General features: G+C 48.6%; 4 protein-coding genes across 4 annotated transcripts in view; 2 read left to right on the forward strand and 2 right to left on the reverse strand.

Annotated features, from left to right (window-relative positions):
- Window positions 1-16,985, forward strand: part of fgl1b (fibrinogen like 1B) — an 18,155-nt gene extending 1,170 nt beyond the window's left edge. The window contains exons 2-8 of the mRNA XM_078403179.1: window positions 1,148-1,220; window positions 2,401-2,596; window positions 7,869-8,028; window positions 10,711-10,808; window positions 11,571-11,659; window positions 11,747-11,937; window positions 16,748-16,985. Coding sequence (XP_078259305.1) covers window positions 1,167-1,220; window positions 2,401-2,596; window positions 7,869-8,028; window positions 10,711-10,808; window positions 11,571-11,659; window positions 11,747-11,937; window positions 16,748-16,937 — 978 coding nt within the window. The 5' untranslated portion in view covers window positions 1,148-1,166 and the 3' untranslated portion in view covers window positions 16,938-16,985. The remainder of the gene's footprint in view (window positions 1-1,147; window positions 1,221-2,400; window positions 2,597-7,868; window positions 8,029-10,710; window positions 10,809-11,570; window positions 11,660-11,746; window positions 11,938-16,747) is intronic.
- Window positions 16,986-27,881: 10,896 nt separating this feature from the next.
- On the reverse strand, window positions 27,882-47,775 carry thsd1 (thrombospondin, type I, domain containing 1). Its single transcript, XM_078403226.1, has 5 exons — window positions 47,654-47,775; window positions 38,533-39,660; window positions 37,639-37,887; window positions 33,789-33,944; window positions 27,882-30,986 (listed from the first exon to the last, which is right to left on the reverse strand). The coding sequence occupies exons 1-5, from the start codon at window positions 47,730-47,732 to the stop codon at window positions 29,278-29,280; spliced, it is 3,321 nt and encodes a 1,106-aa protein (XP_078259352.1). The 5' UTR covers window positions 47,733-47,775; the 3' UTR covers window positions 27,882-29,277.
- Window positions 47,776-51,895: 4,120 nt separating this feature from the next.
- Window positions 51,896-96,863, reverse strand: vps36 (vacuolar protein sorting 36 homolog). The gene is made up of 15 exons (XM_078402875.1): window positions 96,683-96,863; window positions 89,432-89,500; window positions 87,034-87,104; window positions 80,993-81,107; window positions 73,528-73,614; window positions 72,381-72,467; window positions 67,082-67,114; window positions 64,566-64,643; window positions 63,768-63,902; window positions 62,896-62,961; window positions 61,718-61,782; window positions 59,486-59,570; window positions 58,307-58,383; window positions 57,885-58,230; window positions 51,896-51,993 (listed from the first exon to the last, which is right to left on the reverse strand). Exons 1-14 carry the CDS (start codon window positions 96,776-96,778, stop codon window positions 58,137-58,139), a joined length of 1,158 nt encoding a protein of 385 aa, XP_078259001.1. The 5' UTR covers window positions 96,779-96,863; the 3' UTR covers window positions 51,896-51,993; window positions 57,885-58,136.
- Window positions 96,864-100,858: 3,995 nt separating this feature from the next.
- Window positions 100,859-120,946, forward strand: LOC144595605 (cytoskeleton-associated protein 2-like). Its single transcript, XM_078403180.1, has 9 exons — window positions 100,859-101,388; window positions 105,007-105,097; window positions 106,573-106,639; window positions 109,780-110,687; window positions 113,748-113,934; window positions 115,584-115,754; window positions 115,903-115,975; window positions 117,045-117,528; window positions 119,442-120,946. The coding sequence occupies exons 1-9, from the start codon at window positions 101,337-101,339 to the stop codon at window positions 119,683-119,685; spliced, it is 2,277 nt and encodes a 758-aa protein (XP_078259306.1). The 5' UTR covers window positions 100,859-101,336; the 3' UTR covers window positions 119,686-120,946.
- The last annotated feature ends 950 nt before the right edge of the window (window positions 120,947-121,896 follow it).

The raw sequence follows: 121,896 nt of genomic DNA on the forward strand, positions 1-121,896 counted from the left end.
TACCAAGCCAATTCACCTACAAACCTGCACGTCTTTGGAGTGTGGGAGGAAACCGAAGATCTCGGAGAAAACCCACGCAGGTCACGGGGAGAACGTACAAACTCCGTACAGATGGCGCCCGTAGTCAGGATCGAACCTGAGTCTCCGGCGCTGTATTTGCTGTAAGGCAGCAACTCTACCGCTGCGACACCGTGCCGCACTAGATACTGACTACCCTCATCAATCTAACTTATTGATAATTTCATAACTGTTAGTTCTGCTACTTTTCAATCTCGAACTCTAGTTGCAGGCTGGTGTCTCTTCCCCAGGACATACGTATTTATTTAGCCCTCTTGAACTGGAATATTTATAACTATCCAAATGTCTTTTATATGACATAGTTGTATCCACCTCGACAGCTTCCTCTGGCAGCTCATTTCAGATATGGACGAGCCTCTGAATGCCAACGTTGCCAGAAGGTCCCTCTTAAATCTCTCCCCTCTCACCTTAAGCCTGTGTCCCTCTAGTTTTAGAATCCTTTACCCTGGGGAAAAGACTGTGAGCGTTCACTTTATCCGTGCCCCTCATGATCTTGTACACCTCAATAAGGTCACCCCTCAACCTCCCACGCTCCAAAGACAAAAAGTCCCAGCCGATCCAACCCCTCCCTGTAACTCAAGCTCGCAAGCCCAGGTAGCATCCCGGTGAATCTCTTTTCAACTTAATGACATCCTTCCAGTAGCTGGGTGGCCGGAGCTGCACAAGGTGAGCCATCTCTCCAGAGCAAGTTTGGAGAGCAGCGTTAGTCATGGATGACATTACCACAGGGGTGGTACAGTGGGCAGTGGGAGAGTTGATGCCTTGCAGCGCCAGAACCCAGGTTCAATCCTGACTGTGGGTGCTGTCTGTACAGAGTGTGACCGTATGGGTTTTCTCCGGGTGCTCCGGTTTCCTCCCACACTCCAAAGACGTGCAGGTTTGCAGGTTAATTGACTTCTGTAAAATTGTAAATGATCCCTCGTGTGTAGGATAGTGCTAGCGTGGGGGGATCGCTGGTCGGCGCGGACTCGGTGGGCAGAAGGGCCTGTTTCAGCGCTGTATCCCTAAAGTCTAAAGTCAGTCAGTAATCCTTTCTTGACTCAAATGCTTAAAATATATTTATTTTCAGGGGTTTAGTACTGGATGCCATGCTGCTGCTGGTCTTTCTACTTTTCTTCAATCAAAGTTTTGCAAATCACAGAGTAAGTGTGTAACAGCAGAATGCATTTCTTTTTAAGAATGCGCGTGCTTTCTCTGAAATGAATTTTAAATTGTACATGAATTAACGTCATGAAAGGGGACATAACTTCAGAATTAAGGGACAAAAGTTTAGGGGTAACATGAGGGGTAACTTCTTTACTCAGAGGGTGGTGGCTGTATGGAATGAGCTTCCGGTGGAAGTGGTGGAGGCAGGCTCGATTTTATTATTTAAGAGTAAATTGGATAGGTATATGGATGGGAGGGGATTGGAGGGTTATGGTCTGAGAGCAGGTAGATGAGACTAGGTTAGAGAAAGTGGTCGGCATGGACTGGTAGGGCCGAATGGGCCTGTTTCCGTGCTGTAATTGTTATATGGTTATATGGAAAGCTTATGAATAAAAGTTCTCTGGGCGTGTACATTGCCACAAGGTCACAATATATCGCCAATCTTTGGTTATCCTTGAGATTGACTCGTGAGTAGAAGTATAGACTATGAGAAAGGGGGGATTCTGTTTAAACTGCACAACATGGAATATTATGTCTAATTCTTTGATAAGAAGGGAGGATCCTAGTGAAAGTGTAAAAAGACTTACTAAAAATGGTTCCATGGATGATGTCTTAGCTTGCAGTGAGGAAGGGGAGACAAGATGTAACAGAAGTGGCACGGTGGCGCAGCGGTAGAGTTGCTGCCTTACAGCGAATGCAGTGCCAGATACTCAGGTTCGATCCTGACTACGGGTGCTGTCTGTACGGAGTTTGTACGTTCTCCCCGTGACCTGCGTGGGTTTTCTCCGAGATCTTCGGTTTCCTCCCACACTCTAAAGACGTACAGGTATGTAGGTTAATTGGCTGGGTAAATGTAAAAAAATGTCCCTAGTGGGTGTTGGATAGTGTTAATGTGCAGGGATCGCTGGGCAGCGCGGACCCGGTGGGCCGAAGGGCCTGTTTCCGCGCTGTATATCTAAATCTAAAAAATTAAAAAAAAGTGGACAGCCTACTTAGATACTGATATGCAGCTCCCTAATGCCTGCACCCCTCTTTGTGCCAGTGTGAGGTTCACAGTTGCCTCTCCAGATCATGTCACAGTATACCAGCTGCGTTTGTCGCTCCTCAGATGTGCTTGACAAGTGCCACAGCTCGCCACTCAAACTCGCACCAACGTTTCATTGGTCTTTTTCACAGGACAGTGACACGTGCAAGACTGAAATCGTCAGGCTCCGCCAGCAACTGCAACACCTGCAGAACCAGTTCCTGCTTGGAGCTTGGCGGCAGGAGTATCTAAAGGCGAGCAACAGGTACTGGATAAATGAAAACACGAAAACACGCAGGAAGGAGCAAGCAACCAACATTGATCCAAATCTGTTGATTTATCACCATGGTAAATGTCCTAATCTAAACGTACCATTACAGGGGACCTGGAGACACTGGGAACTGCAGATGCTGGAATCCAAATTTGCAGTTGATACAAACATTAGCAAATTTGCAGATGATACAAAACTGGGTGGTAGTGTGAACTGTGAGGAAGATGCTATGAGGTTGCAGGGTGACTTGGACAGGTTGTGTGAGTGGGCGGATGCATGGCAGATGCAGTTTAATGTGGATAAGTGTGAGGTTATCCACTTTGGTGGTAAGAATAGGAAGGCAGAGTGTTATCTGAATGGTGTCAAGTTAGGAACAGGGGACGTACAACACGATCTGGGTGTCCTAGTGCATCAGTCACTGAAAGGAAGCATGCAGCTACAGCAGACAGTGAAGAAAGCCAATGGAATGTTGGCCTTCATAACAAGAGTTGAGTATAGGAGCAAAGAGGTCCTTCTGCAGTTGTACAGGGCCCTAGTGAGACCGCACCTGGAGTACTGTGTGCAGTTTTGGTCTCCAAATTTGAGGAAGGATATTCTTGCTATTGAGGGCGTGCAGCGTAGGTTTACTAGGTTAATTCCCGGAATGGCGGGACTATCATATGTTGAAAGACTGGAGCGACTAGGCTTGTATACACTGGAATTTAGAAGGATGAGAGGAGATCTTATCAAAACGTATAAGATTATTAAGGGGTTGGACACGTTAGAGGCAGGAAACATGTTCCCAATGTTGGGGGAGTCCAGAACCAGGGGCCACAGTTTAAGAATAAGGGGTAGGCCATTTAGAACTGAGATGAGGAAAAACTTTTTCAGTCAGAGAGTTGTGAATTTGTGGAATTCTCTGCCTCAGAAGGCAGTGAAGGCCAATTCTCTGAATGCATTCAAGAGAGAGCTGGATAGAGCTCTTAAGGATAGCGGAGTCAGGGGGTATGGGGAGAAGGCAGGAACGGGGTACTGATTGAGAATGATCAGCCATGATCACATTGAATGGCGGTGCTGGCTCGAAGGGCCGAATGGCCACCTCCTGCACCTATTGTCTGTTGCCATCTGTCCATTCGCTCCACAGATGCTGCCTGGCCCTCTGAGTTCCCCCAGCACTTTGTGTCCGGATGAAAGGGCTTGTTTTCTCAGTGCCAACCATTACAGGGGACCTGGAGACGCTGGAAACTGCAGATGCTGGAATCCAAAGCCAAAACACAAAGTGCCGGAGGAACTCAGCGGGTCAGGCAGCATCTGTGGAGGGAATGGGCAGACGATGTTTAGGGTTGGGACCCTTCTTCAGACTAATGGACTATGGGAGAGAAAGATGGAAAAGAGAGGTGGGGGCAGAGCAGAATAATGTATGGCAAGTGATATATAGGAAAAAGAACTGCAGATGCTGGTTTAAATTGAAAGACGCAAAATGCTGGAGTAACTCGGAGGGACAGGCAGCATCCCTGGAGAGAGAAGGAACGGGTGACTTTTCGGGTTGAGACACTTCTTCAGACTGGAGAAGGGTCTCGACCCGAAACGTCACCCATTCCTTCTCTCTCCAGGGATGCTGCCTGTCCCGCTGAGTTACTCCAGCATTTTGTGTCTACCTTCTGGCGAGTGATAGGTGGAGACAGGTGAGGGGGTGATTGGCAGGTGGGTGGAGTGAGTGACAAAGGCTGCAGGTGCAAAGGAGACAAAAGGGTGTCAGGTAAGGAGAGAAGAGGAGGGGTGAAATGTAGAGCCGGAGGGAGGGATGTGGGTGGGAGAGGGAGGGGAAAAGTGGGGGATAAAAGGGAAATAGGGGACTCGTGACTGGGTACGGCTGGGGGGGTGGGAGATGGTGAGAGAGGTGTGTGGCCCTCACAGAGGTGGGGACAGGGGAAAGAGAGGGGGGTATTACTTGAAATGGGAAATTTCAAGAATGATAGTGAGTGAACTGTTCATTTAAGATTACTAATCGTTGAACGTTAGATAAACTTGAAGCTTCACTTAAGTGGTATTGTCCAGAACAGCTCATTTCGTGCCCATGGTCCTGGTTCTCAGTCCAAAACCACTCAAGAGTTTTGGACACAAACCTCAAGGCCGACACAGCCCTGCAGTACTGAGGGAGGATTGCATTACTGGAAGTATCATCTTGTGGGTGGATCGTTAGACCGAAGATCCCCCTGCTTTCTCAGGCAGATATTTAACCTCCCACTAGACCAAGAGGACCCGTTGGGCCCAAACCTCTCCTGCATTGGTGCAGCACCCTCTCCTCCCCACTCCCCACTTCCCCCTCCCCCCTCTCCCCCTCCCGCTCCCCACTCCCCCCTCTCCCCTCCCCACTCCCCCCTCCCCCATTCCCCCTCCCCCCTCTCCCCTCTCCCCTCTCCCCTCTCCCCTCTCCCCTCTCCCCTCTCCCCTCTCCCCTCCCCCCTCCCCCCTCTCCCCTCTCCCCCCTCCCCCCTCTCCCCTCTCCCCTCTCCCCTCTCCCCTCCCCCCTCTCCCCTCTCCCCTCTCCCCTCTCCCCTCTCCCCTCCCCCCTCCCCCCTCCCCCTCTCCCCTCTCCCCTCTCCCCTCTCCCCTCTCCCCTCTCCCCTCTCCCCTCTCCCCTCTCCCCTCTCCCCTCTCCCCTCTCCCCTCTCCCCTCTCCCCTCTCCCCTCTCCCCTCCCCCCTCCCCCCTCTCCCCTCTCCCCCCTCCCCCTCTCCCCTCTCCCCTCTCCCCTCTCCCCTCTCCCCTCTCCCCTCTCCCCTCTCCCCTCCCCCCTCCCCCCTCTCCCCTCTCCCCCCTCCCCCCTCCCCCTCTCCCCTCTCCCCTCTCCCCTCTCCCCTCTCCCCTCTCCCCTCTCCCCTCTCCCCTCTCCCCTCTCCCCTCTCCCCTCTCCCCTCTCCCCCCTCTCTGTTCCCTCTCCCCCCTCTCTGTTCCCTCTCCCCCCACCTCCCCCACCTCCCACCTCTTTCCCCTTCCTTTTCCCCTTCCCCTTCTTCCCAACCCCCCTTATCCTCCCTCCCCCTCCCTCCCCCTTCCCTCCCTAGGAGATAGATTTAAACTTTAAAATGCGAATAACTTAAAAAATATAACACCGATTTCAATGAAACTTCTTCCATTCGCACCAAAGGGACGACGGTGAGTAAGGTGGGCCTAAAGTTGTCCCGCTATCGTGTACCGCTTTGGCTGTAGTTCAGGAACAAACAAACAAGAGTTTAGTATGTAGATGTTGTTACCTATGTGCTGAATTGTTGCTGTTGTTCTGGTTCATGCCTTATGACTATTGCATAGGTGGTACATTGAACTGAAGATTTATTCACAAAATGCTGGAGTAACTCAGCAGGTCAGGCAGCATCTCGGGAGAGAAGGAATGGGTGACGTTTCGGGTCGAGACCCTTCTTCAGACTTCAGACATCAGTCAGAGAGTTGTGAATCTGTGGAATTCTCTGCCTCAGAAGGCAGTGGAGGCCAATTCTCTAAATGCATTCAAGAGAGAGCTAGATAGAGCTCTTAAGGATAGCAGAGTCAGGGGGTATGGGGAGAAGGCAGGAACGGGGTACTGATTGAGAATGATCAGCCATGATCACATTGAATGGCGGTGCTGGCTCGAAGGGCCGAATGGCCTACTCTTCCTATTGTTAAAGAGACTTGTGGATAGACACATGGATATGCAGGGAATGGATGTATAGAGAGTCATAGAGTCATACAGCGTGGAATCAGGCACTGGCTGAACACCTAACAACATGTCCCAGCTACACCAGTACCACTGCCTGCATTTGGCCCATATGCATCGAAACCTTTGCTATCCCTGTACCTGTTTAAATGTCTTTTAAATGTTGTGATAGTACCTACCTCAACTACCTCCTCTGGCAGCTCGTTCCATACACCCACCACCCTCTGTAAGAAAAAGTTGCCCCTCAGGTTCCTATTAAATCTTTCCCCTCTCACCTTAATCCTATGTCCTCTGGTTTTTGATTCCCTTACTGTGGATAAATGTATTTATTCTGAAGTTTGAAACATCACCCATCCTTATTCTCCAGGGATGCTGCCTGACCAGTTGAGTTACTCCAGCATTCTGTGTCTATCTTTGGTGTAAACCAGCATCTGCAGTTCTTTGCTTCTCCATTGTACATTTATTCTATTCCCCTCATGATTTTATGTGCCTCTATAAAGGCACTCCACAACATCCTGCACTCCAAGGATTACTCCAAACCTGCCCAACCTCTCCCTATTAGATTTAGTTTTTTTAAAAAAGAAGATTTTTAGAGATACAGCGCAGAAACAGGCCCTTCGGCCCACCGGGTCTGTGACGCCCAGCGATCCCCACACACTAACACTATCCTACACCCACTAGGGACAATTTTTACATTTGCCCAGCCAATTAACCTACATACCTGTACGTCTTTGGAGTGTAGGAGGAAACCGAAGATCTCGGAGAAAACCCACGCAGGTCACGGGGAGAACGTACAAACTCCGTACAGACGGCGCCCGTAGTCAGGATTGAACCTGAGTCTCCGGCGCTGTATTCGCTGTAAGGCAGCAACTCTACCGCTGTGCCACCGTGCCGCCACCGTGCCGCCCCCGAACGTATTAGCTCGGGGCCCTGGCAACATCCTCATATAAGGGTTATGTGCAGGCAGATAAGAGTTGGTCTTGGCACCATGTTCAGCATTGTGGTGAATCTCCTCTCCACCCTTTCCAACTTATGGATGAACATGCAGGAAATGTGATGTCATCTTGCATCTTTAGACTTTAGATTCAGCGTGGAAACAGGCCCTTCGGCCCACCGAGTCCACACTGACCAGCGATCACCCCGTACACCAGCACTAACCTGCACACTAGGGACTATTTACAATTTTTACCAAAGCCTATTAGCCTACAAACATGTATGCCATTTGAAGTGTGGGCGAAACCGGAGCACCCGGAGAAACCCCACGCGGCCACAGGGAAAATGTACAAACTCCGTACAGACAGCACCCGTAGTCAGGATGGAACCCGGGTCATTGGTGATGTGAGGCAGCAACTCTACCGCTGCGCCACCACTTGTTGCGCCATTGGGATGATATGTAGCAGGTGCCATTTCTTATCTGTCAGAAAAGGTCATGTTGGGAAATGTCTGGAAATGACTGGCTTCGGCCAGGTTGTGTCTTTGTTTCTACATTGTACATTTATTCTATTCCCCTCGTGATTTTATACGCCTCTATAAAGGCACTCTGAAGAAGGGTCTCGACCCGAAACGTCACCCATTCCTTCTCTCCTGAGATGCTGCCTGACCTGCTGAGTTACTCCAGCATTTTGTGAAATAAATACCTTCGCCAGTTACACTGACGGTGACATCTGCTGTGCACAGATTGCTCGGAGGTGTACAACGGTGGGAACACCACGAGTGGGTATTACACACTGAAGCCGTGGTCTGCTGCCCACCCATTCCTAGCCTACTGTGACATGTCAGATGGAGGAGGTTGGACCGTTATCCAACGTCGCAGCAACGGCAAAGTCAACTTTAACAGGTAAACAAACGGGGTTATTGGCAAACTAAGATAGACACAAAGTGCTGGAGTAACTCAGCGGGACAGGCAGCATCTCTGGATAGAGGGAGGGGTGACATTTCGGGTCGAGACCCTTCTTTAGACTGAAGAAGGGTCTCGACCCGAAGTATTACCCATTCCTTCTCTCCAGAATGCTGCCTGTCCCATTGAGTTACTCCAGCATTTTGTGTCTATCTTCGGTGTAAACTTGAGCAAAAGGGGAGCTGCTACTTTTATCTCCTTATCTCACACTTTTTGTCTTTTCATCACTGCCTTTGTCCACCCTATCTCCAAACTCTTCCGCACCTATATCCGCCCATCACCTGCCATGCTTGGCCCCGCCCCTCCTCTTTTCCAGCTTTCTGCCCCCCCCCCACAATCAGTTTGAAGAAGGGTCCCAACCTGAAACACCACCTATCCATGTTCTCCAGAGATGCTGCCTGACCCGCTGAGTTACTCCAGCACTCTGTGAAACGTCACCTATCCATGTTCTACAGAGATGCTGCCTGACCCGCTGAGTTACTCCAGCACTCTGTATCCCTTGTTGTAAAGCAGCATCTGCAGTTCCTTGTGTCTGCTTCTTTTATTTTATTTTTTAAATGGGCAACACAACTGGACACAAAATGCTGGAGTAACTCAGCAGGACAGACGGCGTCTCTGGAGAGAAGGGATGAGTGACGTTTCGGGTCGAAACCCTTCTTCAGTCACCCATTCCTTCTCTCCAGAGATGCTGCCTGTCCCGCTGAGTTACTCCAGCATTTTATGTCGGGCTTCGATTTAAACCAGCATCTGCAGTTCTTTCCTACACAACTAGGAACAAATACGCAGAGGTGAGACTGTCACACAGGCTTTGAATGCTTGCGAACAAAAGGTCATTCTTCCCTGCTTTTTTAGTTCTGCTGCCGATTTAAAAAATAAAATTAGCGACTCCCCTGTAACCCTGGATTAACATTAGATTTCTAACCCTTGAGCTAAGTTATGCATTCTTGATACCATTCTTATATTTTCTTGATCGCACCTTGTCTCCACTCGAATGGAACCACGTTTAATTCTAGAGCTGCAAAGCACCAAAACTGGTCCTTGGTCCCACCTTGTCCATGGTAACCAAGATAGAGTCACAGAGCTGTACAGCACAGAAACAGGCCCTTCGGCCCACTTTGTTCCGTGCTGACCAAGGTCGAATATTAGGCTACTCCCATTTGCCTGCATTTGGCCCATATCCCTCCAAACCCTTCCTATCCACATATCAGTTCAAATGTCTTTTAAAAGTAAAAGTAATTGTATCTGCTCCTATAGGTTAAAAAGAGATAAAAGGTTGTCAGATAAGGAGCGAAGAAGGTGGAGGGAGGGATGTGGGTGGAAAGGGACGGGGGGGAGGGGAAAGAGGGGGGTTGATAGTGAAATGGGGATCTCAGAGATGGGAGGTGAGTGTATGGAGGAGGGGAAAGGAGCGGAGGGGCTGGTGGAGGGGAGGGTATGATACAAAAAACTGTAAATGTTGGACTCATGAGCACACAAATGTGAGGTTATCCACTTTGGCGGCAAGAACAGGAAAGCAGAGTATTACCTGAATGGTGACCGATTGGGAGAAGGGGAGATGCAACGTGACCTGGGTGTCATGGTGCACCAGTCATTGAAAGCAAGCATGCAGGTGCAGCAGGCAGTGAAGAAAGCGAATGGTATGTTGGCATTCATAGCAAGAGGATTTGAGTTTAGGAGCAGGGAGGTTCTGCTGCAGTTGTACAGGGCCTTGGTGAGACCGCACCTGGAGTATTGTGTGCAGTTTTGGTCGCCTAACCTGAGGAAAGACGTTCTTGCCTTAGAGGGAGTACAGAGAAGGTTCACCAGATTAATCCCTGGGATGGTGGGACTTGCATATGAGGAAAGGCTGGATAGACTGGGCTTGTACTCGCTGGAATTTAGAAGACTGAGGGGGGATCTTATAGAAACATATAAAATTCTTAAGGGGTTGGAGAGGCTAGATGCGGGAAGATTGTTCCCGATGTTGGGGGAGTCCAGAACCAGGGGTCACAGCTTAAGGATAAGGGGGAAGTCTTTTAGGACCGAGATGAGAAAACATTTCTTCACACAGAGAGTGGTGAGTCTGTGGAATTCTCTGCCACAGAAGGTAGTTGAGGCCAGTTCATTGGCTATATTTAAGAGGGAGTTAGATGTGGCCCTTTTTGCTAAAGGGATCAGGGGGTATGGAGAGAAGGGAGGTACAGGCTACTGAGCTGGATGATCAGCCATGATCATATTGAATGGCGGTGCAGGCTCGAAGGGCCGAATGGCCTACTCCTGCACCTATTTTCTATGTTTCTATGTTTCTACAAGGAAATGCAGGCTTTGCCGACTGCTCGATTAATTTATAATGAATAAGAGATCACACAAAATTAAAATCTGGAAAACATTCAAGCAAAAAACAAGAAGTTAAACACCAAGTGCTGGAGTAACTCAGTGGGTCAGGCTTCATCTCTGGAGAACATGGATAGGTGATGTTTCAGGTCGGGACCCTTCAGAATCCTATCCATGTTCTCCAGAGATGCTGCTTGACCCACTGAGTTACTCCAGTTTTTTAATGTCCTTTTCAAACTTTAAGCAGGTTTCATGCACACCAGTTTTTAACTTCACCGCATCAGATTTCCACCCTGTTACTTTCTGCAGAGGCTGGGATGACTACAAATCTGGCTTTGGGTTGTTTCAAAGGAGGAATGATGAGTATTGGCTTGGAAATGAAAACATACACCGGATCCTGGCTCCAGGTAAGAGTGTCTCCAACCTTCGTAGGACATAGAGTACAGTACAGGAACGGGCATAGACTCTGTGCTGAGCATGAAGCCATGGCCAACTCTCATCTGCCTGCACTGAATCCATATGCCCCCCGTTCCCTGCATATCCATGTGCGTATCCAGAAATCTTTTAGACACCACTGCCTCCACTGCCACCTCAAGCAGCACGCTCCACCACCCTCTGTGCAAAAAACTTACCTCACACATCTCCTTTCAACTTTATTCCTCTCGCCTTAAAATTATAACTTCTAGCCTTTAACTTTTCATTCCTGGGAAAAGGCTCTGACTGTCTACCCTATCTATACCTCATAATTTTATGACTTTCCCCTCCTCTGTACACTCATCTCCCATCCCTGACTCCCCCATTTCCCCTTTATCCCCCATCTTTCCCCTCCCCCCATCTTTCCCCTCCCCCCATCTCCGTCCACCCACATCCCTCCCTCCAGCTTCACATTCCACTCCTCCTCTTCACCTCCATGATTGTCACGTGTACCGAGGTGCAGCTTAAAGCTTTTGTTCGGGTGCTCTCCAGTCAGAGACAAGTCTTTCCTCTCACTCACTCCACCCATTCTCCCCTCAGCCCCCGGCGTTCAAGAGAAAATAAACCAAGTCTGTCCAACCTTATTGCTCTGAGCTGGTGCTCTTGAGCTTGGTGCCACAACCAATGTAAAGGACAGGACACCAATTAAGAAGTATCTTAGAGATATCAATGGTTGTTGAATAATTTCCACGCAGGAAAGTACATGATGAAGGTCGACCTGACAGACTGGAACGGAGAAGAGAGATATGCCACGTATGAAAAGTTTAACATCTCAGATGAAAAGGTGAGGGGGGGGGGTGTTGGGTTAATAACTGTGCTGGTCGGGTGTCATGGATTGCTTCCCTGACTTGCTTCTGTTACTTTGACCCAGGATAAGTACAGGCTGAGCTTTGGAAGCTACGTTGGCACAGCAGGAGATGCGTTGTCGGGAGGATTGGTCCCAAGGGAACAGTGGTCATCTTCCCACAACGGCATGATGTTCAGTACATCCGACCAGGACAATGACCACTACACTCAGGGCAGCTGTGCCCGCGAAGGCAGAAGCGGCTGGTGGTTTAACAGGTACCTGTAGCGGGTCATTCACACAGCCATCCGCTCCGCCACGTCAACGCTTGTTACTTGCTCGAAAGAATAAACCCAGGTGGGAACTATACACAGAAACTTAGAATAGCACAGCTCAAGAACAGGCCCTGAAGCCCAGAGTATCCTGCAATTTGGGAGGCACGGTGGCGCAGCGGTAGAGTTGCCGCCTACAGCACCAGGGTCTATCCTGACTACGGGAGCTGTCTGTACGGAGTTTGCACGTTCTCCCTGTGACTGTGTGGGTTTCCTCCAGGTGCTCCAGTTTCTTCCCAAAATCCAAAGACGTGCAGGTTTGTAGGTTAATTGGCCTTCTGTAAATTGCCCCTAGTGTGCAGGGAGTGTGTGAGAAAGTGGGATAGACAATAGACAATAGGTGCAGGAGGAGGCCATTCTGCCCTTCAAGCCAGCACCGCCATTCAATGTGATCATGGCTGATCATTCTCAATCAGTACCCCGTTCCTGCCTTCTCCCCATACCCCCTGACTCTGCTATCCTTAAGAGCTCTATCTAGCTCTCTCTTGAATGCATTCAGAGAATTGGCCTCCACTGCCTTCCGAGGCAGTGAATTCCACAGATTCACAACTCTCTGACTGAAAAAAAGTTTTTCCTCATCTCAGTTCTAAATGGCCTACCCCTTATTCTTAAACTGTGGCCCCTTGTTCTGGACTCACCCAACATTGGGAACATGTTTCCTGCCTCTAAAGTGTCCAACCCCTTAGTAATCTTATACGTTTCGATAAGATCTCCTCTCATCCTTCTAAATTCCAGGGATAACATAGAACTAGTGCATAGATCGGATGGATGGTCTTTAAACTAGATTAAACTGGAGATAAATGAAACTAAACTAATGTCCGTGCGGACCATCATGCCAAAATAAACTATTCTCCTCTGCCTGCACATGGTCCATATCCTTCCATCCCCTGTGTGTCCATGTGCCGATCCAAATGCCCCTTAAACGCCGCTATCGTATCTGCCTCCACCACCACCCCCGACAGCACGTTCCAGTCACCCATCACCCTCTGTTTGAAGAACACTTGCCCCTCTCACCCGAAAGTGTGCCCTCTAATCTTGGACATTTCCGCCCTGGGAACACTGGAGGAATGGGAGCAAGAAATGTTGATTACAAATGGCGAAACTTTACTAACTGGATTAATGATTCAGACGCACACTTTTATTGAAAATCCAGTGAACTTCCTTGAGAGTCATACAGTCTTATAGCATTAATCAGGCCCTTCGGCCCAACTTGTCCCATCTACACTAATCCCATTTGCCCATGTTTGGCCCACATCAGCCTCTAAATCTGTCCTGTGCAAATGTCTTTTAAATGTCTTTTTTTTTCAGCACAGTTCTTTAATAAGAGTCATGAAGTTACATTTGGGAAAATGTTAAAATAGGATTACACTACACTGATAGGTAGGAAGGAACTGCAGATGCTGGTTTAAACCATAGACACAAAAAGCTGGAGAACTGGCAGCATCTCCGGAGAGAAAGAATGGGTGATGTTTCGGGTCGAGACCCTTCTTCAGACAGAAGAGGGTCTCGACCCGAAACGTCAAGACCCTTCAGACAGAAGAGGGGTCTCGACCCCAAAAAGTCACCCATTCCTTCTCTCCAAAGATGCTGCCTGTCCCGCTGAGTTACTCCAGCTTTTTTGTGTCTATCGACACTATACTGATCCCAGATATGACTGGGTTAATGTGTGGTGAATGTTTGATGGCTCTGGGCCTGTGCTCGCAGGAGTTGAGGGGGACCAAATAGTGAAGGCCTGGACAGAGTGGATGCAGAGAGGGTGTTTCCACTAGTGGGAGAGTCTAGGACCAGAAGGTACAGCCTCAGAATAAAAGGATCTACCTTTAGAAAGGAGATGAGGAGGAATTTCTTTAGCCAGAGGGTGGTGAATCTGTGGAATTCATTGCCACAGCCAGTGGTGGATAGCCAAGTCATTGGGTATTTTTAAGGCGGAGATTGACATGTTCTTGATTAGTAAGAGTTTTAAAGGTCACGGGGAGAAGGCAGGCGAATGGGGTTGAGAGAGGAAGATAGATCAGCCATGATCGAATGGCAGAGTAGACTCGATGGGCCGAATGGCCCAATTCTGCACCAATGACTTACAGTTTTAAATTTCTTTCTCCAGGACAGTTCTTTAATAAAAGTTAAGAAATTTCATTTCAAAAAATGGTCAAAATATAGTCCCCTCCTTAATGTTTGGGACAAAGACCCGTCATTTATTTATTTGCCTCTGTACTCCACAATTTGAGATTTGTAATAGAAAAAAAATCACATGTGGTTAAAGTGCACATTGCCAGATTTTAATAAAGGCCATTTTTATACATTTTGGTTTCACCATGTAGAAATTACAGCAGTGTTTATACATAGTCCCCTCCATTTCAGGGCAGCATAATGTTTGGGACACAGCAATGTCATGTACATGAAAGTAGTCATGTTTAGTAATTTTGTTGCGTATCCTTTGCATGCAATGACTGCTTGAAGTCTGCAATTCATGGACATCACCAGTTGCTGGGTGTCTTCTCTGGTGATGCTCTGCCAGGTCTGTATTGCAGCTAAATGCTTGTTTTGGGGGCTAGTCCCCTTCAGTTTTTTCTTCAGCATATCAAAGGCATGCTCAATTTGGTTCAGATCAAGTGATTGACTTGGACACTCAAGAATTGACCATTTTTTTGCTTTAAAAAACTCCTTTGTTGCTTTAGCAGTATGTTTGGGATCATTGTCTTGCTGTAGAATGAACTGCCGGCCAATGAGTTTTGAAGCACTTGTTTGAACTTGAGCAGATAGGGTGTGTATACACTTCAGAATTCATTATGCTACTACCATCAGCAGTTGTCTCATCAATGAAGATAAGTGAGCCAGTACCTTCAGCAGCCATACATGCCCAGGCCATAACACCCCCACCACCGTGTTTCACAGATGAGGTGGTATGCTTTGGATCTTGGTCAGTTCCTTCTCTCCTCCATACTTTGCTCTTGCCATCACTCTGATATAAGTTAATCTTCATCTCATCTGTCCACAAGACAATTTTCCAGAACTGTGGTTGCTCTTTTAAGTACTTCTTGGCAAACTGTAACCTGACCATCCTATTTTTGTGGCTAACCAGTGGTTTGCATCTTGCAGTGTAGCCTCTGTATTTCTGTTCATGAAGTCTTCTGCGGACAGTGGTCATTGACAAATCCACACATGACTCCTGAAGAGTGTCCCTGATCTGTCGGACAGGTGTTTGGGGATTTTTCTTTATTATAGAGAGAATTCTTCTGTCATCAGCTGTGGAAATCTTCCTTGGCCTGCCAGTCCCTTTGCGATTAGTAAGCTCACCAGTGCTCTCTTTCTTCTTAATGATGTTCCACACAGTTGATTTTGGTAAGCCTAAGGTTTGGCTGATGTCTCCAACAGTTTTATTCTTGTTTCTCAGTCTCATAATGGCCTCTTTGACGTTCATTGGCACAACTTTGGTCCTCATGTTGATAAACAGCAATAAAAGTTTCCAAAGGTGATGGAAAGACTGGAGGAAAGACTAGGTGCTGAGAGCTCTCTTATACCTGCATTAAGGAGGCAATTAAACACACCTGAGCAATTACAAACGCCTGTGAAGCCATGTGTCCCAAACATTATGGTGCCCTGAAATGGGGGGACTATGTATAAACACAGCTCTAATTTCTACATGGTGAAACCAAAATGTATAAAAGTGGCCTTTATTAAAATCTGACAATGTGCACTTTAACCACATGTAATTTTTTTCTATAACAAATCTCAAATTGTGGAGTACAGAGGCAAATAAATAAATAATGGGTCTTTGTTCCAAACATTATGGAGGGCACTGTGGGTTTATGCAAATTTTCACTAACTTTTTCTCATTGTATATTTTACTGTGGGAAACTACTTGTTAAATTTTGAGACAAAGAATTCCATTAATCCAAAATGCAAGTGGTAAGAACACTTTCTCACTGGAAGCAACGAGTGCTAAAGAAGATGTCCAGTGCCACTCTGCTGACTAATGTGGTGCATCGGCAGGGAAGGCTTTTGAAGACGGTGCCAATGAGCACAGTTGGGGGGCAGAGAGAGAGGTGGACCTGTTGTTTAATTAGTATCCTAACTGCCCGCTGAATATCTAATTCATATTCAACAATGTCCATCTGCTTCTCACTCCCGATGTCTTTCAGTAGAAATAAACAAGTTCTGCACAAGAATTAAACCAAAGGTATTTCCAGAGTAATACATATTAGCTTTGAATACTTTTAATGAGCAGAAAATAAAGTGTCCTTTCAAGGAGACAGACACAAAATGGTGGAGTAACTCAGCGGGTCAGGCAGCATCTCTGGGGAATTATGGGCTCCACTCTTCCTGAGGTCATCTGTTGCCGGCCCTGATTTGTTCTGGCCTTTTCCTACCTCCAGTCTCCACCACCCCTCCTTCATTCCCAGTCTGAAGAAGGGTTCCGACCTGAATCGGGAAACCTGTTATTTTTCTCCTGAGATGCTGCCTGACCCACTGAGTTACTCCAGCACTTTGTGTCTATCTCTGGTGTAAACCGCCTCTGAGTTTCTTCCTGTGCATTTACTGTATGTTCGTGTTGTTACTTGTGAGCGGAGCACCAAGGCACATTCCTTGTATGTGTACATACTTGGCCAATCAACTTATTCGTTCATTCAAGGAATTGTTTTCACAGGTGACGTTCAGTGTACGGTGAAGAATTATTGATGAGAATTGAACGTGGTTTATTTGTTTGTGTGAGAACGAACTTATTTTGAACAAAATCTCTCCATTGTTAAACACACAGGTGCCATGCTGCCAACCTTAATGGTAAGTATTATCGCCGTGGCAACTACAGCGCCAAGTACGACAATGGCGTGGTGTGGAACACGTGGAGAGGCTGGTGGTACTCTCTCAAGCTCACCAGCATGAAGGTCCGCCCACTCTACTACCTTGCTGCACTGGGAAGTGGGGACTACGACAATATTATTGGCTAGTGCTTACTCAGAAGCAACTGCATTTCCATCTCATTCACAAAATTACTTTGTCTAAATAAAGGAAGATATATTTTGCAGCCAAATTGTATACAATGTGCCCCGATGTCAGGGCTAATATTCTCTACATTTTCTGACAATAAATTGGTTTTCTAATTTTGATTGCAAAATGACAAACCATTTAAAATAGATCGTCCGTGATCGAGTGGTGCACCAGACTCGGTGGGCCCAATGGCCTCATTCGGCTCCTATCTCTTAGTGAGTGGACAATGTTCTACAAAATGACTGTTTGGTGGGATCATCTTAAAGGCTCAAGTTGGTCCTCAATTGATAAAAGGAATTGACACGTGCCACTTGAAATAACCGACAACCCGCCCTCCCATCCCCGACCTCCCATCCCCCCCCCCCCAACCTCCCCTCCCCCACCCCCGTGGGCACCATGTTATAGGAAAGATGTTGTCAAGCTAGATAGGGTACAGAGAAGATTTACGAGGATGTCTCCATGACTAGAGGGTCTGAGCTATAGGGAGAGGTTGAGTAGGCTAGCACTCTATTCCTTGGAGCGCTGGAGGATGAAGAGTGATCTTATAGAAGTGTATAAAATCATGAGAGGAATAGATCGGGTAGATTCACAGCATAGGTGAATCGAGGACCAGTGGACATAGGTTTAAGGTGAAGGGGAAAAGATTTAATAGGAATCTGAGAGGTAACTTTTTCACTCAAAGGGTGGTGGAACAAGCTGCCAGAGGAGGTAGTTGAGGCTGGGACTATCCCATCGTTTAAGAAACAGTTAGACAGGTAAATGGATAGGACAGGTTTGGAGGGATATGGGCCAAACACGGGCAGGTGGGACTAGTGTAGATGGAACGTGTTAGCTGGCGTGGGTAAGTTAGGCCGAAGGGCCTGTTTCCACGCTGTATCACTCTATGACACTATGAACCAGAAATGCAAACATTTTATATTTCTATACATTTGGAAAAGGCAGGAGTGAAAATCACTGAGTCAGTCATTGGGGTTCCAATCCCGACCTCCCCCACCAGCTCCATGATAATTCCTCACCTGTCCACCCTGTGACAGGTCAGGTCCCTGTCGACTGCCCATGGTGAGGCCACAGGTTGGGATGGTTCAGGGCTTCTGACGGGTCGAGCCCAGTCATCAAGAGTGCTTCGTTGTCAGAGTAGAACGCAAAGTGCTGGAGTAACTTAGCGGCTCAGGCGACATCTGTGGAGAACATGGAAGGGTGGGGAACACGGTGGCAGAGTTACTGCCTTACAGCGCCAGAGACCAGAGTTTGATCCTGACTATGGGTGCTGTCTCTGCACAGAGGTTGTACGTTCACCTTGTGACCGTGTGGGTTTTCTGGTTTCATCCCACACTCCAATGACTTACAGGTTTGTAGGTTAATTGGCTTCTGTTAATAGTAGATGTTCCCTAGTGTGTAGGGTAGTGCGAGTGTACGGGGTGATTGCTAGTCGGCGCGGACTCAGTGGGCCGAAGGGACTGTTCCCGCATTGTATCTCTAAAGTGTAAAGGTGACGTTTCGGGTCGGCCCCCTCCTTCAGACACATTTTAGGGATGGAGGGGGGGGGGGAGGAAAGACGACTCAGCCTGGCAAGTGCTGGGTGGATACAGGGAGGGTCGATTGGCAGATGGGGGGGGACAAAGTCCAGAGATGAAAAGAGAGAAAAGGGTGACACAAAGAGACAAAAGGGTGTTGAAAGGGAGAGAAGAGGTTTGAAAAAGAAATTAAATGCAAAGCCAGAGGGAGGGTTGTGGGTGGAAGGGGACATGGGAGGGGAATTGTCATATGTCAACGGAACAATTAAATTTTTGCTGCATGTTTAGCAGGCATGTAAACACAATAACACACAGACACATGTATAATAATACTACAATAAATTAATAACCGTAATATTTGGTAACCATAATAGTGCAAAACGGAAGTCCGTAGAGCAACCAAAGGCACAGTCCACAGAAGATCATAGTTGCTGAGGTTAGTGTTGTGCAGTGTTCAAGAGCCTGATGGTTGCTGGGAAGAAGCTGTTCTTCAACCTGGAGGTCACGGTTTTCAGGCTCCTGTACCTTCTTCCCGATGGTAGCAGCGTGATGAGAGCGTGGCCAGGGTGGTGTGGGTCTTTGATGAAGCTGGCTGCCTTTTTGAGGCAGCGCCTCCTGTAGATCCCTTCGATGGTGGGGAGGTCAGTACCTGTGATGGGCCTTCGATGGTGGGGAGGTCAGTACCTGTGATGGGCCTTCGATGGTGGGGAGGTCAGTACCTGTGATGGGCCTTCGATGGTGGGGAGGTCAGTACCTGTGATGGGCCTTCGATGGTGGGGAGGTCAGTACCTGTGATGGGCCTTCGATGGTGGGGAGGCCACAGGTCCAGTTTCATAATCAGGAGTATTTAAGTATTGTCTGAAACTGATATCAGAATGTAACCATGCTTGTATTAATTTTCTGTGACAAATATAACATTGAAATCAATATTGAGCACTTATCTATTGTTATATTTTATCTTTTCTCTCCCCACTTGGCATTTATGAAAATCTTTAGGTTTAAATCTTCATTTTGATACTGCCTTTAACTAAGTTCTTGAATTGAAAATATAATTCATTTATCATAACAACACATAAATAAGCTTCAATGCACTAAAAAACAGGAACAGCTTCTTCCACTCTGTTATCAGGCATCTGAACAATAAGCTAGGGCACTGCCCGATTCACCTCTACCCCATTGCGGACATTGGACTTTGTCTGTGGAACTGATGCGCTACAATGCTGAGAACTATATTCTGCACTCTGTATCTCCCCCTTTGCTCCAGCTATTGTACTGGAGTTTGCCTTGATTGTATTTATGTAGAGTATTATCCGATCTGATTGGATAGCATGCAAAACAAAGTTGTGTATGAAAATAACTGCAGATGCCGGTACAAATCGAAGGTATTTATTCACAAAATGCTGGAGTAACTCAGCAGGTCAGGCAGCATCTCAGGAGAGAAGGAATGGGTGATGTTTCGGGTCGAGACCCTTCTTCAGACTGATGTCAGGGGGGCGGGACAAAGGAAGGATATAGGTGGAGACAGGAAGATAGAGGGAGAACTGGGAAGGGGGAGGGGAAGAGAGGGACAGAGGAACTAAACAACGTTGTCCACTGTTCCTCGGTACACGTGACAATAATAAACCTAAACTTAGAAGTCACAGCATCCACAAAGTGTGTGCTTCTCCAGCATTGTGGAGTGTACACAAATCCACAGCCTCATTATTTACAGTTATTGGAAGTGGCAGAGCCTCTGCCTTCTCATTGTCCCCTCTGCCCATTGCTTCACTGGTGCTTTATGCATGTGCAACTGCACGGTGAAATTCTTTTTGCATATATTACACATGCAGGTGCCACCCTTCCTTGGCGCCATTATTCAGAGTCCAAAGTCCGGTCGGCCCACCCGCTCGATGTACTGGAGTAGTTCCCGTGAACCGACGTCCCTCTCCTCTCCTCGCACGGCCATCTTTGTGTCGCCACCTCGAGGGCACTGCGGGCATTACACCGGTTCACACCGGCCCACTCCTCGCGTCCAACGTCCCCAGCTTCCCCCAGTCCGACGAGGCTTCGGATGGGTTCCCGATCCTATTAACTGACGAGCGTTCGGGCGGGTCCCGACGGGACTGCATTTGACGAGACAAGAATGTACATGACTCCATTTTGAGATCTCGTGTCATAGAGCCATTCAGCACAGAAACAGGCCATTCAGCCCAACAGATCCATGCTGACCCATCGAAGCTAGTCCTACCAGCCTACATTTGCCTCATATCCCACTAAACCTTTCCTATCCATGTACCTGTGCAAGTGTCTTTTAAATGTTGTTATAGCACCTGCCTCAACCACCTCCTCTGGCAGCTCGTCCCATTTGCAGGACATGGCTAGGAAAGATTCAGAGGGATATGGACCAAACATAGACAAATAGGACAAGCATCTTGGTGGTCACGGACAAGATGGGCCGAAGGGCCTGTTTCTGTGCTCTATGACTCTTTGAGGTATGCAAGAATAACTGTAGTGATGTGCTTGCTGATACTGTCTTTTCATCTTCATAGGTTCTAGGAGCAGAATTAGGCCATTCTGCCCATCAAGTCAACTTCGCCATTCAATCATGGCTGACCTATCTTTTCCTCACAACCCCGTTCTCCTGCCTTCACCCCATAACTCCTGACACCTTTTCATGATTAAGAATCTGTCAATCTCTGCCTTGAAAATATCCATTGACTGTCTGTGGCAAAGAATTCCACAGATTCACCACACTCTGAAAAAGGAAATTCCTCCTCATCTCCTTTCGAAAGGAATGTCCTTTTATTCTGAGGCTGTGCCCTCTGGTCCTAGACTCTCCCACTAGTGGAAACATCCTCTCCACATCCACTCTATCCGGGCCTTACAGACAAGTGCTCAGATCGTGACCACAATTTGATTTTAACAACAATTTGTTGTCACCTGTTTAGTTCAGATTTCGGCAACTCGTTTAAAATTGAAATTCAGAGACTGTAAATTGATCGAAGGAACAAATGTATTTAGAATTCAACAACTCATTAAAGGCAAAACACAAAGTGCTGGAGGAACAGCAGGTCAGGCAGCATCTGTGGAGGAAAGGGATAGATCCTGTTCCGGGTCTGGACCCTTCTTCAGACTGATGGAATAAGGGAGAGAAAGCTGGGAAAGAGAGGTGGGAGGAACAAGGAACTGCAGATGCTGGTTTACAAAAAAGGACACAAAGTGCTGGAGTAACTCAGCAGGGTCAGGCAGCTTCTCTGGAGAACGTTGGTAGGCGACATTTCAGATTGGGACCCTTCTTCAGACTCTGAAGAGTGGTGTTGGCAGGACAAAGCCTGGCGAGTGATAGGTGGATACAGGTGAGTGGGGGGGTTGTCAGATGGGTGGAGTGAGTGGCAAAGGCTGGAGGTGAAAAGGGGACAAAAGGGTGTGAGATAAGGAGAGAAGGGGAGGAGTGAAATGTAAAGCCTGAGGGAGGGATGTGGGTGGGAGGGGATGGGGTGGAGGGTAAAGAGGGGAGATGAAAGGGGATTCGGGGATTAAAGGTTTTTTAGTCTGACCAGTCACTCCAATGTGAGTTTTTCTTTACACTTGGTATTTTGATTTTTTTAAATTTTGATTTTGAGATACAGCGCGGAAACAGGCCCTTCAGCCCACCGGGTCCGCGCAGCCCAGCGATCCCCGCACACTAACACTATCCTACACACACTAGGGACAATTTTTACATTTACATGATACTAGACGGGTGTGCACCCATTAGGTGCAAATCTCTGCTGCGGGCGGTCCTGCTAGTGCGGCTGAGGGAGGAGGGGGCGGGGAGGGGGGAGGGGGAGGGGGAGGGGGGGGGATGGTGTGGGTGAGGGAGGGGGAGGGGGAGGGGAGGAGGGGGGTTCAGAGGGGATCGGGTGGGTAAGTGGGTGAGAGAGGGGGAGGGGAGGAGGGGGGTTGAGGGGGGTGGGGGAGGGGAGGGATAAGGGGGGTTCAGGGGGGATCGGGTGGGTGAGTGGGGGGGGATAAGGGGGGTTGAAATAGGTGAGTGGGGGGGTGGAGGGGGGGAGGGGGGAGTGAAGGGGGAGTGGGAGGGGGAGGGGGGGAGTGGGAGAGGAGAGGGTGCTGGACCAATGCAGGAGAGGTTTGGGCCCAACGGGTCCGGGGTGTGCCACTCGGGGCCGTGAACGGGCAAGGGGGGCAGGGAAGGGGAGAGGGAGCCACTCACCTCTGCCCCGTGTGGCCAGTGCTGCGGGCAGAGTGAGCCGTGGAGCTAAAACGTCTCCTGCAGTGGTCGGCAGTGAACGGAGGCGACGGCCATCTTGTTGGACCCTCTGCCCCTGCCTCTGCCGCTACACTGCACCATGGGAGGAAAGTCAGGCGCGGGGCACACCGGGACGGGCGCCAGTCCTCCCGCTGGTCCTCCTGGGGGGGGGGGGGGGGGGGGGGGAGGGGAGCGCATTTATTAATGTTTATTAGGTAAATTGCTTTTAAAAAGTAACAAAAGTCAATTTATTCAGACCGTGGGGGAATGGTGAGTAGGGTGGGCCTAAAATTGTCGCACTATCATGTACCGTTTTTTTGCGGATGAAAACCGCACGAAGAAACGAAGAAACATACAAGACAAACAAGATGAGAGTTTTAGTAATATATAGATTACATTTTATAATATTAAAATGTATGGCAATAAAAATAATTCTTATAAATGATTTTCAAAAGTTTATCTTTTTGAAAATTTGTCGTGGCCTTTCATTTGAAAGATGCAACATTGTCAGTCACACCTTATATTGGCATGGGAACATTTATTTTAATTACTTTTCATTGAGCGGCTAAAAGCAGCTGGATGCTGGACTGCGGAGGTAAGCAAAGTACCGTACGCGTTCTCCACGTTACTACGCCAAGGTCAAATAAAGGATGACTGGTAAATAGTGTCTGTCTTGCTTGTCGTCAAACAAGCAGAAAGTCTATTAGTTCCACAACAAAGTTGGTGTATTAAACAGTGCATTTGGGAAATGAGAAAGATTGCTTGTGTTATAAAGGGGGGGACACTAGGAGGAGAGGGGTTTGAGTGCAAGCAGCACGTTTCAAAAAACTCACCGTAAATCCCAGTTTAAAAAGTGCAATCAGCCTGGACGTGTCTTTCCATTATGCAGGCTCTTCCCTCTATCTAAGTCTCGTGTGTGGTTTACTCACAGCGAGGAGAGTTTTGGTTTGTAGCGCTGACTGGCCCCACAGAAACAACAAAAAGCATCGATTGTGCACGGATCTGTGAATCCGAGACTGGTCCTAATCTACAGTTGTGTACATTCCCGCCCAATATGTTTCCAGTCATTTCACAACGACTGGTTTCTCCGGAGTTTGAGGGGAGAGCTGGCAGAAGTGTACAAAATTATGAGAGGCACGGATAGGGTCGGCAGTCAGAACCTTTTGTTTCCCCAGGGTAGAAATGTCAAAGACTAGAGAGGTGAGAGGGGCAAAGTTTAAAGGAGATGCGCAGAGCACATTTTTTATACTGAGGGTGGTGGGGGCCTGGAACTACGTGCTGCCAGGGGTGGTGGTGGAGGCAGTTACGACAGTGGTGTTTATGGGGCTTTTAGATACTGTTGGGACACGGATATTAGGCAGAGGAGATTAGTTTACCTTGGCATTATGTTGGGTACAGACACAGTGAGCTGAAGGGTCTGTTCCTGTGCTGTGCTGTTCCATGTTCATTGACTTGAATATTTTAACAATTACTTTAATCTCATCCAGCCCCACAAATTGGTACAGGTACCAGGGGTTATGGGGAGAAGGCAGGAGAATGGGGTTGAGAGGGAAAGACAGATCAGCCATGATTGAATGGCGGAGTAGACTTGCCTAATTCTGCTCCTATCACTGATAAACTTGCTGAGATTTTAGATTTTTGTTTTAGATTTAGAGATACAGCGCGGAAACTGGCCCTTCGGCCCACCGGGTCCGCGCCGCCCAACGATCCCCGCACATTAACACTATCCTACACACCCTAGGGACAATTTTTTTAAAACATTTGCCCAGCCAATTAACCTACATACCTGTACGTCTTTGGAGTGTGGGAGGAAACCGAAGATCTCGGAGAAAACCCACGCAGGTCACGGGGAGAACATACAAACTCCCGTAGTCAGGATCGAGCCTGAGTCTCCGGCGCTGCATTCGCTGTAAGGCAGCAACTCTGCCGCTGCGCCACCGTGCCGCCCTTTTGACACTCATGTAATTCTGGTCTCCTGATCATTTCCACGTGAGGTTGCCCCAGCAATGAGCAATGGGGGCTGTCTGTGCCCTCGATTGTCCACCCATCTGCCAGTCTAACCCCCCATCACCTGCATCTACCTGTCACCACCAATACAATCAGAGACTTGTCCACCCCAGTCATTCCTCCCTCTCCCCGCTCCCCCGTCCGGCAGAAGGTACAGAAACTTGAAAAGCGCGCATCCCACCAGACTCAGGAACAGCCTCTTCCCCTCTGTTATCAGGCTTCTGAACGGTCCTTCCATAAGCTGGGGTACTGCCCGATTCACCCTCCACCCCATTGTGGACATTGGACTTTGCCTCTGGAGCTGATGCGCTACAATGCTGAGAACTATATTCTGCACTCTGTATCTTCCCCCCTGCCACTGTATGTTTTTTGTTTTTCCTAATCAGATGTGCAGCATATAGTCAACGTGGGTTGTTTTTAAATGTGCTATACAAAATAAAATTGACTTGACTTGACTTTGCTCTACCTATTGTACTGGAGTTTGGCTTGATTGTGTTTATATATAGTATTATCTGATCTGAAAAGAGTCTGAGGAAGGGTCTCGACCCGAAACGTCACCCATTCCTTCTCTCCAGAGATGCTGCCTGTCCCGCTGAGTTACTCCAGCATTTTTGTGTCTTCATTCGATTTAAACCAGCATCTGCAGTTCTTTTCTACACGTGTTATCTGATCTGTTTGGATAGCATGGAAAAACAAAGCTTTTTACTGTACCTCAGTACACATGACAATAATAAACCCTAAACCAACCAACAATGTGCATGTACGTGTCGCCTTTCATGGAAAGGTTATGTGGGGGAGATGCATAACGTGAAAGAGATGTGGAGCAGAAGAAGGGAAATGCATTTTGAAAAGAGAGGGCTTCATGGAGTGGAGAGTGGCTGTAAGGCCATTCAAGAACTCAGCAGTAGGGGGCGGCACAGTAGCGCAGTGGTAGAGTCTCCAGGGACCCAGGTCGACCGGTGTTTTCTGTAAAGAGTTTGGACCTTCTCCCTGTGACTGCAAGTCAAGTCAAGTCTACTTTATTTGTCACATACATATACACGATGTGCAGTGAAATGAAAGTGGCAACGCCTGCGGGTTGTGCTAAAACTACAAAACAGAATAGAAAAAAAAAATTAACACAAAAAATAAATTAATACAGTAAATTAATACAGTAAATTAAATGAGTCCCTGGTGATATGAGAGTTAACAGTCCTGATGGCCTGTGGGAAGAAACTCCGTCTCATCCTCTCCGTTTTCACAGCGTGACAGCGGAGGCGTTTGCCTGACCGTAGCAGCTGGAACAGTCCGTTACTGGGGTGGCAGGGGTCCCTCATAATCTTGCTTGCTCTGGATCTGCACCTCCTGATGTATAGGTCCTGCAGGGGGGCGAGTGTAGTTCCCATGGTACGTTCAGCCGAACGCACTACTCTCTGCAGGGCCATCCTGTCCTGGGCAGAGCTGTTCCCAAACCAGATTGTGATGTTTCTGGACAGGATGCTCTCTACAGCCCCAGATTAGAAGCAATGAAGGATCCTCAGAGACACTCTGAATTTCCTCAACCGTCTGAGGTGGTAAAGGCGCTGCCTTGCCTTACCCACCAGTGCGGCAATGTGTGTTGTCCATGTCAGATCCTCTGTGATGTGGACTCCCAGGTATTTAAAACTGCTCACCCTATCCACAGTAATCCCATTTATCTCCAGTGGCGTGTACGTCCTTGGATGTCGAGCCCTTCTAAAGTCCACAATCAGCTCCTTAGTTTTTGTGACATTCAAGAGGAGGCTGCTGTCCTGACACCAGAGTGCCAGATCAGCCACCTCCTCCCGGTAGGCCTTCTCATCGTTGTTGGAGATCAGGCCCACCACCACAGTGTCATCAGCAAACTTGATGATGGAGTTTGAGCTGAACCTGGCCCCACAGTCATGTGTGTACAGGGAGTACAGTAGGGGGCTAAGGACACAACCCTGGGGGGATCCTGTGTTCAGGGTGAGGGGGTTAGATGTATGTCTCCCCATCTTGACCACTTGGGGCCTGGCGGTGAGAAAGTCCAGGACCCAGGCACACAGGGTCTTCTCTGGGTGTCCGGTTTCCTTCAGGGACGTACAGGTCTGTAGGTTGATAGACTAGGGTAAAATTGTAAATTGTCCCCCATGTGTAGGATAGTGCAAGTGTACAGGGTGATCGCTGGTCCACGCTGTATCTCTAAAGTCTAAAGCAAAGTCTAAAGTAAACCAAGGGGAAGAGGCGATTGCAGATAAAATTGCAGAGAGCCGAAAGCCAGAATAGACGACCATGTTATACAGCGTGGAAACAGGCCCTTCGGACCAACTTGCCCACACCAACCAAAAATGCTCCATCTACACTAGTCCCACCTACCTGTGTTTGGCCCATATCCCTCTAAATCTATTATATCCATGTACCTGTCTAAATGTTTCTTAAACATTTCGATGATTCTTGCCTCGACTACCCCCTCCAGAAGCTCGTTCCATATAGCAACCATACTTTGTGGATCTTTGTCACCCAAGATCCCTGGCGAATGTCATACCCTCACAGTCTCTGACTAGAGACTTCAGAGACACGGCCGGCCATTCGCATACACTAGCGCTATACTACACACGAGGGGCAATTTACAGAGGTCAATTAACCTACAAACATGTACGTCTTTGGAGTGTGGAAGAGAAAACCGGAGCACCCAGTGAAAACCAACACGGTCACGGGGAGAGCGTACAAACTCCGTACAGACAGCACCCGTAGTCAGGATCGAACCCGGGTCTCTGGCGCTGTAAGGCAGGAACTCTACAGCTGCACCTTCCCCAATGTACCTTCAACGTAAAGGTAAATACCATGTTTCTTTCACTCCATTTCATTTTATATCCATGTTTTATTAATTTACAGCATTCAAGTTACAAAACTTACATTTTCAAGTATTTTAAAAATAAAATAAAATGTATTTCTTTACATGAACATATTTCAACTATGTCTAATTATGCCTGATCATCAGAGGCCCAGTCACACAGCAAAGAAACAGGCCCTTCGGCCCAACCCAAGCATACTGTCCTTGTCTCCACTAATGAGGCTTGTGGACCCAATAACCATGTTCCCAGCTTCCTTCCCCGTACACCACTTGGACTTGAACCCATTTGTCCCCCTCCCCTTCCACACATATTCCTTCCTCTGGCTTCACAATTCTCATCTCTTCTATCCTTGTCCAGCCATCTGACTATCAAACCCTCCCCCTTCACCTGTAAACACCTATCACTCACCGGGCATTGTCCTTCCTCCGCCGATCTTCCAGCTCCCCCCCCCCCCCCCCCCCCCCCCCTCCCCACACACACACAATCAGTCTGAAAAATGGCCTTGGCCCAAAACATCACCTATCCGTGTTCTCCAGAAATGCTGCCTGGCCCACTGAGTTACTCCAGCACTTTGTGTACTTGTTAAAAAATAAACCAGCATCTGCATCTGCGCCAAAGGCTCGGGTTCAATCCTGACCTCGGGTGCTGCCTGTGTGGAGTTTGCATGTTCTCCCTGTGACCGTGTGGGTTTCCTCCGGGTCTGACTGGGACTGACTTTGAGCCCCCTTTTGGGGCTGTGGACTAACATCTGGGCATGCAATGCCTTGCCTGGGATCGACGTTCCAAACCGGCCTGCGGACATTAACATCAGGAGCTCACAGTCTCGGGTTGAGACCGGTCGGGAGCTCCAAGCCGCACGATGTTCGACTGGTCCCGACCCGGGGAAGATCGCCCGGGGGGAGGGGGGGGGGGGGAGCTGAGATCCCCCTAAGATGCAGGAGCTTGATCGCCCCCGCTGAGGAAGTCCCACCGCCAGCCACGGGAGTCAGGATCGTCCCGTCAACGGAAGGTTAGAGGCCCCCGACCGCTGGAGGACAAAGAAGGGAGAGATTGGACTTTTCTTCGCCTTCCATCATAGTGAGGAATGTGGAGGAGTCACTGTGGGGGATGTTCATGTTAAAATGTATTTTGTGTGTCCTGTTGCTTTTTATTGTTATGACTGTACGGCAAATGAAATTCCTCCAATGTTGCAAAACACACTTGGCCAATAAAGTATAATTGGGAATTGATTGTGAAAAGTGTGGGAGGAAACCGGATAACCTGGAGAAAACCCACGCGGTCACGGGGAGAATGTACATCCAGTAGTCACAATGGATGAAGTCCCTCTTAAATCTGTCCCCTCTCACCATAATCCTGTGCCCTCGGGTCAAGAGTGGTTCATCGTCAGAGTAGAAGACACTGAGTGTTGGAGTAACTCAGCGGGTCAGGCAGCATCTGTGGAGAACATGGATAGGTGACGTTTCACAGAGTGCTGGAGTAACTCAGCGGGTCAGGCAGCATCTGTGGAGAACATGGATAGGTGACGTTTCACAAAGTGCTGGAGTAACTCAGCGGGTCAGGCAGCATCTGTGGAGAACATGGATAGGTGACGTTTCACAGAGTGCTGGAGTCCTTGGTGTTCTCCGGTGAAGCTGCCTGACCTGCTGAGTTGCTCCAGCCTGTCTGTGGTCTTCTACAGGTCCTTGTTTCTGCATCTCCTCTCTCTGGCTGTCCGTCCTCAGATGACCAGCCTGTCGCTGCTTAAAGTGCTGCTGTCCTCATCCCCGGGTGTGTGCGGCCCGAACAGTGCGGGCAGGTCGATGATGCGCTGCTCCGAGACGCTCAGCTCAAAGGCCGTGTTGTCAAAGTGCATGGCCGCCGGCTCACTGGGGAAGCTCCGGCAGCGGCCCCGCCGGCACAGCTGGCGAGACAGAGCCCCGTGCCCCCCGGGATCAGCCCCATCCCCCGGCTCACCCCGCTGCCTCCTGCCGGGGAATGTGTCCACCTCGCCGAATACCCAGCCGCTCACCCCCGCCTCACCCGCAGCCTCCGCCTCTGCACACATGTGCATCCCTGCACATCTGGCGCCAGCTGTGATGGGCAGCCTGCTGCCACATCTGTCGCCAGCAGTGGTGGGCAGCCTGTCGGTGCCACATCTGTCGCCAGCTGTGGTGGGCAGCTTGCTGCCACATCTGTCGCCAGCTGTGGTGGGCAGCCTGTCGGTGCCACATCTGTCGCCAGCTGTGGTGGGCAGCTTGCTGCCACATCTGTCGCCAGCTGTGTTGGGCTGCTTGTGGTTGGCAGCTGTGGTGGGCAGCCTGTCAGTGCCACATCTGTCGCCAGCTGGCAATCTGTTGGCACATCTGTGTCCAGATGTGATAGGAAGCCTGTTGGTGCCACATCTGTCGCCAGATGTGACGGGCAGCCGTTTACTACATCTGTCGCCAGCTGTGATGGGCAGCCTGCTGCCACATCTGTCGCCAGCTGTGATGGGCAGCCTGTTGGTACCACATCTGTCGCCAGCTGTGATGGGCAGCCTGTTGGTGCCACATCTGTCGCCAGCTGTGATGGGTAGCCTGTTGGTGCCACATCTGTCGCCAGCTGTGATGGGCACCCAGCTGCCACATCTGTCGCCAGCTGTGATGGGCAGCCTGCTGCCACATCTGTCGCCAGCTGTGCCCGGCTCCCCTGCCCGGGGCATGTGCGACAGTGAGGAGAGGCTGCGCTCTCTGTAATACCGGACGGCCCCGCTCTCGCCGAAGCTCGCTGCCCTCCTGAAGCCGGCGGCGAGGGGTCGCCCGCCGTCCCGACCACCTGCCCCCACGGCCCCCGTGCTGGGAGAGGCGGGCAGGGCCAGGTGTAGCTGCGGGAAGGGAGGCGCCAGGTGGTCGCGGCTGGGCTTGGCCACAGGTGGCTGTGGCAGCTCGCAGTGGGTGTGGGTGTGAGCTGGGAACGGGCACCTGAGGTGGAACGTGTCGGCGCCGTCGTCCTTGCCCGGAGAGGGCAGAGCGGGGCCGGGCAGCGGTGTAACGAGGTACATCTGTGTCCCCTCCGTCACCCCCTGCCTCTGCATCTCCTTCAGTTGCTGCTGCGCCAGGCGGTAGCCGAATATGGGGGGCACCCCCTTCTGAGTGTCCTGTCCCCACCCGCCATCCCCCGGCGCATCCCCCTCGCTCGGCACAAACAGCTGGCTCCTCCGAAAGCCCAGGGGGATGTTCACAGCAACGTCCAGGCGGGCCGAAGGGTCGTGGTTGGGCGACATGTCCGCTGGGCACAGGTCCCTGGCCTCCTCCACGGCGCCCCGGTCGCTGGGGCCGGGACCTTTACACGACAGCTTGGTCCGCAGGGTGACTGCGATGGTGGCCAGGATCACCAACAGGCAGAAGGAGATGCCGGTGATGGTCACTATGTTGCTGGTGTTATGGACCTTCGCAGGAGCACCCTGCCCTGTAACACAGGAAACATCCAACAGTTAGCACACGGCACGGGAAAAGTAGATACAAGACACTGGAGTAACTCAACATCTCTGGAGAGAAGGAATGGGTGACGTTTCAGGTCGAGACCCTTCTCCAGAAATGCTGCCTGGCCCGTTGAGTTACTCCATCATCTTCGATCTGCAGTTCCTTCATACACTGTGACTCAAACATAACGCGTGAAAAGCAGACCATCGTGGAGAAGACAGGTCTGGAGGGACATGGGCCAATCGCGGCAGGGGGGACTATTGTGGGTGAGGCATCTTGGTCGGCACGGACAAGTTGGGCCGAAGGGCTGATTCTGTGCTGTATGACTATAACACGACCTTCCGTCCATGATATCCGTGCCTAACATGATGCCAGCTCAATTAATCTAATCTGCCTGCAAATAATCCATATCCCTCCATTCCTCGCATATCCACGTGCCTCTCCAAAACTCTTCAACACCCCTATCGTATCTGCCTCCACTACTACCCCTGGCAGTGCGTTCCAGCCCCCCACCGCCCTCTGTGTAAAAACATCTGCCCCGCACATCTATACACTAAAACTCCCGTTTGTTTGTTTGTTTGTTTGTTGCTGAGCTACAGCCTATCCTGCCTAGTCAAACCTTATGTCAAAAACCTCGGCATGATATTTGACTTTGCATTAAAATTTGATAAGCAAGTCAACGCTGTGGTAAAAGCCAGCTTCTTCCAACTTCGAACCATAGCTAAAATCAAACCTTTCCTCCAATTCGACGACACAGAAAAAATCATTCACACTTTCATTTCCTCCCGCCTAGACTACTGCAACTCCCTATACACTGGGATCAGCCAATCTTCCCTGTCCCGCCTGCAACTGGTCCAAAACGCCGCAGCAAGACTCCTGACGGGTACCCGTAAAAGGGACCACATCACCCCGATTCTGGCCTCTCTCCACTGGCTCCCTGTACGGTACAGAATCAACTTCAAGCTCCTCCTATTCACGTATAAAGCCCTAAATGGACACTCCCCCCCCCTACATCAAAAATCTTCTAACCCCCCTCTCTAACTCCAGGTCCCTCAGGTCGGCCGACTTGGGGCTACTCACTATCCCGCGGTCTAGGCTTAAGCTCAGGGGTGACCGCGCTTTTGCGTTTGCAGCTCCTAGACTGTGGAACAGCATCCCTCTCCCCATCAGAACTGCCCCCTCCATCGACTCCTTTAAGTCCAGGCTCAAAACCTATTTCTACTCCCTAGCGTTTGAGGCTCATTGAGGAGGCGCTGTGAACTGTTTGCGTGCTACTGTATGTTTCATTTTTTTTCCATTGGAACCTAATCAGATGTACAGCACTTTGGTCAACGTGGGTTGTTTTTAAATGTGCTATACAAATAAAATTGACTTGACTTGACTTGACAGCTAAAACGGTACATGATAGCGCGACAATTTTAGGCCCACCTTACTCTCTGTCCATTTGGTGCTAATGGAAGAGGTTTCATTGAAATCTGTGTTATATTTTTTAAGTTATTCACATTTTTAAGTTTAAATCTATCTCCTAGGGAGGGGGGAGGGTGCTGCACCAATGCAGGAGAGGTTTGGGCCCAACGGGTCCACTTGGTCTAGTCTCCTTTAAGATTTTGCCCTTCTCACCTTAGGCTACGCCCTCTAATCTTTGACATTCCCACCCTAGGTAAAAGGTTCCGACTGTCTACCCTATCTATGCCTGTCATCATTTCATGAACTTCTATCCGGTCCCCCGCACCCTCTGGCGCTCCAGTGAAAACAATCCAAGTCTGTCCAACCTTTCCTCGTAGCTAATACCCCCTAATCCAGGCATCATTCTGGCAAACCTCCTTTGCACCCTTCCCAAAGCCACCACATCCTTCCCGTAACGTGGCGACCAGAACTGAATGCGATGCTCCAAATGGGGCCCGACCAGCCGCAATGTTTCCCATTGCTTCATGAGTCACCAAAGTTCTGGCCCCAGTATCATTATTACCGCAGGGAAGTTGTGTGATGTGTCATACTCCCGGTTGCTCACCAGGTTAACTCCCCTTCCCCTTCCCCTTCCCATTCCAACCTTTCTATCCTGGGCCTCCTCCACCGTCAGAGTGAGGCCACGCGTGAACTGGAGGAACAGCACCTCTTATTCCCCTTGGGTCGGCTGACAACTCATTGAATTCTCCAATTGAGGGAACTAAGCTACAAACAGCCCACTCTCTCCACTGCCCTGCCTGGACCCGCACCCATTTCTCTCCCCCTCCCTTTCCACCTACATCCTTTCCTCTGGCTTCACAATTCTTGCATCTTCTATCCTGATCTCACACCTTTCGTTTTTTCATCTGTGGCTTTGTCCAACCATCTGCCGATCAACACCCCTCCCCCCCCCCCAGGTGTGTCCACCTATCACTCTCCAGGCTTTGTGCTGCCCCAAAGACAGACACAAAATGCTGGAGTAACTCAGCGGGTCAGGCAGCATCTCTGGTGAAAAAGGACGGGTGATGTTTGTGGTCTGAAGACCTTTTGGGTCTTCAGAGTGGTGTCCCACCCCCATCTCTCTTCCAGCTTTCTCCCCGCTACCACAAGCGGTCTGAAGAGGGATCCCAGCGTAAAACGTCGCCCATCCCTGTTCTCCATTGATGCCGCCTGGCCCTCTGAGTTACTGCAGCACCGTGTTTTGACATTAATGGTCTGGGCGAACCCTTATTGCTCATGTTTATCATCCACAAGTCCCCAGTGCCCAGCTCAGTGAGAGACCTCCTGTGGTGTGAACAAGCCAGGTGCAGGTAGCTGTGAGTGTTGTTACACATTGACTTACCGGAGCACTCCAGCAGTGAGCAGATGGACACCTCACTCTCCGCACCGCACCCATCGCTCCCCGGGGAGGATGTCAGACATCGCCGGGACCGTTCCCGCACCCCGTCGCCGCAGGTGACACTGCACGGACTCCAGGAGAGCCAAGTGCCCCGGATCTCTGCAGACGGAAAGGTGGTTATTGTCCTGCCCCAGCGTGCAGCCCTGGCCATTAATACTCCATGTCTCTGTAGAATATTAGTTTAGTTTAAGATAGACACAAAAAGCTGGAGTAACTCAACTGGTCAGGCAGCATCTCTGGAGAAAAGGAATAGCTGACATTTCAGGTCCAGGCTGAAGAAGGGTCTCGTTCTGAAACGCCAGCTAATCCTCTTCTCCAAATATGCCGTGCTACTCTGCAGTATAACTGCTGTACAATGCTGTGTGGCAGGGATGGCTTACTCCAGCTCTCTGTGTCTATCTTTGGTCCATCCAACATCTGCAGTTCCTTCTTACACATGACTTTAATTTAGTTTCGTTTATTGTCACATGTTCCGAGGTACAGTGAAAAGCTTTGGTTTGTGTGCTATCCAGTGCCCACAATCCAGTGCTATCCAGTGCTATCCAGTGTCCACAATCCAGTGCTATCCAGTGTCCACAATCCAGCCGTCCACAGTGTACAAACATAGGATAAAGAGAATAAAGTTTAGAGCAAGATAAAATCTACTAAAGTCTGATTAAAAATAGTCCAAGGGTCTCCATTGGGGTAGATGGGAGGTCAGGACCGCTCTCTAGTTGGTGAGAGGATGATTCAGTTGCCTGATAACAGCTGGGAAGAAACTGCCCCTGAATCTGGAGGTGTGCGTTTTCACACTTCTGTGCCTCTTGCCTGATGGGAGAGGGGAGAAGAGGGAGTGGGCGGGCTGAGACCGGTCCTTGATTCTGCTGCTGGCCTTGCCGAGGCAGCGTGAGGTGTGGATGGAGTCAATGGAAGGGAGGTTGGCTGGTGTGATAGGAAAATAACTGCAGATGCTGGCACAAATCAAAATGCTGGAGTAACTCAGCGGGTCAGGCAGCATCTCAGGAGAGAAGGAATGGGTGACGTTTCGGTCGAGACCCTTCTTCAGACTGATGTCAGGGGGGTCTGGTCATTGCATTGTCCCAGAGTGCCGCAACGCACCACTTTCATTCATTCTGCTGCCCAATGCTTACACGCAGGTGACCTCATTGGGGAGTACAAGATCATGAGGGGCATGGATCAAATGAACGCCCACAGCCTTTTGCCCAGGGTACAGGATTCTAAACCTAGAGGGCACAGGTTTAAGGTGGGAGATTTAAGAGGGACCTCAGCGGCAACCTTTTCACTCAGCGGGTAGTCCGTATCTGGAACGAGCTGCCAGAGGAAGCTACTGAAGTAAACATTTAAAAGACGTTCATCAGTCTGAAGGGTCTCGACCCGAAACGTCATCCATTCCTTCTCTCCAGAGATGCTGCCTGACCCGCTGAGTTACTCCAGCATCTTGTGAATAAATACCTTCGATTTGTACCAGCATCTGCAGTTATTTTCTTATACTTTAAAAGACGTTTGGTCAGATGTAGGAATAGGAAGGGTTTAGAGGAATGTGGGCTAAATTTATTTAAGAAAGGAAGGAGAGAGAATCCAGTCAATTAGAGGCTCGCGTCAGTGGTAGGGAAATAATTGGAGACGATTCTTTGGAATAGGATTTACTCCCATTTGGATGAGAATAGATTAATTAGGGGCAGTCAGCATGGCTTTGTACTGACTTGATCAAGATTTTTGATGAGGTGACAAGGTGGTCGATGAAGGTAGGGCAGCAATTGTAGTCTACATGGATTTTAGTATGCAGATGACACAAAGCTGGGTGGCAGTGTGAACTGTGAGGAAGATGCTATGAGGTTGCAGGGTGACTTGGACAGGTTGTGTGAGTGGGCAGATGCATGGCAGATGCAGTTTAATGTGGATAAGTGTGAGGTTATCCACTTTGGTGGTAAGAATAGGAAGGCAGAGTATTATCTGAATGGTGTCAAGTTAGGAAAAGGGGACGTACAACGAGATCTGGGTGTCCTAGTGCATCAGTCACTGAAAGGAAGCATGCAGGTACAGCAGGCAGTGAAGAAAGCCAATGGAATGTTGGCCTTCAAAACAAGGGGAGTTGAGTATAGGAGCAAAGAGGTCCTTCTGCAGTTGTACAGGGACCTAGTGAGACCGCACCTGGAGTACTGTGTGCAGTTTTGGTCTCCAAACTTGAGGAAGGATATTCTTGCTATTGAGGGTGTGCAGCGTAGGTTTACTAGGTTAATTCCCAGAATGGCGGGACTGTCATATGTTGAAAGACTGGAGTGACTAGGCTTGTATACACTGAAATTTAGAAGGATGAGAGGGGATCTTATCGAAACATATAAGATTATTAAGGGGTTGGACACGTTAGAGGCAGGAAACATGTTCCCAATGTTGGGGGAGTCCAGAACAAAGGGCCACAGTTTAAGAATAAGGGATAGACCATTTAGAACGGAGATGAGGAAAAACTTTTTCAGTCAGAGTTGTGAATCTGTGGAATTCTCTGCCTCAGAAGGCAGTGGAGGCCAATTCTCTGAATGCATTCAAGAGAGAGCTAGATAGAGCTCTTAAGGATAGAGGAGCCAGGGGGTATGGGGAGAAGGCAGGAACGGGGTACTGATTGAGAATGATCAGCCATGATCACATTGAATGGTAGTGCTGGCTCGAAGGGCCGAATGGCCTACTCCTGCACCTATTGTCTATTGTCTATTATCTGATAATGTCTCCCAAATTAGGTTGATCCAGAAGATTAAGATGCACAGGTAGAACAGTGATTTAGTCGCATGGATTCAGAAATTCCTCACTGATAGTGGTGGAAGGACAATATTCAGGCTGGACGTCCGTGACCAAAGATGGTCAGTATGGGGAAGTTGGGACGAAGCGTCAGTCCCCACGGTACATGACTATTATTCGAAAGTCTACAGTGGGATAAGAAAATAACTGAAGATGCTGGTACAAATCGATTTATTCACAAAATGCTGGAGTAACTCAGCAGGTCAGGCAGCATCTCGGGAGAGAAGGAATGGGTGACGTTTCGGGTCGAGACCCTTCTTCAGACAGTGGGATACAGATCAGCTGCAGAAATGGGTGGAGTTGAATCCGAAGGACTGCGATGAATATGTGATTGTGCTTGTATTGATTCAATTGATTGAACAAGGGAAACAGGACTCTCGGCAGACTGAGTCCATGCCGTTCACACTAGTCCTCTGTTAACCCACTTTCTCATCCACTCCCTGCACACTAGGGGGCAATTTACAGAGGGCCAATTAACCCACACGTCTGTGGAATGTGGGAGGAAACCAGTGCACCAGGAGTAAACCCACGCGGTCACAGAGAGAACTTGCAAACTCCATACAGACAGAATGGACCCGGGTCTCTGGCGCTGTGATGCAGCAGCTCTACCCGCTGCGCCGCTGATTTCACTGGAATTACTGCAAAAACAAAGCACGTCGTCGTATCTCGGTACAAGTGACATTGTTGGATATAATTGAATTATTATTGATCAAACAATTGCATTTATTAATTGATCGAGTTAGTTCATTGATTAATTATTCATCAAAAATCGATCAATTATCGATCAGTAATTGATGTTATTGTTAAACAAAAGTAGCCAATATTCCTTATTGATCGAATATTGATCATGTTGGTTATTGATCGGATAATGATTGATCTATTATTAATTTTCGATTGATTAGTTGTTAATTAATTGAATGATTGTAATGTTGATAGAATAGTTTAGTGTATTGTTACAATGAAAAGCTGTGGTGATGATACTGGAGCGGCGGGCTGTACGGACCTGGGTCCCGGTGCAGGCTCACACACCGCAAGGGGCTGCGGGCGCCCGGGGTGTCGGCGCTGACAAACTGGAAGCAGTACTCGTGTGTCCCGCTCTCGAACAGCGAGCAGTTGAACCGGGCGATGCTCTCCCCGAGCGGCAGCCAGCTCTGGGCGAGGACAGGCGGCGACGGCGGAGGAAGGGAGCCGGGACTGGGGGCGGTGGTGGCGAGGGAGGGCAGGGGGGAGCCGGGAGGGGTGGCGGACCTGGCTGGGGTGTGGGTGGTGGCGGTGAGGGAGGACAGGGGGGAGCCAGGGGGAGGGGGGGTGGTGGCGGTGAGAGAGGACAGGAGGGAGCCAGGGGGAGGGGAGGTGGTGGTGAGGGAGGACAGGGGGGAGCCAGGGGGAAGGGGGGTGGTGGCGGTGAGGGAGGACAGGGGGGAGCCAGGGGGAGGGGGGGTGGTGGTGGTGAGGGAGGACAGGGGGGAGCCAGGGGGAGGGGGGGTGGTGGTGGTGAGGGAGGGCAGGGGGGAGCCAGGGGGAGGGGGGGTGGTGGCGGTGAGGGAGGGCAGGGGGGAGCCAGGGGGAGGGGAGGTTGTGGTGAGGGAGGACAGGGGGGAGCCGGGAGGGGCGGCGGAGCTGGCTGGGGTGGGGGTGGTGGCGGTGAGGGAGGACAAGGGGGAGCCAGGGGGAGGGGGGGTGGTGGCGGTGAGGGAGGGCAGGGGGGAGCCAGGGGGAGGGGAGGTGGTGGTGAGGGAGGACAGGGGGGACCCAGAGGGAGGGGGGGTGGTGGTGGTGGTGAGGGAGGGCAGGGGGGAGCCAGGGGGAGGGGAGGTGGTGGTGAGGGAGGACAGGGGGGACCCAGAGGGAGGGGGGGTGGTGGTGGTGGTGAGGGAGGGCAGGGGGGAGCCGGGACTGGCGGCGGTGGTGATGTTGGTGGTAGTAGGCGAGAAGGAGTCGGGCTGGGTGGTGGGGGCAGCGAGGGAGAGCGGGAGGGGAGCGGGCGTGAGGGAGCCTGGAGGGGGGGTGGGAGAGGGCGGTGGGGCGGCCAGGAGGAGGGAGAGCGGCGGCGGCGGGCTGGCCCGGTACACAGTGACCCTGCCCCGGGGCCGGACGCAGGGCGATGCCAGGACCCTCACGGCGGCCGAGTGGCGGCACGGCGCGGTGGGCAGCGCCAGGGAGTAGCGGGGCTGGACTGTGCGGCTCAGGAGCGGCGTGGGCGAGCAAGGGGAGCGCAGCGACACGGTCCAGGCCGAGCCTCGGCTCCTCGGTGGGCACGGCAGCTCCAGCCGCACCTCCCACCCCGGGACCTCACCCGGCGGTTCCAGCCCCTCCAGCTCCATCCCCGGCCCTGGCTCCCACCCAGGGTCTGGGCCCCTCCCCGGCTCCGGACCGCCCGCTGTCCGCTCCAGCCATATCTCCGGCCCCCCCTCCAGCTCTCCCGGCCCTGACTCCCTCTCTGGCCCCGGCTCCCCCTCTGGCACCCCCGGCCCTCGCCCCCTCCCCGGCCCCTGACTCTTCCCCGGCCCCGAGGCCCTCTCTGTCATCTGCCCCATCCCCAGCCCTGCGCCCCTCCCGGGCTCTGGACCTGTCCCCGGTTCCAGCCCCATCCCCGGGCCTAGCGGTACTTTCAGCCCCGGGCCCGGGCCGGTGTGCAGGACGAGGGCAGGCAGGCCCCGCGGGCACAGGCGCTGCGCGCTGGAGACGAGCAGCTGGAAGCGGCCGGGGGAGCGGGCGGACCGGGCCAGGCGCAGCTGGAAGCGGGGCCAGCGGACGGGCAGCGGTCGGCTGATCCACTCGCCCAGCCGGAGGACCAGCTGCCCGGCACAGCGGAACAGCGAGCAGTCGAGGTCGAGGGAGCCGGGGCCGGGGCCGGGGATGGGGACGGTGGCCAGTGTGCGGTTGGTGTCTGCATCCACCAGGGCCAGGCTGAGGTTGTGTCCGCTCCCGTTCACCCCTCGCAGGTCCACGTGTACCCTCTGGTCACTCAGCGCTACGTGCCAGGGCGGGCCGGACAGCCGGTAACCCAGCTGCCCACAGACTGCTGCAGGGGAGAGGAGAGGAGAGGAGAGAGGCTTAGTGTCGGTTATTGTAGTGGGGAGAGACAGACAGAGAGAGGTACAGTGAAACGCTTTGTGTTGCGTGGTGTCCAGCCGGCCGACACACTACACATGATTACAATCCATACAGTCACGAGCAGTTTCTTCCCAGCTGTTATCAGACAACTGAACCAACCTATCACCAACCAGTCCTGAGCGACCATCTACCTCGTTGGAGACCCTCGGACTATCTTTAATCATGTTACATTTAGCTCAGTGGGTCAGGCAGCATCTCTGGAGAACACATTTGGAAATCACTCTGATGGTCTGACATGCCTAACACCTGGTAGTGTAAGAAAATAACTGCAGATGCTGGTACAAATCGAAGGTATTTATTCACAAAATGCTGGAGTAACTCAGCAGGTCAGGCAGCATCTCAGGAGAGAAGGAATGGGCGACGTTTTGGGTCGAGACCCTTCTTCAGACTGACCTGACCTGCTGAGTTACTCCAGCATTTTGTGAATAAATACCTTCGATGCCTAACACCTGGTGGTGTTTAGTTTAGAGATACAGCGCGGAAACTGAGGTGAGAAGAAACTTTTTCACCCAGAGAGTTGTGAATTTGGAATTCTCTGCCACAGAGGGCAGTGGAGGCCGATTCACTGGATGAATTTAAAAGAGAGTTAGATAGAGCTCTAAGGGCTAGCGGAATCAAGGGGCATGGGGAGAAGGCAGGCACGGGTTACTGATTGTGGACAATCAGCCATGATTACAATGAATGGCGGTGCTGGCTCGAAGGGCCAAATGGCCTCCTCCTGCGCCTATTTTCTATGTTTCTATGAAACAGGCCCTTCGGCCCACCAAGTCCGCATGCTTATACACAGGGAGCAATTTACGGAGTGTGGGAGGAAACCGGAGCACCCGGAGAAAACCGACAGAATCACAGGGAGAAGGTGCAGACTCCGTCCAGACAGCACCCATAGTGAGGATGTGATGCAGCAACTCTACCGCTGCGCCACTGTCTGCAGCATCAAATATAGCAGGCATTGAGGTTGACCGATGCCATCTGATTCCCCAGTACACTTAATTGGCCATTTAAAACAGTTACATATAATTGCAATGTGAAAACCAGGAACTGCAGATGCTGGTTTACCAGATATGACACAAAGTGCTGGAGTAAATCAGTGGGTCAGGCAGCATCTGTGGAGGGAATGGGCAGATGATGTTTCAGGTCTGGATCTTTCATCAGACTGATGGAGTAGGGGGGCGGGGGGGGAGAAGCTGGAAGAGGGGTGCGGGCGGGACAGCCTGGCAAGTGACAGGTGGATACAGGCGAGGAGGCAATTGGCAGGTGGGTGGATAAAAGCCAGAGATGGATGAAGAGACACTATGGTAAGATAAGGAGATTAGTAGTTTAGGTTCAATGATGTATTCAAGGGAGAGTTAGATATAGCTCTTAGGGCGAGCAGAATCAAGAGATGTGGGGAGAAAGCAGGAATGGAGTACTGGTTTTGGACGATCAGCCGTGATCATATTGAATGGCAGTGCTGGCTCGAAGGGCTGAATGGTCTACTAGGTTTACTAGGTTAATTCCCGGAATGGCGGGACTGTCATATGTTGAAAGACTGGAGTGACTAGGCTTGTATACACTGGAATTTAGAAGGATGAGAGGAGATCTTATCGAAACGTATAAGATTATTAAGGGGTTGGACACGTTAGAGGCAGGAAACATGTTCCCAATGTTGGGGGAGTCCAGAACCAGGGGCCACAGTTTCAGAATAAGGGGTAGGCCATTTAGAACTGAGATGACAATAGACAATAGACAATAGACAATAGGTGCAGGAGTAGGCCATTCAGCCCTTCGAGCCAGCACCGCCATTCAATGCGATCATGGCTGATCACTCTCAATCAGTACCCCGTTCCTGCCTTCTCCCCATACCCCCTCACTCCGCTATCCTTAAGAGCTCTATCCAGCTCTCTCTTGAAAGCATCCAACGAACTGGCCTCCACTGCCTTCTGAGGCAGAGAATTCCACACCTTCACCACCCTCTGACTGAAAAAGTTCTTCCTCATCTCCGTTCTAAATGGCCTACCCCTTATTCTTAAACTGTGGCCCCTTGTTCTGGACTCCCCCAACATTGGGAACAAGTTATCTGCCTCTAATGTGTCCAATCCCCTAATTATCTTATATGTTTCAATAAGATCCCCCCTCATCCTTCTAAATTCCAGTGTATACAAGCCCAATCGCTCCAGCCTTTCAACATACGACAGCCCCGCCATTCCGGGAATTAACCTAGTGAACCTACGCTGCACGCCCTCCATAGCAAGAATATCCTTCCTCAAATTTGGAGACCAAAACTGCACACAGTACTCCAGGTGCGGTCTCACCAGGGCCCGGTACAACTGTAGAAGGACCTCTTTGCTCCTATACTCAACTCCTCTTGTTACGAAGGCCAACATTCCATTGGCTTTCTTCACTGCCTGCTGTACCTGCATGCTTCCTTTCATTGACTGATGCACTAGGACACCCAGATCTCGTTGAACTCCCCCTCCTCCTAACTTGACACCATTCAGATAATAATCTGCCTTTCTATTCTTACTTCCAAAGTGAATAACCTCACACTTATCTACATTAAACTGCATCTGCCATGTATCCGCCCACTCACACAACCTGTCCAAGTCACCCTGCAGCCTTATTGCATCTTCCTCACAATTCACACTACGCCCCAACTTAGTATCATCTGCAAATTTGCTAATGGTACTTTTAATCCCTTCGTCTAAGTCATTAATGTATATCGTAAATAGCTGGGGTCCCAGCACCGAACCTTGCGGTACCCCACTGGTCACTGCCTGCCATTCCGAAAGGGACCCATTTATCCCCACTCTTTGCTTTCTGTCTGTCAACCAATTTTCTATCCATGTCAGTACCCTACCCCCAATACCATGTGCCCTAATTTTGCCCACTAATCTCCTATGTGGGACCTTGTCGAAGGCTTTCTGAAAGTCGAGGTACACCACATCCACTGACTCTCCCTTGTCAATTTTCCTAGTTACATCCTCAAAAAATTCCAGTAGATTTGTCAAGCATGATTTCCCCTTCGTAAATCCATGCTGACTCGGAATGATCCCGTTACTGCTATCCAAATGCTCAGCAATTTCGTCTTTTATAATTGACTCCAGCATCTTCCCCACCACTGATGTCAGACTAACTGGTCTATAATTACCCGTTTTCTCTCTCCCTCCTTTCTTAAAAAGTGGGATAACATTTGCTATCCTCCAATCCACAGGAACTGATCCTGAATCTATAGAACATTGAAAAATGATCTCCAATGCTTCCACTATTTCTAGAGCCACCTCCTTAAGTACTCTGGTATGCAGACCATCAGGCCCTGGGGATTTATCAGCCTTCAGTCCCATCAGTCTACCCAAAACCATTTCCTGCCTAATGTGGATTTCCTTCAGTTCCTCCATCACCCTAGGTTCTCCGGCCCCTAGAACATTTGGGAGATTGTGTGTATCTTCCTCAGTGAAGACAGATCCAAAGTAACGGTTTAACTCGTCTGCCATTTCTTTGTTCCCCATAATAAATTCCCCTGCTTCTGTCTTCAAGGGACCCACATTTGCCTTGACTATTTTTTTCCTCTTCACGTACCTAAAAAAACTTTTGCTATCCTCCTTTATATTATTGGCTAGTTTACCCTCGTACCTCATCTTTTCTCCCCATATTGCCTTTTTAGTTAACTTTTGTTGCTCTTTAAAAGAGTCCCAATCCTCTGTCTTCCCACTCTTCTTTGCTATGTTATACTTCCTCTCCTTAATTTTTATGCTGTCCCTGACTTCCCTTGTCAGCCACAGGTGTCTCTTACTCCCCTTAGAGTCTTTCCACCTCTTTGGAATAAATTGATCCTGCAACCTCTGCATTATTCCCAGGAATACCTGCCATTGCTGTTCTACCGTCTTCCCCGCTAGGGCCTCCTTCCAATCAATTTTGGCCAGCTCCCGCCTCATGCCTCTGTAATCCCCTTTGCTATACTGTAATACCGACACTTCCGATTTTCCCTTCTGCCTTTCCATTTGCAGAGTAAAACTTATCATGTTGTGATCACTGCCTCCTAATGAGGAAAAACTTTTTCAGTCAGAGAGTTGTGAATCTATGGAATTCTCTGCCTCAGAAGGCAGTGGAGGCCAATTCTCTGAATGCATTCAAGAGAGAGCTAGATAGAGCTCTTAAGGATAGTTTGTCTGTTTGTTTCTATGTTAATTGTATTTGTAAAGCGCTTTGTGCATGTGTTAAGGCGCTATATAAAATAAATATATTATTATTATTATTATTATTAAGGATAGCGGAGTCAGGGGGTATGGGGAGAAGGCAGGAACGGGGTACTGATTGAGAATGATCAGCCATGATCACATTGAATGGCGGTGCTGGCTCGAAGGGCCGAATGGCCTCCGTCTGCACCTATTGTCTATTGTCTACTCCTGCACTTGTTTCTATTATTGGTACATGTATTGATGTAGAGTGAAGACCTTTGTTTTGCATGCTATCCAAACAGATCAGATAATCCTGAAACGTCACCTATCCGTGTTCTCTGGAAATGTTGTGACGTCAGTCCTTCCCTCTGAACCCTTCCTATCCATCTATCTGTCCAAATGTATCAGCTTCTATAGCTTCCTCTGGCAGCTCGTTCCAGATACGGACTACCCTCTGAGTGAACAAGCTGATCATGAGATTTCTTAAATCTTTCCCCTCTCGCCTAAATCCTGTGCCCTCTAGTTTTAGAATCCTCTGCCCTGAGGATTGGGCCGTGTGCGTCCCCTTTATTGTACACTAGCTCAGGACAAAGGCAGACACTGAGTCATAAGTTACAACGCCCTGAATAAGGAAGGTCAGATAAGGCCAGTACTAAACAAAGGAGCTACGTTGCCGGAGCAGAGAGGGAGACACTTGTGGTAACAATGCATGGAGAATAAATGCAAGGAAGTCCAGCTGAACCGTTGAAAACAACCGCCCAGGAATATTGTGCTCAATTCTGCTCTTTGCGTTCATGGGCGGATGTGAAGTCGTTGGAGAGGTTAGAAACACAGAACATAGGTGCAGGAGGAGGCCATTTGGCCCTTCAAGCCAGCACCACCATTCAACCCTATCATGGCTGATCATCTAAAATCAGTCACCTGTTCCTGCTTTCTCCCCTGATCCCTTAATTCCATTAGCCCGAAGAGCTAAATCTAACTCTCTCTTGAAAACACAGAGGGATCCCAAGGACAAGGTCATGAGAATGGTTCCTGGATGATGGGGTTCCAGTTGTAGTGATAGAGGGGAGTTGTGGCTCAAAATCTCTGTAAAGCGTCTTTGAGTATATGAAAAGCGCTATATAAATAAAATGTATTATTATTATTATTATTACTCAGAGCAGTGCAGCACACAACAGGCTAATCAGCCCACAATGTCTGTGCCCAATACGATGCCATGACCAACCATTATCTGCCTGCACATAATCCATATCCCTCCATTCCCTGCATATCCATGTGCCTATCCAAAAGTCTCTTAAAAGCCACTATCGTATCCACCTCCACCACCCCTGGCACTCACCACACAGTGTAAAAAAAACCTTGCCCAGCACATCTCCTTTAAACGTTCTCCCTCTCACCTTAAAGCCGTGTCCTCTAGTCTTTGACAATTCCACTCTGGGAAAAGGCTTCTGACTATCTACCATATCCGTGCCTCTCAACATGAAGTGGGCCCGAACAGAGGGGTAAGGGAAATCTATTTCATTGCTGCAGGGATCAAGATTAGACATCACAAGGAAAAAGTAAAGTGGGGTAGTTTGGGGTGTATGAAGCCAAACGATTCTTATACATCTGAAACACACTGCCTGCAGTGATAACGGAAGATCAATCATGACCTTCAAGAGAGAATTGGATAAAAACAGTCATGTTTCACGATTAGCATGCCATTACGGCCCACCATCAATATATACTGAGGGTCTTGATCCAAAACATTATCTGTCCTTTGCCTCCACAGATGCTGCCTGACCCATTGAATTCCTCCAGCACTGTGTGTTTTGCTGAGGATTCTGCCTTCTGCAGTCTCTTGTGCTTCCAATCTACACTGATCCCATTTCCCAGCACTTGGCCCTCAGTCTTCCCTGCTTTGCTGATTTGAGAGTCCATCCGAATACGTCTCAAAAGTTGTGAGATTCTCTGCCTCCTTCGGCCACTCAGAAAGTGCGTTGCAGATTCCAGCCACCTCTAGCTGACAAACTTCCATCCTCGAGTCCTGGCAACATCCTCGTAAATCTCTGCACTCTCTCCGTCTTAACAACAACTTTCCCACGGCAGGGTGACCAAATCTGAACACTACTCCAAATCGGCCTCACCAACAGTCTTGTGCAAATGTAATGTAACGTCCCAACTCCTATACTCAATACGCTGCCCGATGAAGGCCAATATTCTTGACCACCCTATCTGCCCATGACACCACTTTCCTGGAACGATGTACCTGCACTCCTAGATCCCTCTGTTCTACAACACTCCCTGTCTAGCGATGAAACCACTTTCAGGAAACTATGTACCTGCACTCCTAGATTCCTCTGCTCTGCAACACTCTCTATCTACCCATGACAGCACTTTCAGAGAACTGCGTGCCTGCACTCCTAGATCCCTCTGTTCTACAGCACTCCCTGTCTACCTGTGACAGCACTTTCAGGGAACTGTGTACCTACACTCCTAGATTCCTCTGCTCTAACACACTCCCTGTCTACCCGTGACAGCATGTTCAGGGAAATGTGTACCTGCACTCCTAGATCCCTCTGCTCTACAACACTCTCTATCTACCCGTGACAGCACGTTCAGGGAACTGTGTACCTGCACTCCCCTGCTCTACCACACTCCCCAGGGCCCTGCCATTCACCGTGAAGGTCTCGCCCTGGTTTGAGTTCCCAAAATGGAACACCTTGAGCTTATCTGATGGCATGGGTGAGTTGGGCCGAAGGGCCTGTTTCCGTGCTGTGTGACTCACTGTTTCCAACTGCGGAGATATTTCCCCTTGCCCTGTGGTCATCCCTCGCTCAACACTGTGGTCATCTCACAGTGAAACAAGGAACTGCAGATGCTTGATCAGGAATAAGAACTCAAAGTGCTGGAGTAACCCGGTGGGTCAGGCAGCATCTCTGGAGAATATGGACAGGTGATGTTTTGGGTCGGGACCTTTCTGACACAAGAGTTGGGAGGGGGGGGGGGGGGGGGGAGACACAATAATTCACCAAAACACTGTTAAAATAGATAATGCCAAATCTTAAATGCCCAAAACGGGCACTCTGAATAGTTTGTCAGAGATTTCAGGGTTTCGAACTACAAAAAGACACTACTATTAAAGATAGACACAAAGCCCTGGAGTAACGCAGCGAGCGGGTCAGGAGTAAGACACAACGTGCTGGATGGAGTAAGGCAGCATCTCTGGAGAACATGGAGATCAGGTTGGAGAAGGGTCTCAACCCGAAACATCACCTATCCATGTTCTCCAGAGATGCTGCCTGACCCACCGAGTTACTCCAGCACTTTGAGTTCTTATTCCTGATCAAGCATCTGCAGTTCCTTGTTTCACTGTGAGATAGATGACCACAGTGTTGAGCGAGGGACACTGTTACTCCAGCACCTTGTGTGTCCCCACAGTGGAAGGAAGCATACACGCGTTATTCTCCTCGAGCAGAGCAGTAGTTCAGGGAGTTTCACTGAGTTCCACAGGCGCTCTCTGACCATGACAAGCTCCAGCCTGGGGATGGGTCCGGACCCGACACATCGCCGGTCCAATCCCTCCACAGAGCCGCTGCGTTACTCCAGCACTCTGTCATTTTCTCCTCGGGATTGTTCATCCATTGCCAGTGACCGAGAGGCTGGTTCCCGCCCCCCCCCCCCCCAGCCCCAATCCCCCCCCCAGCCCCCAATCCCCCCCCCAGCCCCTCCAACCCCCCCCCCCCCCCCAGCCCCGGCCACACTCACCGCATCCACACAGCAGCAACAGCAGCGGGGCGGCCGCTCGGCCACCACCTCCTCCTCCCGGGACAGCCCGCAGACTCATCCCGCCGCCGGCATATCCGAGCCCGGGGCGGCCGTGCAGCGGACCCAGCCCAGGGGGGTGGGGGGGGGGGGGAGAGAGACAGGGGCGACCGGGGGGTGGGGAGGGGGCGGCCCGTGGAGGGTGGGAGGGGGGCGGGAGAGGGGCAGGGGGTGGGACAGCCCGGCGGGAGGTGTGAGGGGTGACCGGGCAGTCCCAGGCCAGGATAGGGTCGGGTAGCCGCGACTGTCCAGCCTGTCCCAGGGCGGGGGGGGGGGGCCGGACCACTCTCCACAGCGGAGTTGCCCCCCTCCCGCTGCAGCTGCGGTCCCGGCCGCGCCCCCCCGTCTGGCGCCGGCTCTGACTGTGTCTCTCTGTCTGTCTGTCTGCCCGGGTCCGGTGGTCTGAGCCCCAGTCTCCGTGACGGCCTGCTCCCTCCCTCCCTCCCTCCCTCTCTATGTAACCGGCTGTGGGGCTGGTTCCCTGACTCAGTCCGACTCCCTGTCCCACAGTCCGTCTGACTGTCTGGTCTCCCGGGGCTCTGGGGCTCGCCCTGTCCACCCCCCCCCCCCTGTCCACCCCCCCCCCCCCTGTCCACCACCCCCCCCCCTGTCCACCACCACCCCCCTGTCCACCCCCGCCCTGTCCACCCCCCCGCCCTGTCCACCCCCCCGCCCTGTCCACCCCCCCCCCGTCCACCCTCCCTGTCCACCCCCCCCCTGTCCACCCCCCCCCCTGTCCACCCCCCCCTGTCCACCCCCCCCTGTCCACCCACCCCCCCCCCCTGTCCACCCCCCCTGTCCACCCCCCCTTGTCCACCCCCCCCCCCCCCCCCCCGTCCACCCTCCCTGTCCACCCCCCCCCCCCTGTCCACCCCCCCCCCTGTCCACCCCCCCCTGTCCACCCACCCCCCCCCCCCCTGTCCACCCGCCCTGTCCACCCGCCCTGTCCACCCCCCACCATCTCCGGTTCCCCCCCCCCCCCCCCCCTCTCCCTCTCCCACCGCTCGTGGTCATGGTCATGGTCACGGTCTCAAGATCATGGTCTCAACACGACCCCAAACGTCTGGGGTCTTCCCATTCCCTGCACAGATGCCGCCTGTCTGGGGCAGATAGGGTAGACAGTCAGATCCTTTCCCCCAGGGTGGGACTGTCATTGCTTTAAGGCGAGGGGGGCAAAGTTTAAAGGATATGTGCGAGGCAAGTCTTTTCACACAGTGGGTGTCTGTAAAGCGTTGCCGGGGGCTTTGTTGGGTCAGATACGACAGTGGTGTTTAAGGGGCTTTTGGATGAGCACATGGATATGGAGGGATTTGGATCATGTACAGGCAGACTAGAGTTGGCCTTGACATCAAGTTAGGTACAATCTATATGGGCCGAAGGGCCTGTTTCTGTCCTGCACTCTGCTGCCTGACCCAATGAGTACTTCTAGCAAAAGCTTGTACTTCAGGTTCCCATTAAATCTTTCCCCATCCACATTAAGCCTATGTCCTGTGTCCTATATCAGTCTGAAGAAGGGTCTCGACCCGAAACGCCAGCTATTCCTTCTCTCCTGAGATGCTGCCTGACCCGCTGAGTTACTCCAGCATTTCGTATCTACCTTCGATTTGAACTAGCATCTGCAGTTCCCCCCCCCCCCCCTATTAATCCTATCCCTTGATTCCCCAAGTCTGGGCAAAAGACTGTCCATCCATTCAACCTGTCTATTCCCCTCATGATGTTATGGGAGGCGGGAATGGTGAAGGAGGGAGGGTTTGTTCAGGAAGGTAGGTCCCACAGGAAGAGGCTCCATTCACAGCTGAACGTTCAGGTTAAATGCCAGGAAGGAGTGTGTGTTGGAATCAACAACGTCTGAGAGACATTGCCAGGATGTTTCGTGAAACTTCGCGCGGGTCTGAGAGAGGAAGCTGGACAAGAGTGTTGAATAGGAAGCAAGGGCGGTAATTGTGACAAGCAGTCCAGGATTTCCCACCACCCCTGTGCCTGCATAGTGCCACTGAAGGGGCTTTTGGATAGTGCAGGAAACAGAGGGATATGGGTCACATGCAGGCAGGGGAGATCAGTTTAGCTTGGCATCATGTTCAGAACAGAAATTGGGGGCTGAAGGGCCTGTACTGTACTGCTCTATGCTACGTGATGTTCCCACAACACAATCACCTGGCCATATCAGATTAACACTACTCTGAATTATTTTACTCGTGAGTCTGGCACATGGACTCATTTTAGGCCCAATTAATATGTGGTCAGAGTCCTTCAGCCCAACTTGCCTATGCTGACCAAGATGCCCCATCTACGCTAGTCCCACCTGCCTGTGTTTGCCCATATCCCTCTAAATCTAACCTATCCATGTACCTGTCCAGTATCTTTTAAATGTTGTTATAGTACCTGCCTCAACTACCTCCTCTGGCAACCCATTCCATATGGGAAAAAGTTGCCCCTCAGATTCCTATTCCTTTCCTCTCTCACCTTAAACCTACAGTGCTCTCCATAATGTTTGGGACAAAGACCCATCATTTATTTATTTGCCTATGTGCTCCACAATTTGAGATTTGTAATAGAAAAAAACACATGGTTAAAGTGCACATTGTCAGATTTTATTAAAGGCCATTTTTATTCATTTTGGTTTCACCATGTAGAAATTACAAGTGTTTATACATAGACCCCCCCATTTCAGGGCACCAAAATGTTTGGGACACAGCAATGTCATGTAAATGAAAGTAGTCATGTTTAGTATTTTGTTGCATATCTTTTGCATGCAATGACTGCTTGAAGTTTGTGATTCATGGACATCACCAGTTGCTGGGTGTCTTCTCTGGTGATGCTCTGCCAGGCCTGTATTGCAGCCATCTTTAGCTTCTGCTTGTTTTGGTGGCTAGACCCCTTCAGTTTTCTCTTCAGCATATAAAAGGCATGCTCAATTGGGTTCAGATCGGGGATTGACTTGGCCACTCAAGAATTGACCAATTTTTGGCTTTGAAAAACTCCTTTGTTGCTTTAGCAGTATGTTTGGGATCATCTTCTTCTTGCATTTGAGGCAGAAGTTATGAAGCTGCTTCTGCTTCTGCTGTCTCTGTTTGTTGTCGTTTGCCTGACTGAGGTCAGTTGACAGGGCTCACCACGGGGAGGTCGACAACGTGAGCTCCTTTGGGTTCATTGTCTTGCTGAAGAATGAACTGCCGGCCAATGAGGCATTTGTTTGAACTTCACGGTAACTGCACGGTAGCGCAGCGGTAGAGTTGCTGCTTTACAGCGAATGCAGCGCCGGAGACTCAGGTTCGATCCTGACTACGGGTGCTGCACTGTAAGGAGTTTGTACGCTCTCCCCGTGACCTGCGTGGGTTTTCTCCGAGATCTTCGGTTTCCTCCCACACTCCAAAGACGTACAGGTATGTAGGTTAATTGGCTGGGTAAATGTAAAAAAAAAAAAAATTGTCCCTAGTGGGTGTAGGATAGTGTTAATGTACGGGGATCGCTGGGCGGCACGGACTTGGTGGGCCGAAAAGGCCTGTTTCCAGCTGTATATATATGATATGATATATGATATAGGATATGTCTATACACTTCAGAATTCATTATGCTACTACCATCAGCAGTTGTAACATCAATGAAGATAAGTGAGCCAGTACCTTCAGCAGCCATACATGCCCAGGCCATAACATCCCCACCACCGTGTTTCACAGATGAGGTGGTATGCTTTGGATCTTGGGCAGTTCCTTCTCACCTCCATACTTTGCTCTTGCCATCACTCTGATATAAGTTAATCTTCGTCTCATCTGTTCACAAGACAATTTTGCCAGAACTGTGGTTGCTCTTTTAAGTACTTCTTAGCAAACTGTAACCCGGCCATCCTATTTTTGCGGCTAACCAGTGGTTTGCATCTTGCAGTGTAGCCTCTGTATTTCTGTTCATGAAGTCTTCTGCAGACAGTGGTCATTGATAAATCCACACCTGACTCCTGAAGAGTGTTTCTGATCTGTCGGACAGGCGTTTGGGGATTTTTCTTTATTATAGAGAGAATTCTTCTGTCATCAGCTGTGGAAATCTTCCTTGGCCTGCCAGTCCCTTTGCGATTAGTAAGCTCACCAGTGCTCTCTTTCTTCTTAATGATGTTCCACACAGTTGATTTTGGTAAGCCTAAGGTTTGGCTGATGTCTCCAACAGTTTTATTCTTGGTTCTCAGTCTCATAATGGCCTCTTTGACGTTCATTGGCACAACTTTGGTCCTCATGTTGATAAACAGCAATAAAAGTTTCCAAAGTTGATGGGTGCTGAGAGCTCTCTTATACCTGCATTAAGGAGGCAATTAAACACACCTGAGCAATTACAAACGCCTGTGAAGCCATGTGTCCCAAACATTATGGCGCCCTGAAATGGGGGGGACTATGTATAAACACAGTTGTAATTTCTATATGGTGAAACCAAAATGTATAAAAATACCTTTTACTAAAATCTGACAATGTGCACTTTAATCACATGTGATTTTTTTTCTATTACAAATCTCAAATTGTGGAGTACAGAAGCAAATAAATAAATGATGGGTCTTTGTCCCAAACATTATGGAGGGCATTGTATGTCCTCTGGTCTTGATTCCCCTACTCTGGGTAATAGACTTTATGCTTTCAGCCTATTTATCCCCCTTAGAATTTAAACTCCAATCATTGGTGATTATTCATGGTCGTGCTCATCAGAAATTGATTGCTCTGAAATCTTTTCTTCATTTTTCTTGTTCTCTGATACATCCCTCACAAGCAATCTATGTAAACTGTTTAAAATGTGAACTTTGAGTGGATCAAGTTGACTGGAGACTGGCTTTCGTGGTGCAGGGAACTCAACAGAAAGCCGAGGTGGACCATGGAGTTGTACAGGTTAGTTTAGTTCAGTTTATTGTCACGTGTACTGAGATACAGGGGAAAGCTTTTGTTGTGTGCTAAGCAGTCAGCAGAAAGACAAACACATGATTAGGCAAACCCAACTACTCAATGACCCAATTCACCATGCAGGTCCCCTTTAAACCTGACCCGCTGAGTTACTTCAGCACTTTGGGTCTTTATTCGTAAACCAGCAGTATCTACTGGTTTAATATATCTTATTGTATCCTCTGAAGTCCATAGTTTTTGGCTGATTTGAAGTCTTAGTCACGCAATGCAAATGCAACAAACCTGACCTTTCATCTACTTAAGACACAAAAAGCTGGAGTAACTCAGCAGGCCAGGCAACATCTCCGGAGAAAAGGAATAGGTGACGTTTCTGGTCGGACTGAAGAGGGGCCTGAAGAAGGGTCTCGTTTCTATGTTTCTATGACCCGAAAACATCACCTATTCCTTTTCTCCAGAGATGCCTATCTTTGGTTTAAACCAGCATTTGCAGTTCCTTCCGACAACTTCCATTTATTTCTTTGGAGAACTTCAAACTATCTTTAATCAGACTTTACTGGACTATATCTTGCATTAAAAGTTATTCCCTTTATCCTGTAACTGTTCACAGTGAACGGCTTGATTGTAATCATGTATAGTCTTTCCACTGACTGGATAGCACGCAACAAAAAGCTTTTCACTGTACCTCGGTACATGTGACAGTAAACTAAACGAAACTGAAGCAAACCAGTTTTCTTTGCATTACTGACGGGATTATGCAGGGCTTTGGGAAGATGTGATATTTTGTAGTCTTGGGCTGTCCTGGTTTATCCTGCTCCTCCATCTGCTTGCCCTGCTCCTCCCCGCCCTTCCCCCTCCCCATCCCCCTCCCCATCCCCATCCCCGGCAATCTGGGCTTCGCTTCCATTTCCTTTTGTCAAGGTCCAGCCCTTCCGTTAGTTTCAATCTCTCCCTCACTTACTACCAGAAGCCAGTTGATTCAGGTGCCACTATGCATTCCTTTTTAACCAAGTGTTGACTTTCCGCACCACAGGCAAAGAAAAATAAAAGCAGCAAAGACAAAATAGACAATAGACAATAGGTGCAGGAGTAGGCCATTCAGCCCTTTGAGCCAGCACCGCCATTCAATGCGATCATGGCTGATCACTCTCAATCAGTACCCCGTTCCTGCCTTCTCCCCATACCCCCTCACTCCGCTATCCTTAAGAGCTCTATCCAGCTCTCTCTTGAAAGCATCCAACGAATTGGCCTCCACTGCCTTCTGAGGTAGAGAATTCCACACCTTCACCACTCTCTGACTGAAAAAGTTCTTCCTCATCTCCGTTCTAAATGGCCTACCCCTTATTCTTAAACTGTGGCCCCTTGTTCTGGACTCCCCCAACATTGGGAACATGTTTCCTGCCTCTAATGTGTCCAATCCCCTAATTATCTTATATGTTTCAATAAGATCCCCCCTCATCCTTCTAAATTCCAGTGTATACAAGCCTAATTGCTCCACCCTTTCAACATACGACAGTCCCACCATTCCAGGAATTAACCTAGTGAACCTACGCTGCACGCCCTCAATAGCAAGAATATCCTTCCTCAAATTTGGAGACCAAAACTGCACACAGTACTCCAGGTGCGGTCTCACCAGGGCCCGGTACAACTGTAGAAGGACCTCTTTGCTCCTATACTCAACTCCTCTTGTTATGAAGGCCAACATTCCATTGGCTTTCTTCACTGCCTGCTGTACCTGCATGCTTCCTTTCAGTGACTGATGCACTAGGACACCCAGATCTCGTTGAACATCCCCTCTTCCTAACTTGACACCATTCAGATAATAATCTGCCTTTCTATTCTTACTTCCAAAGTGAATAACCTCACACTTATCTACATTAAACTGCATCTGCCATGTATCCGCCCACTCACACAACCTGTCCAAGTCACCCTGCAGCCTTATTGCATCTTCCTCACAATTCACACTACCCCCCCCAGCTTAGTATCATTTGCAAATTTGCTAATGGTACTTTTAATCACTTCATCTAAGTCATTAATGTATATCGTAAATAGCTGGGGTCCCAGCACCGAACCTTGCGGTACCCCACTGGTCACTGCCTGCCATTCCGAAAGGGACCCATTTATCCCCACTCTTTGCTTTCTGTCTGTCAACCAATTTTCTATCCATGTCAGTACCCTACCCCCAATACCATGTGCTCTAATTTTGCCCACTAATCTCCTATGTGGGACCTTGTCGAAGGCTTTCTGAAAGTCGAGGTACACCACATCCACTGACTCTCCCCTGTCAATTTTCCTAGTTACATCCTCAAAAAATTCCAGTAGATTTGTCAAGCATGATTTCCCCTTCGTAAATCCATGCTGACTCGGAATGATCCTGTTAGTTATCCAAATGCTCAGCAATTTCGTCTTTTATAATTGACTCCAGCATCTTCCCCACCACTGATGTCAGACTAACTGGTCTATAATTACCCGTTTTCTCTCTCCCTCCTTTCTTAAAAAGTGGGATAACATTTGCTATCCTCCAATCCACAGGAACTGATCCTGAATCTATAGAACATTGAAAAATGATCTCCAATGCTTCCACTATTTCTAGAGCCACCTCCTTAAGTATCCTGGGATGCAGACCATCAGGCCCTGGGGATTTGTTAGCCTTCAGTCCCATCAGTCTACCCAAAACCATTTCCTGCCTAATGTGGATTTCCTTCAGTTCCTCCATCACCCTAGGTTCTCCGGCCCCTAGAACATTTGGGAGATTGTGTGTATCTTCCTCAGTGAAGACAGATCCAAAGTAACGGTTTAACTCGTCTGCCATTTCTTTGTTCCCCATAATAAATTCCCCTGCTTCTGTCTTCAAGGGACCCACATTTGCCTTGACTATTTTTTTCCTCTTCACGTACCTAAAAAAACTTTTGCTATCCTCCTTTATATTATTGGCTAGTTTACCCTCGTACCTCATCTTTTCTCCCCGTATTGCCTTTTTAGTTAACTTTTGTTGCTCTTTAAAAGAGTCCCAATCCTCTGTCTTCCCACTCTTCTTTGCTATGTTATACTTCCTCTCCTTAATTTTTATGCTGTCCTTGACTTCCCTTGTCAGCCACAGGTGTCTCTTACTCCCCTTAGAGTCTTTCCGCCTCTTTGGGATAAATTGATCCTGCAACCTCTGCATTATTCCCAGGAATACCTGCCATTGCTGTTCTACCGTCTTCCCTGCTAGGGCCTCCTTCCAGTCAATTTTGGCCAGCTCCTGTCTCATGCCTCTGTAATCCCCTTTCCTATACTGTAATACTGACACTTCCGATTTTCCCTTCTGCCTTTCCATTTGCAGAATAAAACTTATGTTGTGATCACTGCCTCCTAATGGCTCTTTTACCTCTAGTCCCCTTATCAGATCAGGATCATTACACAACACTAAATCCAGAATTGCCTTCTCCCTGGTAGGCTCCAGTACAAGCTGTTCTAAGAATCCATCTCGAAGGCACTCTACAAACTCTCTTTCCTGGGGTCCATTTCCAACCTGATTTTCCCAGTCTACCTGCATGTTGAAATCTCCCATAACCACCGTAGCATTACATTTGTGACACGCCAATTTTATCTCCTGATTCAACTTGCTACTGTTTGGGGGCCTATAGATAACTCCCATTAGGGTCTTTTTACCCTTACAATTCCTCATTTCTATCCATACTGATTCAACATCTCCTGATTCTATGTCACCCCTTGCAAGGGAATGAATATCATTCCTTACCAGCAGAGCAACCCCACCCCCTCTGCCCACCTGTCTGTCTTTTCTATACGTTGTGTACCCATGAATATTCAGTTCCCAGCCCTGGTCCTCTTGTAGCCATGTCTCAGTGATCCCTACAACATCATACTTGCCCATGACTAACTGAGCCTCAAGCTCATCCACTTTATTTTTTATACTACACGCATTTAAGTACAACACTTTAACTTCTGTATTTACCTCCCCTCTCACACCGATCACAAATGGCCCTGCCCTTAATCTCTTTTCCCCTCTAGAACTTCTGTTCCCATTCTTCCGAGAGTCTTCTGCAATATCTCCTGTATTCCCTTTAACCTCATCTTCAAATTCACAATTTGTTAACCCCTCCCCCCCACTACTTAGTTTAAAGCCACAGGTGTCGCACTAGCAAACCTGCCTGCCAGAATGTTTGTCCCCCTGCTGTTAAGATGTAACCCGTCCCTTTTGTACAAGTCACCCCTAGCCCAGAAGAGATCCCAGTGGTCCAGAAATCTAAATCCCTGCTCTCTGCACCAGCCCCTCAGCCATAAATGCATACCCTCTATCTCTCTATAGAGGGGCAACACAAGAACCTGAGAGAAAAATGAAACAGCTTTACTGGGTTTTGTAGATAGTGAAAACATATAGAGATGAACATAGAACAGTACAACACAAGAACAGGCCCTTCAGCCCATAATGTCTGTGCTGAACATGATGCGTCGACTGTCTAATAAACTAAATCTCTTATCTCCTACACACAATGCACATCCCTCTGTATCCATGTGCCTATCTAAAGTCCTCTTAAATACCACTATCATATCAGCACATTCCAGGCACCCACCACCCTCTTTGGTATGTGGTAAACTCATCTCTAATTTTTAAACTTTGCCCCTCTCACCTTAAAGCTGTGCCCTGTATTCTTTGATATTTCCATGCTGGGAAAAAGATTCTCACTGTCTACCCTATTTATGCCCCTCATAATTTGATATACTTCTGTCAGGACTCCCCTTAACTTCCGGTGTTCCAGCGAAAACAATCTAATTCTGCCCAACCTCCTCTCCCTGTAACGAACACCTTCCAATCCAGGAGAGATGAGTTTACCACATACCAAAGATGGGACATTGGTTACAGGGCAACACAGCGGTACAGTGGATAGAGCTGCCTCACAGCTCCAGAAACCCCGGTTCGATCCTGACCTCGGGTACTGTCTGTGTGGAGTTTGCATGTTCTCTCTGTGACTGTGTGGGTTTCCTCCGATTGCTCCGATTTCCTCCCACATCCCAAAGACTTGCTGGTTTGTACGTTAATTGGTCCTCTGTAAATCTTCCCTGGTGTGTAGGGAATGTATGAGAAAGTGGGATAACATAGAACTAGCGTGGATGGGTGATCGATGGTCGGCGTGGACTCAGTGGACTCAAGGACCTAGTGCCATGCTGCATCTTTAAACTAAACTATTGCTGCAATTGCAAATAAAAGGGATATGATTATAAATATATAATAGAAAAACATTCCATATGCAGGATGTTGACAATTCAAACTTGTGGAAGACTTCTGCCATAAGATTCACCTTGAATTTATTGTTTGTTCCAACAGATGTACATCATTTGGAACACAGTAATGAGTTGCTGATAATACTCGTAAGCACTTGCTTATGCTGTGTCCATCCAGACAGCATCCTGTTGACGTTCAGCTTCCACCGTTCCACCACGTGACCTTGGTAAGTGTCTGAATTTCACTTTGCGGTGGTCCCAGTCTCTCGTACTCGGCACAATCCCTGGGCCGCAAGCAGAATACGGTGCAGACCGTCACTGGTGAGTTCTCAGTCTTGTGTCAGGAACAGGTTTGGGTAAAAGCGCAGGCTTTCCACAGAATCGTCACGGCAGAGGTGGCCGAACTTCTCAGCGAGCAGCAGCCTAGGGTTCAAACAGGCAGATGTGGAAGCGTGTTCAGCACCATTCACCAATGGCAAGCCCAGTGACCATTACTCACCTCTCCTTGGCCAGCAGAACCGAGATGCCCACCAGCTTGGCGTACTCTTCAGAACTGAGGAAGCCTCGCTCTGACACCTGCACCCAGGGGGAAGAGAAATCATATCACTTGTTGACCAGTAGTTAGCCAGCAGAGAAAAAGGAACATTAATGTACATATAGAAGGTATTTATTCACAAAATGCTGGAGTAACTCAGCAGGTCAGGCGGCATCTCGGGAGAGAAGGAATGGGTGACGTTTCGGGCGACCCGAAACGTCACCCATTCCTTCTCTCCCGAGATGCTGCCTGACCTGCTGAGTTACTCCAGCATTTTGTGAATACCTTCGATTTGTACCAGCATCTGCAGTTATTTTCTTATACTACATTAATGTACATATAAATACCTCTGATAATTTAGTCAAAGTCACACAGCACAGAAACAGGCCCTTCTGCCCAACTCGTCCATGCCAACCAACATGCCCCATCTACATTCGTCCCACCTGCCTACACTTGGCCCATATCCCTCCAAGATAGACACAAAAAGCTGGAGTAACTCAGCGGGACAGGCATCATCTCTGTAGAGAAGGAATAGGCGACGTTTCGGGTCGAGACACTTCGTCTGAGGAAGGGTCTTGACCCGAAACGTCACCCATTCCTTCTCTCCAGAGATGCTGCCTGTTCCGCTGAGTTACTCCAGCTTTTTGTGTCTATCTTTGGTTTAAACCAGCATCTGCAGTTCCTTCCTACACACATTCCTCCAAACCTATTCTGTCCATGTATCTGTCCAACTGTCTTTTAAATGTTGTTATAGTACCTGCCTCAACTACCTCCTCTGGCAGCTCGTTCCATATACCCACCGCCGCCCGTGTGAAAAAGTTGCCCCTCAGGTTCCTATGGAATATTTTCTCTCTCACCTTCAACCTGTGTCCTCTGGTTTTCGATTCCCCTACTGGCATGGAGGTGACACTCGTGCAGATGAGGCATTTGGTCGACACGGGCAAGTCGGGCCGAAGGGCCTGTTTCCACGGTGTAAGACTCTATGACTACACATTACGGTGTTTATATATTCAGTATCTTTCATCTGATCACGTTGTCATTTAGATGATGATGATTTATGGTCTGTGCTGAACATTCAACTGTGGCTACAGTGAACCTCTGGGTATTCACTAACGCGCTGATCGTAGACGAGAGATCCCTTACCGTCTCCAGAGCCGATGCAATCATTTCATCTTCATTATGCGACTGGAGTTGAACCACCATCACTCCACTGTCAAAAACACGCAATCTGCACAACAAATAAATCTTCTGTGAATTGAAACAAGACCTGTTTTCTAACTTGCTCTCCTCTCTCCAACCCTGACATTAACTCTCTCCAACCCTTCCCATCCCTTCCCTGACTACATCTCCTTCTTCCACCTGCCCCTCCACTTCTCCTCTCAGTGCCACCTTCCCACCTTCCGCACGTGATGTCTACAGATTTCTGTTTCCCGCAATAAAGCTTAGTTTAATTTAGATTCAGCATGGAAACAGGCCCTTCGGCCCATCGAGTCCACACCGACCATTCACGTAAGTTCAATGTTATTCCACTTTCTCATTCACTCCCTAAATACAGAGGCCAATTTAACCTACGAACCAGCGCGTCTTTGGAATGTGGGAGGAAACCGGGGACCTGGAGGAAACCCACACCATCACAGGAAGAACTTGCAAACTCCGCTCAGACTGCACTCGTGGTCAGGATGCAACCTGGGTCTCTGGCGCTGTAAGGCAGCAGCTCTACAGTTGCGCCACTGTGCAGCCTAAAGTCTGAAGGGTCCCGACCAGAAACGTTGTGTGTCCATTCCCTCCACAGAGACAGCCTGACCTGCCGAGTTCCTCCAGCACTCTGTGTTTTTCTCCATGTTCCAATGCCTACAACTACATGTGTCTTCCATCGCCCTTCACTGTGACGGACAAGGTCATCACCAGATTATCTGCACAACTGCCTTCCCACTCTCTCCCTTTCCCAGATTGAAGAGAAATGTCTGATACCATCATTATCGCTTGCCTTTAAGGAACTATTCAAATGTTTCATAGTACAATAAACTCTATGACACAATCTTGCTAATGTTGTTTCCCATGTTCAATTTTTTCCAGTAAAGAAATACTCCGATGTGTCAGCTGAACGTACGATTCCAATGCTTTCATGTCTCCAACATTCCCGTCAAACTCGGGAAGCTGAGTCTCTGCGCATCCCTCTGCAACTGGATACAATAGACAATAGGTGCAGGAGGAGGCCATTCGGCTCTTCGAGCCAGCACCACCATCCAATGTGATCATGGCTGATCATTCTCAATCAGTACCCCGTTCCTGCCTTCTCCCCATACCCCCTGACTCCGCTATCCTTAAGAGCTCTATCTAGCTCTCTCTTGAATGCATTCAGAGAATTGGCCTCCACTGCCTTCTGAGGCACAGAATTCCACAGATTCACAACTCTCACAACGTGTCCAACCCCTTAATAATCTTATACGTTTCGATAAGATCTCCTCTCATCCTTCTAAATTCCAGTGTATACAAGCCTAGTCGCTCCAGTCTTTCAACATATGATAGTCCCGCCATTCCGGGAATTAACCTAGTAAACCTACGCTGCACGCCCTCAATAGCAAGAATATCCTTCCTCAAATTTGGAGACCAAAACTGCACACAATATTCCAGGTGCGGTCTCACTAGGGCCCTGTACAACTGCAGAAGGACCTCTTTGCTCCTATACTCAACTCCTCTTGTTATGGCCAACATTCCATTGGCTTTCTTCACTGCCTGCTGTACCTGCATGCTTCCTTTCAGTGACTGATGCAATAGGACACCCAGATCTCGTTTTCCTAACTTGACACCATTCAGATAATACTCTGCCTTCCTATTACCACCAAAGTGGATAACCACACACTTATCCACATTAAACTGCATCTGCCATGCATCCGCCCACTCACACAACCTGTCCAATTCACCCTACAACCTCATAGCATCTTCCTCACAGTTCACACTACCACCCAGCTTTGTATCATCTGCAAATTTGCTAATGGCACTTTTAATCCCTTCATCCAAGTCATTAATGTATATTCTCGCCTTCCTCTTCAACAGACCACAATCAGTGGGGATTGGCCACAACACTTTACACTTTTAGATGATCTAGAATGATTAATTTATTGTATCCTTGATTATGTACATTTATCTGTGTGTTGTTGTGTTTAAGCTGCAGCAAGTAACAATGTCTTTGTTAGGTTGCCGGTACATATATGACAATTAAATACTCTTGAGTCTTGCTGCGATACATTAATAAATGCAAGAAATCAAATTGATTGAGTGTGTTGAATGGGCGACCAGCTCGTTAGTGAATGGGGAATACAAGCATCAATTGACATTGCCATCTACTGACCACATGCACACGTGTCCACTTGCCTCATTGGTAGCTTCAGAGCCTCGAACATTTTACAAGCATTCACTAAATCTTCTGGTGAGAGAAGCTGATGGAAACAAGATACAATCGTTACCCAAGGAATTGTTATTAATAGGAACAAGTCATGGTGCTATACTGCACAGAAATAGACCCTTTGGCCCATCTTGTCCATGCGGACCAAGTTGGCATTCTGGGTGAGTCCCATTTGCCTGCATTTGGCCCATATCCCTCTAAACCCTTCCTGTCCATATATATATCTGACTAAATGTCTTTTAAACGTCGTAATTATATCCACTTCAATAGCTTCCTCTGGCAACTCGTTCCAGATACGGACTACCGTCTGAGTGAAAAAGTTGCCCCTGAGGTCCCTCTTAAATCTCTCCCCTCTCACCATAAGCCAATGCCCTCTAGTTTCAGAATCCTCTACTCTGGGAAAAAGACTGTGAGCATTCACTTTATCCGTGCCCCTCATGATCTTGTACACCTCAATAAGGTCACCCCCTCAGCCTCCCACGCTCCAAAGATAAAAGTCCCAGCCTATCCAACCTCTCCATGTAACTTAAGCCCACAAGCCCAGGTAACATTCTAGTGAATCTATTCTGCACCCTTTCCAACTTAACATAGAAACCTAGAAACATAGAAAATAGGTGCAGGAGTAGGCCATTCGACCCTTCGAGCCATTCAATATGATCATGGCTGATCATCCAACTCAGTATCCTGTACCTGCCTTCTCTCCATACCCCCTGACCCCTTTAGCCACAAGGGCCACATCTAACTCCCTCTTAAATATAGCCAATGAACTGGCCTCAACTACCCTCTGTGGCAGAGAATTCCACAGATTCACCACTCTCTGTGTGAAAAAAAACACAGAGACATCCTTTAACGACATCCTTCCTAGAGTTGTAAAACAGATAGAAATATATTGCTTTACAATTTTTAAACAAAATGAATAGTGATACTTGAACAACTGAATTTGGCACACTTTGGGTGCTAGTTTTAATGAATGACTGAGCTGCAACGTTGGCTGGTCAAAAACAATAAAGTACAATGAGAAAAGTCTGTTAACAGTCTGCCGTTAGGCTTGGGTGTAAAGTCTCTGAACGCCAGCTTTAATGGGTCCAGTTTACATGTGATGTTATTCTATGAAGAGTGGGAAACAATTTGCACAGTGTGGCATTACCTCCATTCCTCGTGCGCGGTTTGTTAAACAATAGACCTCGGTCAGAGCCATCATTCCACCTTGTTCCTGTCAAGTTCAAAAGTGGCATCAAAATAATTGAAGAACTGTGTGAACATTTCTTCACCACGTACAAAAATGACACCATCTCCCAGTTGCTAACTATTTTAACTCCCATTCCCATGCTGACCTTTCTGTCCTGGGCCTCCTCTACTGTCAGAGAGAGGCCACATGGAAACTGGAGGGCCAGCACCTCATATCCGCTTGGATAGCGTACAGCCCAATGGCATGAATATAACCACCCTCCTCTCCCCTCTTCCCCTATCTCCCCCCTCTTCTTCCCCCTTCCACTTCTCCCCTGTACCCCATCTGGCCGCATCTATTTCTTGCTCCCCCCCCCCCCCCCCCCATCTTCCACTTTCCTTCCTTCCTCTAGCTTCACAATTCGCAACTATTCAATCCTTTTGTTTCGCACCTTCTGTCTTCATCTCCGGCCTCTGCCCAATAAACTACTCTCACCTATATCTATCTATTACCTGCCAGGCTTCGTCCCACCCCTCCTCTCTTCCAGCTTTCTTCCGCTTGACCCACCCCCGCAATCAGTCTGATAAAGGGATCCGACTTGAAACATCACCACGTTCTCCAAAGATGCTGCCGGACCCGCTGAGTTACTCCAACCATGAGTGTTTGTTTTACAAAGACAACGGGTTTGGAACAAATCGATTTTCAGTCCAAATACACACTGGTTTCATTTGGGATTCAGAAATTTGGTGGGCCCAAGGGCCTGCTTCCGTGTTGTATCTCTAAACTAGACTATTCAGTTGAGTTCCAGCCCTGGCAAGTGGGGTGGGGGGGAGCCACGCAGATTTGCTCACCTCCAAGGGTGCGTGCAGCATCTCCACCAGTTGCTTGGCCAGTTGCATGTGGTAGTGCGTTCCCGATCCATGCGTTTCCCTGGTGACTGGATCTGCTATGCCCATGCTCAGGAGGTAGGATTTGAAACGGATCGTCTGGGCCACAGAAAACACACCTTTTAGTTTCACAAATTTTTATACCTTGGTGTTTTGTGCAATGTAAGTGCCGGGATTTAACGCAGTTCCTGGTTTTTAACAAATAGCGGAGTTTGGAGGGGAAAAAACCTTTCTGTTGGGTTCAGCTGATCTGTTGCGAGGAGCATGTTTCATCACCGAGCTGCCAGAGGAGGTAGTGGAGGCGGGTACTATAACAACATATAAAAGCCGCCTGGACAGGCGCATGGATAGGAGATGTTCAGAGAGAAATGGGCCAAATGCGGGCAGGTGGGACTAGTGTAGATGGGGCATCTTGGACGAGTTGAGCCAAACGGCCTGCTTGTATGCAGTGTGACTCTGCAACGTGGGCCTAGAGGCAGCAGTGTGTCGCAGGGAGAGGAATGATCACATCAGCCATGATCACATTGAATGGCGGTGCTGGCCTACTCCTGTGTCTATTGTCTATGAAGCCTGGTCGGAGATGAGCTGGTTGGAGTGAGATGGGGAGGGTGGAGCAAGGGCAGGCAGACATTCTGCTGGGACAGGGACAGCATTATGGATCAACTGAGTCACGTTCCAGCTTTGGTAACAGGAACGATGCTCGTGGCTGTGCTCAGCGTCTATGTAACTCTCAACGTGAACGTCTGTTGATTTGTGTCTTACCTCATCCTCAGAAATAGCTCCCTGCTTATCCTTGATTTTGTTCGCTATTGACTTCGACAAGTCAACCATCTCTTTGGCCTAAAACAAACGCGCTTCGGTCACCATAGCACCCACAGAACACAGGACAATGCAAGTTGGAGGAACAGCACCTCATATTTCACTGGGCAGTTTATAACCCAGCTGTATGAATATTGATTTCTCTAACTTCAAGTAACCCTTGCTTCCCCTCTCTCTCTGTCCCTCCCCCACCCTAGGCCTCCGACTAATTTCACTGTCGTCCTGATTAATATTACTGTTTGCATGCCTCGTTCTCACCTTCTGAAGAACAGTCTTCACCAGAAACATCATCTGTCCAGTCCCTCCACAGATGCTGCTCGACCTTCTGTGCAGTAAAATAACTGCAGATGCTGGTACAAATCGAAGGTATCACAAAATACTGGAGTAACTCAGCGGGTCAGGCAGCATCTCTGGAGAGAAGGAATGGGTGACGTTTCCGGTCGAGACCGTTCTTCAGACTGAGTTACTCCAGCATTTTGTGATACCTTCTGCTTAACCTGCTGATTTCTTCCAGCATTTTTGTGTTTTGCTCAAGATTCCAGCACCCGCATTTCCTTGCGTCTTCAAAGCTAAATTTAAATTCTGAATTTCTATGTTGCAAGGCAAAAGCGATATTGCGAATTTATGGATTTTTTTTCGAAATGAGAATAATCAGCTGATCGTGTGAGGAACTAACGTTGGCCGTTTGTCTCGGACTATAACTTGACTGCAGCGTTCTTGGAAAGAGTAAAGTAGGTTTGAGAAGTCAAGCAACTCAAACATTGAAGGCCAATATGATATAGGTAACATGCTGGAATAGGAGACACAAGGAACTGCAGATGCTGGGATCCTGAACAAAATACTAAGTGCTGGAGGAACTCAGCAGGTCATGCGGCATCTGTGGAGGGAATGGACAGACGATGTCTCTGGTTGGGACCCTTCTTCAGGCTAATGGAGTAGGGGGAAGAGCTGGGAAAGAGAGGTGGGGGCAGGACAAAGCTTGGCAAGTGATAGGTGGATACAGGTAAGAGGGGTGATGGGCAGGTGGGTGGAGTAAGTGACAAAGGCTGGAGGTGAGAAGGAGACCAAAGGGTGTCGGATAAAGAGAGAAGAGGAGGTGAGGAATGTAGAGACGGAGGGAGGGACGTGGGTGGAAGGGGAAAGAGGGGGGATAAGATGGAAATGGGGGCCTGGGGAAGGGAGATATTCAAACAGGTTAGGTCCTGGTGGCTGCTCTCTTCACAAGGTAAAATTAAGATAATCTCAAGGCTTGTGGCAAGATAACATTTCTGTCTGTTGTTCAGCTAAGAGAATCCCAGAACAGATTTAGAGATCAGGACACATCTCACGGCATTTTGTTTGAGCTGTCACCCTGTCAGAAGGATGAGAGGAGATCTTATCGAAACGTATAAGATTATTAAGGGGTTGGACACGTTAGAGGCAGGAAACATGTTCCCAATGTTGGGGGAGTCCAGAACAAGGGGCCACAGTTAAGAATAAGGGGAAAGGCAATTTAGAACTGAGATGAGGAAAAACCTTTTCAGTCAGAGAGTTGTGAATCTGTGGAATTCTATGCCTCAAAAGGCAGTGGAGGCCAATTCTCTGAATGCATTCAAGAGAGAGCTGGATAGAGCTCTTAAGGATAGCAGAGTCAGGGGGTATGGGGAGAAGGCAGGAACGGGGTACTGATTGAGAATGATCAGCCATGATCACATTGAATGGCGGTGCTGGCTCGAAGGGCCGAATGGCCTCCTCCTGCACCTATTGTCTATTGAGAGAATGATTACTTGAAGTTTACTATCATTACAAATGAAGGGAACCACTTATTACCTTATTCTATACAAAGTGAAATGAAAATTGCAGGCAGCGCTCAGGTCAGGTAGTGCTTGTGGGGAGAGAAGCTCAGCCAATGCAGGCCCAAGGAACCACAGATGCTGGTTTACAAAAAAAGCCACAAAGTGCTGGAGTAATTCAGAGGCTGCATATCTGGAGAACATGGATAGGTGACGTTTTGGGTCGGGACACTTCTTCAGACTGATCTCCATGTTGTCCAGAGATGCTGCCTGACCCGCTGAGTTACCAGAGCACTATGTATCTTTTAGCACAGCTAATGCATCAGGTCTGCTTCTCTCTCCACATATGCTGTCTGACCTGCTGTCATTTTCCAATGTTTGCAGTGTGAAGACCAGGTGCCTTTTCTGTGATCGTATGCATCTGGACTTTCACATTTTTGGAATTTGTAATATTACAAAATTACAACATGACTACATTTTTTTTTTAAAGTGATTAATTAAGTTATGTGGTCAGGCCCTTAAACAGGTTATCGAGCGGCGATCCACAGTGGACTCTGACGGTGAGGAACAATGTGGGCACCTTGTGGTCTTCTCCACAAGAAGACCACTACTCTGGAGTGGTTGGTTTGGGACACCAGTTCTTTAAAGCTCACATGACATGAGCAGACGAGGAGGGTGGGAACTTACCTTTTTCATTAACTTACTGAGGTCTTCAAAGGCCTAGAAAAACAGATCAGTTTACAATCACACGTTTGCAGACAGTAATAGTCAGAATTACAAAACACACAATTACTGCTGCAATTAATTGACATTAAAATGCAAACAGAATGTTGGATGAGAGCCCAGGTCAAAATGCATTTTTAAAAAAAAGACTTTTGGACATATAGCGATATTTTTATTTTAATTTTAATTTTTTTAATTTAAATTTATTATTATTTTTAAATTATATATATTTTTAGAGATACAGCGCAGAAACAGGCCCTTCGGCCCACCGGATCTGCGCCGTCCAGTGATACCCGCACATTAACACTATCCTACACACACTAGGGACAATTTTTACATATTACCCAGTCAATTAACCTACAAACCTGTACGTCTTTGGAATGTGGGACGAAACCGAAGATCTTGGAGAAAACCCACGCAGGTCACGGGGAGAACGTACAAACTCCGTACAGACGGCGCCCGTAGTCAGGATCGAACCTGTCTCCGGCGCTGCATTCACTGTAAGGCAGCAACTCTACCGCTGCGCCACCATGCCGATAGGAAGGGTTTAGAGGATATGGGCCAAATACAGGCAAATGGGACTAGCCCAGTAGTCCTATCCAAAAGCCTTTTAAACACCACTATCGTATCGGCCTCCACCACCACCCCCGGCAGAGCATTCCAGCACCCACCACCCTCTGTGTAAAAAGATCTTACCCTCACTTTCTTTTAAATCTCTTTTCCACTTGAAAATCTATTTAGTTTATAGATATACTAACAATACTCCTAAACTATTTTCTGTACTCATGCATCTTTCTCGTTCTGCATTTCAGACTGAGTTTGGCTTGATTGTATTCATGTACAGTGACTGATCTGATTGAATAGCATGCAAACAGAAGATTTTCGTTGCACCTCAGTACACGTGACAATAATAAAAATAGATCTATTGCTCTTAGCTATAAATTAACCTATTGCTTATCGATAAAATTTATTGGTATTGGTTTAGATTTTAGATTTAGAGATACAGCGCGGAAACAGGCCCATCGGCCCACCGAGTCCACGCCGCCCAGCGATCCCCGCACATTAACACTATCCTACACACACTAAAAACAATTTTTACATATTACCCAGTCAATTAACCTACAAACCTGTACGTCTTTGGAGTGTGGGAGGAAACCGAAGATCTCGGAGAAAACCCACGCAGGTCACGGGGAGAACGTACAAACTCCGTACAGATGGCGCCCGTAGTCAGGATCGAACCTGAGTCTCCGGCGCAGCATTCGCTGTAAGGCAGCAATACCGCTGAGCCACCGTGCCACCACGGTATAATTATTATAAACAATAATTTATTATTGTTGCGTCTACCTAGATCGCTGCTCCCACCCTATGGAACTCATTACCCCAAACCGTCAGAGACTCCTCCTCATTTACCACATTCAAAACATCACTGAAGTCTCACCTGTTCAGTACTGCCTTCAACCACTGAAGCTCACCTCACCTTCTGTCTCCTTTCTCTGTTCGTTTACTTATTTATCTATTTATTCACTTCCCTATGTTTTTTAAATCCCTGTAAAGTGTCTTTGAGTGTATGAAAAGCGCTATATAAATGTAATAATAATAATAATAATAATAAGCATTTATTTTATATAGCGCCTTTCCAGAAGCTCAAAGCGCTTACATAAACAATCAAACATAAAAACAAACAAACTATCCTAACGGAGAAGCGGCGAATAAACAACGCCAGCGTCCTCTCACGTCAGGGTCCGGCAGTAGACAACAAAAAGCACAGGACACACAGATACAATTTTTACACAATTTTTTACACAAACAGCCATCACAGTGATTGCTCTAGGCACACCCTCACTGTGATGGAAGGCAAAGTCTTATCTCCTCCTGATTTCTTCTCCCGTGGTGCATTATTATCATTATTAGATACCCTCGGTACCCTTGGACTATCTTTAATCGGACTTTATCTTGCTCTAAACGTAATTCCCTTTGTCCTTTACCTGTACACTGTAGATGGTTCAATTGTAATCATGTGTAGTCCTTCCGCTGACTGGATAGGACACGACAAAAAGCTTTTCACTTTTTGTGACAATAAACTAAACTAAAGATACAGTGGGAAAACATTGTTTTGGGTGCTACCCAGGTAGCTCAGATTATGCAGGAGGACAAAAGGGAGAACAAAAGAGAAAATAAAGAGAGTGCACAGTACAGTGTTACAGCTACAGGGAAAATGCAGGCCAAAAAAAAACTGCAGAGGCTGCAATGTGGTAGGTTGCATGATTAGAAATAGATCCTAAGCATAGGAGCGGTCTGTTCAAGAGTCTAATGCTAGCAGCGAAGAGGCTGCTATGACAATTATTTTCAGTCATTTGAATGAAAAGAGAAAGAGTATAAGAAGATAACTGCAGATGCTGGTACAAATCGAAGGTATTTATTCACAAAATGCTGGAGTAACTCAGCAGGTCAGGCAGCATCTCGGGAGAGAAGGAATGGGTGACGTTTCGGGTCGAGACCCTTCTTCAGTCTGATGCTGCCTGACCTGCTGAGTTACTCCAGCATTTTGTGAATGAAAAGAGAAGCCGGCCTACCTGTGTCTATTCCAAGGTAATATATTTAAAACACATAGCGATGGTGGCTAGCTACAAGCTATTTTGTTTTCTTAACATCATGGCTGAAAAGGCTTAACTCTGCCTCCAAACTGAATTACAGCGTGTTGCCAAATGCTGGGGTAAAGTAAATACAAAGAATGTGCTAGGGCGGTAAACCGTAGGGTCAGTGGCTAGTTTGTGGACTCGTTTTCCTTTCATCGTCCACTGGAACAGCGCGCTGAGAAGGTTGTGAATGACGGCAGGGTTCAGAGGGATTCCATGAACAAAGAGAGGGCAGGGCGCACAGACCGAACAGGAACTTCCTCTGATAAAGAGCGGGGAACTGCGGCATTCTTATCTGGGACCAACAGAGCCAGCAGGAAACCTTCGTTGAAACCTGAGGGTCACTAACTGCAGCAAAACACCTCCAGATAGCAAAATAGCCGGTCACATCGAAAAGAGTTTAAAAAATAATTCAGCAAACAGATTATTGTTACAGTAAAGCTTTGCTTATTTTTTCTTTTTTGGAAAAGGGCAGATTACATGACGCATGAGAAATGTGATGGCTTATTTTGCAGAATTCATTGTGTGAGTTATGTCCATTCAGGAACGACTGAGGTATTTTTAGAACTCTACAACAAAAAAGGTTTCCAGTGCGACCGGTGAAGGAGTTCAACCAGACTCCCCTTTATTCAGATTCCCAGCAAGGGACATCTGTCATTTTGTGTAAAACACAGAGTTCTGGAGGAACTCAGCGGGTCAGGCAGCATCTGTGGAGGGAATGGATAGATGGCGTTTCGGATCGGGATTTTTCTTCAGACTGATGGAGTGGATGGGGGGGGGGGGGGGGGGGGGGAGAAAGCTGGGAAAGAGAGGTGGGGGTGGGACAAAGCCTGGCGAGTGATAGGTGGGTACAATTGGGCAGTTGGGTGGCGTTGGTGACATTCCCTCCACAGATGCTGCCCGACCCACGGAGTTCCTCCAGCACTTGGTGTTTTGCTGAAGGTTCCAGCATCTGCAGTTCCCGGTGCCTCCACCTATCTTTCTGTCACATGAATCGGACAGACGCAGAGCGACTCTGGCAGCTCTGAGGACCCTGTGGAACTTAATCCACCGCGGCAGAAGTATGGACCTCCGCGGCCTGTAGATACCGAGTCCACCAGGGTGCGCACCGTGCAGGAGGTCAATAGACAATAGGTGCAGGAGTAGGCCATTCGGCCCTTCAAGTCAGCACCACTATTCAATGTGATCATGGCTGATCATTCTCAATCACAGGTCCTCAGGGCAGAGTCCCCCGATCAAACACTTCCATCACTGCAGCCAGTGGTTTCATTCCACCAGAATGTGGTAACACAGTGCAGTTCTGCTCACCCCACTACAGGAAGGATGTGGAGGCTTTGGAGAGGGTGCAGAGGAGGTTTACCAGAATGATGCCAGGATTAGGGAATATTACCGATAAGGAGAGGCAGGAAAGTGTGGGTTGTTTCCTCTGAAACATCGGAGGATGTGGGAGATTAATAGAAGTATATTAATTCACCTGAAACCTATGCCCTGTGGTTCTTGATTCCCCTACCCTGGGTTAAACACTCTGTACATTCACCCTAACGTTTACCCTCATGATTTTATACACCTCTATGAGATCACCCCTCACCTTCCTGCACTCCAAGGAATAGAGTCCTAGCCTGCCCAACCTCTCCCATAGCTCAGGCCCTCGAGTGCTGGCCTTTGGATGACTATCCTGGTAGCTTAACATCTGCACCTCCACTGTGCCAGAGGAAACATCAGGACAGGCAGATACACCTATTACAGCACCTTCTAGGTTGAAGCAACTAAACCTTTCACTTGGCATCAGGTTTCCGCTGTAGTGTAATACATTCAGAAAGCACAAAGTATGCAATATATTTTATCAATAGACAATAGGTGCAGGAGTTGGCCATTCGGCCCTTCGAGCCAGCACCACCATTCAATGTGATCATGGCTGATCATTCTCATTCAGTACCCCGTTCCTGCCTTCTCCCCATACCCCCTGACTCCGCTATCTTTAAGAGCTCTATCCAGCTCTCTCTTGAATGCATTCAGAGAATTGGCCTCCACTGCCTTCTGAGGCAGTGAATTTCACAGATTTACAACTCTGACTGAAAAAGTTTTTCCTCATCTCCGTTCTAAATGGCCTACCCCTTATTCTTAAACTGTGGCCCCTGGTTCTGGACTCCCCCAACATTGGGAACATGTTTCCTGCCTCTAACGTGTCCAACCCCTTAATAATCTTATATGTTTCGATAAGATCCCCTCTCATCCGTCTAAATTCCAGTGTATACAAGCCTACTAAATTCCAGTGTATACAAGCCTCATATTATCGTAGTTATATGTAAGGTAAATAAATATAACTATATATAATAACATACAGTTATATAATTTCTAGATCAGTCAGGGTGTCAATGGGTTATGGGGAGAAGGTAGGAGAATGGGGTTGAGAGGAAAAGATGGATCAGCCATGATCGAATAAACTTGATTGGCTGAATGGCCCAATTTTGCTCTAATAACTTATGAATGCATGAACATAAAACAAGAATACAAACAGTGGCATATATCCCCTCATCAAACACCACCCGCCCACCGTGACTGTCTGGGCAGAGGGCGTGTGTGTGGAAGGAGGCCCTGCAGTTGTGGTTCACCGGTAATGGACTTACCTCCGATATGTTTTTGTCCGTCTCCTTACGTTTCTCTTCCAGCTTCCGCTCAATGCCCACAATTCCGACAGCCTTCACTCTGCCTGGCTGCAAAAATAGGAAACAGTGCAAATTACGCATCTTCTGTTCATTGTTTTTGTTCTTCAACAAATACAAATATTTCCTACTATTTGTGATTGTCAAACGCTCTCAAAGGAAACAAACTTTAAAGGGAAATCAGTTATTTTTACTAACAATGGCTGAGACTCAGTGAAGTTGCAATCCCCTTTAAAGTATAGTCATGGAGTTGTACAGCCCGGAAACAGGCCCTTCGGCACAACTCGTCCATGCTGACCAAGATGCCCCATCTACACCAGTCCCACCTGCCCATGTATGGCCCATATTTCTATGTTTTTCCTATCCATGTACCTGTCCTAATGTGTTTTTATTGTTGAAGTACCTGCCTCAACTACCTCCTCTGGCACCTCGTTTCATACGCCCACCACCCTCTGTGTGAAAAAGTTACCCCTCTGGTTCCAATTAAATCTTTCCCCTATCCCCATAAACCTATGTCCTCTGGTTCCTGATTCTCTTACCCTTGGTAAAAGTCTGTGCATTCACCCTATCTATTCCCCTCATGATTTTATACTTTAGTCTGACGGTCTGAAGAGGCGTCCCAGCCTGAAACATCGTCTGTCCATTCCCTCCACAGATGCTGCCTGACCCGCTGAGTTCCTCTGGCAGTTTGGGTTTTTTTTGCTCAAGATTGCAGTTTCTTGCTTCTCTAAAGATTTTTTAAATCTCCATCATCTCTCAAACAGCTGGGTGCATGAAAAGTGCCAAGAAGCAGGCAGCATAAATGTGAGAAACAAAGGAACTGCAGATGCTGGCTTGCACAAAAGGACACAAAGTGCTGGAGTAACTCAGTGGATCAAGCAACATCTCTGGAGAACCTTGGACAGGTGACGATTTGGGTCAGGACCCTTCTTCAGACTCAGTCTGAGTTACTCCAGAACTTTCCAGTATAAATGGGAAATGGGTACAAGGCAGGAGAGGGTTTAAAGCTTGGGATAAATCATGGAGATACTGAATTGCTTCTTATATGCTTGCACAAGTTTTGTTTGGCTTATCACAATAAACCAAGATGGAATTTGACAACAGTACATACTTGTGATCTACCAGCTGGCACTGGCTGAGGTACAGAGATCCTCTCCCATCGCTTCTGGGATAGTTCCTCTGCCAGTCGTCTGTAAAACTGTAAAGATAATGTTAAACATTGATGAAAGCTAATCATAATTAACTTGACAGATGCTATTCACAAATATCCAACAGCAACCTGCAATTCCAACAAGCACGTCTAGATCCTGAGTGGAATTCATTGCCACAGACCCTGTGGTGGGCGTCATTGCGTATTTTAAAGGGAAATTGACAGATTCTTGATTAGTCCGGGTGTCAGGGGTGATGGGGAGAAGGCAGGAGAATGGGGTTGAGGGAAAAAATAGATCAGCCATGATTAAATGGCGGAGTCGACTCAATGGGCCGAATGGCCTAATTCTGCTCTCATGACTTGTGAACCTTGCATTTATGTACAGCGGCTTTGAATTGAGTGAACTGCATCACTGGCCGGCCATGGTTAATGCAAGCTTTCCAACGTGACTGAGCAATATGCATCTTCCCCCGTCTGCCCCCAGCTGTGGGAAACCTCTCCCTTCACCACACACGGGTTACTGAGGGTGGGAAGTCCAGGTGTAACCATGGCAACTTCTGGCAGCATTCAACATGGTCACAATCTGACTTCCATCACTTACCCTTCAGGTTCAACTTAAACAAAGCAGCATGGCGGCTGGAGTGAAGCGATCAGTGGGCTAATAGAGTCGTAGAGTCACACCGCACAGAAACAAGTCTTCTGGCCAAACTCATCCAATGCTAACCAAGATGCCCCATCTACACTAGTCCCACTTGACCCGGTGTAAACCACATCTCTCTAAACCTTTCCTATCCCTATACCTGGCCAAATATCTTTTAAAAGCTTTTATAGTCCTGCCTCAACTATCTACTCCTTCCATAAGCCCACCACCCTTTCTGTGATAAAGTTTCCCCTCTCGCCTTGTCACTGAAAGTAAGCATGCAGGTACAGCAGGCAGTGAAGGAAGCCATTGGAATGTTGGCCTTCATAACAAGAGGAGTTGAATATAGGAGCAAAGAGGTCCTTCTGCAGTTGTACAGGGCCCTAGTGAGACCGCACCTGGAGTACTGTGTGCAGTTTTGGTCTCCAAATTTGAGGAAGGATATTCTTGCTATTGAGGGTGTGCAGCGTAGGTTTACTAGGTTAATTCCCGGAATGGCGGGACTGTCATATGTTGAAAGACTGGAGCGACTAGGCTTGTATACACTGGAGTTTAGAAGGATGAGAGGGGATCTTATCGAAACGTATAAGATTATTAAGGGGTTGGACACGTTAGAGGCAGGAAACATGTTCCCAATGTTGGGGGAGTCCAGAACAAGGGGCCACAGTTTAAGAATAAAGGGTAGGCCATTTAGAACGGAGATGAGGGAAACAAAATTTCAGTCAGAGTTGTGAATCTGTGGAATTCTCTGCCTCAGAAGGCAGTGGGGGCCAATTCTCTGAAAGCATTCAAGAGAGAGCTAGATAGAGCTCTTAAGGATAGCGGAGTCAGGGGGTATGGGGAGAAGGCAGGAACGGGGTACTGATTGAGAATGATCAGCCATGATCACATTGAATGGCGGTGCTGGCTCGAAGGGCCAAATGGTCTACTCCTGCACCTATTGTCTATTGCCTTAAACCTATGTCCCCTGGTTCTTGATTGCCCTACTCAGTATAAATGACAGAGCGTGCATTCACCCTATCTATTCCCCTCATGATTTTATACACCTCCATAAGATCACCCCTCATCCTGCTACATTCCAAGGAATAAAGTCCTAGCCTGCCCAACCTCTGCCCATAGCTAGCCCCTCAGGTCCTTGCAACATCCTCAGAAATCCTCTCTGCACTCTTTCCAATTTAATAACATCCTACCTACAGCAGGGTGACCAAAACAGCACACATTACCCCAAATACAGCCTCAACCATGTCTTGTACAACTATAACATAATACCTGAACTTGTGTACTCAATACCCTGATTTATGAAGGCCAATGTACCAAATGCCTTCATGAATCCTAGTGTCCACTTTGAGGATGAGAGGTCAGATTATGATCAGGAATATATTAAACAGATGTACACAATGTAAGCATGAGCAAGATTTCACTAATTCCTCAGCCTGATATAAAACTAACCAAAGTAAGGAGAAACAAGGAACTGCAGATGCTGGTTTTACAAAAGACTCAAACAAACTGTCAAAAACTTGAAAACAAACATAAAGATTTTCAAGGGATATAAGGAAAAAATGAACTGCTAGAGGAGGTAGTTGAGGCAGGTACTGTAACAATATTTAAAAGAGATCTGAACAGGAACATGGATAGAAAAGGTTTAGAAAGATATAGTTCAAACGCAGGAAAATGGGCCTAGTTTAGGTGTGGCATCTTGGTTGACATGAACGGGTTGAGCCAAAGGGCCTGTTTCCGTGCTGTATAACTCTATGACTGCTCTTCAAAGTCCCTCCAGGTAATGAAATCATCAGGTATTTCAAGTCAAGTCCAGTGTGTTTAATTGTCACATGTACCGAAAATGGAACAATGAAATTCTTCATTGCAGCAGCTTTACAGGCCCATAAACACAGTGCTCGTAGATAACATATTAAACAAAAGATTAAATAAATCAAACAAATAATATTATTGCAACAAGCCCAAAGTCCTTTGTGCAACCAAGAGAGTTGGTAGTTCATAGATTAGTTTGTGTTGTGCCGTGTTCGAGATGCCTGATGGTTGTTGGGAAGAAGCTGTTCTTGAACCTGGAGGTCACGGTTTTCAGGCTCCTGTACCTTCTTCCCGATGGTAGCAGCGAGATGAGAGCGTGGCCAGGGTGGTGTGGGTCTTTGATGATGTTGGCTGCCTTTTTGAGGCAGCGCCTCCTGTAGATCCCTTCGATGGTGGGGAGGTCAGTACCTGTGATGGGCATTCGATGGTGGGGAGGTCAGTACCTGTGATGGGCCTTCGATGGTGGGGAGGCAGGGTCCACCACTCTCTGTAGTCTCCTTCGTTCCTGAGCCTCCTTGGCTCAGCAGCCTCCATTACTTGGGTCTCCAGCATATTTAACTCAGACCCACTGGCCCGGATAGTTCCTTCAGGCAAGGCAGTAATACTTAAATGTCAGATGTTAAAATCCACCCAAATTCATCCCTGGCTTAACACTTTAGAAATCTTAACCTAATACAACTTGTGGGGGTAAGATCAGAGATGAGAACTTGTGCACTGCCATGTCTACTTTCTGAAACTTAAAACAAATTTAATCTCTTCTTTTAAATTGTCTGTGTCAGATTTGGGACATGAGAAGATCATCAAAATAATTAGAAATAAACATGTTGCGAGACTTCAATAAAGTTTCATTTAAACAGGAAATATTAAGTTAGCTACAATCAAACAGTATTGGTTCTATAATGAAGAGCTTGCTCAAACCACAGGAATGAACATGGTTGGTACTTATTAAAATGCTAAACCTACTGTTCAATGGAGCTAGATACTGTGCAGACTCAAATACAAAGACAGTGGTGAGGAAAGCAGAAAGTGCTGGTGGAGCAGTGGTAGAGTTGCAGCCAACAGTGCCAGCAGACCCGGGTTCGATCCTGACAATGGCTGCTGACTGTATGGAGTTTGTACGTTCTTCCTGTGACCGAGTGGATTTTCTCCGAGATCTTCGGTTTCCTCCCACATTCAAAGTCGTACAGGTTTGTAGGTTAACTGGCTTGGTATAAGTGTAAATTATACTTTACACTTATATTTTTACAAGTGTAAAAACCTCACCCGCCTCCGAGCCAAGACAAAAGTACGAGAAGCTCTCATCAGAGACATGTTGTTCGCCGATGACGCAGCAGTTGTGTCCAACACCCAGCAGGAACTACAGTCACTGATGGAACGCTTCTATCGGGCTTGCAAGGACTTTGGGCTGCCCATCAGCCTGAAGAAGACGAACGTCCTGGGACAGGATACAGAGGCACCGCCTGTCATCACCATCAACGACTACGAACTCGATGCTGTCCATCAGTTCATGTACCTCGGCTCCACCATCACCGACAACCTCTCCTTGGACACAGAGATTGACAAGAGGATCGGGAAGGCAGCTACAACTCTCGCTCGCCTCACAGCTCGAGTGTGGACCAACCCAAAGCTGACAGTGAAGACAAAGATAGCAGTCTACAACACCTGTGTCAACAGCACGCTGCTGTATGGCAGTGAGACATGGACTACATATGCCAGACTGGAGAGAAGACTCAACACCTTCCACCTTAGAAGCATCCGCCGTACCCTGGGTATATCCTGGCAAGACAGAGTGTCCAACGCCGAGATTCTGTCCCGCGCTGGCCTTCCGAGTATGTACACTCTACTCAGGCAGCGCTGGGCCATGTCCACCACATGGAGGATGGCCGTATTCCAAAAGACATCCTCTATGGAGAGCTGACATCTGGGAGGAGAACCATCGGCCGCCCCCAGCTACGTTACATGGATGTCTGCAAGAGAGATTTGAAGGCGCTCGACATCGATGTGGAGTCCTGGGAGAGCCTTGCAGCTGACCGCACGAGGTGGAGAGGGACCCTGAACCAACATCTCAAAACAGGGGAAGAGACACTGATGAACGCAGCGGCAGACAAGCGGGCACGCAGAAAGGAGCGCAGCAACTTCAACAGACCAGAGACCACACACAAATGTGACCTTTGCCACAGAGACTGTCACTCCCGCATTGGTCTCTTCAGCCACAAGCGACGCTGCTCTAGCCGAGGTGTGGAGCAAGCAGCCAACTAGGATGCATCGCCTATGGTCAGTCATGACCGAGGGGGGCCTAAGAAAAAGTGTAAATTGTCCCTGGTGTGTGTAGGATAGCGTGAATGTGTCGGGAACTCTGGTCAGCACGGACTTGATGGGCCGAAGGGCCTGTTTCTGCTCTGTATCTCTAAACTAAACTAAATTAAACTAAACTCAGCAGGTCGGACAGCACCTGTGGAGGGAATGAACAGACGACGTTTTGGGTCGGGACCCTTCTTCTGACTGCAAATGTTAGATAGAGGTTCCTTGCACATACATTGTCAAATTATGTTTTGTTTCACTGAGCTATTTTGGGGAAGGTGAAGCTAACGTGTCACTCTCCCCACCCAGCCAGTCACACAGTAGGGCAACAGTTAGCAAATTACTTAAACATGGTGCCAGTTTACACTGGAGTACAGTGTTCAGTGGAATTCATTGTCGAAGGAACGGAATACAGAAACAGGAAGGCGTGATTAAATGTAAATGGAGCTTCTGAGAAACTGCACCCACAGTTTGGGAAAATCAGCCGTCTCCAAAAGGAAACTGATGCATTAAATGGCCAAAGATTTACTGCACTGTTACTCAAATTAATGCAACTATTTGCAATCTTTTCCCAGGAACTAGCGGCCAGAGGAAGTAGTTGAGGGAAGTAATTTAACAGCATTCAACAGACATTTGATACAGGGATAGGAAAGGTTGAGAGGGATATGAACCAAACGCGGACTGGTGGGACTTGTGTAGCTGAGGCATCTTGGTCGGCATGGATGAGTGGGACCGAGGGGCCTGTTTCCGTGCTGTGTGACTCCATGACTGTATAAAGAGGAAAGACTTTAATATTTAAGATTAGGAAGGTGTTTGTTAGTGTGGAGAGAAATTGTTCCCGTATGGGTGACGAAGGTGGTATAAGTGCAAGATAATAATGAGCCGGTCAAATGAAACCTTTAGGAGAAATTTCTTTACATACACTGTTGTGAATTTATGGATCACTGCCAAATGGAGTAGCCCAAAAATCTTAACTCATTTCAAAAGATATATATATATCTTTCTAATATCTTTCCATCGCCCGGTGGGGGCTCAGGACTTTCATCGGCCTGCTCGGCTCGGCTCGGCCCTGGGACTTTCCACCGCCCGGTGGGGGCTCAGGACTTTCATCGGCCTGCTCGGCTCGGCCCTGGGACTTTCCATCGCCCGGTGGGGGCTCAGGACTTTCATCGGCCTGCTCGGCTCGGCTCGGCCCTGGGACTTTCCATCGCCCGGTGGGGGCTTCAAAAAGTTGGGAGCCTCGATCACCTCGTGGCACCATGGGAGAAGAATGAGGAGGAGATAAGACTTTGCCTTCCATCACAGTGAGGGTATGCCTAGAGCAATCACTGTGATGGCTGTTTTGTGTAAAAAATTATATCTGTGTGTCTTGTGCTTTTTAATGTCTACTGCCGGACCCTGACGTGAGAGGATGCTGGCGTTGTGTATTCGCCGCTTTTCCGTCAGGATAGTTTGTCTGTTTGTTTCTATGTTAATTGTTTTTGTAAAGCGCTTTGAGCATGTGATAAGGCGCTATATAAAATAAATGGATTATTATTATTATTATTATTATATATTGGGCAGCAGAGTAATATAGAAAAAGGAAGCTGAGCTTTGGGTAGACTACACTAACGGTCCAGATAGATCAGTGGTCTTCAACTACAAAAGGAAAGAGATGCATTAAAACGGCCAAAGGTTATATTCTGTGGCTTTCCATAAAGTATCGCCAAGCATAGACTCGCACTCAATGCTTTTTTCGTAAGCAAAAACATGCTGGTACACATATCAATAAAAATTAAACTGCATTCATCAACATTTTTTTCCTATCAATATACCCCCTCTTCTGTTTTGATTTTGTAACCAATCAACTTCTAAATTAATAACCTCACAAGTAAAGCGTATAAAATCAACTCATTAAAAAAATTCTGTCACGAAGAAAATTATTGCTGGCTATAATTCTCATTGAATAATCACTAACATGCCCATGATTAAACTAACAGAATATTTACTATACCCAGTAATTAATAAATACTATTTAATGTTATTATTGTTGGTTTGATTAAAATGTCTTAAAAATGTGAGAATTTGCTTACAGTTGCATGTCCATAATTCATAACCAGCGTCCTTGGGTACGAAATAACCCGATTTATTTTATTTTTCAGAGATATAGCATGAAAACAGGTCCTTGGTCACCCGTTCATGCTCGTTCTGTGTTATCTCACTTACCCATCCACTCACTACCCATTAGGAGCAATTTACAGAGGGTCAATTAGATAGAGCTCTTAATGATCGAGGAGTCAGAGGGTATGGGGAGAGGGCAGGAACGGGGTACTGATTGTGGATGATCAGCCATGATCACATTGAATGGCAGTGCTGGCTCGAAGGGCCGAAGGGCCGAATGGCCTACTCCTGCACCAATTGTCTATTGTCTATTATATGTCTTTGGGATGTGGGAGGAAACCGGAGCCTCGGGAAGAAACCCAAGCAATCACAGGGAGGATGTGCAAACTCCACACAGACAGCACCCGAGGTGAGGATCAAACCTGGGCTTCTGGCGCTGAGAGACAGCAGCTCAACCCGCTGCACCACTACGCAATCCTTCAATTTTAAATCAAACATTTTACATTAATTTTTAAGCAGAAGGAACAGTTGGCGATTTCTTTTCCACTACCTTTCCGCTCTAGATGTTATAGTTACCTCAATCTGGCCATGTTCGCGGAAGGAGAGTTTGATGAAAGAGTATTTGCTGGTCTGATGTGGGCCTGCATCCTTGTTGGGGGCAGCCGCTTGAAGATGAATGATTATCTTAGCACTGAAAACAAAATAGAAAGGGTCAACCCACAGCAGCTTGCAGGGTGGTGTTTAAATTGTCTGACTATAAACACACATACTCTACTGATGGATATTCTCAATAACATCCCACCTGTCATCAGGCAACTGAACCGTCCTCTCCCCAGCAAGAGGGTGGTCCTGACCTCCCATCCACCTCATTGGAGACCTTTGAACTATCTTTAATCAGACTTTAGGAAAGAAAACTGCAGATGCGGGTCTAAATTGAAGGTATTCACAAAATGCTGGAGTAACTCAGTGGGCCAGGCAGCATTTCTGGAGGGAAGGAATGGGTGACGTTTCGGGTCGAGACCCTTCTTCAAAATCCTGAGTCTGTCTTCAGTCTGCAGAAGGGTCTCGGCCCGAAACGTCACCCATTACTTCTCTCCAGAGATGCTGCCTGGCCCGCTGAGTTACTCCAGCATTTTGTGTCTACCTTTAATCAGACTTTGTCTTGCACTAAATGTACCCTTTATCTGTACACAGTGGACAGCTGATTGTAATCATGTATAATCTTTTCTTTGACTGGATAGCACGCAACAAAAAGCTTTTCACCGTACCTCGGTACACGCTACAATAATAAACTAAACTATCCCTTTGTCTACTTTTAGCCAAATATTTGCACCATTTAATCAGGGACCAAAAGATAGTTATCCCAATTTTAATATTGATGTTGAGTTTAAAATTAAACGTTCAACAAAGTAGGGGATTTCTCCAAAAGGAAAAAAAAATTCAGCTTTGTAAAATGCATTCATAGGGTGATAATGAATGAGTGTTCAGAGACTAATTCTCCTCTGCACGGAATGGCTATGACATCAAAGTATGGGGAAAACTGATGGTAACTTAATAACAGGAAGTAAAATGAAGCTGATGATTATTTTATTGGCAAGGTTAGGTCAACATGATGCAGCCGTACAAGTCGTTGGTCAGACCACACTTGGAGCACCATGCGCAGTCTGGTAGCCCAGCTACACGGAGGATGTCCTAATGCTGGAGTTAGTGCAGAATGGATTCACCAGCATGTTATAGACAATAGACAATAGGTGCAGGAGGAGGCCATTCGGCCCTTCGAGGCAGCACCGCCATTCAATGTGATCATGGCTGATCATTCTCAATCAGTACCCCGTTCCTGCCTTCTCCCCATACCCCCTGACTCCGCTATCCTTAAGAGCTCTATCTAGCTCTCTCTTGAATGCATTCAGAGAATTGGTCTCCACTGCCTTCTGAGGCAGAGAATTCCACAGATTCACAACTCTCTGACTGAAAAAGTTTTTCCTCATCTCAGTTCTAAATGGCGTACCCCTTATTCTTAAACTGTGGCCCCTTGTTCTGGACTCCCCCAACATTGGGAACATGTTTCCTGCCTCTAACGTGTCCAACCCCTTAATAATCTTATATGTTTCGATAAGATCTCCTCTCATCCTTCCAAATTCCAGTGTATACAAGCCTAGTCGCTCCAGTCTTTCAACATATGACAGTCCCGCCATACCTGGACTTGCAAAAATAGACACAAAGTGCTGGAGCAATTCAACAGGCCAGGCAGCCTCTCTGGAGAACATGGATAGGCGACCCTTCTTCAGACTGATTATGGTGGGGATGTGACAAAGCTTGGCAGGTGACAGGTGCATACAGGTGAAAGAGCTTGCGGGCTTGAGGTAAAGGGAGAGGTTGGATAGGCTGGGACCTTTTTCTTTGGAGCGTAGGAGGCTGAGGGGTGACCTTATTGAGGTGTACAAGATCACGAGGGTGATAAATCTCCAGGTTAGGGGATTCTAAAACTAGAGGTCGCAGGCCGATGGTGAGAGGGGAGAGATTTAAGGGGGACTTCAATAGCAAAGTTTTTCACTCAAAGACATTGGACAGATATATGGATGAGGTTTAGAGGGATATGGGCCAAATGCAGGTACATGGGACTAGCCCAGTATACCAATACAATACAATACAATATCTTTATTGTCATTGTACAAGTACAATGAGATTTAGAATGCCACTTCCATATCAATGCTATAAAATATATAAATAAGGAGAAAACAAGGTAAAATGCAAAAATGGTTCATGCAGGGTCAGTTGTACCAGGTGACCCTGGGGGTTCATGCAGGGTCAGTTGTACCAGGTGACCCTGGGGGTTCATGCAGGGTCAGTTGTACCAGGTGACCCTGGGGGTTCATGCAGGGTCAGTTGTACCAGGTGACCCTGGGGGTTCATGCAGGGTCAGTTGTACCAGGTGACCCTGGGGGTTCATGCAGGGTCAGTTGTACCAGGTGACCCTGGGGGTTCATGCAGGGTCAGTTGTACCAGGTGACCCTGGGGGTTCATGCAGGGTCAGTTGTACCAGGTGACCCTGGGGGTTCATGCAGGGTCAGTTGTACCAGGTGACCCTGGGGGCCGAGACAGGTCATGGCAGGCACTCAGCAGGTCTGATTCAGAGCAGCTATAGCTCTAGGGATAAAGCTGTTCCTTAGTCTGGAGGTGCGGGCGTAGAAGGCCTTGTACCATCTGCCAGGTGGACGTAGTTCAAACAGACGGTGGCACGGGTGTGTGGGGTCCTTGTAGATGCTGGTGGCTTTCCTGAGGCAGCGTGCGTTGTAGATGTCCTCCAAGGCTGGTAGCTGTATCCCAATGATCCTCTGCGCTCTGCAGACGACCCGCTGAAGAGCTCTCCTGTCCGCTGCCGTGTAGCTGAGATACCACACATATGTCAGTATGCACTCTGTGGTGCAGCGGTAGGAGGCCATCAGTAACTGTTTGGGCAGACCGAGCTTTTTCAGCGTTCTCAGGAAAAACAGCCGCTGCTGTGCTTTCTTGACTAGAGCAGCAGTGTTAGTGGACCATGTGAGGGCCTCTGAAGTGTGTGTGCCCAGAAACCTGAAGCTGGACACTCTCACCACTTCGTCCCCGTTAATGAAGACTGGAGCGTATTCCGCATTCTGTGACCTTCTCAAGTTGACCAACTTGGTTGACAAGGACTGAAGGATCTGTTTCCGTGCTGGACAGCTCCATGACTCTATGAGATTTTAGGAAGATTTGGAGATAAAGTCGTTCTTCTGATCAGGCTCGACAAATCCACTAGAATATTTCAAGATGCATTCTTGCACAATAGGTGGAGGAGAGCCAGTGGAGGTGGCAGATTTAGACCTCCAGGGAGCTTGCAATGAAGATCCACATGAAAGATTAGTACACTGAATTCTTCCAGCATTTAGTGTTTTGCATCCAGGGATAATTTCATGGGAGTTGTCAGAGATAACATTGTGAAAAAACAAAGTGGGTTCGATTCTAAAAGCAACAAACAAAATCTTTCTACTATGCCTTTTAGAAACCAAAATACCGACAACCTGTGTTGATTTTTCCCTTGTGTTGTATGTGGTCCTTATTTAGATCGGCATGGTGGCGTAGCGGTAGAGTTGCTGCCTTACAGCGAATGCAGTGCCGGAGACTCAGGTTCGATCCTGACTACGGGCGCCGTCTGTACGGAGTTTGTACGTTCTCCCCGTGACCTGCGTGGGTTTTCTCCGAGATCTTCGGTTTCCTCCCACACTCCAAAGGCGTACAGGTTTGTAGGTTAATTGACTGGGTAAAATGTTAAAAAAATTGTCCCTAGTGTGTGTAGGATAGTGTTAGTGTGCGGGGATCGCTGGGACTCAGTGGGCCGAAGGGCCTGTTTCCGCGCTGTATCTCTAAATCTAAAAAAAAAACTAAGAGCATTGTTTAGGTTTAGTTTAGAGATGCAGCGCGGAAACAGGCACTTCAGCCCACCGAGCCCACACCGACCAGCGATCCCCACACAGCCCACCGAGCCCACACCGACCAGCGATCCCCACACAGCCCACCGAGCCCACACCGACCAGCGATCCCCACACAGCCCACCGAGCCCACACCGACCAGCGATCCCCACACAGCCCACCGAGCCCACACCGACCAGCGATCCCCACACATTAACTCTGTCCTACACACAACAGGGACAATTTACATTTTATAAATACCAAGCCAATTCACCTACAAACCTCTTTGGAGTACGTCTTTGGAGTGTGGGAGGAAACCAAAGATCTCGGAGAAAACCCACGCAGGTCACGGGGAGAACGTACAAACTCCGTACAGACAGCACCCGTAGTTGGGGTCCCTGTAAGGCAGTAGCTCTACCGCAATGCCCACTGATATCACAATACAAAATAAAAGCACTACATTATCTGATTGTTCATATCTAACACTGCTGGAAATGATTAAATATCTCGACTCCAGGCTGAATAACAAGTTTGAGCATATATTTCAACGCAAAACTGCTGTTTAATCAGCTCTCCCACATTTCTTCCCTCTTTTCCGGAAAGACAACTCCAATCTAGGAAGACCAAAGGTTCAAGTGCCAAAGGGTTGCAGGCTCTTCCCAAAAGAACAATAAACTCAACTCATTAATTACTGCACAGTTCGGGAGAGCACACGCTTCCTACCAAAACAAGCCCTTCAGATGGAGTCACTGCCAACAGAAACATTACATTAGCCGGTCAGGCAGCATCTCAGGAGAGAAGGGATGGGTGACGTTTCGGGTCGAGACCCTTCAAGGGTCTCGACCCGAAACGTCACCCATTCCTTCTCTCCTGAGATGCTGCCTGACCTGCTGAGTTACTCCAGCATTTTGTGAATAAATACCTTCGATTTGTACCAGCATCTGCGTTTTTTTTCTTACATTATCCCCATCACTATCTCTGATCAGCATTAATATCTATGAAAATAAAACATCACTTTTCTGGTTTTGACCTCAATGGTTGTTATGCATCAAACTTACAATTTCAAGGGATTTTAATTTCTTTTAAGATGGGGTTCCCAAGTTCATAAGTAGTTGGAGCAGAATTAGGCCATTCGGCCCATCATGTCAATGCCATTCAATCATGGCTGATCTATCTTTCCCTCTCAAACCCATTCTCCCCATTACCTTTGATATTCTTACTAATCAAGAATCTGTCAATCATCGCATTGAAAATACTCCATGTCTTGATTTCCACTGCCATCTGTGGCAATGAATTCCACAGATTCACCACCCTCTGGCTAAAGAAATTCCTCCTCATCTCCTTTCCAAATTCCTCCTTATCTGCTTTTATTCTGAGGATGTGCCCTCTGGCTCTCGACACTCCCACTAGTGAAAACATCCTGCCCACATCCACTCAATCCATACCTTTCACTATTCGGTAAGTTTCAATAAGGTCGCCCCTCATCCTTCCGAACTCCAGCGAGTGCAGGCCCAGTGCCATCAAATGCTCATCATACATTAACCCAATCAACCCTGGGATTATTCTGGTAAAACTCCTCTGGATCCTCTCCAACGTCAGCACATCTCTCCTCCGATATGGGACCCAAACCTGCTCACAATATTCCAAATGCAGTCCGACCAGCGCCTTATAGAGCCTCAGCATTATATCCCTGCTTTTATATTCTAGTCCTCTTGAAATAAATGCTAGGATCGCATTTGCTGGTGAATTTGTGGAGTTCATTGCCACAGACGGTTGCGGAGCCCGAGGCTTTGGGTATTTTTAACGCTGAGATGGATCGGTTCTCAATTTGTACGGGTGTCAAAGGTTACAGGAAAGATGCAGGAGAATGGGGTTGAGGGGAAGATAGATCAGCCATGATCGAATGGTGGAGCAGCCTGGATGGGCTGAATGGTCTAATTCTGCTTCTATGTCTTATTGAAAGAGTTAGTAATTATAATTATCCTACGATATGACTGTAACTTCCACATTTATGCACACGAATCCCACACTTGCTGACAACCAGCACAGGAAGCGTCAGTGCAGCAAACGCAGGGCCAATATCTCAGATGATTGCTTTTGTAAGAATCTACCGAAATGGCTCTTTGGATTAAATCTAGTGATTTACAGGTCCACTCAGATAAAAAATAGTTCAGAGAAGTTTCACTTTACCTTTTTCCTATTCCGGCTGCCTGTTCTTCAAAGAAAATAATCTGCCACAGAGGCAACGCGATGCAGCAATCCTGTGTTTACGGCAAATGGAGAAATAATTTAGTGGCTTAACTCCGTCAAAGTGTGACGGTATGCGAACTGTAGTGGGTCCATGTTGCGAGGAAGGAGGGCACAGATGTGCTTCTTGATTAGCCTCTCAAAGCATTTTATGACAACCGACAAATAAACTCGACTTGACCTTGAATATTGCAATGTGCGGGTAAGCAATAAATCAGATACTAGAAATGCTGAACAGGGAGCAAGTGTGAAGATCAACTCAGACTTTAAACACTGAGGTTATGATATCTTCCCTCAGCCCTGAAACATGAACTCTCTCTTCCTCAGCCCCAGAGTTTCTGCTTTTATTTGATATTTTCAGCATTAGAACTTGACTCGTCTACTATTATTATGATTTAAAGATACAGTGAATGCTGAAAAACCACACACTGTGACAGAAATCGATACAAGGATCCACTATTAAAAAATAAAGGCAGCGTTTTCTCAATGTGGTGATTTTAGTATTTATATGACACTATTTAGATTTAGATTTAGAGATACAGCGCGGAAACAGGCCCTTCGGCCCACCGAGTCCGCGCCGCCCAGCGATCCCCGTACACTAAAACTATCCTACACACACTAGGGACAATTTTTACATTTACCCAGTCAATTAACCTACAAACCTGTATGTCTTTGGAGTGTGGGAGGAAACCGAAGATCTCAGAGAAAACCCACGCAGGTCACGGGGAGAATGTACAAACCCCGTACAGACGGCGCCCGTAGTCAGGATCGAACCTGAGTCTCCGGCGCTGCATTCGCTGTAAGGCAGCAACTCTACCGCTGCGCCACTGTGCCGTGCAAATTTGTTTTGCTTAATATATTTTATAACAATTTCCAATTATGGTACAACATTAATATGGCAGAGTGTTCCCAAGGCATGTCACTGAAACATTACCAAACAGAAAGTGGACAATTTTCTGATGAAGGGCCCCGACCTGAAATGTCACCTTGTTCTCCAGAGATGCTGCCTGACCCACTGAGTGACTCCAGCACTTTGTGTCCTTAAACCAGGGACACTGTCTACCCTTGTCACATTCTTGCTTTCAGACAACCCAGAAACAAGCACGATGTGGCCTTCTAAGTCCTTCCAATCCATGTATCTGTCCAAATGTTTTTTTTAAAATAGTTGTAATTGTATCCGCTTCTACCGCTTCCTCTGGCAGCTCATTCCAGATACAGACTACCCTCTGAGTGAAAAGGTTGCACCTGAGGTCCTTAAATCTCTCCCCTCTCACCTGAAGCCTGTGCCATCTAGTTTTGGTTCGAGGAGTGCAGATAAATTGTTCCCTGAAAGTGGCAGCGCAGGCAGACATGGTGGTAAAGAAGACTTTAGGTACACTAGCCTTCATTAGGCAGGGAATTAAGTACACAGTTGTACAAGATGTTGGTGATGTTGCATTTGGAGCATTGTGTCCAGTTTTGGCCAACCTGCTGTGGGAGAGATGTCATTAAGCTAGAAAGAGTGCAGAGAAGATTTACGAGGATGCTGTCAGAACTCAAGGGTTGGGAGAGGGAGGGCAGGTTAGGACTTTAATCCTTGGAGCGCAGGAGGCTGAGGGGAATTGAGGAGAATAGATGTGGTGAATGCACCGAATCTTTCACCCAGGGTAGGGGAATCAAGAACCAGGGCACAAGGCTAAAGGTGAGAGGTGGAAGATTTAATAGGAACCCGAGCGGCAGCTTTTTCACACCGAGGGTGGTGGGTACATGGAACAAGCTGCCAGAGGGGGTAGTTGAGGCAGGTACTGTAGCATCATTTCGCAGCAGCCTGGGGCTCGATTGGATCGACAAAAGAGGCCGAGCGGTGGGTCGGACGCGGCCTGCAGCGGCAGGGAGTGGCGAAACAGCGGTGGAGGACATCGGCAGGTCAGGCCGACCCCTGCAACTCCGACCCAGTGCCATCGCCAGGACAACGGGCCTTTATAGTTAAGGCTCGACATTTTTCATAACTTTAGACTTAATTATAAAGATGGCGCTAAAGACATGGCGACTCTTGTGCACAGTCTCAGGGTCATCTCCTATTCCTATGCTCACGTATGTTTGGCTTATGTATTGTAAGACATTACTGCAAAAAAGAATCTCACTGTGCTGTACTGAACATGTGAGAATGAAGTACCATTGGACCTATGAACAGGTGTGTGGATCGGAAAGGTTGAGAGGGATATGGGCCCAGCAGCATTAAAACATTATTTTAGTACAAGTTATATTTCATTCACAGTATTTTCAAAAATGAAACATGTGTTTTGAATTTTAAAAACTGAACTTTGCACAGTACATTTGAAGTTGCTTTCAAGAAACTTACTGAAGTTTTTTGGTCTCTCCAGAGTAATCTGTGTGTGGTAAGCAGAAGGGATCCAGAGTCAAATTTTGTCTGCAATAAAAATGCATTGTGTTATATTCATATTCACAGATGTAGAAACAGAGAGATAATGAAAATAGGTGCAGGAGGAGGCCGTTTGGCCCTTCGAGCCAGCACCGCCAATCATTGTGATCATGGCTGATCATCCACAATCAGTAACCTATGCCTGCCTTCTCCCCATATCCCTTGATTCCGCTAGTCCCTGGATTCCTCTATCTAACTCTCTTTTAAATTCATCCAGTGAATTGGCCTCCACTGCCTTCTGTGGCAGATTTTTCCTGCATCGAGCTTGTCCAGTTCTTTCATAATTTTATACGTCTCTATAAGATCCCCTCTCATCCTTCTAAACTCCAGTGAATACAAGCACAGTCTTTCCAATCTTTCCTCATATGACAGTCCCGCCATCCCAGGGATTAACCTCATGAACCTATAGCAAGGACGTCCTTCCTCAAATTGGGAGACCAAAACTGCACACAATACTCCAGACGTACTTTAGTCCGGCATTGCTTGTGGTACAAGACAAAAGGTTTCTCACTCAGACCGTTACCCATTATATTAAAAGGGACAAGTGTAAGTCCAGTATGTAACCTGACAATGTAGGGATAGATTCAAGGGTCCAATTACATTATTTTATGGAGTTGGGTCTTTACATTGAAGAATCACACAGGTATTCCAGAAGAGGTTATTAACTGTACACGTACAATTGAAAGAGATGAGCAAACACAAAGTGCTGGAGGAACTCAGCAGGTCAGGCAGCATCTGTGGAGGGAATTGACAAGACAATATTTCAGGTCGGAACCATTCTTCAGACTCTGGGTCGAAGGGCCTATTCCTGTGTTGTACGCTTCTATGTCCTCTGATGCTCCAGAGAAGGCAATCCAGGTTTGTCCAACCTCTCCATCCACCACCCTAACCGTTCATTCCCGAACCAGCAGTGTACAGTGACTGCAGTGTGCACCACTTACATGCACCTCCTCTAACCTTATCTATTGTATCCGCTACTCTAGATGTCAACTTCTTTACATCGGCAAAACTAAACGCAGGCTCGGCGATCGTTTCGCTCAAGACCTTCGCTCAGTCTGCCTTAACCAACCTGATCTCCCGGCGGCTGAGCACTTCAACTCCCACTCCCACTCCCAGTCTGACCTTTCTGTCATGGGCCTCCTCCAGTGCCATAGTGAGGCCCACCGGAAATCGGAGGAACAGCACCTCATATTTTGACTTCTCCAACTTTAGATAGTTCCTCTGTCCCTCTCTTCCCCTCCTCCTTCCCAGTTTTTCCTCTATCTTCCCATCTCCACCTATATCCTTCCTTTGTCATGCCCCCCTGACATCAGTCTGAAGAAGGGTCTCGACCCGAAACGTCACCCATTCCTTCTCTCCTAGATGCTGCCTGACCTGCTGAGTTACTCCAGCATTTTGTGAAATAAATACCTTTGATTTGAACCAGCATCTGCAGTTATTTTCTTACACTACCACATGTACTGTGTGTCCTAGACTAAACAATGTCAGGACTCCACCAGCAAGAAGCACAATGACGTGTGGCAATGGAGCACACTGGGCCATGTACGTACTCACACAGCCTCTGACCAGATGAAGAAAGGTTCCGACCCAAAGCATTCTGTCCATTCCCTCCACAGATGCTGCCTGACCCGCTGAGGTCCTCCAGCACGTAGTGTTTTGCTCAAGTTTCCAGCATCTGCACTCTCTTATGTCACAACTGAAAATGATAACTGACTAATAATAATTCTCCCTATAATCTCAGCATTTCCTTTCCAGCGAGCATTAGCGAAGATTATAAACCACTCTCTTTATTCTCACTGATGTCCCACATGTGACAAATCTATCTCCAATCATACAGGTGTGATCTGCCGTTGAAGACTTTATATCAGTCGAGCATAGAAACATAGAGAAATAGGTGCAGGAGTAGGCCATTCGGCCCTTCGAGCCAGCACCACCATTCAATGTGATCATGGCTGATCATCCAAAATCAGTACCCTGTTCCTACTTTTTTCCATACATGCCTTAATTCCTTTAGCCCTAAGAGCAAAATCTAACTCTCCTTTGAAAACATCCAGTGAATTGGCCTCCACTGCCTTCTGTGGCAGGGAATTCCACAGAATTCTCAAGCAAAACATATAGCAGCATCACTGGAGAATAGGAATAGGTGACGTCCGAAGAAGGGTCTCGACCCGAAACGTCACCTATCCATGTTCTCCAGATTGCTGCCTGACCTGTTGAGTTTTCCATCACACTGTGAAACGTTACCTATCCATGTTCTCCAGAGATGCTGCCTGACCCGCTGAGTTATTCCAACACACTGTGAAACGTCACCTATCCATGTTCTCCAGAGATGCTGCCTGATTTGCAGAGTTACTCCAGCACTCTGTGAAACGTCACCTATCCATGTCCTCCAGAGATGCTGCCTGAGTTACTCTGTGTCTCAGGTTGAAGTCTGCTCGCTGACACCACCTGGTGGCCATCAGAGTTCACAATTTCAGATAAACTTTACAGAGAAAAACAGAGACAACCCGACAGACAACAGACAATAGGTGCAGGAGGAGGCCATTCGGCCCTTCGAGCCAGCACCGCCATTCAATGTGATCATGGCTGATCATTCTCAATCAGTACCCCGTTCCTGCCTTCTCCCCATACCCCCTGCCTCCGCTGTCCTTAAGAGCTCTATCCAGCTCTCTCTTGAATACATTCAGAGAATTGGCCTCCACTGCCTTCTGAGGCAGAGAATTCCACAGATTCACAACTCTCTGACTGAAAAAGTTTTTCCTCATCTCAGTTCTAAATGGCCTACCCCTTATTCTTAAACTGTGGCCCCTTGTTCTGGACTCCCCCAACATTGGGAATATGTTTCCTACCTCTAACATGTCCAACCCCTTAATAATCTTATACGTTTCGATAAGATCTCCTCTCATCCTTCTAAATTCCAGTGTATACAAGCCTACTCGCTCCAGTCTTTCAGCATATGATAGTCCCGCCATTCCGGGAATTAACCTAGTAAACCTATGCGGCACGCCCTCAATAACAAGAATATCCTTCCTCAAATTTGGAGATCAAAACTGCACAGTACTCCAGGTGCGGTCTCACTAGGGCCCTGTACAACTGCAGAAGGACCTCTTTGCTCCTATACTCAACTCCTCTTGTTATGAAGGCCAACATTCCATTGGCTTTCTTCACTGCCTGCTGTACCTGCATGCTTCCTTTCAGTGACTGATGCACTAGGACACCCAGATCTCGTTGTACGTCCCATGTTCATAACTTGACACCATTCAGATAATACTCTGCCTTCCTATTCTTACCACCAAAGTGGATAACCTCACACTAAACTGCATCTGCCATGCATCCGCCCACTCATACAACCTGTCCAAGTCACCCTGCAACCTCATAGCATCTTCCTCACAATTCACACTACCACCCAGCTTTGTATCATCTGCAAATTTGCTAATGGTACTTTTAATCCCTTCATCCAAGTCAGTAATGTATAATGTAAATAGCTGCGGTCCCAGCACCGAGCCTTGCGGTACTCCACTAGTTACTGCCTGCCATTCTGAAAGGGACGCATTTATCCCCACTCTTTGCTTTCTGTCTGTCAACCAATTTTCTATCCATGTCAGTACCCTACCTCCAATACCATGTGCTCTAATTTTGCCCACTAATCTCCGATGTGGAACCTTTCTGAAAGTCAAGGTACACCACATCCACCGGCTCTCCCCTGTCAATTTTCCTGGTTACATCCTCAAAGAATTCCAGAAGATTAGTCAAGCATGATTTCCCCTTCGTAAATCCATGCTGACTCGGAACAATCCTGTTACTACTATCCAAATGCTCCGCAATTTCGTCTTTTATAATTGACTGATCATTCTCAATCAGTACCCCGTTCCTGCCTTCTCCCCATACCCCCTAACTCTGCTATCCTTAAGAGCTCTATCTCGCTCTCTCTTGAATGCATTCAGAGAATTGGCCTCCACTGCCTTCTGAAGCAGAGAATTCCACAGATTCACAACTTTCGGCCCAACTTACCCATGCGACCAAGATGCCTCATCTACACTAGTCCCACCTGCCTGTGTTTGGCCCATATCCAACCTATCCATGTACCTGTCCAAATGTCTTGTATATGTTGTTATTGTACCTGCCCTCACTCACCCTATCTGCCCCTCATGATTTTGTACACCTCTGTACGATCATTCCTCAGCTTCATGCACTCCAAGGAATAAAGTCCTAGCCTGCCCAACCTCTCCCTGTGGCTCAGGCCCTCGAATCCTGGCAACACCCTGCACTCCTGGTAGATCTCTGCATTCTTTCCGGCTTAATGACATCCTTCCAAAAGAGAGAGTGACCAGAAATGAACACAATATCCCGAATGCTGCTTCATCAACATGTTATAACTATAACATGACCTCCCAACTTCTGTACTCAATACTCTGACTGATGAAGGCCAATGTGCCGAAAGCCTTCTTGACCACACTATCTACCTGCGATGCCACTTTCAAGAAACTATGTCCCTGCACTCCTGGATCACTTCTGCTCTACAACACTCGAAGATCGGAGTTAAGCTCAGGTCGTGACACCAACTCCATCACAGTGTCACATGTCAGTATTTGTGTTTCAGCATTGTGTTTTAGTTTTATTAAACCCCAAAGGTCTCCTGAAAAAAGAATGCTAGAGCTAAACTTGGTTCAGGAGAGAATAGTCGAGTGGGATTAGCTTTATTATTATTCTCTGCTGCAATCAGACCATTGTGGTCGATTGAATGGATAGATATGCTGGACTTTTCTCTTTGGAGTACGAGGCAGAGAGGTGACCTTATTGAACCGGTTAGGCTCAATTACTGTCACCTGTGCTGAGGAACAGTGAAAAACTTTGTTTTGCATGCTATCCAAACTGGCCTGGACAGAGTGGATGTGGAGAGGATGTTCCTTGAGGAAGGAGATGGGGAATTTCTTTAGTCAGAGGGTGGTGAATCTGTGGAATTCATTGCCACAGACGAATGTGGAGGCCAAGTCAATGGATATTTTTAGGGCAGAGATAGATAGATTCCCGATTTGTATGGATGTCATGGGTTATGGGGAGAAGGCAGGAGAATGGGGTGAAGAGGGAAAGATAGATCAGCCATGAATGAATGGTTGACTAGACCTGATGGCCTAATTCTGCTTCTTTCACATGAACATGAGACCTGATCTACCACACACATACATAGGTACAAACAAGTCAACCTCAAGTACAATAAGAAGAGCAGAGGGGAAGAGATGTACAAGAGCACAAGGGGCAAGAATAAAGTGAAGTTTCACAGGCCTTTACAGAGGGCAATTCGATTCCCAAAAGTCGAGGGGGGGGGGGAAGGCAACTTCTGTGTCTGTGCATGGAACGAGCTGCCAGAGGAAGCTGGAGAAGCGGAGACAATTACAAGGGAATCCCAGGGAAGAGGGTTCCAACATTAGAGAGCGCAGGCATAAAGGTGAGAGAGAAGAGGTTTAAGTGGGAACCTCAGCGGGGGCAACTTTGTCACTCAGAGGGCAGTCTGTATCTGGAACCAGCTATAGTTATATATATATATATATATATATATATATATATAGTTATAGCTATAGTTATAGATGCGGACGCAATTATGACTTTTAAAAGACATTTGGACAGATGTATGGATGGGAAGGGTTCAGAGGATGAGGGCCAAGTGCAGGCCAAAGGGACTAGCCCAGCATGCCAGCTTGGTCAGCATGCACAAGGTGGGCCGAAGGGCCAGTTAGCTGTCCAGCAGTGTGTGTGGCCGTGTGGACTGTAATGTTTCTGGGGACAGTGTTGTCCTGGCCTTGATCCCAGCCCAGTCAGGGTCACAGATCCGTGGACATTGCAGAGTGGGCATGGGACCCACTGCACTGCACGGCACTGTCCGCCAGCGGCCACACGGCGGCCTGGTCAGGTCAGATCAGGTCAGGCCTGGTCAGGTCAGGTCAGGTTAGGCCTGGTCATGTCAGGTCTGGTCAGGCCTGGTCAGGTCAGGTCAGGCCTGGTCTGGTCGGGCCTGGTCTGGTCAGGTCAGGTCTGGTCAGGCCTGGTCTGGTCAGGTCAGGCCTGGTCTGGTCAGGTCTGGTCAGGTCAGGTCTGGTCTGGTCAGGTGAGGTGAGGTGAGGTGAGGTCAGGCCTGGTCTGGTCAGGTCAGGTCTGGTGTGGTCTGGTCAGGTCTGGTCAGGTGTGGTCTGGTCTGGTTAGGTCTGGTCAGGCCTGGTCAGGTCAGGTCTGGTCAGGTCAGGTCTGGTGTGGTCTAGTCAGGCCTGGTCTGGTCAGGTCTGGTGTGGTCTGGTCCGGTCAGGTCAGGCCTGGTCTGGTCTGGTCAGGTCTGGTGTGGTCTGGTCCGGTCAGGTCAGGTCTGGTCAGGTCTGGTGTGGTCTGGTCAGGTCTGGTCAGGTCTGGTGTGGTCTGGTCAGGTCTGGTCAGGTCTGGTGTGGTCTGGTCCGGTCAGGTCTGGTCTGGTCAGGTCTGGTGTGGTCTGGTCAGGTCTGGTCAGGTCTGGTGTGGTCTGGTCAGGTCTGGTCAGGTCTGGTGTGGTCTGGTCAGGTCTGGTGTGGTCTGGTCCGGTCTGGTGTGGTCTGGTCCGGTCTGGTGTGGTCTGGTCAGGTCTGGTGTGGTCTGGTCAGGTCTGGTGTGGTCTGGTCCGGTCTGGTGTGGTCTGGTGTGGTCTGGTCAGGTCTGGTGTGGTCTGGTCAGGTCTGGTGTGGTCTGGTCAGGCCTGGTCGTTCACCGCCGTTTAACCCGACCTTGCCTTACCTTGCCCCGCCCTGAGCCAGTGTCAGTGATGGAGGAGGCGGCCCGGCCCGGCCCGGTCCAACCCAACCCAACCCAGGCCCGGCCCGGTCCAACCCAACCCGGTCCAACCCAACCCAGGCCAGGCCCGGGGCCCGGCCCGGTCCAACCCAACCCGGTCCAACCCAACCCGGCCCAGGCCCGGCCCGGTCCAACCCAACCCAGGCCCGGCCCGGCCCGGCCCGGTCCAACCCAACCCGGCCCAGGCCCGGGGCCCGGCCCGGTCCAACCCAACCCAGGCCCGGCCCGGCCCGGTCCAACCCAACCCAACCCAGGCCCGGCCCGGCCCGGTCCAACCCAACCCGGCCCAGGCCCGGCCCGGCCCGGTCCAACCCAACCCGGCCAGGCCCGGGGCCCGGGGCCCGGCACTCGCGTCCTCACCTTGTCGTCGCCGTCGTACAGGCGGACGCCGCGCTGCTGGATCACCAGGGTCTCGGTCATGTCCAGCAGGCCGTTGGCCCACGCCCAGCGGTCCATGGCCGGCGACGGCTTCAGCGGAGGCCGAGGCGGAGACGGCAGCGGGGCGGACCAGGCCCAGGACTCACCACCACCACCTGCCGGGGACAGCGGGCACTGCAGCGGACCAGGCCCAGGACTCACCACCACCACCTGCCGGGGACAGCGGGCACTGCAGCGGACCAGGCCCAGGACTCACCACCACCACCTGCCGGGGACAGCGGGCACTGCAGCGGACCAGGCCCAGGACTCACCACCACCACCTGCCGGGGACAGCGGGCACTGCAGCGGACCAGGCCCAGGACTCACCACCACCACCTGCCGGGGACAGCGGGCACTGCAGCGGACCAGGCCCAGGACTCACCACCACCACCTGCCGGGGACAGCGGGCACTGCAGCGGACCCAGACCTGGACCCACCACCACCACCTGCCGGGGACAGCGCGCACTGCAGCGGACCCAGACCTGGACTCACCACCACCACCTGCCGGGGACAGCGGGCACTGCAGCGGCGACCCTGGACCCACCACCACCACCTGCCGGGGACAGCGGGCACTGCAGCGGACCCAGACCTGGACCCACCACCACCACCTGCCGGGGACAGCGGGCACTGCAGCGGACCCAGACCTGGACCCACCACCACCACCTGCCGGGGACAGCGGGCACTGCAGCGGCGACCCTGGACCCACCACCACCACCTGCCGGGGACAGCGGGCACTGCAGCGGCGACCCTGGACCTGGACCCACCACCACCACCTGCCGGGAACAGCAGGCACTGCAGCGGCGGCCCCGGACCCACTACCACCTGCCGGGGACAGCTGGCACTGCAGCGGACCCAGACCTGGACCCACCACCTGCCGGGGACAGCGGGCACTGCAGTGGCCCAGGCCCCGGACTCACCAACACCAACTGCCGGGGACAGCGGGCACTGCAGCGGCCCTGGACCCACCACCACCACCTGCCGGGGACAGCGGGCACTGCAGCGGCCACGGACCCACCACCACCACCTGCTGGGGACAGCGGGCACTGCAGCGGCCTCGGACCCATCACCACCACCTGCCGGGGTCAGCGGGCACTGCAGCGGCCCCGGACCCACCACCACGACCTGCCCGGGACAGCGGGCACTGCAGCGGCCCCGGACCCACCACCACCACCTGCCGGGGACAGCGGGCACTGCAGTGGCCCAGGCCCCGGACTCACCACCACCTGCCGGGGACAGCGGGCACTGCAGCATACCCAGACCCGGATCCACCACCACCACCTGCCGGAGACAGCGGGCACTGCAACGGACCACGCCCGGCCCCGGACTCACCACCACCACCTGCCGGGGACAGCGGGCACTGCAGCCCAAAGATAATAGAGGAGCAAGATAGACCACTCGACTCTAAAAACCGTAGTAGGTCATGGGTAGATTTCAGTGCCATTTTAGTGAGCAGATTCTGTGTGCTAGACTGGGCAGTGTTCACAACTCTCTGCGATTTCTTCGTATAACAATTATTTTTGTTCGACTTCTTGGATAAGGTGATAGTTGACATTTATACTATTTCTTGAAGAGTTGCTACTTCGTGATCTTTAAATTTTGGATGTTACTGATTGAATATTTGCACTAGAGATCCACTCTGTCTGTATCAGGCCAATTGATCATATTTAATGAACTGAAGCTGTCACAAAATGCTGGAGTAACTCAGCAGGTCAGGCAGCATCTTGGAGAGAACGAATGGGTGACGTTTTGGGTCGAGATCCTTCTTCAGACTGAAATGAACTGTTCTCTGCTTTCTCTGTTAATTTTAATTTCATATCCACGAGGTGTATCTCTTTTTGTTTCATTTTAAAAAGTCATGGAAGCAGAGATTAGGCATTTGCAAACAATAGAACTCTACTGTATCCACAATATAATTGAAAAAACATTTAACTTTATACTTAGAGCCAAGAACATTTGGATTGGTGAATTAATTAGTTAAAAACCCTTGACAGCCACTAAAATGACCAATGCTGCCTGATGTGGTACAGAAGCATGAATCCAATTGAAATAGACACAGTGGAGTAAATCACCGGGTCAGGCAGCATCTCTGGAGAAAAAGGATGGGTGATGTTTCAGGTTGGATCCCTTCTTCTAACAAGGGGGCGAAGGTGAAGAGCTGATATAAATCAGTACCTGATCTTTTCATTGGTTCGCTGATATGCAAAACTGTGCAACCCTGTATATTCTCGCACACAAAATGATGTAAATCTTACCATGAATGACAGACTTTTAAAGTGTTATCGTTGTTTATTAAGTTAATTTTTGAATGATTTAAATTTAAAGGGGGTTGGTGCTAACCCACAAATGTGTCGTCATGAGATATTCACATTTGAAAAATCCATAAATCACAAGAAAAAACAAGAAGGAGCCTATGTTATTTGACCAACTTATCGGTTGAATTTAAATATGAAATTTTTACAGGTTGTAGGGTGGTGGGTAAGGATCGTGTTGTGAGATGCAAATGTGAGTGCTCACAATCACGATGCTCGAGACAATCTAGAGAAACAAGTATTTTATTTGCAAGTCTGCAGAGTTGGGTGCCTTCCCTCTCAAGACACACCGAGGTCGGGAAAATCCCTTCTTTTTATTCACTTCACTTTACAATTGTCACACCTTAAATTCCTCCCCTCTGGGCTCCTTCCAATCGGAGCACTGAGGTGCACAATCTACCGTCATCGCCCCTGTTGCCTCCCACATCATACATCGCATGTGCATTTAAATGAGGCATCTTGTCATGCGGGGCGTTTTTGCAATATTCATTTATTGCAGGCGCAGTACAGAGTAGTTCATGCCCTCCCTCTCCCCTAGTTCTCTGATTATTTTGGCCTTCCTCCCAGTTCTCTGATTATCTTCTAACACTTGTCCTTGGACTTTCACCATTTGTTCTTGCGGTTTTTTTTCTTCTAGCCGAGCACGGTCTGGTCAGTTATTTCTCAGGGTCCTTTTTTTTAGTCGAGCATGGTCGAGTCAGCTATTTCTCAGGATCCTTAGTCTAAATCAATTATCCCTTTTTACCCCTCTCTCACAGTGTTAATGCATGTAACCCATTTTTCACAAAAGCGAGGGTTCGCACTGCACCGACCCCCTCAATTATATGTTAAATTCAAAACTAAACTATGGTACATTATTCATGTCTAAAAGCTAGCACTTCTGTATCAGTGTAGGTATGTATGCATCACATTTTATTTTTTATTTGATTTTATTTTTTTTTAAATTTACACAAATTTACACAAGACACCAACAAACAGTACAGGACAGTACAGGACATATATACCCCCTCCCCATCCCCAAGGCTCAAAAAAAAATGTTAGCAACAGCAGCATACAAATATAAATAAATGATTATGACTGTGTAGACAATATTTTCAGTTAAAGGAAAAATCTTTAATAAAATCTATAAAAGGGTTCCAGGTCAGAACGAAGTTTTCGCAGGGCCTTGCACCGTTTATACCTGATCTTTTCCAGGGGTAAAACGGAGAGCACCTCCTTTAACCACTGCAAAAAGGATGGAGCTTTTATTGACTTCCAGTTAAAAAGAATAAGCCTGCGAGCAAGCAATGATGCAAGCTTAGTTTGGGGGTGGTATTCCAAAGATAGCTGTGTGCACATCAGTATTTATAGTCTGTCTGCAGATATGGGAGAATACCTCAAACATCAGTCTGAAGAAGGGTCTCGACCCGAAACGTCACCCATTCCTTCTCTCCCGAGATGCTGCCTGACCTGCTGAGTTACTCCAGCATTTTGTGAAATAATACCTCAAATATATTTCCTGATCCTGTGCGCCTGCGCGCCGCTGATTGGTGGGTTTGAGTCGCTACAGGAGCGCAGCGGCCAATGAGCGGGCGGGAGGGAGAATCAAATGGCAACAAGCGGCGGTTGGCGGGAACCGCGGAGATAATACAGAGAGAGCGGAGTAGAGCACACAGGACAGCGGAGTAGAGCACACAGGACAGCGGAGTAGAGCACACAGGACAGCGGAGCGGGACAGGACAGCGGAGTAGAGCACACAGGACAGCGGAGCAGGACAGCGGAGTAGAGCACACAGGACAGCGGAGTAGAGCACACAGGACAGCGGAGTAGAGCACACAGGACAGCGGAGTAGAGCACACAGGACAGCGGAGTAGAGCACACAGGACAGCGGAGTAGAGCACACAGGACAGCGGAGTAGAGCACACAGGACAGTGGAGTAGAGCACAGCACACCCAGCGACCCGCAGCAGAGCAGCAACCCGGGTGGGACAGTGCAGCACTGCCGGGCTGCGGCTGCTGGAGGAGGATAGACCTGGGACAGTCAGAGTCAGAGCAGAGCCGGGGGTGGGGCTGGGGCTGGGGCTGGAGCAGTGTAGCGCCGGGCTGCTGGAGTTAACCCGGGATCAGCAGTGAGCGGGGCTGCCGGTGGAGGAGAGTAGGAGATACCGGGCGGGGCTGCCGGTGGTGGAGCCGCGGCCGGCGCTACTGTCGGAGGAGCGGCCGAGGGCAGAGCAGAGGGGACCGGGGCTGCAGTTCGTTGGTCCGGTGACTGTCGGAGATACCGGGGCTGCTACACAAGGCAGGCGGGTGATGGCGAGCGCTGGGACGGCGGGGAGACCGCACAACGCCATGTCTTACCAAGGTACGGAGCAAGGGGGTCATTGTGGCCGGCGCGGTGAGACTCAAACCCGCAAACAAATACACAAAGTGCTGGAGGAACCCAGCGGGTCAGGCAGCATCTGTGGAGGGAATGATCCAGACGGCGTTGCGGGCCGGGACCCTTCAGTCTGGTGCGGGGGGGGCGTGGTGGGACCACAGAGGGGGGGGGGGGGGCAGTGAGAGAAAGTCTCACAGAACCACCGTCAGAGAGACGAGGAGAACTGGTTCAAAGCTGAAAGGGTTTGGCTGGGAAGGGATGAGTTAACCAGGGAGTTGCGGAGGGAACGGTCTCTGAGGAAAGGGGTGGAGATGGGAAGACGTGGCTGGTGGTGGGAGCCCGTTGGAGGTGGCGACAGTGTTGGAGGATTATGTACTGTATGCCACTAGAGGGACTCTGTCTCTGTTGCGACTGGGGGAGCAAAGGGCAGGGCTACGGGGTACCGAGGAGGCACATGTGAGGGCCACATCTTTGGTGGGAGAGGGGAACAAGAATGAGGACATCTCGGATGTCCTGGTATGGAACATCTCGTACTGGGTGCAGATGCGGTGTGGACGGAGGAATTGGGAGTAGGGGATAGTCTTTACAAAACTGGCAGGGTGGGAAGAAGTGTAGTCTAGATAGCTGTGGGCGTCAGTGGGTTTGTAATAGATGTCAGTTGATAGTCTATCTCCTGTGATGGAGATGGTGAGATATAGAAAGGGGAAGGAGGTGTCAGAGATGGTCAAAGTGAATTTGAGTGCAGATGGAAATTGGTGAAGTTAATGAAGTCCATTCTCTGCCACAGAAGGTAGTTGAGGCCAGTTCATTGGCTATATTTAAGAGGGAGTTAGATGTGGCCCTTGTGGCTAAAGGGACCAGGGGGTATGGAGAGAAGGCAGGTACAGGTTACTGAGCTGGATGGTCAGCCATGATCGTAGAAACATAGAAAATAGGTGCAGGAGTAGGCCATTCGGCCCTTTGAGCCTGCACCGCCATTCAATATGATCATGGCTGATCATCCAGCTCAGTAACCTGTACCTGCCTTCTCTCCATACCCCCTGATCCCTTTAGCCACAAGGGCCACATCTAACTCCCTCTTAAATATAGCCAATGAACTGGCCTCAACTACCTTCTGTGGCAGAGAATTCCACAGACTCGCCCCTCTCTGTGTGAAGAAATGTTTTCTCATCTCGGTCCTAAAACACTTTCCCCTTATCCTTAAGCTGTGACCCCTGGTTCTGGACTTCCCCAACATCGGGAACAATCTTCCCGCATCTAGCCTCTTCACCCCCTTAAGAATTTTATATGTTTCAATAAGATCCCCCCTCAGTCTTCTAAATTCCAGCGAGTATAAGCCTAGTCTATCTAGTCTTTCTTCATATGAAAGTCCTGCCATCCCAGGGATCAATCTGGTGAACCTTCTCTGTACTCCCTCTAAGGCTAGAATGTCTTTCCTCAGATTAGGAGACCAAAACTGTACACAATACTCCAGGTACGGTCTCACCAAGGCCCTGTACAACTGCAGCAGAACCTCCCTGCTCCTATACGCAAATCCTCTTGCTATGAATGCTAACATACCATTCGCTTTCTTCACTGCCTGCTGCACCTGCACGCTTGCTTTCAATGACTGGTGCACCATGACACCCAGGTCACGTTGCATCTCCCCTTTTCCTAATTGGCCACCATTCAGGTAATACTCTGCTTTCCTGTTCTTGCCGCCAAAGTGGATAACCTCACATTTATCCACATTATATTGCATCTGCCGTGCATTTGCCCGCTCTCCTAATCTATCCAAGTCACTCTGCAGCCTCCTAGCATCCTCCTCATATTGAATGGCAGTGCAGGCTCGAAGGGCCGAATGGCCTACTCCTGCACCTACTTTCTATGTTTCCATGAGTTCTGCATGGGTGCAGGAGGTAGCACCGATCCACCCATCAACTCGATGTTTACACTCCCCTTGCCCCCTAACCCCTCCCCCTCTGAACGTACAGCTCCGATTACCTTCCAGCAACCCCAAAATTATCATCAAACCTGTGGACGAGAGGTGCCGTGGTAGTCTGGTGTGCTGATCTCTACTGGACTGAGGCCAGGTGCCAACACTCGGGCACCTCCTCCTCCTACTTCCCCTTGGACCATGATCACACAGATGAGCGCCAGGCCTACAAAGCCCTCCATAACCTGGCCCCATCCTACCTGACCGACCTCCTCCACAGGCACACTCCCACTTGCACCCTCCGCTCTGCCGCTGCCAATCTCCTATCCCCCCACATCCAGACTAAACTCAGATCCTGGGGGGACAGGGCTTTCTCCATCGCTGCTCCCACCCTATGGAACTCACTACCCCAAACCGTTAGAGACTCCCCCACACTCACCACATTCAAAACATCGCTGAAGTCTCACCTGTTCAGTACTGCCTTCAACCACTGAAGGTCACCTCACCTTCTGTCTCCTTTCTCTGTTCATTTATTTATTTACTTATTTATCTATTTATTCATTTCCCTATGTTCTCAAAATCTCTGTAAAGCGTCTTTGAGTATATGAAAAGCGCTATATAAATAAAATGTATTATTATTATTGTATTATTATCATCTCACAGATCATCTCTGATTTCATCACTTCCGGCTCTCTTGCCCCCCCCCCCCCCCCCACATCCTCCAACCTCATTCCCCTGCCCAGCACGGCCTGGCTTTACCTTCTCCCCAAAATCCATAAACACAACTGCCCTGGCAGGAGACGCAACACCTGACCCTATACCTCCTCCCTCAACTCTGTCCAGGGACCCCGACAGGCCTTTCAGGTTAGGCAGGGGTTCACTTGCACCTCCTCCAACCTCATCTACTGTATCCATTGTTCCAGATGTGGACACTTATACATCGGCGAGACTAAACGTTGACTGGGCAATCGTTTTGCTGAACACCTTCGCTCAGCCCACCTGAACCTACCTCATCTCCCGGTTGCCAAACACTTTAATTCCCCATCCCATTCCCACACTGACCTTTTTGTCCCAGGTCATTGTCAGAGTGAGGCTAAATGCAATAGCATCTCATATTTCGCTTGGGCAGCTTACAGCCCAGTGGTATGATTCTTGATTTCTCTAACTTCAAGTAACTCCTACATTCCCTCTCTCTCTATTCCTCCTCCACCCAAGATGCACCAGCTTCTTGTTATTACCTAGCAAACAGCCTGTTTCCTTTATCATTATTTTTGCATATCTTTCATTCATTTGTTCTATATCTCTACATCACAGTCTATATCCTTTTCCCCTGACCCTTGTCTGAAGAAGGGTCTTGACCCAAAACGGCACCCATTCCTTCTCTCCTGAGATGCTGCCTGACCTGCTGAGTTACTCCAGCATTTTGTGAATAAATACTGATAGATTCTTGATTAGTACGGGTGTCAGGGGTTATGGGGAACAAGCAGGAGAATGGGGTTAGGAGGGAGAGATAGATCAGGCATGATTGAATGGAATAGCAGACTTGATGGGCTGAACGGCCTAATTCTGCTCCTATCACTTGTGAACCTATAAATGTCTTGCTATTCTGCATGAAGTTTATTTCTGAAGGAAGGGTGCATTCATTGTGCATTTGGTGAGGTGAGCCTGTGGTTTCTCTTCTGCCGCAGAGCAAAAGGAGCAGAAGCTGGAGGAGCTTCGTCAGCGGAAGAGATACGCCAACAGTGTGGCGGAGCAGGCCCGCTGCCGGCTGGACAGCAGGTGAGGCCGTTGCCAGGGGCTGCCTTTCAATAGAGCCTGTGCCCTCCCTTCCTAACTACCCGCCCCACTGATCAGCCAAGGATTGCAATTGATCTCACTGGGGGTTCCACGGGGGGGGGGGGGGGGTGGGGGGAAGGGGAGGATGGGATGGGAAAGAGGTGAGGGCTGTCTCTCTCGGGGGTCTATGAATGTCAATCTTTAATTTGAGGCCAGTGTGAGAGATCTTTGCAAGTACATGCCCATTTTGAAGCTTGTCGGAAGTTGTGCTTGGCTGTCCATCTTTATTTTAATGATCGAATAACGGGAAGACCGAGCTGCCATTTTGGAATTTTATTGCAGTTTGTAAATGCAGAGTTTTAAATAACTACTCGGTGACATTTTGTACAGCACAGGAAGAGACGCTTCATCCTTCGGCCCACCTTGCCCATGCCGACCAAGTTGGCATACTGGGCTAGTCCAATTGCCCTGCATTTGGCCCATATCCCTCTAAACCCTTCCCCTCCACATATCTGTCCAAATATATTTTAATTGTATCCGCTTCCTCTGGCAGCTCGTTCCAGATTCGGACTACCCTCTGAGTAAAAAAAAGTTGCCCCTGGGGTCTCTCTTAAACCTCTCCCCTCTTGCCTTAAGCCCATGCCCTCTAGTTTTAGAATCCTCTACTCTGGGGGAGGGGGGGGGGGGTGGAGAGGCTGTGAGCGAGTACACCTCAATAAGGTCACCAATGGGGTCCTGATGGTCAGCAGTCTCGAGGGCTGAAAGGCCTGTTTCTGTGCCGTGCGAGTCTCAAACATATTTGAACTGAAGTGTCTATCTCTTCGTGTTGGTGCCCAAGCCTACAGTTATTGTCCATTATATTGATTCTGAACGGTACTTCCATAAGGACTGAGGCACTGCTCAATCTTTCCTATTCCTCAGTCACAATGTTTATTTATTACGTCAGACAATGTACATGTCTCCCCTTTTGCGGACATTTTGGATTTTGTCTCTGGAGCTGATGCGCTACAATGCTGAGAACTATATTCTGCAGTCTGTATCTTCCCCTTTGCTCTACCTATTATACTTGAGTTTGTCTTGATTGTATTTATGTCTGGTATTATCTGATCTAATTGGATAGCAGGCAAAACAAAGCTTTTCACTGTACCTCGGTGCACGTGACAATAATAAACCTAAACCTGTCTGACCTGGACCTCTTGCTGCTGTATATTGGTTGCATTTGAGTGAATCCACACGTTGATTTGGTCCAGTGTTAGACAGTACCTGTGCAGGTTTGTCAATGCTGTGACCCCCCCCCTCATTTGTTTTATGATACGTCATCATTGTGATGTCATTGCTATCAAAACGTTTAAAAGTTGAATTTTGCCTCACTGACGTCAAATGCTTTTTGAAGGCAATGTTGCAAAAAAACATAGATGGGAAATTTAATAAGCAGTGGCCACACATGCTTTTCTGATCACAAATCACTTTATTTGAAGGATCTGCTTGAAGGACAAGACAAACTTTGATAAAGATCGGGCAGCGAAATGGCGGCAGGAATTACCGGTGGGTACCTTGAAACAGATCCCAGATCCTTGACCAAGCCTACATCATAACTTGGACATTCCATGGTTCATTTCTAGCTCTGCAGTAACGTATTCCTCTGATGATGAACTTGCATTTGTGTCGTGCCGAGGAGAAATTGTGCTAATTAATCGGGCACGTGAGATTTCCGCGTTTTTTAAATCCATTTTCTGCACTTTTTGCATGGTTTCCCGGGTTTTTCACTTTGCCAAATAAACGGAAAAATCAGATTTTTTAAAAAGAGGGGGAAAAACGGTATAGACTTGTAATGAACACTAGGTTCCGCTAGAGGTCGCTAGGGGTTCCGTGAGAAATCCCCCCCCGCGCACCCTGGAAGTCTCCCCGGAAATGTGGCACCGAGGCTGGGCAAGGCAGCCAATTTCGATCTCATCGGGACTTCCACGGCCAATATATGTCAATTTGGCCACTAGGGGTTCCACGAGAAATCCCCCCCGGCACCCTGGAAGTCTTCCCGAAAATGTGGCACCCAGGCTGGGCAAGGCAGCCAATCTCGACCTCATCGGGACTTCCACGGCCGATCGGTGGGTTGAATTTGCAACCTGCGGCCGGGGCTCTGGAAGTCCAGCCCAGCTGGAGCCAGCACATCTATCCCCATAGCCGACTTCCTTGGCCTGCTGGATAAACCAGCAAAGCTCTGGAACCAAGAGTGCCAGAAAATCAGTGGTGGAACTGTAATGAGTAAATATTAAATTGATAGCAATATATATGCAAGATTATCTAACTAAATTAATTAAGACAGGGTTAAAATATAAAACACAGCAGAAACTATGGGCTGATTATCAATTAATGTGTGAATTTACTTCAAAATGTTATTAGTGTACAGTGACATATTCACATTATTTTGTAATGTCTGTTTTTACTTTGAAATGCACTAAGAGTCTTGAAACTGGTAATTTTGTGTGCAAATTTTTGACCCCCGTTGTACGTGCAAGCGCTCTGATCTTTTCCTTTTTTACCTCACTCACATGCCTGATTAATAGGGCTATAAACCTCTTTGAAATATCCAGATGGAGTCTCCTAGTAGACCTGCGATCCCACCACCAGTCACATGGTTCCCTCCCCACCCCTGTCCACGTTCTACAGCCACCACTCTCTCTTTACCTCCTTGGTTGCCAATGTTCCTACAGTTCCTTGTGTCCTGTAAGCTCCTTCCAGCACATCCTTATTGCTTCAGAATGTTCATGTAAATTTGTTTTTGGTGGCGCAGCGGTAGAGTTGCTGCCTTACAGCAACTGCAGCGCCGGAGACTCGGGTTCGATCCTGACTACGGGTGCCGTCTGTACGGAGTTTGTACGTTCTCCCCGTGACCTGCGTGGGTTTTCTCCGAGATCTTCGGTTTCCTCCCACACTCCAAAGACGTACAGGTATGTAGGTTAATTGACTGGGTAAATGTAAAAATTGTCCCTAGTGTGTAGGATAGTGTTAATGTGCGGGGATCGCTGGGCGGCGCGGCCTCGGTGGGCCGAAGGGCCTGTTTCCACGCTGTATCTCTAAATCCAATTAAAGATTGCTGTACATGTTTTCAACTTCAATGGGATTGTCGTGACATTAGTGATACAACTTGTTTGGTTTAGAGATAGTGCAGAAACAGGCCCTTCGGCCCAGCAGGCCTGTGCCGACGAGGGATCCCCGCACACTAACGCTATACTACACGCGCACTAGGGATAATTTACAATTTTTACCAAGCCAATTGGCCTATGGTCACAGAGAGAACGTACAAACTCTGTGATATGATGATGTGAAAATAGGTGGAAGGGCAGGTAGTGTAGGGAAAGCAGACCACTCTGCCCACTCTCCCAACCTGTCCAAGTCCTTCTGCAGCAAAGTGGCAGATGTAATATAGTGTAGCAAATTGTGGAGTCATGCATTTTGGTAGTAGGAATAAAGGTGTAGACTATTTTCTAAATGGGGTGAGAATCCAGACATCGGAGGTGCAAAGGGACTTGGGAGTGCTGGTGCAGGATTAATCTGCAAGTCGAAAGTCAATGCTAGCATTTATTTCAAGAGGGCTTGTATACAAAAACAGGGATGAGTAGGTTAACCTATGATGAGCGTTTGTCAGCACTGGGCCTGAGCTCGCTGGAATTTAGTAGACTGAGGGTGGATCTCATTGAAACATACAGAATAGTGAAAGGCTTGGATAGAGTGGATGTGGAGAGGATGTTTCCACTAGTGGGAGAGTCGAGGACTGGAAGTCACAGCCTCAGAATTAAAGGATGTTCTTTTAGGAAGGAGATGAGGAGAAATTTCTTTAGTCAGAGGGTGGTGAATCTGGAATTCTTTGCCACAGAAGGCTGTGAAGGCCGTCTGATATTTTTACGGTAGCGATAGTTAGATTTTTGATTAGTACAGGTGTCAGAGGTTATGGGAGAAGGCTGGAGAATGGAGATAGGAGGGAGAGATCGATCAGCCATGATTGAATGGCGGAGTAGACTTGATGGGGCGAATGGCCTAATTCTACTCCTATCACTTATGACTTTATGACTCCTAGAGGCATGTTTTAGGCCCCATCACGCTATGTCACGTCTATGTTCCTATTATACCTTTCCCCCCTCACCATAAATCTATGGCCTCTAGTTCTTGATTCTCCTACCCTGGGTAAAATACTCTGTACATTCACCCTGTCTATTCCCCATCATGATTTAATACACCTCTATAAGATAGCCCTTCATCCTCCTGCGCTCCAAGGAATAGAGTCCTAGCCTGCCCAACCTCTCCTTATAGCTCAGCCACTCCATTCCTGGCAACAGGATTAGAGTGGATGGCTTTGTATTTTTGGATGTTATAATCTGAGTTTTCATAAGATCATAAGTGATCGGAGCAGAATTAGGCCATTCGGCCCATCAGATCTACTCCGACATTCAATCATGGCTAATCTATCTCTCCCTCCCCCTCCAATCCCCACTCTCCTGCCTTCTCCCCATAACCGCTGACACCTGTACTAATCCAGAGTGTACCTATCAACGCCTTAAATGTATGCACTGACTTGTCCCTGTGGCGCTGTGTTCTGTGGGGATTGTGCTGTGAATCTCTGCTTCTGTGTGGGGAGGTGAAAGTGCCGCACGATCTACATTTAACGTTGAGAGTATGTTCTCCTTTAGGCACGTGAAGGGAAGCCACCGCAGCCACAGCCAAAGGTGCCCGTTCCGCACAGTTCAGTCCCCCAGCCCCCGAGTGGCGGTGAATCGACGGTGTCCGGGCGGCCAGAGGAGGCCTCCAGGCTGAGGGGTGAGGGGGCAACAGCTGAACCCCGCGAGCCCGCCAACCAGATCGCTCGGTCCAAGACAGTGCCATCGTCAACAGCCCCAGACAACCAACCGAACGCCGGGCAGAGGGCAGAGGGGAACGTCCAGCAGGCCGAGGAATCGGAGAGGAAGCCTCCCAACCAGAAGCCCGATTCAGTGGCGGAGCAGACGGGAAAGATGCAGGACAGACAGCGGAAGGCCACGCTGAGCCGCTCCTTCCTCGCCCTCAGGAGTGAGCAGGCTCAATCCTTGGCCTCCAGGAGCGGCAGGCCCAGGCTGCCTCTTCCCGCCTTCAAGACCCCCGCGCCGGGATCGTTCCGTGGCCGGATCGTGGAGTCCAAGGTCCAGTCCTTCTGGTCGACCTCCCAGCAGAGCGCGAGGCCGGGGGTGGCCGCCACCACCCGCTCTGACACGGAGGTGCGGGCCAAAGTGCCGCGGGCCAAGCCCATGTCAAAGGGAGTGGTGAGCCGGCCGGCCCCAGGGCGCCGCGCCAACGCTGCACTCCACGGCAATCCCCGGGGATCACCCACCGTCCCTGGCCGCCAGAAACCTGCCACCACCAGCGTCCTGAATATAAAGATAGACTTTAGCCAGGCAGGCAATGGGGACGCTGCAATCGTGGCGACTCAGACCATCTCCAAGAAGAGCATCGCACCGCCCCTTAAGACCCCCAGGGACACCAGCAGACCCCCAGCGTGGAACGTCACCAAGCACCAGGGCAGCCTCAACACCATCAAACGCACCGCACCCACCACAGAGAAAAGGTAAGCCTTTGTCCTCTCTCCTCATTCATTCCCTCTGACTGTGCAGAATGCAGGAATTGTGATCCAGACCCTTTGAATTGCTCCCTCCTTTCCATCGAAGGTATCACAAAATGCTGGAGTAACTCAGCAGGTCAGGCAGCATCTCTGGAGGTAAGGAATGGGTGAGGTTTTGGGTCGAGACCCTTCTTCAGACTGATGTCGGAGGGGGACGACAACAAATTGTCCCACCCCCTCCCCTGCCATCAGTCTGAAGAAGGGTCTCGACCCGAAACATCACCCATTCCTTCTCCCCTGAGATGCTGCCTGACCTGCTGAGTTACTCCAGCATTTTGTGATACCCTCCTTTCCATCGATCTGTGTTCAGGAACTGTGCATTGCTGGCAAAGTCGACACTTATTGTCCATCCCTGCTGCTTCTGAACGGTACTTTCATAACGGCTGGGGCTCTGTCCGATTCCCACTGGAAGCCAATCTTTCCTATTCCACATTTATTTATTACTTCAGAGAATGTTCATTTCTCCCCACTTTGTCTGTGGAACTGATGGGCTACAATGCTGAGAACTATATTCTGCACTCTGTATCTTCCCCTTTACTCTACCTATCGTACCTGAGTTTGACTTTTAGAATTTAGAGACACAGTGTGGAAACGGGCCCTTCGGCCCACCTAGTCCGTGCCAACCAGCAATAACCCCACACGCTAACACTATCCCGCATGCTAGTGACAATTTTACCAAATCCAATTGATCAACAAACCTGAACGTCTTTGGAGTGTGGGAGGAAACCGGAGCACCCGGAGGAAACGCATGCTGTCATGGGGAGAACGTACAAACTCCTCATAGACAGCACCTGTAGTCGGGATCGAACCTGGGTCTCGTGCGCTGTAAGACAGCAGCTCTACTACTGTGCCAATTTGATTGTACCTATGTACAGTATTATCTGATGGGATAGCATGCAAAACAAAGCTTGTCACTGTACCTTGGTACACTCGACAATAAGAAACCTAAACCTAGTTGTCCTTGCGGAAGCGGTGGTGAGGTGGCATCTGATATAGTTGCTCCACTCTGTAGATGGAGTTGCAGGGTGTAGATGTGCGCCTGGCAGTGGATTTCCCAGTCGGAATGGTGTGTGGCTTGGTGGGGAATGCATGGGTGGTGGTGCTCCCACACTGGAGGATTTTGCAAAGAAGGTGGAACAGTAAAGAGTGAAGAAGGTTGTCCAAGTTCCACCAGGATGTGCGGCAAGTGGGTGAGGGGTTGCAGACAGGGCCCAGGGAGTGTTGCTGGATGCAGGGGGAGAGGGGATACAAGTACACGGTTAGTCAGGGTGTGAGGGAGGTGTTTCACGTGCTTGTGTAGGGAGGAACTGCAGATGCTGGTTTACACTGAAGATGGACACACAATGTCGCAGACCACCTCTGATTCTATCACTTCCGGCTATCAGCCCTCCACAGCCTTCAACCTTACTGTTCTTCAGCCCCGCATGGCCCGGTTTTACCTTCTCCCCAAAATCCATAAAGGCAACTGCCCTGGCAGACTCATTGTTTCTGCCTGCTCCTGTCCCACTGAAGTAATTTTTACATAGAATCTGAAGAAGGGTCTCAACCGGAAAACGTCACCCATTCCTTCTCCCCCGAGATGCTGCCTGTCCCGCTGAGTTACTCCAGCATTTTGTGTCTATCTCCTGGACAATGTGCTTGCCGCCTTCATCCGAGGCATTGTGTACAGAAGTTGATGTTGGTATGTTATTGCCACGTGTACTGTGATACATTGAAAAGTGCTTGTTATCCTATCATATCAAATCACACCATATACGAGTACAGTCAACCCATACACAAGTACAACAGGTAGTGCAAAGAGAAAAACGCCAGAAAGTAGAATATAGTGTAGGAGCATTAGAGCCTGAGGGAAAAGTGCAAGGTCTGCGATGTGGTAGGTTGGAAGAATCTAGTTTCTGGAAGGACCATGCAGTCGTCTGAGAACAGTTGGGACGTCAGGTTAAAGTCGTCCAACGCTGGCTAGACTGAGCTGTGACCTTGGGCTACTGAGGCTGAAGGTGGTTGATGTAAAAGTCTTTCTTCAGGAGAAGTCGACACTACCTTGGATACCCCCTCACTAGAATCTCCAAACACAAGCCACATCGGGGTTCTTGTATTTAAACACAAACAACAATAGACAATGAACTCCAGCTTCAATGACTATGATTAATTAGTTGGCTTTGAGACGTGTGGACGGTGACTTTTTAGGATTGTGCCTTTATTCAGTCACCTCTGAATAGTCGTACGTCGTTGATGGGGCAAAGTAATTCATGTGGAAGTTCTAGAAGCTTCTCGGGACAGAACTCTACATTTTTAAGAACTTTAAAACTTGGAGGATACATGTTGGCGCCAGAAACGTGGCGACTCTTATATACGGCCTCTGTAATCTGCCATTCTCACACTCTTGGACTTGAGTATAGTTGTGCCTGTGTACAGTAAGATTTATGGTGCATGGTAGTGTTCATAGGTGATGTGAGCAAAATTAGGCCATTGGGCCCATCAAGTCTACTCTGCCATTCAATCATGGCTGATCTATCTTTGCCTCTCAACTCCATTCTCCTGCCTTCTCCCCGAAACCTCTGACATTCGTACAAATCAAGAATCTATCTCTGAGTTAAAAATATCCATTGACGGCCTTTTGTGGCAAAGAATTCCACAGATTCACCACCCTCTGACTAAGTTTTAGTGGGTGTTTAAAACTAGAGGGTTTAGGGTGAGGGAGGATTTTTTTTTGAAAAGGATCGGAGGGGTAAATTCTGGTTGGTATCTGTAACAAGATGGTAGCCGGGGCGACAGGCGGAAACATTTACAGGGCATCTGGACAGGTACGGGTATGAGCTGGGTCAAGGGATATTGGATTAGCGCAGGCAAGCAGGGTTAGTATCAGTGGGCATGATGGTCGCACAGACATGGTGGTCTGAAGGACCTGTCCCTCTGCCTACAAATGCTGCATGACTCTGGGTTGGGGTTTAATGCCTGGGGTTTTCTGAAGTCTGCACGTTTAATTTATTTACCAACCTTGTGAAGGAGAACGGAGCCAGTGTCCAAGGGGAGGCCAGTGAAACGCTCGGACCTGACCCCCTTGCCGAAGAAGAAGCCCGTGGCTGAGCCGGTGAAGTCCCTCTGGACCACAATCATGGAAGAGGAAAACCAGAGTGAGCTGGTCAACAAGATCAACCAAACTCTCTCCCAGTGTCTGAACCGCATTCAGGAGGTGAGTGCAACTGAGCCAAGTCTTTTATTTTGAGCAGTAGAATATAAAAACAGGGGTGTAATGCTGAGGCTCTCTAAGGTGCTGGTCAGGCTGCATTTGGTGCATTGTGAACAGTTTTGGGCTCCATATCAGAGGAAGGATGTGCTGGCATTGGGGAGGGTCTGGAGGAGGTTTACGAGAATGATCCCAATACAGGAATGATTGGGTTCACATATGATACACTGGAATTTAGAAGGATGAGAGGGAATCTTATCGAAACGTATAAGATTATTAAGGGGTTTGACATGTTAGAGGCAGGAAACATGTTCCCAGTGTTGGGGGAGTCCAGAACAAGGGGCCACAGTTTAAGAATAAGGGGTAGGCCATTTAGAACTGAGATGAGGAAAAACGTTTTCACAGCATTGTGAATCTGTGGATTTCTCTGCCTCAGAAGGCAGTGGAGGCCAATTCTCTGAATGCATTCAAGAGAGAGCTACATAGAGCTCTTAAGGATAGCGGAGTCAGGGGGTATGGGGAGAAGGCAGGAACGGGGTACTGATTGAGAATGATCAGCCATGATCACATTGAATGGCGATGCTGGCTCGAAGGGCCGAATGGCCTCCTCCTGCACCTATTGTCTATGATGATCGCTTGACGGCACTGGGCCTGTACTCGCTGGAGTTTAGAATGATGACGTGGGACCTCGTTGAAACTTACTGAATAGTGAAAGGCCTGGATGGAGTGGACGTGGAGAGGATGTTTCCATGAGTGGGAGAGTCTAGGACCAAAGACCAGAGCCTCAGAATAAAAGGACTACCTTTAGAAAGGAGATGAGGAGGAATTTCTTTAATCAGAGGGTGGAGAATCAGTGAAATTCATTGCAGCAGAGGGCTGTGAAGGCGCAGTCATTAGGTATTTTAAAGGCGGAGATTTGGATTCTTGATTAGTACGGGTGTCGGGGCAATGGGTTGTAGCGAGAAAGCAGGAGAATGAGCTTGAGAGGGAAAGATAGATAAACCAAGTAGACATGATGGCCCGAATGGCCTAATTCCACTAATAGAACTTATTAAAACTGAAGTCCGTAGAGCAACCAAAGACACAGTCCACAGAAGATCATAGTTGCTGAGGTTAGTGTTGTGCAGTGTTCAAGAGCCTGATGGTTGCTGGGAAGAGGCTGTCCTTGAACCTGGAAGCCACGAGGTTTTCGGGCTCCTGTGCCTTCTTCCCCGATGGTAGCAGCAAGATGAGAGCGTGGCCAGGGTGGTGTGGGTCTGCCTGACTCGCTGAGTTACTCCAACACTTTTTTGTTGTTGTCGTTTTATAAGCCAGTGTCTTCGGTTCATTGTCCATAAAGATCAGTCTGATTCCAAAGCTAGAGAGCACAGACATGATATGTCAGTGTCGAGAGAATGATGCACAGAATGGATGTTACCTGGGCTTGAGTTACAAGGAGAAGTTGGATAGGCCGTGGTGGCTGAGGGGTGACCCCACTGAGGTGAACATGTACAAGATCATGAGGGGCATGGATGAAGTAAACGTCACAGTCTTCGTCCCAGGGTGGAGGATTCTGAAACTGGAGGGCACAGGCTTGGGGCCTGTGTGCAGGGCCCTGCCTCCATGATCTGGGCATCCCCGCGCCAGTGTTTCTGATCTTGGTTGTGTCTCCTCAGGGCTGTCCGAGTGCAGACGTTCTGCAGACACTGGAGACGTTCGTTGAGCGTGTCCCAAAGGCCAAGAAGTTTGCACGGTATTGGATTTGCCTGGCGTACCTGGAGCAGCGCAAAGGCCTGGTCCACGATGTGATGGCTGTTTACGAGCGAGCTGTTCGATCCGGAGCACAGGTACGGACACCGCTGGCTGCCCCCTGTCGTCGTCCCCCCCCCCCCCCCCCCGAGGGCCAGGGTGGCGAGGGGAATGTGTCTTGGGCTGGTGGCCGTGTGGGAATTGGCGTTGTGAACGGCTGCACGTTTTACCCATGTTGTCTTTCAGCCGGCGGAGGAGCTGCGTAACACACTCGCTGACGTTCTGAGGAACACCAAGACTCCCAAGAAACCGTGTAGGGGTGAGTGGACACGCAGGCAGGTGCGGTGAACCGGCCAGGCATCTCATACCCCGCCCAGGCCCACCCAATTTCCCGGTCACTGACCATCCTCGCGTCCCTTCCCATTCCCACGCTGACCTTCCTGTCCTGGGCCTCTTCAATGCCAGAGTGAAGCCACACGCAAACTGGAGGAATAGCGCCTCATCTTCCACATGGGTAGCTTACAACCAACGGTATGATCATTGGATTCTCCAGTTTTAGGTCACCTCGGACCTCCCTCTCCCCGCCCCACCTCTCTTCCCCCACCTAAACCCTTTGTCTATTTGTCTCTTCCCCCTCCTGCTACATTCTTTCCTCTGGCTTCACAATTCGCAACTCTTCAATCAGTCTGTCTCACACCTTCCGTTCTCATCTCTGGCCTTTGTCCAGCCATCCCCCTCACCTGTATCAACTTATCACCTGCCACACATTGTCCTGCCCCTCCTCTCTCCCAGGTTTCTCCCCCATCCTCCACAGTCGGTCTGTAGAAGGGGCCTGACCCGAAACGTCACCTATCCATGTTATCCAGAGATGCCGACTGACCCGCTGAGTTACTCCAGCACTTTGCCCTTCTGTGCAAAGCAGCATCTGCAGTTCCTTGTCTCTCCATCACCCACCGGGATATTCGCATTATTCTCTGAATGAATAATCTAACCCGTGGTGCATGCTCTGCCTTGATGTTTCTGGTTTGGATCCTCCCACACAAGCAATCAGATTGTCTGCAATATTAATGTTGGAGACACAAGAGACTGCAGATGCTGGAACCCTGAGCAAAGCACGCAGTGCTGGAGGAACGCGATGGGTCAGGCAGCATCTGTGGAGGGAGTGGACAGAGTGGTTCGGGACCATCCTTCAGACTGATGGAGTAGAAAGGGGAAAGCTGGAAAAGAGAGGTGGGGATGGGACAAAGCCTCGGGTGGGACTAGTGTAGATGGTCGGCATGGGCGAGTTGGGCTGAAGGGCCTGTCTCTGTGCTGTAGGACCCCGTGGCCCTATTGACCAGATGGCAGTGGTCTGGAGTTTGATTAATGCTGCATCTCTTGTGTCCAAGGTGAAGGTGAGGAAGATGGAGCAGATGCTGACGCGACTCTCCCATTAGACTCCACGAGTGAGCGGGCAGCTGTGGAGGGGGACATGGGCCGGGCAGGTGACGAAGGGGAGAGCGTGCGGGCTGCAGGCGGAATGGGGAGCGCGTCGCCGCAGCGGCAGGGATTGCCGTGTCCCGGTGCTGCCGGCGAGCCGAGTCTCTGCGGAGACGATGGAGGGGCCTCTGAGGGTGCTGAGCCCACGGCCGCCGTCAAAGAGGAGCGGTGTACGCGGCAATGGATGGAGTCTGCAGCCAGGCACGGGCATGGGCAGAGTGAGCAAGGCTGCTGGTCCCACGCTGAAGGTGACAGCAAAGAGAACTGCAAGTTCAGAACCATCAAAATTGAAGACTTGAAGACCCCGATAAAGCAGATAATGACACCAAGTAAAGGAAAGAACCGAGGATCATCTGTTAAATACAACGTGAAAGCAACGCCTAAACTGAAAAGGTAAACAACACTTTCATTTAATCGACTTACAGGTGCCAGTATGTATAGAAACAATCACTGTTGGGGTCTATGGCAGGTCATTGTCCTACAAGAGGAACTCAGCGGGTCAGACAGCATATCTGCATAGAAAGGATGGGTTATGGGTTTCTCCAGAGATGCTGCCTGACCTGCTGAGTTACTCTTGTAGGACGATGGACTGCCGTAGACACCAACCGTGAGGGTTTGTATGTGAGGGAGTGCATTGTGTGTCTATCTTCGGTGTAAACCAGCACCTGTGGTTTCTTTCTACTTGGGTACATAGACAAAAGGTGCATTAGTAGGCCATTCGGCCCTTCGAGCCAGCACCACCGTTCAATGTGATCATGGCTGATCATCCACAATCAGTACCCCGTTCCTGCCTTCTCCCCATGTCCCTTGGTTCCGCTGGTCCTAAGAGCTCTATCTAACTCTCTTTTGAATGCATCCAGTGAATTGGCCTCCACTGCCTTCTGTGGCAGAGAATTCCACAAATTCACAACTCCGTGAAAACGTTTTTCCTCATCTCAGTTCTAGATGGCCTACACCTTAATCTTAAACTCTGGCCCCTGGTTCTCGACTCCCCCAACATTGGGAACATGTTGGGCGCGTGTCCAATCCCTTAATAATTTTACATGTTTAATTTTATACTTGTCCTCCTCCAATCTGTGTAAGGGGCTGACCAGCTAATTAAAATAGAATTTACTTTTTAAACTAGAGTAATTTGTAATAGTAACACTTCTAAATTTAATAATAAAATTAATACATTTCATTTAATAACTAATTTAGTTTAGGTTTATTGTCGGGTGTACTGAAGTACAGTGAAAAGCTTCTTGTATTCTATCCAGTCAGCAGAAAGACAATACATGATTACAATTCCTCTGTCCACAATGTACAGATACAGGATTAAGGAAATAACATTGAGTGCAAGATAAAGTCCAATTAAAATAGTCTGATGGGTCATTGTTCTCTCGTGGTGATTTGATAGTTCCGTTGCCTGATAACAGCTGGGAAGAAACTGTCACTGAATCTGGAGGTGTGCGTTTTCACACTTCTATACCACTTGCCTGATGGGAGAGGGGAGAAGAGGGAGTGGCCAAGGTGCGACTTGTCCTTGATTATGCTGGCAGCTTTGCCGAGGCAGAGTGAAGTGCAGATGGAGTCAATGGAAGGGAGGTTGGTTTGCTTGATGGTCTGTCCTGTGTCCACAATTCTCTGCAATTATTGTGGTCTTGGATGGAGCTGTTCCCAAACCAGGCCATGATGCATTGTGATTGCAATTTCTAATAATCTGATGCAATGTTATCAGGCAACTGAACAGTCCTCTCACCAGTCCTGACCTCCCATCCACTTTGCTGGAGACCTGTGAACTATCTCTAATTGGACTTTATATTGCACTAAATGTTATTCCCTTTATCCCGCATCTGTGTACTATGGACAGCTTGATTGTGATTGTGTACGGTCTTTCCGCTGACTGGATAGCACACAAACAAAAGCCTTGCACTGTGTCTTGGTTGGCATGACAATGATGACATAAACTTTTTGAGTGTTTTAAGGTCACTGATTCTGCATTCGATAATTTAGCATAGTGGCGCAGCGATAGAGTTGATGCCTTACAGCGCCAGAGACTCGGGTTCGATCCTGACTACAGGATCCTGTCTACGGAGTTTGTACGTTCTCCCTCAGACCGCGTGGGTTTTCTCTGGGTGCGCCGGTTTCTGCCCACACTCCAAAGACGTACAGGTTAATTGGCTTGGGTTAATTATCCCTGGTGTGTCGGATTGTGCTGGTTTACAGGATGACCACTGGTCAGCGTGGACTTGTTGGGCTGTAGGGCCTGTTTCCTCACTGAATCTCTAAAGTAAATGTAACAACCAACTGAATGTTTTCCCCCGCAGCACCAAGAACCCAGTTCATCAGGATAACTGCAGCTCCGATATCAAGGACCTGAGGTACCTGACTCCCGTGCGGCGCTCCCGACGCATCGAGCAGGGATCTGAGCAACTACCCTCGATGTTGCAGGACCACGATCCTTGCATCTCCTCCTTGAATGACCTGAGAAACCTGGCGGGCGGGACCACTGCCTACATGTTCAAGATGAACAACGCCCTCCAGGAATTCACCAACATCTCTATGGACTGACGATAGATTTCTAACTGTTAATAAAAGCTCCTTGTGTTCCTTGGCAACTTGTAGTTACAGTGCAGTTCAGCTTCACGTGATAGGGTTCCCTTTCACTTGACGTCGCTAAAGCAAGGATTGTTTGTCCTGCTATTTCCAGTGGAAAGTGGAATTTGGATTAAGTGGGCGGGAGGCCTTGAGTTTATAGGATTTCCTGCTGCCGTGCTTTAAAATGCTGATATCTTGATGTGTGTTTGGTGTTTAACAAAATTAAAATCACTCTTTTTAAATGGATGGCTGTATTTGTCGAAGTGACCATCACAAAAATAATCTTTTTTTTAAAAAATGTTTTAAGTAACACTTTGGCACATTATCTGTGATCTCTAAACAGAAAGCTGTTGCATATGAAGCAAGTTGTACTCGAGCTGTAGAACAAGCTATTGAGAGGGAAGGTGGCAGAATTTTGGTATTAAGACTTCCTAGAGTATGTGGGTATATAATAAAACTTTATATATTTAATAATCTTTACAGTTTAAAAGACAACAGTTGCCGGCATGCACATAAATCCTTGTGTCTGGTGGATCAATGTCCTACAGCCATTTTAGGGTCTCGGCCACATAATTTAAGTAAAATTTATTTTAAGTTGAGTAATTTGTAATTATTAATATTTCTAAAAATGTATTTCAGTCGAGGATGCGCGTACCATTGTGAAAAAAGCACAGGCTTTGTACTTGATTGACTAAGCTTAATCAACACTAACTTTAAATATAAAAACTTTTCTACCCAGACAAAGGTAAGATTACAACACAGCAAGCAAAAGAGAACCACTGCCAACTTTTAGTTTCAAAATAACAGATCAATTTTGCTCTCCTTGCAAAACAATAAATTTCTATTGTTAGAATATCAATTTGTAGCATCTCCAGTTTTACCTTGAGTTGTGATGGTTAGGATTCCTTATTGAGTGCCAGCATCCTCGTTTCCTTCATATTTTGCATTAAGTTTTCCCATTTTCACTAGGGACAAGTTTGAAACTGGATTCCAAAACAACACCTTTGAACTACCAGGCCACAGACATCAGTTATGTTTGGAGTCATTCAATTTCAAATGCATTCCTGGTGAAAAAGGGGAAACTTCATTGATGAGGGAGTACTGACAAGCTGCCAATGCAACACGAGGCAGCAGTACTACTTTGGTGTTTAAATCTCTCTTTTTTTTGCTTGCAGTAAAATGTAATCTTGTATTTGCCTTCAGTAACATTTTGTGCATATTGTCCTTTCTTCATTCTGTACTTGTGATAATAATTCAAGGATCATTTATTGTAAAGTTGATGTTCCTTTTGACCTGTGTTTTCTCAATGCTGTGTTACCTGTCTTCATTAAATGGTCACTTTGTCACCCTGCTTCAAGGTGTATTTTCTTTGCGTAGTATGGTTGAGAATAGTGGGAGAAATGCGTGGGGAGGAGGGGGTGGTCACGGGAATGAGAGGGGGGCGTATTACTTACCCAGTGTTCATAGCACTGGGTTATAAGCTACCCAAGTGGATTTTGAGAGGCTGGTCCTCCAGCTTTAAAAAAAGGTTATTTTAAATCTTGAGAAAAATACTGTCTGCACACATCCAGTGCAGGACACAAAGTGCTGGAGGAGTCGATTGGCAGCAACACTTTGTAGAAACAAAACTGTAGATGATGGTAATTGCATAACTTGTTGAAGTAACGCAGCGGGCCAGGCAGCATCTCTGGAGAACATGGATGGGCAACGTTTCAGGTCGGACCCTTTGGACTGAAGCAAACTGAATGAAGCTTTGTGCATTAACAATCGATGTGAGCTCTCCGATACCATAATATTTTCTACATCTTAATATCTTCTCATTCCTATTGCCAAGTTTGGAAGGAACTGCAGATGCTGGTTTACATTGAAGATAGACACAAAATTTTGCAGTAACAGCTGGACAGGCAGTATCTGCGCAGAAGGAATAGGTGATATTTCGGGTCGAGACCAATTTTTCAGACAGGATTGAGGGAGACGAGATATGAAAGGGTGAGGTGTGAAAATGACAGATCAAAGCAGACAATGCTCATGGAAATGTTAACTGTGGGAAAGGTAAGAATGTGGCATACAGTCAGTAAAATGTATCAAGAAGACTGAAAGTAATCGGAAAATTGGGTGGGGACGAACGGAATATTTATAGCGCTGGGTTGTGAGCTGCCCAAGCGAAATATGGAGTGCTGTTCC

This window comes from Rhinoraja longicauda, chromosome 7, assembly GCF_053455715.1.
Source record: "Rhinoraja longicauda isolate Sanriku21f chromosome 7, sRhiLon1.1, whole genome shotgun sequence".
Lineage (NCBI taxonomy): Eukaryota > Metazoa > Chordata > Chondrichthyes > Rajiformes > Arhynchobatidae > Rhinoraja > Rhinoraja longicauda.

What these genes read in the sequence shown, in the direction of transcription:
- thsd1 (XM_078403226.1), bottom strand. Translation starts at nt 47,732, where the DNA reads ATGAGTCTGCGGGCTGTCCCGGGAGGAGGAGGTGGTGGCCGAGCGGCC. An exon ending in CAACATCACCACCGCCGCCA is followed by an intron (nt 37,888 to 38,532) that starts GTCCCGGCTCCC and finishes CCCACACCCCAG; the next exon opens with CCAGGTCCGCCACCCCTCCC. An exon ending in CTCACTGCTGGAGTGCTCCG is followed by an intron (nt 30,987 to 33,788) that starts GTAAGTCAATGT and finishes CCTGTGTTACAG; the next exon opens with GGCAGGGTGCTCCTGCGAAG.
- vps36 (XM_078402875.1), bottom strand. Translation starts at nt 96,778, where the DNA reads ATGGACCGCTGGGCGTGGGCCAACGGCCTGCTGGACATGACCGAGACC. An exon ending in TGCCAGCTGGTAGATCACAA is followed by an intron (nt 72,468 to 73,527) that starts GTATGTACTGTT and finishes CTATTTTTGCAG; the next exon opens with CCAGGCAGAGTGAAGGCTGT. An exon ending in TTGCATCGGCTCTGGAGACG is followed by an intron (nt 58,384 to 59,485) that starts GTAAGGGATCTC and finishes CCCTGGGTGCAG; the next exon opens with GTGTCAGAGCGAGGCTTCCT.
- LOC144595605 (XM_078403180.1), top strand. Translation starts at nt 101,337, where the DNA reads ATGGCGAGCGCTGGGACGGCGGGGAGACCGCACAACGCCATGTCTTAC. An exon ending in CAACGCCATGTCTTACCAAG is followed by an intron (nt 101,389 to 105,006) that starts GTACGGAGCAAG and finishes CTTCTGCCGCAG; the next exon opens with AGCAAAAGGAGCAGAAGCTG. An exon ending in GCAACGCCTAAACTGAAAAG is followed by an intron (nt 117,529 to 119,441) that starts GTAAACAACACT and finishes TTTCCCCCGCAG; the next exon opens with CACCAAGAACCCAGTTCATC.